Here is a 144179-nt window from a genome sequence, read left to right on the forward strand (position 1 = left end):
TACGCAGATTGATAGCATTCTACCATTTGACAACAACATGGACAAAGTGGTTAGGTAAGCATGTTATATGGGCCACATCATCATGGGATCCACATGTAGGCCAGGAGAGGACATTGTGCCCCTTTACTCATCCCTCATCATGCCCATAATTGACTATGATGAACCTGTCGGCATGCACCTTACCAGACACCTGCAGCAACTGGGGCTACCACATATGTACCTCAACAAGGGATCAAAGTGCTCAAACAGATGCCACATACTGACTGGTTAAAGTAGCAGCAGCTCTACTCAGTGACATACTGCCTCTTCATAGGCAATCTGTGCCTGACATAGAAGGCCAGGTCATACCCTCACGTAATGGCCATGCTGCATCTCAGAATATCCAGATCCCACCAGGATACACGCTGGAAATACTTGAACCTCAGGAGTGATATACATAGGACATGGTGGAGGGGCACATTCACAACTCAGAGGCTCCCTTCATTCCTGATTATTATCCCAATAGAGGTTAGGCAGACTGACTCAGTGACTATCTTCAAGAGCGATATTAATGACTGGATGTGACATTGTAGGGTTACCCTGGGTATCACTTATGTGTCACTGTGAGAAAGAGGCACAGTATACTAACCTTGGAAAAGGGCATAGCAAGACAGATTCACAATGCATGTTGAAAGGCACGCACATTCTGGCTAGGTGGATACATGCCCTGGGCAGATATCCCTGTACGAACCTATGGACCTATGTCTCTTTTTCACCATTGGCCCTATGTGCTGTCAATCACCAATGTAATCTCAATACTCGGTAGCATGTGCAAAGGTCAGTTGTCAGTCACCTCTATGGTACAGTTGTGGAATATGTGTGTCATGTAGTAATGTCACAGCTGCCACATGTACACAGTCAACCCTATCCCCTACCCATTGATGTACATCACATGTATGAGATGGAAACACATGGCCAAACTGTAACAACAACATACAAGTCAGTCAGATGCATGGACACATGACTCAGTCATTGTCCATGCCACCACAGCTGATGTGGGATGTCGCTCACTGGGATACGTGATAGGGAACATGGAAGGGATCACTGAGCAAGTGACACAGGCTGGTAGACCCTGACCTTGGTTGGCATCAGACCCTCACCAGGGATTCCGACAAATTAATGAATGCTAATGAATAAGTGTAGCTACAACACCCTAGCTGAATGGTTCTTAGCATGCAGTCACTGCATTGCTATGGAATACTGTCTTACCACTCCCACAACAGGTGAGAACATGCAGCTCCTGTACATTAACAACATGTAGACTTTATGCCCCAGACCAGGTGTGCATCCCTCACTACTAGGCTGATAGCATCTACATCTCACACTGTATATACACATCCCACATGCAGCATCTGCACAGAAGACCACGGTCATAATGTTACCCTGTGCAAATACCATGTATTCACATGTGGCAGGCATCACACATGGTAACTATTGAAAGTCACAGGTACATATGTGTATTTGGGACACACATACAGCATGTGTTCATTGCCATAACCGGTGTAATCAATGTCATGCATTATTGTGAGGGACAACCCACACACATGGGCATTCTGTGTGTGCACAACACACATGGCATGTCTGTAATCAAAAGCCATACATAATTGTGATATCGTTTAGAAAGGGGTATGTGCATCCTGTAGTGTGTTTTCACAGTTGCCAAAAGGGATATATCAATCATACACACTTACCACCTGCTGGATTCAAACCCCTACCTAGCTATGTTAAGACACTACAGACGGACGCATTAGCGCAGCGCGCTATTCGCATTACTGGGGGATTTCTTTTCCCCTGATATACTTATAGGGTGCTGACATCATCAGAGTCTAGAAAGTGGAGTGATCATCCTGTGGTGTGTTTTCCCAGTTGCCAAAAGGGATGTTTCTTTCATACACACTTACCCCCCTTCACACACACTTGCCACCTGCTGGACTCAAACCCCTACCTAACTAAAAAACAAAGCACCAAGAAGAGGCAAAAAATAAACTTAGCGTACTGTAGTTTATTGTCCGCTTTCATCCGTAGACTTCGTCAGAATACAAAAAACAATGAACTCACAAGCACATTTATAACAACCCTAATTAAACAATTAAGAATCAATTAAATCATTTAACATTTAAAGAAACAAATTCAAATAAAAAAGGAGTTAAAATCAGTGGATTTGTTTACAGACAGTTCCCTATATTTTAAAAAGCATTTGACATTGATCATGTCATTAAGACCAGGGTGAACATCAGAGTTAAGTCTAATCTGCCATAATGTTTCACGCTGTTCTAAATAGTTCTTGAAATCTCCCCCTCTTAAGTCAGGTTGAACAAGCTCCAGGACAGAAAACATAAACTTTTTGAATGAAGGACAAACAACAGAATGTTTAAATAAAGCGTTGTTATCATCTTTGTGTTTAATAGCATAAATATGTTCCCTGATGCGTATCTTTAAACTTCTACTGGTCATACCAACATAAAAACATGAACATCCAGAACAAATGCTAATGTACACTACGCCTTTCGTGTTACAATTCACGAAGGAGGGTACACTGAAAGTTTTCCCAAAACTCTCCAGACAAATGTATGGTCCTTCGAGGATGTACCTGCACATGTTGCATTCATAACAACAATGCATGCCTCTTCTATTGGAAATAATATTGGTAATTTGCGGAATTACAAATTGTAAAGCCTTTTTAACATTAAAACCATTTTTGGAAACAAAAAATGGTTTATTTCCTAAAATCCGAAAAAGTTCCCCTACCTAACTATGTTATGACACTAGAGACGAACGCATTAGCGCAGCGCGCTATTCGCATTACTGGGGAATTTCCTTTCCCCTGATATACTTATAGGGTGCTGACATCATCAGAGTTTAGAAAGTGGAATGATCATCCTGTGGTGTGTTTTCCCAGTTGCCAAAAGGGATGTTTCTTTCATACACACTTACCCCCCTTCACACACACTTGCCACCTGCTGGATTCAAACCCCTACCTAACTATGTTATGACACTAGAGACGGACGCATTAGCACAGCACGCTATTCGCATTACTGGGGAATTTCCTTTCCCCTGATATACTTATAGGGTGCTGACATCATCAGAGTTTAGAAAGTGGAATGATCATCCTGTGGTGTGTTTTCCCAGTTGCCAAAAGGGATGTTTCTTTCATACACACTTATCCCCCTTCACACACACACTTGCCACCTGCTGGATTGAAACCCCTACCTAACTATGTTATGACACCAGAGACAGACGCATTAGCACGGCGCGCTATTCGGATTACTGAGAGAATCTTTTTCTCCAATATACTTATAGGGTGCTGACATCATCAGAGTCTAGAAAGTGGAATGATCATACTGTGGTGTGTTTTCCCAGTTGCCAAAAGGGAAGTTTCTTTCATACACACTTACACCCCTTCACACACACTTGCCACCTGCTGGATTCAAACCCCTACCTAACTATGTTATGACACTAGAGACGGACGCATTAGCACGGCACGCTATTCGGATTACTGAGAGAATCCTTTTCTCCAATATACTTATAGGGTGCTTACTTGATCAGTGTCTAGAAAGGGGGATGAGCATCCTCTGGTGTGTTTTCACATTTGCTAGGGGTAACATTTGGACCAAGTGTGTGAGCATGCCCAGTTCAGCCTTCCCGTGGCATGTTGTGTGAAAGATGTCTCATTTATCTAAGTGTGTGAGCATGCCCAGTGTGGGCTTTACATATGTTGAACTCTGCAGCCCATCACATTTGTGGATGAGTGTGACCTTCAACAAATACCTGAAGTTTATGGTTGTGTGTTCTGTGCCATGTTGTGTAGTTACTGTCCGAATGCTTTTGTGTGAACAAAACAGGGAGTATACTGTGCCTGCAGGTTTTGCATGGGATACTTTGCACACAATTGTCAACATCCGTTCATACTGACCTAACACTGTAGCACTGTCTAGTGTAGTGTTTCTGTACTTTCACTGTGGTGGTCAGTATCCTGGGCTTTAGTCCTATCACTGCTTTACATTTCCATAGTGTGCACAACAGCCTGGTTAGGGTCCAGTTGTGCACATCTGCACAAAGGCAGTGCCTCTACAGACCCTGTTAATTGCTGCCCCATAAGCTTAACAAGTGTAGTCTGCAAATCTATGGAGAGGATCATAATTGAGCTCATAAACAAAGATATAGGGGACATGCAGACATTGTACCCATCCCATTTTGGCTTGGTCAGGGGCAGATCATGCCTTTTGTACTGGGTTGACATCTTCAAATTGGTCACTTAGGCCATTGTTGGGGAAAGGCAGTCCATACAGCCTACCTTGGCCTTGCAAACACTTTCAACACAATACCCCACTCAGGTATTGTGGAAAACCGTAACAACTGAAATGTAAACCCATATGTCACAAGATGGGTTGCAAACTGGCTTAAGGATGGGACCCACAGGGTTAGAGTTGCTGGCACTATGTTAGACTCCAGGCTGGTCACAGGTGGTGTCACACAGGGCTCAGTCCTTGGCCACCATTGTTTGTCATGTACTTCCCAGAAGTACAGGCCAACATGGGAGGACTTTGGATGACAATGTTAGCAGATGACTGCACACTGGGCACCATAGTGGACAGTGCATCACACACAGATATCCTTCAGAAGGGACTCACAGTAACTGATAGCTGGTGTCAGGGCCATGGCCTGAAGTCAAAGTGCACAACATGTGTAGACATACCCTTCAGGAAAAGCAAGGTGACCCCAAGCTACCATATAGGTGGCAATCCTCTAAGCACAGAGGAGGTTATCATGGACCTGGGGACCCAGGTTAACAGTCGCCATTCTTCTGAGACTCACATTGCTAAAGTGGCTAGGAAGACCTTCTACATTGCCCACCTGATCAGGCTGGGATTCACATCCAGATCTAGTGGGTCATTGTTCCCCTGTACTCTTCACTTATCAGACTGGTGATCAAGTCGAATGCCCTATTCTGGCTGTATCTCACACAACATCTGCAGCAATTGGAGACACCCTGACTGTCCCCACCTAAAGGATCAAGGAACCCCAACAGCTGTCATATGGTGCCAGATTGACGACACTCACACCCTATTCACTCACATACCGCCTGCTTAGAGGTGACATGTGCCTGACATGCGAGGCCATGTCCAAACAGAGATTAATGGGCATGCTCCACCTCAGACTCAGAAGATCCACCTGAACCACTAGTGCAGGTGACTTACACCTTAGCAGGGATGTATGTTGGACATGTTGGAGGGATGGAGTTATCACTGGAGACTCCCTATGCTGTGGAATACAATCCTGGTCCATTTGAGGCAGAGCACCTTGCTGGCTGTGTTCAAGAGGTATCTTGACCTAATGCTAGTCGGAGAATGTGTTTGTCCATCAACACATTGTAAGCGTAGTTCGACATGTCATATGTCTTGTTTAGTATACTGTGCCTCTGTCTACCTGTGACATAACATTGATACCCAGGGTAAACCTCCCATCTCCCATCCACTCATTAGGATTCCTGTTGAGGGGACTCAACCAGTGTCTCTATGGACAACCTGTACTGGTAGTTTACTCGTGTGGGGGTGGCTTCTGTGTTTTGGATAATGCAGTACAGCCTGTCCTATATATGTCAGTGCTGGGGTTCAGGTCCCTCATATGCATAGCTCCCTGCCATTCAGATTGTACAAGGTGCAGCATGTGCATTGATTCCAGCTTGGACATGGCTTTCTACATCAGGCACAGCTTGCATCTGGGTGGACAGCATGGCAGTGTGTGGAGCTGCACTCTGTTTAATCAGACTACACATTACATGTGTTCCAGCTCTGTCATACTCCTGGTGAGGTACTGTTGTGGACTTTACAGGTGCTGGATGTGTGTGCATGAGGTACACCCCACAGGGGCTGTTGTGGTCATTCCTAATGCTGATGAAAGATAACTGCAGAACCAGAATGACCTCCCCTTAGCTAGATGTCAGACAGCATGGACCATACAATCCCAACTGAAAACAGGACCCTCTCCACAAAGGGAAAGTGTCCTGTCTGGTGGACCCCAGCCATAAACAAACTGTATGACAGATGAGGGTTACTAATGCAAGACAGAGCTACATCTCCAAAGGGGAAGACAGCTGTGATCAGCACTAGTAGAAAGCTACATTATCTCATAAAGACATGCAAGGTCAACTTGGGGACATAAATCACCAAAGACAATGAAGGTAACCACACTGCTTTCTTCAGTTATGTCAGACACCTGGTTGTGAACCCTCAGATATGCTCAGAGTTGGTACACAACAACATATATCCCAGTGACCTGACAGATATTGGCAACATTCTGGCGGACAGCTTCAGTGCGATTTACCCCCTCCCTCACCCCCAAAACAAGATAGTTATCACTGCTGTATGTAACCTCACTGTCATCTTGGATGTCCATGTGAGAGCCACACTCAGCAAAGACAAGTACACAGCATCCATGGGACCTGCTGGTATCTCCAGTTGCATGCTATGTGAACTCCAGAAGGGCTGGACCCATATATACAACTGCTATTTAACCTTAGTCTTGCTACAGGATATGTACCTGAACACTGGCATACGGCAACAGTGGTCCCACTCCACAAGGGGATGCCTCCACAGACCATGGCAACTACCACCACACAGGCTTAACCAGCCTTGTCTGCAAAGATATGGGAGGAGTCATGGAGCTCTTACACAGACACATTACTGACCCACGGACCCTTGTTCCCACCTAGTTCAGCTTTGTACAGGGCAGATCCTGCCTTTTGCACCTTTGCACCCGAAAAGTACCTACCATGAAGATCAGGGTTCTTCAACACATGTCATATGCTTCCAGAATAGAGGAAGTCCAGCTTTGTTCAGTGTCATACCGCATACTTACAGGTGACCTATGCCTGACATACAAGACCATGTCCAATCAGGATTTGGTGGACATACTCCACTGCAAGCAATCCAAATCCACCAGAGCCATGAGAGCTGAGTATTTGAACCTCAGCACATACATGTATAGGACATGCTGGAGGGACAGAGTCATAACTCAGAGGCATCTCACACTCTAGCAGAGTATCCCAGTTCATGTTTGACAGAGTCCCTCACTGACTCTCTTCAGGAGACATCTGGACAACTGCATATGAGACGGAGGCACAGACTAGACAGAGACACAGTCATGTTATTCAATTACGTAAGGGGGTCATAATGTGTCACTACTAAGTCAGAGGCACAATATTCAGAATCTATTCTGTACACTTATTACCACTATAAGGGGTGGCAATAGCCACATCACTATGGCTAGGCTTATACATGCACTAGGGCAGATAGCCTAGTAGTACACTATGACACTATGAAACACCGGTGTATGTGTAGCTATTGTCAATCAAACAGTATGATGTGGCTTGGGGGCTTGATATCTCCCTGTATTCCAACATTGTTTTGTCTATTCCTTCTAGCATGTCTAGGGATCAGTTGCTAGTGTCCTCTCCTGCTCAGCTGGTGAACCTGGGAATATTGAGGCACTGTTACAGTTGCCTCATGTACACTGACAACCCTCTCCTTCTGCCATAAAACACACATACATGTGAGAGATGCAACTATATAGCCAAAGTGGAGGCTGAGCTCTCTCAACATAGGACTAGCAAGACCAGAGAGAGGGTGAAGGTAACCACACACACATCTTTAATCCAGTCTCACATGGCACTGTCACAACTTAAGATCATACACATAGACACACAGAGACACTCTCGGAGGCTCTGATCAGAAGTCTACCAGAATGGCGGTGGCCACCACAGCAGACACTCACACAACTGCCTCCACAGGGCACAGCACATGCAACACATTGACCACAGAGTTGGTGTGCCAAACAGTCACAGCCCTTAAGGCCAAACACAATGCCGGACACACTTGTCATAGGTGACTCCATAGTCAGACACACTGATGTCCCACTCACCAGATCAGGTACAGAGGAGGTCACAGTAAGCTGCCTATCGGGCACTGGAATCCACCACATAATGCAAGCACTCAGGTCACTAAACTGCAAGTACAGGTCTGACCCAGTCATAATCCATGCTGGTGTGAACGACCTGAGATGTACCTCCCTGGACTACATGGAAAGAGACATAGAGGATCCCTCTGATTATGTAGGCCAGGCAGGTATGACCCTGACCTTCGGCAGTATCCTACCTTCACCAAGTATGATGCCACATAAACAGAGACAAGATGATCAGCTGTAGTATTTTGCTTAGACTATGGTGTCATTCTAAGGGGTCCAATGTCTGTCTGCCTGGGATGACATGCTGGACAGGCCACGGTGATTTGCAAGGGACGGCTTGCACCTGTCACCCTGGGCTTCGGATTTCAGATGATGCTCTTGCCACCCCATTGTGCCTTTTTATGCAAGATTCAGATTCTACACCTACCACCCTAGAACACAGTAAAGGAAAGACACTAAGGGTAATGCTGCTCAATGCCCAAGGTCTCAACCTCAAGCTGCACACACTCTATGCCCTTCTCAGTATGTAGCACATTGATGTCTGTGCTGTGCCTGAAACCTGGTTCACAGCTTCTGACAGCACCCGGCACTATCGGGTGTTACCTCATATCATGCATTCCGCACCAGCATCCCGACAACACCAAGAAGGATGGTGGGTGTCCATATTCATCAAGGACACCCTCACCTCATGGTTGGTGGCAACACACGATGCATCAGAGACCATCCAGGTGCCAGTGACCGTAGGCAAGACTGCTCTGCAGTTTGTAGCATGTTACATGCCACCGCTCAAACTCAGGTACCTCACACAGCTATCCTGCAAACACTGAAGGGGATAAATGTATCTCAAAACACCATCCTACTGGGTGATTCCAACTATCCACATATAGACTGGGATCACTAATCATGCCACAACACTCTAACACAAAGGTTCCAAGAGTTCATACACTGAAATGCCATGGAACAACTGGTCCCAATCCCCTCAAGTGGAGGCAACATACTAGAACACATCATCACGAACATGGGGTCACACTGTTCAACACCAGACATATACCCATCATTGGTGAGATCAGATCATGGACTATTCTCAGTGGGAGTCCACATCCCACCCACACCCCAGATGGGAAATGAAACGGTGAAGACCTTCTCAAATGCCGACTTCACATTTCTGAGGACTGGTGTGGTCTCTTTCAAGGCCCCAGGCCAGCAGACACCATTACCCAAGCCACTGTATCACTTAGAAATGCCTTCTACCAGCACCTCCAGGACTGCATGGTTCAGGCAATCCCAAATAATAATGACTCTTTGTACCACAGGCAAGCATCCAGTCTGGTGGACCCTAGCCATAAACAAGCTGTACAACACAAGGAAGGAGCTACTACAAGATAGAGCGTAATCCGTAGGGGGGAAGACACCCCTGCTCATTGTGAGTAAAACACTGGGTTCCCCCATACAATCATCCAAGGCATGTTTAGAGAGTAAACCCACTCAGGACTCCAGGGACAATCATGAGGCCTTTTTTACCTATGTTTGAAACCTGGGAGGAAACTCCCAGATATGCTCAGACTTAGTTCAGAATAATGTTGATATCACTGCACCTACAGACATTGGCAACATACTGACTGACAGGTTCAGTGCAGATTTCTCCCCTCCCCAACTGGGGGTATGTACCAGAGGATTGTAGCCCCCCAAACATCTCCACTGCTAGGGTGGGAACTGCTCAATCCAAGGCAGAAAACACTTTATCCATGGGACCAGATGGTGTCCCCAGTTGTGTGCTCCATGAACTCAATGAGTAATTACACACCCGCAGTTAGGGCAGCTGTTTAATCTTAGCCTCACCTCAGGATATGTTCCCAAGGAGTGGCATACAGCAATGGTGGACCCACTTCACAAAGGAGGTGCCTCCACCAACCCCAGAAACTACCATCCCATCAGCTTGACAAGCCTGTTCTGCTAAGCTATGGAGAGGATCATAATGGGAATTCTAAATGAAGACATAGGGGACTTGCAGACATTGGATCCAATCCAGTTTGGCTTTGTCAAGGGCAGATCATGCCTTTTAAACTTGGTTGACTTTTCAAAACACTCACCCAGGCCATTGACGTGGGCAAGGCAGTCCACACAGCCTACCTTGACCTGGCAAAGGCTTTCGACACAATACCCCACTCAGGTATCATTGAAAACATCACCAGCTTAATTGTGAACCCATACATCACAGCATGGGTTGCAAACTGGCTAAGTGATGGAACACACAGGGTCAAAGTTGCTGGTGCCAGTTCACACTCCAGAGCTGTCACAAGTGGTGTCCCACAGGGCTCAGTCCTGGGCCCACATTTGTTCAGTATCTACTTTTCAGAAGTACGAGCAAACACAGGAGGATTATGGCTGACAAAGTTTGAAGATGACTGCAAACTGGGAAGCATAGCTGGAAACCCATCTGACACAGACATCCTTCAGAAGGGTCTCATAGACACAGATAACTGGTGCCACGGCCATGGCCTTACATTAAACACTAAACAATGCATAGCCATACCCTTCAGGAAGAACAAGGTTACCACTACTTCCCATCTAGGTGGCAATCCTCTAAGCACAACGTAGGTTATCATGGACCTGGGCACCCAGGTTGACAGTGACCTTTGCTTGACACTCACATTGCCAGGGTAGTTTGGAAGGCCTTCTACATTGGCCACCTCATCATGCAGTGATTCACATCTAGATCAAGGGAGGTCATCGTTCCCTGTACTCATCACACCAATGATTGCATACACTGCCCCATTCAGATTGGATGGGCCCACAAATTCCTCGACAGGAGGTGAAAGGGTCTCAAACATATTTCTTATGCTGCCCGACTGAAGGAATTCCAGCTGTATTCAGTCACTTACTGACTGCTCAGAGGTGATCTGTGCCTGACATACAAGGCTATGTCCAACCCAGACTTTATGAACATGCTTCACCTCAAGACCTCTACATCCATCAGAACTACAAGGGCAGGATACCTAAACCTGAACACAGATATTAATAGGATGTGCTGGAGGGACAGATTCATCACCCAGAGAGTCCATATGCTGTGGAACAACATCCTGGTACATGTGGGGCTGAGCACCTCACTGGCTTTGTTCAAGTGAGATCTTGACCAATGGATGGGAGATTGCAGGTATACCCCAGGGATAACCTCAGTATCACTGCTTGACAGAGGCACAACAAAATAATGGGCATATTATCCATCAATGTGCAGGGGTGGCAGATGCCACAAATCTCTGGCCTAGGCTTATTAATGCCCTAGGGCAGATAGCCTAGTATGAACCTATGGACATAGGCCTGGGGCAGTTCCTGCTATTAGGACAGTGGTCTGCAGCAGGCTATATAGTAGTAGTCGGTTTTAGCCATTGTTTTTTGACCATGGCTATTCCATGTTGCTTCTTGTTGTGGTACAAACATGGGTGTGTGGTTATCCATGCTATTTATTGCTAGACACCCTCATTTTGTATCTTGTTCCATGTTTTTGCACATGTACATCACTATATGACATGCAGCTGTTTCCACAGGGTCATATGCGTGGATATGGATGTTAGTTGGGGTCCTCAGGTGTGCATATTGTACATGATATTACATTACTTAACACATGGCATTCATGCCTCAGGTGGTGCTGCAGGGCCACCTCTGTCGGATACACATACTACACTCTCTGTACATTTGGAAGCAGGTTGTGTCATGTTAGGCATCCCTGTTACTGTATGAGTGAGTCAGAGCGGGTATCAGTCCCAGTGTTCCTACTGACCAAGCGTATGTGCTATCGTTGCCTCTTTGCCAAGGCCAGGGCATACTGGGCACGCCTCCTTCTGCCTACTGGGACAAGGTCAGGTTGTTCCTCCTCGAGTCAACCCCTGCCTGTGGTGGCCTTGGCAATGGTGGGATGTTTGGCCCAGCCCTGTGCTGGTCCTGCTGCAGCTGTTTCCAGGATCATATTATGTAGCATAGCACATATCATGATCATTTGGGTACATGTAGTTGGTGTGTACTGCAAAGCTCCACCAGATGTGTCCAGACACCGGAACCGTGACTTGAGCAGCCCAAACACACGCTCTATGATATTACGTGTTTGTGGTGCCTCATTATGGCGTTCCTGTTCAGGTGTGTGTGCATTTCTGATGGGTGTCATCAGCCACGGCTCAAGTGCATAACCTGCATCCCCCACTAGGTGTCCGTGTGGGAAGTCCCCATTGGCAAATGATTGGTACAGCTGCGTCAGATGCCAGATGTGGGAATTGTGGTAGCTCCCAGGGCAGCCAGCACACACATTCATTATTATGCCCTGGGCATCACACACGACCTGGCAGTTGATGGAGGGGTATCCCCCTTGCGGTTAATGTAGACTCTACCCCGCTCACCGGCTGGTGATTTGATGCGTATGTGCGTGCAGTCTATTGCACCCAGCACCTCAGGGTATCCCGCTATTTGCTGGAAGAAACGATATTGCTGGCCACAACCTCACGGTCATTAGGGACATATATATGATCACTGACATGTGGTGACATGGCATCCAGGAACTGGTGCAGTACCCTGGAGGCTGATGCCTGTGATATCCCCATCATATCACCAGTTGGTCTCTGGAAGGTACCTGTTGCTAGTATTCTTAGGCCAACACATACCTTGGTTTCCACTGGGATGGGTTCCCCTCTGTTGGTTCTGTGTGTGAGGTGTGGCCTGCACAGCTCAACAATCTGCTGCAGGAGCTCTCTGTCCACTCTATAGCGCTCTACTATCTCCAGCTCATGTAACCCATGGTAGGTGACCCTGGGCCTGTATACTCTTCTCCTTCTCCTCACTCTGGGTTGTCTGTCAGCATCTGCATTGTCACCACCCTCAGCAATTCGCCTATGCCTGATTATAATAGCCATGGCAGCCCCTAGCATTTCTGCTCTGAGTTCAGCTTTATTTCAGTTTTCAATTCTGATAGCTTAGTTTCTGGCAGTATCTCTTGTGAGAAACAGCCTTCACTGCTCTTTGTTGTGTTTTAAGTGCTGGGCTGGGCTTCTAGTTTGCCTGTGTAATTGCCTGCTTGTAATTGTTTCCACCAATTAACTCCAGTAGTATTCCCTGGCAGTTTCCCTGTATTTTGGTTGTTTCCTGTTTCCTCTCTGTTTCCTGAGGGGGAGCAATGTGCACACCAGCTTAAACACGCTCACAGTCACTTAAACGCGCGCACACATCCCTACACAGTGTTACACGCGCGCACACATCCTTACACGGTGTTAGCTAGGCTGATTCATGCTAAAACACGCGCACACTGCTTTACACATGTGCACGCCCGCGCAAACCATTGTAAACAGTTTGCAACACGCTCCCACATGTTGAACCTGCCTTACACGCGTGCACACGCGCGCATACACGTATATCAAGAAAGTTTGAGTGTAGGGATAGCGTATACCCTCAATTTCTTGACTTTCCTAGTGTTCTGTTGGGACACACCTCCCTCCCTGATGTCTGTCTGTCATCTGTTACCTTACATTGCCCTCCAATCTGGTACATTTCTTTCTATCCTTCCCCTCCGTGATGTCACCTACCTCTTACTCTGTTCCTCCCCCTTCTCTAACTCTTACACTACTCAGAAAGTGCTCATTACCTATGTGGCAGTGTGATTCAGTATTGTAACCCTCATTTACATAGGATTGCCTAGTAATGCTTAGTTACATATCTTACACGGAGCTTCCCCCCCTTGACAACCACTAACGGAGGCCATATTGTTCTTAGTCTGCAAGTCCCTCCATTGACATTCCATGTGATACATAAATCCCACAATTGTGGGCTTATAAGCTTCGGTTTTCAGTTTTAGGTAGCGCACCCCGTTTGCGGGTGTGCGCTGCAGTTAAACACAAAATTCCGTGAAAAAAAAAAAGTTAAATAACTTATTTTTGCAACACTTTTTCATGCCAATGGCCACATATTTGGCCATTGGCATGCTTAATGACACATATGCACCCTTTATTTGGAGCTGACATAGCTCCGTTTTGATTTTGCAGAAATGTACTCAGTTGTCAGCTGAGTACATTTCTGCAGCTAACACGTCCGTTACACGGACTGGTTTCTGCTTCGTGGATCGCTCAAATACCTCATTTGCATATCTTGGAGCTGCAAATGAGGTATTGAGCATTTCCACGCCCAGTCCGTGTAAGAGACGTGTTAGCTGTCTCTTACACGGAGGTTTGGGCTGTACCTGAATTGGGAGGCTTACACGGAGGCTTACACTACTCTTGAACTCCGTGTAAGCCTTCCTGAATCTGGCCCTATGTTTTTTATAAAAAATAAATAACATATAGTTATGAACATAGATATGGGGTGTGTGTATATACACATACCCCGGGATTCACTAATCCTCCGTGTAAGACTAGATTAGTCTTACATGGAAACGCCAGTCTAAGAGTAAGACGGCAGCGTGCCATGCATATTAATGAGGGCGCGCTGCCTCAACTCTAAGGCTGACACGGAGCATGCACGAGTGCAGAGGGCTTGTCGGACTGCTGAGCAGTCCAAAAATCCACGCCCCTGCAAGTCTCTCAATCGGGAAATGTCAACTTACATGAGCGAGTCCGCTCAAATGTGTACATACCCAACACTACACTCCCCCACATTCTAAACCCCTGTGCAATTATAAAATGTAAAACTTTTATTCTTTTTTTTATTATTATTATTATTCCCGATATAGCTGCCCGTATTTGCATGGGTTTTCTCATTGCTTCGCTACAGTTAGCAGTTTAGACATCGAAGAGGATAATAAGAAAGTTATATGCAAATTAAGCAAAATTGCGATAGCGTAGTGGTAGATCCTTCGCACAATGTGGAGGCATTCCCGGTTCGAGTCCCACCTCTCCCCTTTCTATTTTCTGTTGGAAATCTGTATATAAAAATAATTCCTGACATTTATCATTTAAATTTTAATAAAAAGCATTGAAATGGCCAATGTAGTAGTGAACGAATTATATATATATATATATATATATATATATATATATATATATATATATATATAAAAGAAGGTGAAATGGTTATGCATACTGATGGATGCGTAAGTAACGTATCTTAAGCAATGTGAAGCACTGCTAAGCAAAGTTTACCAGTATTAAGCATATTTAAATGTAATTGCTCGTAGCTGAGCACTGCGTTAACTAGCACAATGGTTTTGCGCGTAGCTGTGCATCACGCCAACTAGCGCAAGCTGTTTGCGCGGAAGTGCGCTTTGTGCTAACCAGTGCAATGTCGGGCAACAACGAGCAAAATAGAGCAACGTCGGGCAAAGTTGAGCAAAGTCAGTAAAACACAGCCACACCTCCTAGCTGGTCTGGCCAGTAGTAAAATAAAAAGCAATGACAGGCGTCTAACCCGGGATACTGTGCACCATAACCACAGTACTGAACCACTAAGCCATAACAGCTTTTCATAAGCATGCACTTTCAACACACACATACATATCAATGAGAAGTTTACCCATTGCTTAGCAGGTGTGCCTTCAGCTGGGTTTTTTCAAAACTGGCCAATCACAAATAAGTGCGCAAAATGATGCATATTTAAGCTCCATGGATGGGAATACTTGCCATAACTGGTTGTAGCTCCCATCTGCAGGCAGCAATGGTCGGTGCTGGAGAGGGCTCTCATTTTCGAGTGCAACGTTGGGGCATTGAGGAGTCAAAAGTAATGGTTTGGCTACTTGTCCATAATCTTGAGGATAGACTCCTGTGGGGCCAGTACCAGGACACCCAATACAAAGCAGAAGCCTGGGACCATCTAGCTCATGAACTCACCAGTGCCACAGGTGTCCTTCAGACTGGTGAGCAGGTCAGACACCACCACGCAGACCTGAAGAGACGCAAGGTGGATCAACTGGACCAGTGGATCCAGGAGGCCCGTGGGATGGAAAATGCCCCACTACTGAGTAAGTAGCCATGGAATTAAGTATGTAAGAATTGCTATTCTAGTGTATACTATGGATAGGTATGTCTCAATATCACTTCATTTGCTTCACAGCTGCAGGTGTCTGTGCTGTGAATCAGCAAGCCTATGCAGATAGGCTGCTAAGGCTGCGCCACCAGGCAGGTTACTAATTATTCTGCTTGTACTGTTATGTAAAATAAATGAGAGAGCCTGAAAAAAGTGTTTTAACACAATGCATAAAGGTATAATAATTATCTAATAATTATTCTGCATGTACTGTTATATAAAATAAATGAGAGAGCCTCTAGAAAAGTGTTTTAAGTCTTTAATAAAGGTATAAGTCCTGGAGTGTATCTGTGTCATTTTCTTTGATATGTTGTTGTACTCCTGCATTATAGAAATAGTACTGTTGTATTAAGCGCTGTTAACACACAGTTGGGTAGACCCATATAAAGTGGATGAAGGGAGTGCCAGTAGCTTTTAAGCATATTTACAGTCCTCAACTGTTGGTTCATGCCCAGAATGTACAGGTTAATCTGGCACATGAGTAGCTTGGTATTGTGTTCCCCAGAAATGTCATTGTGCTGGCAGAAATGTAGGGATCTGTTAACATATAACTGATAATTTCACCTAAACATATCTAGATAAGTATAGGAAAGTAGAGCTGTCAGTGTACCATCTCAGCAGTAGTGTGTCTGAGCAATTCACAAAATATGTAGCAGTAACATCTGCATCCCGGACAGTTTGTATGTCATATACAGCACATGTATATAAAGATCTAGCAAAACCCATTTCACAATTTAAGGACAATTGGGTAGTGTAATAATACATGTAGGGGACATATAACTGCAGTTAATAGGAATGTAGTGTAAACTAGAAGGATATATAAGTTGTTAATGGAGCTATCATTTTCCACCCTACTGTATGTGCATAAAAATTGCAATTCCACATCTCAATGGGTATGTCTAATCTCAAAACATTTGTTGGGACATATGTCCTATTGGTTTATAAATATCTGCATTTATTTCGATGCATGTGCCCTGTTCAAATACCACAATATTGGTGGCCTGGTGCCATCAATTAAACCTGCATGCTGTTGTAATGTCCACTGTTCATAGGTTCATACTAGGCTATCTGCCCTAGGGCATTTATAAGCCTATCCAGAGTTGTGTGGCTTTCACCACCCCTTAGGTTGAATAATACTATACCCATTAGTTTGCCGTGCCTCTGTCCAGCAGTGATACAGAGATGATCCCCGGGGTAAACCTACGATCTCTCATCCACTGGTCAAGATTCCTCTTGAACAGAGCCAGTGAGGTGCTCTGTCTCACATGGACCGGGATTCTGTTCCACAGCATAGGGAGTCTCTGGGTGATGAATCTGTCCCTCCAGCACATCCTATTTATATCCGTGTTGAGGTTTAAGTCTCTTGCTCTTGTGGCTCTGGTGGATTTGGATTTTTTGAGGTGGAGCATGTCCATTAATTCCGGGTTGGACATGGCCTTGTATGTCAGGCACAGGTCACCTCTGAGCAGACGGTATGCGACTGAATAGAACTGGAGTTTCTTCAGTCGGGCAGCATATGGCATATTTTTGAGCCCCTTTATCCTTTTGGTGAGGAACTTTTAGGGTCTTTCCAATTGCTGCAGGTGTCGGGTAAGATACATTCCGAATGGGGCATTGTACTCAATCATTGGTCTGATAAGTGAAGAGTACAGGGGAATAATGACCTCCCTTGATCTGGATGTGAATCCCTTCATAATCAGGTGGGCAATGTAGAAGGTCCTCCTAACCACTTTGACAATGTGAGTGTCAGAAGAAAGGTTACTGTCAACTTGGGTCCCCAGATCCCTGATAACCTCTTCTGTGCTTAATGGATTGCCACCTATGTGGTAACTTGGGGTTACCTTGTTTTTACCAAAGGGTATGACTATACATTTTTTGGCGTTTAGCTTAAGGCCATGGCTCTGGCACCAGTTATCCGTTTCTATGAGACCTCTCTGAAGGATATCTGTGTCTGATGGATTTTCAACTATGGCGCCCAGTTTGCAGTCATCTGCAAACTTTGTCAGCCACAATCCTCCTATGTTTGCCTGCACTTCTGAAAAGTAGATGCTAAACAAGAGGGGGCCCAGGACTGAGCCCTGTGGGACACAGCTTGTGACCGGCTTGGAGTCTGACATGGCACCAGCAACTCTAACCCTGTGGGTTCTGTCCTTGAGCCAGTTTGCAACCCATCTTGTGACATATGGGTTTACATTTAAGCTGGTGAGCTTTTCTATGATACCCGAGTGGGGTATTGTGTCGAAAGCTTTTGCAAGGTCAAGGTAGGCTGTGTGAACTGCCTTACCCTCATCAATGGCCTTGGTGACTGTTTCAAAAGTCACCAAGTTCAAGAGGCATGATCTGCCCTTGACAAAGCCGAATTGGGTAGGATCCAATGTCTGTAGGTCCCCTATGTCTTTATTTATGAGTTCCATTATGATCCTCTCCATAGCTTTGCAGACCAGGCTTGTTAAGCTTATGGGGCAGTAATTACCAGGGTCCGTAGAAGCACCACCTTTGTGGAGTGGGACCACAGTTGCCGTACACCACTCTTTGGGTACGTATCCTGTGGTAAGGCTAAGATTAAACAGCAGCCTTATGTGTGGGTTTAGATCCTCATTGAGTTCGTGTAGCACACAGCCGGGGACACCATCCGGTCCCATTGATGCTGTGTTTTTAGCTTTAGAGAGAGCAGCTCTCACCTGGGCATTTGAGATGATTGGGAGGCTACACTCTGCTGGGTTAGATATTTCTCCTTTTGGGGGGGAGGGAGAAATTTTCACTGAACCTGTCTGCCAGTATGTTTGCAATGTCTGTGGGTTCAGTGATTTTTGTATCATTTTGGACTAATTCTGAGCATATCTGGGAGTTTCCACCCAGATTTCTAACATAGCTAAAGAAGGCCTTATGATTGTCTTTTGAGTCCTTGGCGATTTTTCTCTCAAAGTTGGCCTTGGATGATTTTATGAGTGATCGTAGTTTTTTACTAGTATTGATCAGAGATGTCTTCCCTTTTAGAGATTTTGCTCTATCTTGTAGTAGCTTTCTCCTCTTGTTGTAAAGTTTGTTTATGGCTGGGGTCCACCAGATCGGCGCTTGCCTTTGGTGGAAAGGGTCTTGATTTTATTTGGGATTGCTTGATCCATGCAATCCTGGAGGTGCTCGTAGAAAGCATTTGTAAGGGATTCAGCGTGGGTTGTGGTTTGCAATGGCGCAGGGGCCTCAAGGATACCACACCAGTCTTAAGAAGTGTGAAGTTGGCTTTTGAGAAGTTCTTCACTGTGGTCTTTTTGTTGGGGTGGGGGCGGGATGTGGATCCCCAGTGAGATTAGTTTATGGTCTGATCTCACCAATGAGGATATACTCGTGTGGAGCATTTTGTCCCCATGTTTGTGATGATCAGGTCTAGTATATTTTCACCTCTTGTGGGAATGGTGACAAGTTGTTCCATAGCATTTGAGTTTATGAACTCCAGGAACCTTTGGGCTAGGGTATTGGGGCTTGAGTAATGTTCCCAGTCTATGTTTAGGTAGTTAAAGTCACCCAATATGATGGTGTTTGGAGAGACATTTATACTCTCCAGTGTCTTCAGGAAGGCTGTGTGGGGTTCCTGGGTTTGAGAGGGTGGCCTGTAACATGCTACAAACTGTAGAGCAGTTTTGCCTATGGTTAATTGCACCTGAATGGTCTCTGATGCTTCGTGAGTTGCCACCAGCCTGGAGGTGTGGGTATCCTTGATGAATATGGATACACCCCCTCCTTTGTGGTACAGTCTGGTTTTGGGGCCAGAACGCATGATATGAGGTAAAACCTGATAGTGCCGGGGTGCTCTCAGGAGCCTTGAACCAGGTTTCAGTCACAGCACAGACATCGATGTTTTCCATACTGAGGAGGGCTTCGAGGGCGTGCATCTTGAGATTTAGACTTCTGGCATTGAGCAGCATTACCCTTAGTTTTTTTCCATTATTGTTTTCTAGGGCGGTGGGTTTAGAATTTGAGCCTTATCTAAAAAAGGCACTATGGGGGTGGCAAGAGCCTTTGCCAATATCCGGAAACCCAGGGGTGACAGGTGCAAGCCGTCCCTTGCAAAGCAGCATGGTTTGTCAAGCATGTCATTCCAGGCAGACAGACATTGGATCCCCTTAGAATGACACCAGAAATTAAGCCAATTATTAAAACTGATCATTTTGTCTCTGTACTGTGGCATCATTCTTGGTGAAGGTAGGATACTGCTCAGGGTCAGGGTCATACCAGCCTGGGCTACATAATCTGAGAGCTCCTTTATGTCTCTTTTCATGTAGTCCAGGGAGTCGCCTCAGGTCATTCACACCGGCATGGACAATGACTGAGTCATACTTGTACTTGCTGTGGAGTGACCTGAGTGCTTGTGTTATGTGGCGGATTCTAGCCCGACAGGCAGCTTACTGTGACCCTCTCCTTGTTCAGTCTGGTGAGTGGGACGTCAGTGTGTCTGACTATGGAGTCACCTATGACAAGTGTGTCTGGCATTGTGTTTGGCCTTAAGGGCTGTGACTGATTTGCACACTGACTTTGTGATCTATGTGTTGCTTGTGTTATGTCATGAGGTGGCAGTTGTTTGGGTGTCTGCTTTGGAGGCCTCTGCTGTTTTGGTAGATTTTTGATCAGTGCCTCCAAGTATGTATTTGTGTGTTTATGTGTTTGATTTGTAGTTGTGATAGTTCTATGTGAGACTGGGTTTATGGTGTGTGTGGTTACCTTCTCCTCCTGTCTGGTTTTGCCAGTCCTGAGTTGAGAGAGCTCAGCCTCCAGTTTGGCTATATAGTTGCATCTCTTGCATGTATTTGTGTTTTGTGGGAGGAGGAGAGGGTTGTTCAGGTACATGAGGCAATTGTAACATTGCCTCAATATTCCCAGATTCACCAGCTGAGCAGGAGAGGACGCTAGCAACTGACCCTTTGACATGCTAGAAGAAATGAAAAAGTTTGCTGTGTAACTGAGTCAGAAAGGACCTATAGGGAAGTGGGTACTCAAGGGGGGGTTTAAGCTAGTGAAGTACTTTGTATAATATAGAAGTGCTTTACCTGACTAAAAAATGCTTTAGGAACAAGTGCTGAGCTTTACAGATAGAGAATAGACTGTTTAGATTACAAGTAGAGAAGTTCTTAGGGAAAAAAATGAAGAGCAGACTTTACGGAGCCAGAAATAGTTTAACCTTGTTTAACCGGCGCTGCCCGATGGTGCTCTACTGGCAACTCCGCGCTAAATGCAGAAAAGGCAATAAGTCAGTAATACAGGCTAGCACACTTTAGTGGGCAGCCAAACAATTAAATTAAACAGCAAACAAACACTTTTCGACTTGAATTAGACTAATTTCGACTAAAATGTACTTTTAAGTGCAGATAATAAAAAATGCAGTAAATAACTATGAAAACAGTTAAAGCTTGCTCTAGGTAAACAGTAGAAGGTAAAACAAATATAAAAACAGCAGGATACTTAATCAGGAAAGCAGTCGCTTTTTTTCAGTTCTCTGTAGCCAGGAAGACTCAGCAGGACCACGTGGAGCTGTGTCTGAGCAATATGGCTTCAAAAAAATGCCAGAGGCAGATTTTAACCAGGGAACTTCAAAAGAGCTAGAAATGGTCCAAAATGACCAATTACTACAGCTTCTTGTGCTGAGGTCACTTCCCTCAAGGACAGGTAGGCTATTCAAGGCTCCCCACTCCCACTGGTGAGCTAAGAAACTTCCTTCTATCCAAGTAAGGCAATGGACAACACAGGAACTACAACACAGCCCACAAACTAATCTTGCTGGAGGTCCTCATCCCACCCCCACCTGAAATAAAAAAGACCACAGTAAAAAAACTTCTCGAAAGCCGACTTCACACTTCTAAAGACTAGTGTGGTCTCCTTTAAGGCCCCCGAGCCGGCGGAAAACAGTACTCAAGCCGCTGAATCACTTACAAATGCCTTCTACCAGCATCTGCAGCACTGCATGGATAAGGCAATCCCAAGCAAAACAAAGACTCTTTGTACCAAGGGCAAGCGTCCAGTCTGGTGGACCCCAGCCATAAACAAACTCTACAACAAAAGGAGGAAGCTACTACAAGATAGAGCAAAATCCTTAAAAGGTAAGACACCCTTGATCACTATAAGTAAAAAACTAAGAGCTCTCATAAAATCATCCAAAGCAAATTTTGAGAGAAAAATAGCTAAAGACTCAAAGGACAATCATAAGGCCTTCTTTAGCTATGTTAGAAACCTGGGAGGAAACTCCCAGATATGCTCAGAACTAGTTCAAAATGATGTGAAGATTACTGATCCTACAGACATTGCCAACATACTGGCTGACAGGTTCAGTGCAAACTTCTCCCCTCCCAAAAGGAGAGATATCTATACCAAATGGTTGCAGCCCCCCAAACATCTCAAACGCCCAAGTGAGAACTGCTCTCTCCAAAGCAAAAACACAGCTTCTATGGGACCTGATGGTGTCCCAGGCTGTGTGCTCCACAAACTCAATGAGGAATTAAACCCACAGCTAGGACAGCTGTTTAATCATAGTCTCACCTCTGGATACGTACCCAGGGAGTGGCCCACTGCGACTGTAGTCCCACTTCACAAAGGCGGTGCCTCCACAGACCCTGGAAATTACCGGCCCATTAGCTTGACAAGCCTTATCTGCAAAGCTATGGAGAGGATCATAATGGACCTCATAAATAAAGACATAGGGAATTTGCAGACTTTGGATCCAACCCAGTTTGGCTTTGTCAAAGGCAGATCATGCCTTTTAAACTTGGTTGACTTTTTCAAACAGTCACCAAAGCCATTGATGAGGGAAAGGCAGTCCATACAGCCTACCTCGATCTGGCGGCCTTCGATACAATACCCCACTCGGGTATCATTGAAAAACTCATCAGCTTAAATGTTAACCCATACATCACAAGATGGGTTGCAAACTGGCTGAGTGACAGAACCCACAGGGTCAGAGTTGCTGGCGCCATGTCAGACTCAAAGCCTGTCACAAGTGGTGTCCCACAGGGCTCAGTCCTGGGCCCACTCTTGTTTGGCATCTACTTTTCCAGTACAAGCAAACACAGGAGGGTTATGGCTGACAAAGTTTGCAGATGACTGCAAACTGGGTGCCGTGAATGAAAACACATCTGACACAGATATCCTTCAGAAGAGTCTCACAGAAACGGATGACTGGTGCCAGAGCCATGGCCTAAAGTTAAATGCCAAAAAATGCATAGTCATACCCTTCAGGAAAAACAAGGTTACCCCTAGCTACCATATAGGTGGTAATCCTCTGAGCACAGAAGAAGTTATCAGGGACCTGGGGACCCAGGTTGACAGTAGCCTGTCATTCGACACCCATGTAGCTAAAGTAGTTAGGAAGACCTTCTACATTGCCCACCTCATCATGAAGGGATTCACATCTAGATCAAGGGAGGTCATAGTCTCCTATACTCATCACTCATCAGACCAATGATTGAGTACAATGCCCCATTCAGAATGTATCTGACCCGACACTTGCAGCAGCTAGAGAGGCCACAAAAGTTCCTCACCAAAAGGATAAAGGGTCTCAAAAATCTGTCCTATGCTGCCCGACTGAAAGAACTCCAGCTCTATTCAGTCGCCTACCGCTTGCTCAGAGGTGACCTTTGCCTGACATACAAGGCCATGTCAAACCCAGAGTTGATGAATATGCTTCACCTCAAAAAATCTAGATCCATCAGAGCCACAAGGGCGGGAGACTTAAACCTCGACACGGCTATAAATAGGACGTGCTGGAGGGATAGATTCATCACCCAAAGACTCCCTATGCTGTGGAACAAAATCCCGGTATATGTGAGGCAGAGCACCTCGCTGGCCTTGTTCAAGAGAAATCTTGACCAATGGATGGGAGATCGCAGATATACTCCAGGGATTACCTCAGTGTTCACTGCTAGACAGAGGCACAGCAAAATAATGGGTATAGTTCCCCATACAAAAGGGGTGGCTTAATCCACAAAACTATGGGCTAGGCTTATAAATGCCCTCGGGCAGATAGCCTAGTATGAACCTATGAACCTATGATACAGCAAGGCCTGTAAACTGGTCTAACTAGTTTAGGAGAGGCAGGAAAACAGGAATATTTTTTTGTTTTTTTGGTTTTTAAATAGAAACACACAGAAATGCAGAAAAGGCAATAAGTCAGTAGTACAGGCTAGCACACTTTAGTGGGCAGCCAAACAATTAAATTAAACAGCAAACAAACACTTTTCGACTTGAATTAGACTAATTTCGACTAAAATGTACTTTTAAGTGCAGATAATAAAAAATGCAGTAAATAACTATGAAAACAGTTAAAGCTTGCTCTAGGTAAGCAGTAGAAGGTAAAACGAATATAAAAAAACAGCAGGATACTTAATCAGGAAAGCAGTCACTTTTTTCAGTTCTCTGTAGCCAGGAAGACTCAACAGGACCACGTGGAGCTGTTTCTGAGCAATATATATATGCATGTGTCATGCTTGCTGTTCAACTGTTGGAACTCTGGTGTGTTGGGTTAATGGGAATACTTCTGCATGCTGTTATAACTAATTGGGAATGCTGTTGACTGTTACTAACCCATATTTTCATTAAATCCTCCTAAACATAGAACGTATGGGAAGGCAGGTCCCAGTGGACCCACCTGTCCCACCTCAGCTGGCGATGGCACCTGGCACCAGCAGGTCCGGTGCCCAGCCTAGGACCTCCTCCTCCATTGGCCCTGTGCCACCTTCAGGTGGAAGTGCTGCAGGGGATGGGGCTTGTCCCCCCCATGCAAGGGTGGGTGGAGGAGTGCCACCTATCACCCTCTGAACGGTCCGGGCTGTGGTGCGTAGGGAGATCGAGCGTTCTGTCGCTGATCCTCTATGCCAGCTTGAGGCACAAGTGGCTCGACTCATGGGTGTGCCTGCCCCTCCTACGCAGCTCCCAGCACAGACACCCTCTGGGCTGTGAAGGTGTAGTGGTGACTGCCCATGGGTGGGGATCTCAGTTCCACTGTTGCCATCTGTGGGCTCATGGGCTTGCGATTTCCAAACATCCTTCCCCGTCAATGGTGTTCACCCACCACATGTCATATTCCACCCCTGTATGCATCTTGTTTGTCTTGTCTGTTTACCTCCCCAGCCTACCTTCCCAAATATACCTACTTCCCCTACCCCACATTCCACTCTCACCTGAAAAAAAAAAAAGGGCAATCCGCTCCCAAAAAAAAATTATGCCCCATACATAGCTGCCCATTTTGCACACATGTCTGCTGGACACATAAACTGATATTTAATTGGCAGTACAACATACTTTGTTGTCCTCACCCCCTCTCACAGGGGTTGAAGGTTTCATATTTCCCTCCAAATTTATTGCATATGCACAGCTGTTGCTGTTAAAGAATTGGGCAGCTATGGACCTTCCCTACACCCATCCTGCACATCCCGAGCTGTTTTCCCTACTGCCTTTTGTGCCCCTTTTTCAGCACTTTCCTATCTCCCCATTTTCTTTTCTTTCAAAGAAATGAGTGCGGGGGTTAGCGGGAGTAAGCACTATTAAGCAGTAGTTAGCGGGTTTGCGTGAGTGTGCACCTGTGTGCTCTTAGCTAAGCATTGCTAAGCATCACCCAAACCCATGCAAACCTGCTTACAACTGCTTAAAAGTGCCTTAGTCACTCTGTATGTCAGGGCCATTGTTCTGCTCAGCAGCAAAATAAAACACCTCTGTTAGTCTCGAACCCCAGACCTTGTACACACTAGACTGCATGAAGTACCACTAAGCCATAGTAGAAATACAGCAAGTTGGTGCTGAAATAAATATATCATGCATCAGAATGAGTGAATGTAAAGGAAAAATAGGAATGCCATAACACAAATCTTGTTCTGTGGATCTTTACCAGCAGTTGTTGTGGAATTGCATTACATGACTGTGATAAGAGAAACAGCCATTCTAGCAGGAAATAATGTTACAGCAGCACTTTACAACCCCCACATAGATTCATAGCAGGACAAACACTGGCATATCTGATTAGGGCAGAGGCCATACTTCCCAGCTGTGACTAATTTTCAGGGATGTCCCTGATTTTGAAACAAATTTTAGCTGTGTCCCTCTGAATCCCTCTGAAAAGTACTGACGTTAGGCAGAAAGGTTGGGAATTACACTTCATGAATAATGACAATAAGAAAGAGTTAGACACTGCTTGTACTTCAGAAAAGGTGTATTAATCCATATGCTCTGGTTCTCTCAAAGTCTCAACTTAATGTCTCTAATATTTTAAAGGTGTACCTCACTTTTACCTACTTTTCCCTGAGTCTGTTCAAATATGTACCTGAGTGTTTGAGAGGCCTGGCAGAGGCAGAAACACACAGGCATATCAGCTTTTCTGCTGTTACACACTGTGCAAATAGCTTTGGAAGGAGTTCCAGAAGCATACCCTTATGTAGGAGTACAACACTGAAATACCAAAGGATGTAGCCATGTACTGGTAGCAACCAACTGTGACAATGCCATTGTTCCAGTGCTGAAAAGACCGGTGTGGTACACAGACAAAGAATAACAGGCTAACCTTTGGCTACCATCTGGATAGGTCAACAGTTGTGAGCTACGCAGACAGACTACTTGCCTTGATAAACTAACAGGTACACAGCAACCCTTTAAGTCCAGCAAGATAAAATTCACACAATAATACATAATGCTCTCTGTACTTCTGCACCCCTACCCAAATGTGCAATATACCTGTGTGTTCAGGGTCTACCAAGGATGTAGGTAGGCATACTCAGTACTGAAATGTGTCCAGTTTTCTTGAGCAGCCTGTGCTAATGTCAACACTAAAAAAGCACAAACTGTTCAGAAGTGATTAAATTAATATTCACGGTATAGCAGTTCACAAACAGTTCATGTGCCAAAAGAATACATCTCAATAACTACATTTGTATGGCAGTTAATTGTATAATTAGAAACAAAAGTACATACTCCCATGTATCTTGTGTTAGCATTTGGAGGGGTGAGTACAATTCTACACTGACAAGTGTGTACTGGAAGCAGCAACATTCAGGTCTGAGTACAACATTCAAATGACTGGCTACACCCCTGGCTTCAGATATAAGAACTATACCAACCTTCTGACTTAAACAACAATGTCCACAGCAAACAAGCATGATCCCCATTTTGGAAAGCTGAAAGAGCTATGCCTACCTGAGTTAGCAATTTATAGCACTGGGTTGCTATGACAGTGATTACTGCAATTACCACACAGCAGGCTGCATGCAATTAGCAAATGGTGGCCACCAATTGGTGCAGAGGCCATCACATGCACATGTGCAAATACCTATAAAAGCAGGCTGTAATTGCTGCCCACAAATCACTCTATTGGAGAGAGAGAAGGATATATATATATATATATATATATATATATATATATATAGAGAGAGAGAGAGAGAGAAAGAGAGAGATAGATAGAGAGAGAGAGAAGCAAAAGGAAAATGGAAAATAAATAATACCAACTCATACAAAGGAAAGGTATGTAACAGATGTATTTACTGGCATGTATTAGATGTTTTTGAAGAGTACTCTACATAATGTAAACCATTCATATGTGGCAGCAGTACGTATCTATGCACAGATGTCCTGCTTAACTACTGCCATGGACAATTCAGTGTGTAGCTGTGTGCAGTGGGACATAACTGTGAAATATGTAGCTCAGCATTAAATGTCAAACATCTGATCCATGTTATCTGTGTTCTGTACAGTAGTGTGGACAATGGCTGTTTGGGGGATTAGCGCAAACATTTATATAAACATGGTTGTGACAGAGTAACACATGCATCATAGTCATATTAAAGTTTAGCTTAGCATTGGCAACTGCTGTACCAGGCTAGTATGCTAACCTAACATTTGTAGCTATATATACCCCCTCTAATGTTGCTGTGTGTTCACATGTGACACCTGTTCATGTTGCAGCAAGGCCCAACAGGTCAGCTGTGAGGTCCAGGGACTTACAACAGTGTGGACTTTGTGTGTGTATGGCACACACATGCGGAGAGATATATATGTGTCATATATATTAACATCTGTATATGTGCATAGAGCAAGGGACATATTGCAACTGTTTGTGAAGGGTGGACATATATATGTTGGTGAAGGTTGTTATGTGCATATTTGTATGTAGGTTTTAGTGTGTGACAAACAAGACAGCATACAGTGCTGGCATATGACATGTGGTGGTTAAACAGTGTGTGTGTTTTGTTCAGTTTGCAATGTTTCAGCCAGTGAAGCCTGCTAAAGCTACCTGGGCTGAGAACACTTTCAATGTATTTCTCACAAGACTGTGTGATATTATTACATTACTGTATGCCTCACATCCTTTGTATAATTGATATTCCCACCATGAAAGGTGGACTGTATATGTGCCTATATGTATATGTATATGTATATGTACACCAATGGATGTGTATATGTATGTGTGTGTGTATATATATATATATATATATATATATATATATATATATATATATATATATATATAAAGAGAGAGAGAGAGAGTCATATATAGTCATACACACCCACATCTACTTGTTGCAATAGATTCTATGTAAAGTTGACTGAGTGTGATGGTCAATGTGTTGGTGAATGTGTCAAAGATGTGTATTTGTGGGATAGCTTAGTGGGAAACTGTTTCTGTCATGGTATTATGTGTCCTTGCTTTGATCCCAGCAAAAGCTGTGTATGTTGTTGCTAGGCAGATAAAGCACTATGGCATACAGTCTGATGTAGTCCTTTGGTGTTAACTGGGGTGTGGCATTGGAGACTAAAGCACTACATGTATGCTTACTGATTGGTACTGATGTTGAATCCAAATCCTGTATGAACTGTAATACTACTTGAAGCTGTAGGCCTAAACAGCAAAGTATGGTGTATGTCCACATTGCTTGGAACCACTGTTTTGTGTGGTCCCTGTAGTTCTCACAGATTACATTCCTCAGGCTTAAGGTTTTGTAAGTACTGACACACAGTACTGTATGGTACACACGTAAAGCTTATCTGGGTTGCCATACCTTTGTGTCTTATAATTATGTCTGATGTGTGTGTGGGTATGCCTGTAACATGTCCTCTGTCATATGTGTGTTACAAGATATAACTGGGTATCTAGCAACATTTATAGTTTACTACAGCAGTATGCCACCTATATTCACAATTGTGCACATATTTTGGCCACGGGTTTGCCATCAACAAGTTGTGTGGTATAATGGTAATACTGTAACTGGACTTTACAAACATTGTGATGGATGACATATTTCTTTATGCATTCACTTGATTTATACCTTCTGTGGCTAGGTGGTGCATTGTGTCACATATAGTGTGCCATGTACTGTTGTATAGTCTTATATAGTGGTTTTATTTTGTTGCTGTGCAGAACATGGTTTATTATATAGAGTGTGCCAGGCACTTTCAAGCAGTTGTGGGGTGAGCACTGATAAGTGGTATTGAAAGTGTTTAATCTCAGTCAGCTAATAGGTTGCTATATATGGCAGTTCAGTGATATCTGTACTGTATAATGTTAAGTGTGCCATATGACTTGCTCAGACATATTTTTTCTTTGTCTTCCAGGGATCATGGCCCACCATCGTAATCCTAGCTACAGTAGTGCTGAGGATGACATTATTACCAGCTGTCTGATTCAGCACTACAGCCTACTATTCTCGAGAACCAGCCAAGACCAGCATGAGCGTACTGCACTTTGGCAAGATGTTGTCTGGAGGGTAAATGACATAGGCATGCATAACCGGACATATGAGCAGGTATGCCATTACTGCAGTGATTTACTTAGACATGTCCGGCAGCGTGCTTCTGATGTCTGTAGACAACAGCTTGCAACAGGTGGTGGGGTTAACATCCATCCTCCCCCTCACCAGAGTGGAGGAGCTGCTCCTGAGCCTGGTGGCACCTGCCCAACAACAGCAACAGCAGACATTTACCCTGATGGAGGTTGGAGCCACCCAGCAAGAACACATGGAGCATGCAGGTAACATGGCATATCTGTAGACTACTGTTACCTCTATTGGTAGATCATGCATATGTGAGATGTGTACTGTGTAGTTAGAAGATGTGGAGCCTGTTGTTGTGCAATGCTGATCATTTGGAACATAATCTGTAGGCCTCTGAATGTAAACTGTTGTACTACTGTAAGATTACAAACCCACAGTAGCAATGCCACAGTTGTCGCCACTGATAAACTGTCTCATATCCATGTAGGTCCCTCTGGTGTGACAGCAAGGCAGCGGACACATGCTGGTGAGTGTGTTCTACATTTATTATTGCAAATCAAAAGTGCATGTCATAGTTAAGATGTAGGCCATGTACACATGTAACACACCTACGCATAATGCATGCTGTGCATGTTTGCTGTTTGACTATGCACATTTCAGTAATGTGATTAGCTGCCTCAAACACATGCAATACACAGACCATCTCAAACAAATGTGGCTACACTGTAGTGACCATTGGATAGGCAGAGTCGATATGCATGCACACAACATACACAACTATGTCATACACAGAACATGTTAACATTCTACACGTGAAGTATTCACAAACCCTCTGTAAAGTCACACTCCAGTATCCCAAATGTCATCCACACAGCACACATAATATACCTGAGGGGTAGAGGCCTATCATGGGGCAGTGAAACACTCTGCAACACACAACACATTCATGTTAGGCAATGCTCCTTATTGGCCTCCTTACAAACCCATGTAACAACTGACTGTGAAATTGTGAATGTAGCCATGGTAGTGCAGTTCTGGTATAGCATGATCGGTGCTGGTTTGGGACACATTTGTAGCCTTGAGTGACTACATGATGATTCATGATTATGGCTTATGGTACTACACCCCATCCAGTTATTGTAACCACAGTACTACACATAGCTTTTATTGCTATACACCTCAGTATTGTGTGTGTGCAAACATATGCATCTATAAACAATATGCATACCAATCACCATTTGCACAACTGACACATATATGTCTTGTAATGCTATTGAGTGACTAGGTCATATGACACACATTGGGTATGTGTGATGTTTAAATATGCAGTTGTGTTTTAGCATGCCATGTCATGGATGACACTGGCATGTCCATAATATGATCTACACTCACCAGAACTACTGTACATTGGCTATGTGGACCAATGGTATTCCATCAGTTATACATGCACCACTGATCTTGTGTGTATACACATCATGCATGAGGTAAAACTGTGTCCACAATTATTTGCTAAAGACACAGAGGCTCTAATCAAAATTGGATATCTATGTGACACACAGATACAGATCCAGCCATGGTATGTATACCTGTGAGTGATGGTGCACAGTACATTAAAGAGTTTTTAATACTTGCACAGCAATGTTGTGTCCATGTATACATTGCGTTCCAGGGGGAGGCCAATCACCGAACAACAAAACACATGCATCAAAGCCATGTATACTGTTAGTAACAATGATTGTCTACACTCGCACTGCATGCTGTTGAGCAACACATGTCCTGCATGCTGACATGTGTGATATGACTGTTTGGCTTGTGATACTGTACCCCACTATCAACTGCTATTGAGTATGTTCTGAGATTGCTGGTGGTGTGTGTGTGTGTGTGTGTGTGTGTGTGTGTGTGTGTGTGTGTGTGTGTGTGTGTGTGTGTGTATGTCTGCTTTAGTGAGGAGTGTATTTGTGTGCATATGTGCATGTGTTCATGTGTTCTGAAATCATGTACAGGTCTTAAAGTGTGTTTCCTGTTTTACTCTCACAAGTGCTGAGGTTGGGTTGGTTCAGTGCAGCAGAGAACCTGATATCACTGACACAAATAGTGATAATGAGGATAGGTTTGTTGAGGCACAGGCATGTTTGTCAGGGTCTGTTGTTGGGCCACCAATTGAAAGTACACAAGTCTCCACCCCATCCATGCACACAGTCATACTGCCTGTACATCCATCATCACCAATGCCCTTAGCAGAGGGACAGTGTACAGTCGGCAATGGCCAGGACAGTGTGGTATCTATGGCACATGCATCAGGACACAGCAGCCATAGCCAGATGTCTGGAACAATACCACATAGGCAGATGTCCAGGGGTTCTCGTCAGAGCACTGCTGGTCATCATGCTCCTGGCAGAAGTGCCACAACTCTTACAACCACATGCATGTTCCAGGCTGCCATGGAGGCACAGGCACATATGGAGCGGTACACCAGACAGGGACTAAGGGCACAGAGGGCTCATAATACCTCTTTGAATGACAGTATCCATGACCTAGCAGGTGCCATCTGTAATTGCACTGAGGTCATTGATAGATGTTGGAGTGAGACATTAGATGTCCTCCACAATTTCATGCCCATGTGTCAGGACAGTGCAGGACAGTTGAGAAGTTGATGTGGACGTATGCCAGCAACATCATCAGCTGGCAGTCGCCGTGGACATCCATCAAGTCATAGCCACTCCCGTAGTGCCAGTACCAGCCCCAGCAATGTTGGGGGTGGGCTGTCCATAGACCATCCTAGAAGACCACATGCACGTGGCTCTGGCCAGTCCCAGCAGGGACCTGGATCCAGTATACATATGCCAACCTCTGAGGATAGTACCCAGTCTGGATTAGTACCCGATACTGTCTGTAGCACCCCTGCCAGGTACAGGTCCCGTATCCATAGCCAGAGACAGTGATCTGTAAAGCCTGCCAGGTACAGTCTGTAGCTGTCCCACAAATCCCTGTATATGGCAGCCACATGGTGGAACTGTGTGCATGCAGGCACACACACATAAACCAGACACCTAGGGCAAACACATACCCACACACATTATATCCACATTGGCCCATAACAGTACTCTTGGCCCTCACACACACACTCACACACACATGTCGATTGTATGGCTCAATGTAGGCTTTTGGCAAATCAACAACACACCCTGTGCATATGATGAAACCTGTGCTACCTCCTATCATCTGTAACATTGATGCAGGAACAGGCTAACATGGTGCTGACGGACAGGGTGACTTTATAACAGAATAGCAATGTTAGCATGTTGTCAGCAGTAAAGTGTAATGATATCCTTAAAGGTGTAGCTGAGCAGGCATGATGCATTAAAGCTATAATTATCAATGTAGTATTGTTTACACCAGTGTTTATTCCAATTGTGTATTGTCTGCCCATGTGCCACTTGGCTAATGTGTGTAGTTTTGTCAGCATGTGTTAGAGAGTAGACATTAAGTTTGGGATGTGTGCAGCACAGATTTGCAGGTGTACATTTGTGAACATGGTTGAGGTGCACTGTCTGCATGTACGTGCATATTGGACACATGGGCAGGGTGACATGCCCTGTATTAGACAGTGTTAACACTCCATAGTTTCTATTGGTGGCCAGTATGCATTGTAGTACACGCATTTTGGAACTTGAGTGCACGTGTGTGTATGACACAGTTTGACACTGTGCTGTGGGTGATACTGTTACTATCTGTCATTGGTTTGCATTCTGGTAGTATACATAACCTCAACAGCCTGACCATAAACAATTGTTAGATTATGTCTTGACAACTGATACACAGATTTAGGACACACAATAACATTTGCAACCTTCAAGTACTATTCTATGCCAGTAACCAGTGGTATTCACCTGCACTCAGTCCTTGGACCACTCCTGTTTGGCATATAGCTTTCTTAGGTACAAACAAACACAGTAGGGATATGTCTGGCCACATTTGGCAATGCATACTGTGGGCTATAATGCATTCTCCAGATGACGCACACACCTTCCAAAAGGGTATCATACAGACAGATACCTGGTGTCAAACCCATGCTGTAAAGCTATAAGCCACATAAAGCATAGTCATCCACTTTTACAAAACATAGTATCCCCAGAGTACCACATAGGTAGTAGCCCCCAAAATGTTGAACAGGTACCGATGTATACATAGAGCCATGTGTTACGTCATCTCTCCTTTGATAATCACATTTTCAAAGGGTTTTGGAAATCCCTCTGTGGATCACATAAGCAATAAGGGGTCTGCATGCATATCCACAAAGGTTGTTGCACACCTATAATAAATAGCCATCTATGACAGACTTTGCTGCTTTTGAACAGGTTTCAAATATACCTCAGGCATAAACCCTCACTCACACTATTCAATAGAAACCATAATGAGTGTACGTGAAATGGATGACATAGGCCAGGGAATCACTGCAGTGGCTAGGCTTGTCACAAGCATCCAGATGTGACCTAAGGTCTGGAAAGTGGCAGCACACTCTGGCAAAGATAACAGATGTGTTCATGGAGAAAGCAGGGTTCCCACCTATGAAATAATTGAGGTCACATGTATGTATATGTATTTGCCACACAGCTACCTGACGTGTAATGCACATACTGTTGTCATTGTGATATGTCATACAGTAGTAAAAGCAAAACCCACATCACATTGACCAATAGTGTCACACACCTTTAACACACACACAGTCACCAAGTGCAGGATTCAAACCCCTACCTAGCTACTTTATGATACTAGAGCAGTACACATTAACATGATGCACTATACACATTACTGGGAGTGCTCTTTTCCACAGGTATATTTGTAGGATGGTGACATCATCAGACTTGACAAAGATGAGTATACCACTTTTAAGGTGTTTCAGTGGTCTTCAAAAGGTTGCCTCTCTTCAAGGAGACACACACTCTCATACAGTTGGCAAATGCAGGATTCAAACCCCTATCTAACTACTTTGTAATACTAGAGGAGTACACATTAACACGACACACTATACACATTACTGGAAATTCTTCATTCCACAGATTTAGTTGTAGGATGGTGACATCATCAGACTTGACAAAGATGAGTATACCACTTTTAAGGTGTTTCAGTAGTCTTCAAAATGCTTGCCCCTATTCAAGGGGACACACACACTCTCATACAGTTTACAAGTGCAGGATTCAAACTCCTACCTAATTACTCTATGATGCTAGAGGAGCATGCATTAATACAACACACTATACACATTTCTGGAAGTTCTCTATTTCAAAGGTATATTTGTAGGTGGTGACATCATCAGACTTGACAAAGATGAGTATACCACTTTTAAGATGTTTCAGTAGTCTTCAAAAAGCTTGCTCCTCTCCAACGAGAGACACACACCCTCATACAGTTGTCAACTGCAGGATTCAAACCCCTCTCTAACTATGTTATGATACTAGAGGAGCATGCATTAACATGACACACTATACAGATTACTAGGAACTTGCTATTCCACAGGTATATTTGTAGGATGGTGACATCATCAGACTTGACAAAGATGCGTATACCACTTTTAAGGTGTTTCAGTAATCTTCAAAAAGGTTGCTCCTTTCCAAGGAGACACACACACACACACACACACACACACACACACACACACACACACACACACACACACACACACACACACACACTCTCATACAGTTGGCAAGTACAGGATTAAAACCCCTACCTAACTACTTTATGATACTAGAGGAGTACGCATTAAAATGACATGTTATACACATTACTAGAAACTCTTCATTCCACAGGTATATTTGTAGGATGGTGACATCATCAGACTTGACAAAGATGAGTATACCACTTTAAGGTGTTTCAGTAGTCTTAAAAAAGGTTGCTCCTCTCCACTGAGACACACACACACACACTCATACAGTTGATAAGTGCAGGATTCAAATCCCTACCTAACTACTTTATGATACTACAACAGTACACATTTACACAGTGTGCTATACACATTACTGGGAGCTGTCTTTTCCACAGGTATATTTGTAGGATGGTGACATCATCAGACTAGACAATGTGGGTTACATTAGGTGACATTAGGTGGGCTACATAAAAGGAATTTCTAAACACTTTGGCAATGTGATCATCAAAGGAGAGTTTACTATCTACCTGGGTCCCCAGGTCCATAATTACATTCTCCGTACATACTGGATTACCACCTATGTGGTAATTTGTGTGCACTTTGTTTTATCCAAAGGGGATGACTATGCATTTTTTTGGTATTCTGCTTGAGAGCATTGTTTTGACACCAGGTATCTGTCTCTGTAAGACCCTTCTGGAGGATGTCTGTGTCAGCCGTAGAGTCAATTATGGACCACAGTTAGCAGTCATCTGCAAACCTGTTCAGCCATACTCCTCCCATGCTTGCCTGTACCTCTGAGCAGTATCTACTGAACAGGTGGGGTCCCAGGACCAAGACCTGTGGGATGCCATTTGTGACTGGTTTAGAGTCAGACATGGCACCCGCAACTCTGAATATGTCTGTTTGATCTGTGAGCCAGTTGGCCACCCATCCTGTGATATAGGTGTTAATGTTCAAGCTGGTAAGTTTGTCCATGATGCCAGAGTGGAGAATTGTGTCAAAGGCCTTAGTTAGGTCCAGGTGGGCTGTTTAGGAGGCAGGATCCGCCTTTAACAAAGCCAAGTTGAGTAGAGTCCAGTGTCTGGAGGTTCCCAATGTCTCTGTTTATGGGTTCCATGATAATTTGCTCCATAGCTTTGCAGACCAGGCTGAGTAGGCCTATAAGGCAATAGTTTCCAGGTTCTGTTGTGGCACCACCTTTGTGGAGCTGGATGACTGTTGCTGTATGCCATTCTTTGGGTACATAGCCTGTGGTAATGTTGAGTCTGGACAGTGAATGTAGGTGAGGGTGTAGTTCCTTTTGGGGTTGGTGTAAGGCGCAGCCTGGGACACCATCCAGTCCCATTGATGCTGTGTTCTTAGCTTTGGAGAGGGCTGTTTTTACCTGCATGTCCATGAAGTCTGGGGCTCTGCATTCTTCTGGGATGGACACAGGCCCTTTTGGGGGTGATGGGGGGTGGGTGTTTGCACTGAACTTGTTCGCCAGGATGTGGGCAATGTCAGTTGGTTCAGTGTATTTTTTGCCATTTTGCAGTAGCTGACAGCATATTTGAGAGTTGCCACCTAAATGTTTGGTATAGCTAATGAAGGCTTTGTGGTTGTTATTCTTACATTCCTTGGCAATTTGTCTTTAGAAACTGGCCTTGGATTATTTTATGAGCGATCATTGTTTCTTCCTAATAATGATCAGTGATGCCTTTCCTTTTGTGAAGTTTGCTCTATCATGTGTTCGTTTCCTCATTCTGTTGTATAGCTTATTTATGGGCGACGACCACCAGATTGGTTTCTTATTTTTGGAGGAGTGCGTCTTGGTTTTATTTCGGATGTCTCGATCCATACATCCCTGTAGATGCTCATAGAATGCACTTGTAATGATTCTGCAGATTGTATAGCATTATCCTATAGCAAGGGGGCTTTGGAACTTTCCACTTTGGTCTTGAGAAGTGTGCAGTTTGCTTTTGAAAATGTCTTCACAGTGGTTTCCTTGACTGGGGGTGGGGGGGGGGATGTGGATGTCCAGTGTGATTACTTTATGATCTGATATTACCAGCGAGGGTTTTATCTCTGTTGTGGAGCACTGGTACCCCATATTGGTGATGATCAGGTCCAGTATGTTGTCACCTCTAGTGGGTGTGGTGACTAGCTTTTCCAGGGTGTTTGAGTTTTTAAACTCTAGGAAGCATTGTGCAAAGGACGTTGTACATGAGTAATTCTCCCAGTCAGTGTTTGGGTAGTTGTAATCTCCTTATATAATGGTGTTTGGTAGGACCTTTATATTTTCTACTGTTCTCAGGAATACTGAGTGAGGTTCCTGAGACAAGGTAGGTGATCTGCAGCAGGCTACAATCTGATAAGCAGCTTTGCCCAATGTTAGTTGCACTTGCATGGTCTCCAAGGCCTCATGCTGTGCCACTAACCTGAAGGTGTGGGTATCCATAAGGTAAATGGATACACCCCTTCCTTTTGTATTTCACTCTGGGTTTTGGGGCCGAAGATCAGAGGGATTGTGAGTGTTTTATGTGGAGCATGTCCAACAGCTCTGTGTTTGACATAGCTTTGTATGTTAGGCAGAGATCACCTCTGAGTAGGTGATATGCGAGAGAATACAGCTGGTGCATTTTGAGACGGTCTGTGTATGGCATGTATTTCAGGCCACTAATGCTCTTTGTGAGGTATTTCTGCAGGCTTTCCAGTTGTTGTAGATGTCTTGTGAGGTACATAGCAAAAGGGGCGTTGTACTGTATTATGGATTTAGTGAGTGACGAGTAGAGGAGAACAATGTCCTCTTCTATTCTGTATGAGACACCTTTTGTGATGAGGTGTGCCACGTAGAAGGATTTTCTGACTACTGTGGGGATGTGATTATCACAGGTGTGTCCACTGTCCACCTGTGACCCAAGGTCTCTTATCACACTTTCAGTGTTAAGTATACTACCACCTATGTTGTAGTTCATGGCTACAGAGTTTTTACCAAAGTGGATGACAATGTACTTTTTAGCATTGAGCTTGAGGCCATGGCTTTGACACCAGGCATCTGTCTCAGTGAGGCCCTTTTGTAGGATGTCCACATCTTTAGTAGTTTTAATTATGGCTCCTAGTTTGCAGTCATCTGGAAACTTCATTAGCCACAGACCTTCCATGTTAAAGTTTACTTCAGGGAAGTAGATACCAAACAAGACAGGACCCAGGACTGAACCCTGTGGTACTGCATTTGTCACTGGTCCAAAGTCGTACTTGGAGTCTGCTACTTTCACAGTGTGTGTTCTGTCAGTGAGCCAGTTGGCAACCCATCTTGTGACATAGCAATTTATACCTAGTTTAGTGGGTTTATCTATAATTCCAGAGTGGGGGATGGTGTTGAAAGCCGTAGCAAGATCTACATAGGCTGTGTGAACCACCTTACCCTTGTCTACGGTTCTGGTGACTGCTTCAATGATGTCTATCAGGTTTAGGAAACATGATCTGCATTTTACAAACCCAACATGGTTGTGGTCCAAAGTTTGGAGATTACCAATGTCTTTTCTTATAAGTTATATGATGATACATTCCATGGCCTTGCAGAGCAGGCTCATCAGGCTAATGGGGCGCTAGTTCCTGGGGTCCGTGGTGTCTCCACCCTTGTGTAGTGGGATAACCGTCGCTGTGTGCCATTCAGTAGGCACAAAGCCTGAGGTGAGGCTATGACTGAACATGGCACGTCAGTGTGGTGCCTGTTCGTTCTCTAGTTTGTGTAGAACACAGCCTGGGAAGTTATCTGGTCCCATGGATGCTGTGTTCCTGGCTTTGGAGAGTGTTTTTTACCTGTGCAGCCATGATGACAGCAACTTTGCAGTCTTCCGTTATAGAGATGTGCTCTTTCATGGGTGAGAGGGGGCTAAAGTTAGCACTGATCCTATCTGCCAGGATGTTGGCAATATCAGTTGGGTCTGTATATTTAGTGCCATTGTGCTGTAACTCAGAGCAGATCTGAGTGTTGCCATTGAGATTCTTGACATAGCTATAGAATGCTTTGTGGTTGTCTTTAGAATCAGTGTCGATTTTGTTTTCATAACTAGCTTTGGAGGATTTTATCAGGGATCACCAATCATTAGCGGACCGGAGTTCCGCTGTGGCGACCCCTAACTGGGAAAAGCTGAAAGACACTACAACAGCTTCTTACTGATGTTGACCATGGAGCTCCTCCACTCATGGGATTTTACCCTCTTTTGCAACATTTTCTTCCTTCTTTTGTGCAGTTTGTTTATGGCAGGTAAACACCAGATTGGCTTCCTTTTCTTGGAGGATAGCGTCTTGGTTCTGTTTGGGATAGCACGATGCATGCAGTCATGTAAGTGCTTATAAAGTGCAATTGGGAAGGATTCAGTAGTCGTAACTGTATTGTCCATCTGCATGGGTGTCCTGCAGTTCAACACATCTGTCTTAAGAAGCATGAAGTTGGCTTTGGAGACATTTTTTAACATGGTTTCCTTAATGGGGGTGTGGGTCCAGAATGTGGATATGTAGAGTAATTAGCTTATGGTCAGATGAGACCAATGAGGCGCTGACTTCAGGTGTGGAACACCGGTCATGCAGGACAAACCAAACCTCATAACTAACACAAATAACCACAAAGTGAGCTAAATGCTACTCATTGCCAGAAGTCTCAGCCTCCAGATGCACACACTCGAGGCACTTCTCATTATAGAGGATATTGATATCTGTGCAGTAACAGAAACCTAGTTCAAGGCTCCAGACAGCACACCAGCACTACCAGGATACTACTCATTCCATATCTTCCAGCATCAGAACCTGAATCATAGCACATAGGGTGAGGATGTATCCATATTCATCAAGGATACCTACACCTCTCTCTACATGCTCTCTACAGGATATGTACCCATAGAATGTTGCACAGCAACATTCCTCACACTCCACAGGGGTGGGGCCACAAAAACCACTTGGCAATCATGCTCTATGAGTCTGACAAGTGTGTTCTGCAAGGCAATGGAGCCAATCATAATGGAAATCAACAATACAGAGATTGGGAACCTTCACACAGTTGAGCACACTCAGTTTGGCTTCGTCAAATGCAGACCACGCCTCCTGAACTGGGAGGATTTCTTTGACAGTTACCCAGGCTACAGATGATTGAAATGAGCTCAACACAGCCTACCTATACCTCACTAAGGCCTTTGACACCATTCCCCAGTCAGGTATTATAGATGAACTCACCAACCTGGCCATGAATCTATACATCACAAGATGGATTGCAAACTGGCTCACAGATAGAGCCCACACATTAAGAGTCGCTGGTTACATGTCAGACTCTACACCGGTAATGACTGGTGTCCCCCAGGGTTCAGTCCTAGGGTCCCTCCTGTTTGGTATAGACTTCTCAAATGTACATGCCAGCACAGGAGGGTTGTGGTTGACTAAGTTTACTGGGAACTGTAAAGTGTTTGCCATAATAGATTCCCCGGACGACAGACATATTCTCCAGAAGGGACTCTGTGAGACAGATGTGTGGTGTCAGAATCATGACCTCAAGCTCACTGTGGAGGAATGCATAGTGATCCTCTTTGTTGAAAACAAAATACCCACAAACTACCACATAGGTGTTACCCCCTTAAAAATGACAAGGTGATAAGGGATCCGGGAACACAAGTAGATAGTCATCTTTCCTTTGACAACCATATTGCCAAAGTGATTGGGAGATCCTATGTGGCCCACCTAATCAACAAAGGGTTTGCATCAGGATCCAAAGAGGTAGTGTTGGCACTCTACTCTTACGTCATCAGACCCATCATTGAGTACAGTGCACCATTTTGGATGTACTCGACTTAGCATATCCAGCAGCTGTAGAGACCACATAGGTACCACACCAAGAGGATTACTGGCCACAGACAGTTGTGTTATGCAACACAACTGGTAAAACTAAATCTATTCTTCGTTGCATACCACCTACTCAGAGGCACACTCTGCCTAACATACAGAGCCATGTCGAGCACATAACTGTTGAACATGCTCCATCTACAGATAACAACATTGAATCACCCTACACATTCCAGGGATATGAACCTCATCACAACAATGAATACAACATGCTGGTGGGATAGAGTACCATCCCAGACACTTGCCTTACTGGGGAACAGAGTCCCAATGTATATCAGACAGAACCCCTCGTTGACACTCTTCAATTGGAACCTTGATGAGTGGATGGGAAACAGACAATTCATGCCAGGCATCACATCAGCAGCCCCACTAGAAAGGGGCTTAGGGTACTAACTATTAGAACTAGGCCTTGGGAGACTACCCAATAGTGTGGTGAAAGCTGCACAACTTGTGTAGGCTGATATATGCCTTCATGGAGATAGTCTACTACATACCTATGTACCTATGTGACAGGTACATGTCTACAGATAGTAGATGTGTACTTCATTGTACAGTCATATTGTACAGCAGGCACATGGACCACATACACTGTAATGCTTACAGATACTGGTGGCCATTATGTACAGTGGGAGAGATGTACACCTCATGTCTTTCGTGCCACTGGGATGTGTGCTGGGTGGGACAGTCCTGGATGGCTCCCTGTCATGTTCACCCTCTTACACACATCTCTGCTCATCCATCTTTGGCTTATTATACTGTGTTCCCCCTACATATATATATAGGTACATAGGTAGGTAATAGGCTATCTGCCTGAAGGCATATATTAGTATGGCCAGAGTGTGCAGCTATCACCACCCATGGAGTTAGTTCTCTAGGCCTCTGTGTAGTAGCGCTGATGAAGTGATCCATGGTGTGACAGTTCAGTTTCACATACACTCATCAAGGCTCCTCTGGAAGAGTGTCAGTGAGGGTCTCGGCTTAATGTTGGTTGGGAGCCTTTTCCAAAGCAAGGGAAGTCTGTGAGTTAGTAATGTATCCCTCAAACATGTTCTATTTAATGTTGTGATGATGATATCCCTAGAGCATGTGGTACAGTGAGCTTGGGTTTACTTTAGATAGCGCATGTACATCAGTTCTGCATTGGACATGGACCTGTCTGTTGGGCAGAGATCTCCTGAGTAGACAGTATGCAACAGAGTACAGACTGAGTTAAATTCAGTCTTGTTGCATGGGGCAACTGTTTGAGGCCAGTAATCCTCTTGTTGAGGTACTTCAGTGGTCTTTCCAGCTGCTGAAAGTGCCTAGTCAGATTCATTGCAAGTGTGTTGTGGTACTCTCTGATGGGTCTGATGACTGATGAGTAGAGGTAACCCCCTTTTACCTACATGCAAAGACCTTGGCAGTTTGTGGGAACACAGCATGATTTTCTAACCACTTTGTGAATGTGTTTCTGGAAGTAGAGATGACTATCCACATGTGTCCATAGATCCCTTATTATCACCTCTATATTTAGGGTGTTGGCACCTATGTGGTATTTGTATGACTGTAGCTCGAGGCCATAATTTTGACACCATATCTGTCTGAGACCCTTTTTAAGGATGTCTCTGTTGTCCCAAACATCGATTATGACAACTTTTTTGCAGTCATCCACAAACGTTGCTAAACATAGCCCTCGTGTGTTTGACTGTATTTCTGAAAAGTATACACCAGACAGGAGGGGTCCAGCACTGAGCCATGGGGGACAGCAGTTGTTACCAGCTTGAACAGGAGACCACAATTCTTACCTTGTGGGATCTATCTGTGCCCCAGTTGGCAATCCATCAGATGACATACATATTTATGCACAGGTTGTTGATTTTGAGGATACAACATGTGTCTGGGATGTTGGAAAAGGGCTTTTCAAAGTCTATGTGGGACGTGTGTAGCTCATTTCATTGATGTATGTCCTGGGTGACTGCCTTGAAAACAGTCTAGCAGGTTTGGGAAACAGGATCTGCCCCTGACCAAACCAAAATAGATAGTTGGGTGTTTGTAGGCTCCCAATAGCTCTGTTTATGAGTTCCATCATGATGGACTCCATGGCCTTGCAGATCAGGCTTAGTAGGCTTATAAGACAATAGTTTCCATGGTCTGTTGTGCACCAACACTTGTGGAGTGTGCCAAACGTTGCTGTAACCCATTCAGCAGTTTCATATCCTGTACAGAGGGTGAGTCTCAACAGACTGTTCAGGTGCAGGGTCTGTTTGTTTTGGAGTTCACATATGACACAGCTAGGGAAACCATGTCATCCCATAGACGCTGTGTTTTTAGGTTTGGAAAGAGCTGTTTAACCATTGTATATGTGATTTCTGGGTTTTCACAATCTCCAGGTATGATAATGGGCCCTTTTGTCAGTGAGAGGGGGGGTAAATATGTATGAACCTGTCTGACAAGATGTTGGCAATGCCAGTCATGTACATGTATTCATTTACAGTTTGCACTGACTCAGAACATATATGAGTTTACATTGGTATTTATGACATGGCGAAAGAAAGCTTCATGGTTCTCTATGGAATCTTTGACAATATTTTTGCCAGAACATGGATTGGATAATGTTAGGAGTGCTCATTGTTTATTGATGATACTGATCAGAGATTTATTGATCTTCTTTGAATTTTCACTTTCTTTGAACAACTTAAGTACTTGTAGTACATACTTTGATTATGACAGGAGTCCAATATATTATATGGGTCTGTTTTCATATAACTGTGTGCGCAAGGCAGGATTGGTGAATAGTGACAAGTTTCTGTGGTAAGAACTGCAACTGCCAGATATGTGTGGCCCACTGCTGTACTCAGACATGGCCTAAGTGTGTGAGCATGCCCAGTATGACCTTTCAGTATGTTGTTGACTGACATTTGCTTCGTTTATTTAAGTGTGTAAGCATACCCAGTATGACCTTTCAGTATGTTGCTGACAGAAATTTACTGAATTTGTTAAAGTGTGTGAGCATGCCCAGTATGGACATATATACTATATGTGTGTGAAAAATCAAGTTGGTTTTTACTTCAGGGCTCACCTTTGTGTTGTGCATCGACAGGAAGCACACTGTACCTGCAGGGCTTCCATGAGTCACTTTGCATAGACTTATCAACATTTCTACATACAGGGGGGACAGCTATTGGTTGTACATTTCTACCTGGGGGGCACACCTGATTGTTACTGTGGGTGTTCATAGGATGAGGGGTTCACCTGACACTTATACACATTTGCTAGGCCTGCACTGCTATGTCAGGTACTCCATTTCAGTCTGTACTGTTGCCTATCGTACTGGCTTGAGATACTACTGTACTACAGATCTTAGCTTCCAATTTCACGTTTATTAGTTTGTGACTTCATAGCCTACCCAACCCACATCACACTGCCTGGCCTGCTGTTATCTGTCTGCATAGGCCTGGGGGGAAGTTACTCATATGCCTCTTCAGAGGGCATGATACAGCATTTGTTTGTGTTTGCATTGGTCTACAATTGTCCTGCTGTGTCTATGCCAGTGAAATGCTGTCATGGCTTAGTGGTTCAGTACTGTGACTATAGTACACAGTATCCTGAATTCGAGTCCTGTCACTGCTATTTATTTTCCTGCTGGGCAGACCAGACTGCTTAAAGAACAGTAAAGCAGGTGTGAGTGTGTTTACCTGACTTTGCTCAACTTTGCCCAACCTTGCCTGACTTTGCCCAACATTGCCCAACATTGCTCAACATTGCCCAATGTTGCACTAGTTAGTGCAGTGCGCAGCTCTGTGCAATTGTGTTTAAATATGCTACATAGTGGTAAAATGTGCTTAACAGTGCTTTATATTGCTTAAAATAGGGTAATCATGCCTCAGGTGGTGCTGCAGGGCTGCCTATGTCGGATGCACATAGTACACTCCCTATACATGTTTGAAAACAGGTAGTGTTAAGTTAGGCATCCCTTTTATTGTATGTGTGAGTCAGAGGGAGGTGTCATTTACAGGGTTCCTACTGAGTCAATGTATGTGCTGTGCGTTGCCTCTTTGCCAAGGCCAAGGCATACTGGGCACGCCTCCTTCTGCCTACTGAGGCAGGCTCAGGTTGTTCCTTCTCTGAGTCACGCTGTGCCTGTGCAGGCCTTGGCAATGGTGGGGGGCTGTTTGGCCCTGCCCCATGCTGTTCCTGTTACAGCTGTTTTTGCAGGATCATATTGTGTAACATGGCACATACCATGACTATTTGGGTACATGCAGTTGGTGAGTACTGCAAGGCTCCACCAGATGTGTGCAGGCACCGGAACCATGACTTGAGCATCCCAAACACATGCTCAATAATGTTTCTTCTTTGTGCATGTGCTTCATTATGGAGTTCTTGTTCGGGTGTCTTTGTGTTATTGATGGGTGTCATCAGCCACGGCTCTAGTGCGTATCCAGCATCCCCCACTAGGTGACCGTCAGGGATGTCCCCATTGGCAAATCTCTGGTACAGCTGCGTCAGATGCTAGATGTGGGAATTGTGATAGCTTCCAGGGCAGCCAGCACATGCATTCATTATTATGCCCTGGGCATCGCACATGACCTGGCAGTTGATGGAGGGGAAGCCCTTGCGGTTGATGTAGACCCTACCCCGCTCACCGGGTAGTGCTTTGATGTGTATGTGCACGCAGTCTATTGCACCCACTACCTCAGGGTATTCTGATATTTGGTAGAAAAGATGCATATTGCTGGCAAATGCCTCACGGGAATTGGGGAAATATACGTGGTCACCAACATGTGCTGGCATGGCATCCAGGAACTAGTGCAGTACCCTAGATGCTGATGCCTGTGAAACCCCCATTATATCACCAGTTGGTCTCTGGAAGGTACCTGTAGCTAGTATTCATAGGCCAACACATACCTTGGTATCCACTGGGATGGGTTCCCCTCTGTTGGTTCTGTGTGTGAGGCGTGGCCGGCACAGCTCAACAATTTGCTGCAGGAGGTCTCTTTCCACTCTATAGTGCTCCACTATCTCCAGCTCATGTAGCCCCTGGTAGGTTACCCTGGGTCTGTACATTCTTCTCTATCTCCCCACTGTGGGTTGCTCAGCAGCATTCACAACATCACCACCCTCAGCATCTTGCACATGTTGGTTTATGATAGTAATAGCAGCCCCTAACATTTTGTCTGACTTAAGCTTTTTAAGTTTTCACTCTTTGTATACTGCAGTGTTGCAGAGTTCTTGCGAAAAAAACAGGGTAGACTGCTGTTTGCAGAGTTTAAAGTGCTGGGTTGGGCTGGGCTAGTTTACTGCCTGTGTAATTGGCTAATTCTGATAGGTTCCTAGAATTTATAAACTCAAATGCTATGGAACAACTTGTTACCACTCCCACAAGAGGGGAAATCATACTGGACCTGATCATCACCAACATGGGGACTCTATGCTCCAGACCAGAACTGTATCCCTCACTGGTAAGATCAGACCATAAACTAATCTCACTGGATATTCACATCCCGATCCCACCCCCTGCCCAGAAAACCACAGTGAAAAACTTCTCTAAAGCAAATTTCACACTCCTCAAAACCGAGGTGGAATCCTTCAAAGCCCCCGGGCTGTGGAAAATACGGCCCAGACCACAGAATCATTTATAAATGCATTCTGTGAACACCTTCAGGAATGCATGGATCATGCAATCCCAAATAAAACCAAGACCCAGTCCTCCAAAGGCAGACATCCTGTCTGGTGGACCCCAGCCATAAACAAACTATACAATAGAAGGAGGAAGCTACTACATGATAAAGCAAAATCCCAAAAAGGGAAGAAATCTCTGATCAGTATTAGCAAAAAACTACGGGCACTCATAAAATTGTCTAAGGCCAGCTTTGAGAGAAAAATTGCACAGGACACTAAGGATAATCACAAGGCTTTCTTTAGTTATGTTAGGAACCTGGGTGGGAATTCTCAGATATGCTCAGAATTAGTCCAAAATGACAAAAAATACACCGAACCCACAGACATTGCCAACATCCTAGCTGACAGGTTCAGCGCAAACTTTTCCCCCCTCCTCACCAAAAGGGCAAATATCTATCCCAGCAGAGTGCTGCCCCCCTGACATCTCAGATGCTCAGGTAAGAGCCACCCTCTCCAAAGCAAAAAACACAGCATCAATGGGACCAGACGGTGTCCTGGGCTGTGTCCTACATGAACTCCAAGAAGAACTAAACCCAAACATAAAACTACTGTTCAATCTCAGCCTTACTACAGGATATGTACCCAAAGAGTGGTGTACAGCAACAGTGGTCCCTCTCCACAAAGGTGGTGCCTCAACAGATCCTGGAAACTATCGCCCCATAAGCCTGACTAGCTTGGTCTGCAAAGCTATGGAAAGGATCATCATGGACCTCATAAATAAAGATATTGGGGACCTACAGACACTGGATCCTACCCAGTTTGGCTTTGTTAAGGGCAGATCCTGCCTCTTAAACCTGGTCGATTTCTTTGAAACAGTCACCAAGGCCATTGACGAGGGGAAGGTGGTCCACACAGCCTACCTGGACCTCGCAAAAGCCTTCGATATAATACCCCACTCGGGCTTTATAAATAAGCTCACCAGCTTAAATATAAACCCCTATGTCACTAGATAGGTTGCAAACTGGCTCAAGGACAGAACCCACATGGTTAGAATTGCTGGAGCCATGTCAGACTCCAAACCAGTTACAAGTGGAATCCCACAAGGCTCAGTCCTGGGACCTCTCTTGTTTGGTATATATTTCTCGGAGGTACAGGCCAACATGGAAGGACTGTGGCTGACAAAGTTCACAGATGACTGCAAACTGGGCGCCATAATTGACTCTCCAGTTGACACAAGCATCCTCCAAAAGGGCCTCATAGAAACAGACAACTGGTGCCAGAGCCATGGCCTCAAGCTAAATGCCAAAAAGTGTATAGTCATCCCCTTTGGCAAAAACAAAGTGCCCACAAATTACCACATAGGTGGTAATCCATTAAGTACAGAAGAAGTAATTAGGGATCTGGGGACCCAAGTTGATAGCAATCTCTCATTTGACAGCCACGTGGCCAAAGTGGTTAGAAAAACATTTTATATAGCCCACCTAATCATGAAGGGATTCACATCTAGATCAGGGGAGGTCATCGTGCCTCTTTACTCATCCCTCATCAGGCCCATAATTGAGTACAATGCCCCTTTTGGGATGTACCTTACCAGCCACCTGCAGCAACTGGAAAGACCCCAAAAGTACCTCACCAAGAGGATCAAAGGGCTCAAACAGATGCCATATGCTGCCCGGTTAAAGAAACTCCAGCTCTACTCAGTGGCATATAGCCTGCTCAGCGGCGATCTGTGCCTGACATATAAAGCCATGTCCAACCCGGAATTAATGGACATGCTGCACCTCAGAAAATCCAAATCCCATCGGGCTACGCGTTCAAGAGACTTGAACCTCAGTACTGAAATAAATAGGACATGTTGGATGGACAGATTCATAACCCAGAGGCTCCCTTCACTCTGGAATAAAATCCCAGTCCAGGTTAGGCAGAGTCCCTCATTGACTCTCTTCAAGAAGAATCTTGATGAGTGAATGGGAGATCGTAGGTTTACCCCGGGTATCACTTCTGTGTCACTTTCAGACACAGGCACAGTATACTAACCTCGAAAAAGGGCATAGCAAAATTAATTTAAAATGGGTGGCGAAAGCCAAACACACTCTGGCTAGGCTTATAAATGCCCTAGGGCAGATAACCTAGTATGAACCTATGAACCTATGAACCTATATTTCACCTGGCAGCTCTGCTACTTCTCCTTGGTTAACTTCCTACTATTTATTTTCCTTCCTTTTCCCTTTCTGTTTCCACCCAGGGCAACGCCGCGCAAACAAGCGCAAACATGTGCACACGGGCACACACGTGCGCACACACTGTGTGCCCGTTTGCAAGAAATTTCAGATATATCCACGGCATATGCCTTTGGTTTCTTGTTTTCAGCTAGAACAACTGTAGACACGCCTCTTGCAATCCTGAGCAACTCAGGGCAAACACAAGCCACTGCGCTCCAATAAGCTTACAGTCTTTCATACATACCCCCTCATGATGTCACCTATCTTCTACTCTACTACTCCCCTACTCCTACACTTACACTCTAGGGACATGGCTCACATGACGGAGAAAATTGGGATTCACTATCCTTATCCTCATTTGCATAGGATTGCCTACTAATGCTTGGTTACATCTCTCACACTGAGCTTCCCCTCCTTAGCAACCACTACTCAGTGGCCATGTTGTTTTCAACCTGCCATTCACCTGCATGGCAGAACAAGCTTTTTAGTGAAAATGCCCATTTTTGGCTATTTTTCAATTTTGTTCATTTTATTTAAAGTGCAGCACATTTGCGTGGTGCTGCGCTACGCTTAAACATCGGCAATCGGGGGAAAAATGGATTTTAAGGATTTACAACATTTGCAAATGCCAATGGCCTTATATTTGGTCAATGGCATGCTTCCTCAACTAGATGCATCCTTTATTTGGAGCTGTCATAGCTCCGTTTAGCTATTTGCAGAATGATACTCCGTTACCAACGGAGAACATTTCTGCAAATAACACTACTCTTACACGGACAGGTTAGTGTTTCCTGAATCGCATATTTACCTCATTTGCATAGCTTTCAGCAGCAAATGAGGTAATTTGCATACCATAACACTGTCCGTGCAAGAGTAGCTTTAGATGCTCTCATGCACGCCCCTGCCGGCTATTGCTGGATCGCTTGGCAGACATATTGGCTGTCTGCCGTCTTACACTACTCTTAGACTCTGTGCAAGCCTTCGTAAATCTGGCACATATATTTTTAAATTTTTATAATGGTAGTTTTGTATCACCCCATTTCGTATATGATTAAGGAAATTTAACAATTGAGCACTTTTAACATAAACTTTGTAATTGAATATCTACTTGTTGTGATAGGATGGCTGTCTCATGTGATTATTTTAAGTGTGTATATATTGAGTACTTAATTTCTTATATTTGTGACACTGATAAAGGATTGTTTTATCCAAAAGCTATGTTTTGACATCTTATTTAGTAAAGAAGTTTGCATTCGCGTTGTGTGGAATTGTGATTTGTTTTTCGTTTGAATAATTTTGCTCAGCATTTCACACTTCACCAAGTTGCTTGCCTTTGTTTCCTCTTTTTGACTTAGCTAGATGTCTCAGCAGGGCCAGAGGAATAAATAAAGACTGCACTCACGCTGCTTACAGACTGTTCCTGCATCTATCATCTAGAAAGCACTTCCGAAGCATACATTTCAGAACTACGAGATTCTGGAACAGCTTCTTCCCTAATGTCATCAGGCTGATGAACTCTGATAACCACTACACTCCATGATGTCCAAATGGGTCAGTAGAAACTGTCTCAAATTGTGCATTAACCTGGTTACCAGTCTCATCTAATACTTAGTGTAATATTCACCATGACTGTAACTTACAGGTCATCTAGGGCAGTAGCAATGCAATAAAATATCTCTTCTTTCAGTCCAATACATGTTGCAAATTTGTAAATTAATTATAGTGCAATATTCTAATGTTCACAGTGCAATACTCAAATGTCTCTTTCTGTACAAGGATCAATGCAATGTCTTAACCAATACCTGTGCAATACTAAAGTCTCATGCAAATAAGTGTTCAGTTCGAAGTGTTAAAATATTTATTAGTCTACTTGCATGTCCACAATGTAATAGCTAGGTGTTATATGTGCAAATGTGAAAATAATCTACATGTTGTCTGTACACTGAGTCTGGAGAAACAGAATTTTGTTAGTTTTTGCACTTGTGTGATTTCTGAATGACAATAAAGTTTACTTTGAGTTTGACTCATTTTGGAGATGGGAGGTTGAGAGCTATGCATGCTGCTGATACCAAATATGTTATTCTATCAACTTCCTAAATTTGTATGAACGAGCAATATATAAAATCTCTGCTTGATTTTGGATCTTTGCCCCCTCCCCCCCATTAGTTTTGGCTTTGCACAGATTTGTTGAAATAAGAGTTAAGCAGCATGCATAGCATAATTACTAAAGTCTAAACCATACACTTTCGTTTACGATAATAGAATATTTGAGCTTGGCAGCACTGTTCCTTCCCATACTTTTTAATCTCCAGATATTGAAAAAAGTGGAGTACATGTGCTGCTGTTCTACGCAACATCTGTTACATTACATCTTGGCTGGATTATTATTCCTCCAACTAAAAAAAAGTAAGACTGTGCCCATCCAGTGAGGGCTCATATCTCTCAGCTATCTAGATTTTCGCAGAATGGACAGATTTTTGCCTCATATTTTGGTCTACTCCTCACAAAATTTGTGGTTTTCTGGCAAATCACTGGGATCATCTGAGGATTAAAGTCAATAAATAATAGCATGCATTTCAACTTTAAATTTCAAGTCCTTCAGAAGATATATGTTAACACAAACCTTGTTACTCTATCAACTTTCTAAGTTTATAAGAGCAATATTTAAAATCTGCCCCTACTTTTGGGCCTTTGTCATCCCTGTTCCCCACCCCCATTTTATCAGGCTTTGTCCAGATTTCTTGTACTAAGAGGTATAGAGAGGAGGTGTGTAGAGATTGAGGCTCTCTCTCTCTCTATATATATATATATATTATATATATGCATACATACATACACACACGTACTCAAGAGTATTTCATTATGAGCAGCATTCCTTTGAGTCTTTAATGTCCATCTTCCTCATTGTTCCACATTGACAAGAGTCTAAATAAAAGTAAAAAGTAGAACTGTGGTCAGCAAAGTTCTTAGTTGTCTCCGTAAAGTAGTGCGCTTCCTCCTGTTTCATGGTGAACTAACTAAAAGCAAAATACTGAGAACAAAGCCAGGCCAACATAAATTCAATAAAAAAGAAGACGTGAAGACCATAAATAAAGTAATTAACTTTGTTTCCTTTAATTTAGCAATCCAAACAAGCGATCAATAATGAAACATTTAAATAATAACTGTAAAAATAAAATATTTTGGTTTTAAAAAGCCAAAGTTCCATAAACATAATGATTCATGCATTGATCAAAGTAATGCATAAATTAAAACCATTAGATATTATTGGCCAAATAAAAAAGGGGCTGAGAACAGGGTTAAACAGGAAATGCCCACAAGATTAGAAAGTATATCTGAGCAAAGAAAAGCAGAAAAGCTCAGACAATAAGACAAATAGCAGCTAGCATGCAAATAAACATTCCATTCATCATTAAAAGATAAATGAATTAAAAATGAGTATAAAAATAAATGAGAAGCCCATTAAAAGTAAAGCCCAATTAAAATTAAAAATAAGAGAGTCTTTTAGATAAGCAACAGCATATTATAACAATGTTAACCATCTTATCATTTAAAAATAAATAACAACATCATTAACAATATATATAAGCAAAGGATCCCAATAACTGGAAAATCAAAGAGCCAAACTAAGAGGAGTGGAAAATAAATCTGTGTGACATAAAAACAAGTAAAGCGCCCCCAGCTAACAACACAAAAATCATAAAAAGTAAATAAATCCATATAGGCTAAATAGCTCCCCAAACAAAAAAACAAAACCAACACTATCAACAAGTAGAACGATAAATCAAAATATTGCCTATAAAAATCTCAAGAAAGAAAATGTAAATGACCTTCCATCATCAAATATTAACACAAAAAGTAAGCAATACAAATATAGCATATATACATACATATACATAGAAATATATATATATATATATATATATATATATATATATATATATATATATATATATATATATATATATATATCAATATCAAAAGACCAAAATCCCGAGGTTCAGATATTGAATTCAGAATCTCAAGATCTTGGAATTTCAAAACTAAGAACCCCCCCAAAAAAGCAATCAATTCATCACAAAACATGTTTTTGCGGGGGGGCAAGCCCCCTGCACCCCCCGCTACTTAAATATACCAACTCCGAGATCGCACTACAGTGAGGAAAAGGGAAATCTCCTGTTCCGTGCTGTATGCTGATCTCTGTTCAGGATTTAAAAGTTTTAAAACTTCAATCATATAGTCTTTGATCATATGAATTTTGAAGTTTTAAGCTTCGAAATTCTATAGGGGCCCAATATATATATATATATATATATATATATATATATATATATATATATATATTTATAAACCAAAAAAAAAATATATATATATATATATATATATATATATATATATATATATATATATATATATATATATTGTGTAAAAAGAAAGTATCAATAAAAAGCTTAAATTATAATAAAAGTCTTCCATTTGAAGAAATCTCAAGACAATACGAAGGATTGGCTAGCCACAACAGGACAAAGTGACAAGATTGGCCAAATTAGAAAAAGCTAATAAGGGGGTGGAGAAAAGTGGGCAAAGGACAAAAAAAACTTAAAATAGTGTGCTTGTAATATAAAATAGAAAAATAGTATGCAGAAAGATCAAAAAACAAGTCAAATCCAGCACCACTAGTAAAATTCCCCCAAGTTATTTCTGTTAACAAATTAACAAACAGTGTGTTTTCTAATCTTTTTTAAGAAACAAAAAAACCCAAACTATCACATCATATTACCATTACTAGGAAACCATAAATAAATAAATAATGAAGAAAATACTGCAAAGGAATGGCTCCAGTTCAACAAATTTGAATACATTCAATGGAATGTATCCAAAATATCCAATTTTCTTCAAGCTCCAAAAAATCAGACCAAAAATCTGAAATCCAGTATAACAAAGCTTTAATGGTACACGAGCGCTTTCACAAGTTGCTTCTTCAGGTGTATAACATCAATTAAAAGACACACCTTATATAGCCCTAGAAACAGTTACATGACTCTGGTGCATAAAATTTAAAACTATACACACAAATAACACCAAGCAGCATCTTAAAAACATTTAAAACTATGCAACTACTCACACTCAAAATCTTAAAAATGCACATATCATCATACTTCATCTATTCAAAGGTCCTTTCTTCAGCACAGGTCTCATGGGTACTGAATCATTCAGATCATGACCTGAATTTGCTCTGAGTCTTACTATCCACTCTGCTTCTTTTTCCTCAGTCTTGTCCTTAATATCGCCTCCCCTAACATCAATATAGGTTCTCACTAAAACAAGAAATTTAAATGAATGCTGTTCATTTGTAGCTGCTACATGCTTCGCCAATGCATTAAAACTACTTTTCTTCTTTATATGATACACATGCTCCCTGATTCTATCTCTATGGGGGCGATCCATCTTCCCTATATAAAATTTATTGCATATTTGTCACTAAATAAATAAACAACATGTGAAGTATCACATCTTGCATTGACTCTCAAAACAAAAATCTCACCAGTGTCAGGGTGTTTGAAATGTGTCTCCTTAGAAATAAAATTACAAAAATGACATTTTCCACATGGTGTGGTATTCTTTGCCCCGTATCAACTTTCGACTTTAATTCTCTATCTATACATAATCTTCTTTTTAAACACTTTTATTAACTTTTATAAAGAAGAAAAGTAGCCATCTACTTCTAATTCTACCATCTGAAAACCTGCAAAAAGCAGCCAAAGCTATTGCATACCCAATATCCATCCTCATTAATAGAACTATTACAGAGTGATACATCCCAGAAATCTGGAAAATCTCTCATATCATACCTCTACATAAAGGTGGTAACTCTAAAGATTATTCTAACTATTGGCTTATTGCCCTTTTATTCCCCCGTAGCAAAAATTATGGAGAAATGTATTCACCATCAGCTTTTAGACCACTTAACCCAACATAACATTCTCGCTAATTGCCAACATGGCTTTAGGCCATTTCATAGCACCTCTGCCACCCTCTTATCCTTCACAGATTCCATTAATAAAAATCGTAACAGTAATATCCTCTCATCTGCACTCTTTATCAATCTTTCAAAAGCTTTTGACATAGTTAACCACACCCTTCTTATTAACATTCTACAGTCCCTTTCCCTTGATATTCTGGCTATCCAATGGTTCAAGTCCTACCTTAGCAATAGACAGCAAGCAGTTCTCTGGGAACAGAACCTTTCATCCCTCCTACCAGTCACCCTTGGAGTCCCTCAGGGCTCTATTCTAGGCCCTCTCCTTTTTTCACTATTTATTAATGACCTGCACACAGCAATTCCTCAAGCCACCTGTATACAATATGCAGACGATTCAACAATCATATGCTCAGCTAACTCCCCCTCAGAACTACATTCTTCAACTCAGAAGGTATTCAACATAATTGAGACCTGGTTCTTAAAGCATTGCCTCCTTCTAAATGCTAAGAAAACAAAGCTTCTACTCTTTGCCCCTACCAGTAAGTCCTCCCCAATAGACTTCTGTATTAGTTCTAACAGCGGTACCATCATATCCTCAGACTCCACTACTAAACTGCTAGGAATTACTATTGATAATAACCTTAACTTTGACAGCCATATAAATAACACTATAAAATCTGTAAACCAAAAACTTGGCTCCTTATACAAAATTAAACTCTTCCTAACACAATCAGCAAGAACCAAAATTGCTTACTCTCACTTAATCTCAACACTTCTTTATGCCTCACCTATTTACTCCAACCTAAAAAAAAATAACCTTAGCAAACTAAATAATTGTTACAATAGTATTGCCCGATTTGCTACTGGCAATCCCTTTGGAACCCATCATTGTCTGAACCTACTGCAACTAGGCTGGCTAGAATTACAAAATCTCCTGGCATATACACAACTCACCATTGCCTACAAGCTATTATACCAACCTATCAATACTGCTATACTCTATAACCTTATCATCCCCTACAAAAACCTTGATTCACTATGCTCCTCTAACAAACTTCTAGCCGCCACAACAAAGTCCAACAACAAAGCAGGTGATTCCTTGTTCTCAAACACTGTAGGTAAACATTGGAACCACTTACCTATAGAACTTACCTTACTTCCCTCTCTGCCTCCTTTTAAACAAAACCTCAAAAATCATCTGAAAATCCATTGGTTATGCCCCTGCAGCAATCCTGATTAATCCTTTTATTCTATACTCCTCGCCGCTCTCTTTCACTTTCCTTCATCAGCACTGTAGCTTATCCCTGTAAAGACAGAGCTGTAAATAGTATTCTCTATACTACCTATTGTGCTGTTTTTACCTATGTATTGTATAACTTGTCGATTTTATCAAACTTTGTCTGACACTGTTTAACAGTTTTATCTTTTATCCTTTATATCATGTATATATAGTTTTGTATATTCTGTTGTGGTTATATTGGAGCTTTTCTCCTCGGGCCTCTACTGAAAATGGAAATATAACCAGCTAGACTAGCCCGGTTAACAAATGTAAAATAACAAATAAATAAAAATAATATACATATATAACTAACATGTATATAAAAAACACATATGAAACTCTATGCTTCAGTGAGTGTAGGGACATGCTGCTAAAAACGGTTTAAGAGTTACCTTCTCATTTAAACCATGTCCTCTATAACTCTGTAGCCTGATTATCCACCTATTCTCACATTCCTCAGTGTAAATTTATCAATCTTATTAATGACATCTTGTAAAAGGTTCTTATCAGTATGTTCAATGCGTTGTTCAAGAATATCAAGTTCATTTTTAAGGACCGCTTGAAGATTGCGGTTGTGTTCAATAAGAAGTTTAACTAGTTCCAGGCTTCTCTGGTCTAGTGTGTTATGCCATTTCTCACATAATAAAGGGTCAGCTTTTCTAACCTTGATGTTCTTATAGAGTTTATGTCCCTTAGGAATAACTTTTCTCTTAAGGCAGGTCGCTAGATAAATTTCTTCCCACTGTAAGCTTTTAAATATTGTTAAAGTCTCTTCAAGAACCGTAAGAAATTCAGTGTAGTCATTTTCTGGTTTGAAAATCTCTTGGTTAAAGATGTCAACAAGAATAGGAGCTGTCATCAAATCCATGAGGGTTTTCGTTGTTTCCATTATCCTTAATTACGATGGAATATACTAAAAAATATATATATAGCCTGTGGTAGCAACTGTACAGGTAAGTCACTAAATAAAGTGAGGAAGAACAAATAAAAGTAAAAAGTACAATTGTGATCAGCAAAGTTCTTAGTTGTCTCTGTAAAGTATTGTGTTTCCTCTTGTTTCATGGTGAAATAACTAAAACCAAAATACTGAGAACAAAGCCAATCTATAACCAACGTAAATCCAATAAAAAAGAAAATGTGAAGATCATAAATCAAATTATTAACTTTGTCTCCTTTAATTTAGCAATCCAGACAAGTGATCAGTACTGAAGCATTTAAATAATAATTGTAAGAACAAAATATTTTGTTTTTAAAAAGCCAAAGCTCCATAAATTGCCAAAGTTCCATAAATATAAACATACAGATTCATGTCCTTGGTCAAAGTAATGCATAAAGTAAAACCATTACATATTATTGGCCAAATAAAAAAAGGGTTTGAGGATAGGGTTAAAAAGGAAATGCCCACAAGATTAGAAAGTATATGCAAGCAAAGAAAAGTGGAACAGCTCAGACAATAATAAACAAATAGCAGCTAGCATGCAAATAAGCGTTCCACTCATCATAAAAAGCTAAATGAATTAAAAATGAGCAGAAAATAAATTAGAAGCCTATTAAAAATAAAGCCCATTAAAATTAAAAATGAGAGTCTTTTAGATAAGCAGCCGCATATTATAACAATGTTAACCACCTTATCATTTAAAAATAAATATTAATGTCATTAAAATATGTATAAGCAAAGGGATCCCAATAACTGGAAAATCAAAAAGCCAAACTAAGAGGGGTGGAAAATAAATTTGTGCAACATAAAAACAAGTAAAGCGCCCCCAGCTAACAACATCAAAAAATCATAAAAAGTAAATAAATCCAGATAGGCTAAATAGCTCCCCAAACAAAAAACAAAACCAACACTATCAACAAGCAGTGTGATAAATCAAAACAACCCCTATAAAAATCACAAGAAAGAAAATGTAAATGACCTTCCATCATCAAATATTAACACAAAAAGTTGTTGTTACCTTTCGGCTTTTCCCGGTTAGGGGTCACCACAGCAGAACTCCGGTCCGCTAATGATTGGCAGTAGATTTTCACGGTGCAGAGTTGCCAGCTCGACTCCCAACCTTCAACGAAGGCACGCCCATTCACACATGTCTTTCAGAACGCCACTCAACCTGCGGGGAGGACATGCAGACTCCACACAGAAGACACTCCCCACACACTAGCTTTGAATCGAACGGGAGAACCTCTTGCTGTGAGGCAACAACGCTACCGCTGCAAAAGTAAGCAATGGAAATATAGCACATATATATATATATATATATATATATATATATATATATATATATGTATATTGTGTACAAAGGGGAAAAAGTATCAATAAAAAGCTTAAATTATAATAAAAGACACCCATCTGAAGAAATCGCAAGACAATACGAAGGATTGGCCAACCACAACAGGACAAAGTGATAGGATTTGCCAAATTACAAAAAGCTGATAAGGGGGTGAAGAAAAGCGGGCAAGGGAGAAAAAAAACACCTAAAATAGCATGCTTAAAATAGAAAATAGAAAATCAGTATGCTGAAAGATCAAGAAACAAGTCAAACCCAGTGCCCAAGTTATTTCTGTTAATAAATTAGCAAACTTGAAAAGAAAGCTAAATGCTGATAAACCACACGCAAACAGTAGATTTCAACCAAAGGAATGCAGCTCAAAAAACAAGGTGCAAAATAATAAAAGATTTAATATAAATTGGTAAGCGCTTTCACTCGTATCCAACGAGTTTCATCAGACCAAACAAGTACATTGAACTGCTGACATTTAAATAAGTAAAATTGGCGCCAAAAGCAACCAAGATTAAAGCACCCGCAGTACATAATAAATAAATATCTTAAACTACTATACAAAAATAAAATAAATCAATAAACATAGTTAATAGTTTAAATGTGTATACAAACCTAACTGAAAATGGCATGTAGTGAAATAATTAAAAATTAATCAAAAATTTAATTAAAAATTTTAATTAAAAATCTTAATTAAAAATTCTTGGGGATAAGTAAATATATTGTAATAAATAAATAACTGATGTTGTGATTATCTATTTAACATCAAAACAGGTTTGACTGAAATGGAGTCATTTATTCCAGGATATGTCATGGCATCAGTGAATAATTGCCACCAATATTCCTTATAGGCTAAGAAGTTTTTTGTGTTACCCCCCCTGGGATCTACACGTATAGTGGCAATAATGGCAAACTTAAAATTATGTTCATCACCCCTGCTGTTAATATGCCTATAAAGTGCATTTTTAGTGTCCTTTGTTCTAATGCTGTATCCATGGGCATAGATCCTCTTTTTAAACTGTCTTTCTGTCCTGCCTATATAAAAAGCTGGGCAGGACATGCATTTAGCAAGGTAAATAAGCATACTAGTTCTACAATTGCCTTTCTTAAATCTAACCACAGTTTTGTTAACATTTTTCGGTGTAATTTGTTTCTCCACTAATATGTCCTTGCACTGATGGCAAGCTCCACATTTAGACGTGTATGAATTCGAAATGTTCTTAGGTTGAAATCCTTTCTCCAAAATACTTTTCAAATTTCTACCCATCTTATAAACAAAAAGTGGTTTAGAACCAAGTATATTCAAAGCATCTTCCTCAATAATAAATGTTTGCCAGTACCGTGTCATGATGTTTTTCACGGCTTGTGAATAAGGACCAAATTCTACTATACATGCTCTATTAAATTTTGCAACTGTACTGTCCTTTTTGCATTTATTAAAATCTGTCAAGTTTATTCCAATAGTATGATTGTCACTATTAAGACCCAACAGGGGTGAATACTTCTTTCCCCATTCATCTATAACGTATTTAGTTGTATCCGACATCATTTTTTCATCATACCCTCTTTCTCTAAAAAGCCCAGTGATAAACCAGACCTCATCAATCATATCATTGTAGTCAGATGTCATTCTGACAGCTCGAATAAGTTGTCCTTTAAAGATGTTATATTTGAGCTGTCTAGGATGATTGCTATTAAATTCTAAATATGAGTTCGTAAAAGTGGATTTTCTATGTATCCTAGATTTAAATATGTTACCATCAAAGTAATGATGGTAATGGGTTATTGTTTACTTCTATAGATATTGTGGACCTGTTCTCATGCATTCCCCCGGAAGAAGGTCTTGCAGCCTTCACGAACAGTATGAGAAAACATACAGGATTTAGTTGGGATAGAATAAGTATGTTGGTAGATTTAATGAGCATTGTATTAGATCATAATTACATTTTCTTTGAAGGGGAAATGTTTCGGCAAACCAAAGGGGTGGCTATGGGGGCTGCTTTTGCCCCCATATACGCCAATTTGGTATTGCTTGATTGGGAAGAGTCTACTATATTCAATAGTGAACATATGAGGTCTATCAAATATTATTCACGTTATCTCGACGATATCTACATCTTGTGGAATGGAGATATTGACACATTTAACAACTTTATACAATATTTAAATGACAGTACCAACTATCTTAAATTTACTTCGGAAAGTATGGTACTGGAGTAGCATACCTTGATACACTAATCAGCTTTGATGGTAACAGATTTAAATCTAGGATACATAGAAAATCCACTTTTACGAACTCATATTTAGAATTTAATAGCAATCATCCTAGACAGCTCAAATATAACATCTTTAAAGGACAACTTATTCGAGCTGTCAGAATGACATCTGACTACAATGATATGATTGATGAGGTCCGGTTTATCACTGGGCTTTTTAGAGAAAGAGGGTATGATGAAAAAATGATGTCAGATACAACTAAATACGTTATAGATGAATGGGGAAAGAAGTATTCACCCCTGTTGGGTCTTAATAGTGACAATCATACTATTGGAATAAACTTGACAGATTTTAATAAATGCAAAAAGGACAGTACAGTTGCAAAGTTTAATAGAGCATGTATAGTAGAATTTGGTCCTTATTCACAAGCCGTGAAAAACATCATGACACGGTACTGGCAAACATTTATTATTGAGGAAGATGCTTTGAATATACTTGGTTCTAAACCACTTTTTGTTTATAAGATGGATAGAAATTTGAAAAGTATTTTGGAGAAAGGATTTCAACCTAAGAACATTTCGAATTCATACACGTCTAAATGTGGAGCTTGCCATCAATGCAAGGACATATTAGTGGAGAAACAAATTACACTGAAAAATGTTAACAAAACTGTGGTTAGATTTAAGAAAGGCAATTGTAGAACTAGTATGCTTATTTACCTTGCTAAATGCATGTCCTGCCCAGCTTTTTATATAGGCAGGACAGAAAGACAGTTTAAAAAGAGGATCTATGCCCATGGATACAGCATTAGAACAAAGGACACTAAAAATGCACTTTATAGGCATATTAACAGCAGGGGTGATGAACATCATTTTAAGTTTGCCATTATTGACACTATACGTGTAGATCCCAGGGGGGGGTAACACAAAAAACTTCTTAGCCTATAAGGAATATTGGTGGCAATTATTCACTGATGCCATGACATATCCTGGAATAAATGGCTCCATTTCAGTCAAACCTGTTTTGATGTTAAATAGATAATCACAACATCAGTTATTTATTTATTACAATATATTTACTTATCCCCAAGAATTTTTAATTAAGATTTTTAATTAAAATTTTTAATTAAATTTTTGATTAATTTTTAATTATTTCACTACATGCCATTTTCAGTTAGGTTTGTATACACATTTAAACTATTAACTATGTTTATTGATTTATTTTATTTTTGTATAGTAGTTTAAGATATTTATTTATTATGTACTGCGGGTGCTTTAATCTTGGTTGCTTTTGGCGCCAATTTTACTTATTTAAATGTCAGCAGTTCAATGTGCTTGTTTGGTCTGATGAAACTCATTGGATACGAGTGAAAGCGCTTACCAATTCATATTAAATCTTTTATTATTTTGCACCTTGTTTTTTGAGCTGCATTCCTTTGGTTGAAATCTACTGTTTGCGTGTGGTTTATCAGCGTTTAGCTTTCTTTTCAAGTTTGCTGGTTTGTCGAACTCTACGCTGGTTCAATTGGGTTACGGAGTTGTTAATAAATTAGCAAACAGTGTGCTTTCTATTCTTTTTAAAGAAACAAAAAACCCAAACTATCACATCATATTACCATTACTAGGAAAACATAAATAAATATCAATATAAAGAAATAGTGATTAAGTAAAATTCTTCCCCGGGATTCATGAACCTTGCGCCAGGCGCCAGCATAGCGTCGGCGTTATAAAGCCAAATATGGCCACCGAGCGATTCAGGTATGAAGCAATCCCACGTGCACTACCGGCGTGCGCGGACCTCGCCGCCCGGCGTAGGTATGCTAATCACACTGTGTGCGGTATTGCACCATGCAAATGAAGGCAAATAGCGATCCACGAGTGGGCATGCGTAGCGTAAAGACGGCAATGTAAACCAAAAAGCGGTTTACATTTACCCAAACATGACCAAGGAGTAACGGAAGGCTGTCAACGTCAGGTATCATACAGGTGCAATATGCCAATGGCGAAAGGCACCGAGAATGTCCAAAGAAAACATGCACAAACTGTAAATAATGACAAAAATGTCGTATGCGTAGAAACCACAGCAGAACCCCAGATATGTGTACAGAAGGTGCAAAGCAATGAAATAATATGACAATGTCCTAAAAGAGCTGTATAATACACATCAGCTGTACAGCCACCACACACCATAGTATGTATGGAAAGCCTCAACCCCAGCGCAAGGGTTGTCAAGGAGTGGTGGCAGTGTTCGGCGCCGTAACCATGTATTAGCAGTCGATGCCATGCAAATGAGGCAGATAATAGTGAATCGCAAAGCTGGCGCGGTGTAAGGATGGAGCAAACGGCGCGCAGCGGTACTACACCGAGGAGTGGCCTACACATACATGTCAATCGCAGCGGCGTGTGCGACTGTAGGAGGGAGCATATTGGAGGCCAGCAAACCTGGGCTGTACAATGCACATCACCGCAGCAGGACCGGTGTGAGGAAATAGATGCGCTGAGAGTACATAATGCGGCGCACAGATGCATGTGCACGAGGATGACTACGTTCCCAACCCAGTCATGTGACGGCCTCCCCGTCAACAACCACGGATATAGGAAGGTAATGCGGAGAATATGAGGAAATGCGGAAGCAGTGTAATTGGAGCCATAATGAGCAATCAACACCAATCAATCCAGGAAGGGCAAACGGCGGCAGCTGACAACTCTGCATGCAGACCCCTGCATAACGGGAAAGGGGAGGCATATGAATGCAAAGATAGTAGGGGATGTAGTAGAAATGCAAAGAGCAAAGAACCGAAATAGCACAGCCAAGTACAGAGGTAGCATAACTGCGGCTGCAGATAAAATGCATCATGTGCCATGTGCCTGCAGGATGCAGTAATGTAAGATGCAAAGCTAAGCCAATGCAGGCAACTGTAATGTAACACTAAAGGCAATACCGTTGCAGGTGCAACCGTAAAACACCGAAAATAATCCATGGATACGGCTGCACAGACACACCCAATGACATCACCGGGTATACAGCACAACAGTATAAAGTGTGAATGCACACAACACACAGCGCGATTTCCCAAATGCCGCACCGTAGGGTGTAAACACACGGGGAACTTTTAATATGTATATGGTGGGTGCCGCCGTGGCCGTGATGCATAGGTATGTGGCAGAGACAGACGGAGTTGCGGAGGACGGTGCCGACAACTACCGTAGGCCTCACAGGAGAAGGAGAGTGTTCAGACCAAGGGTGACCTACCAGGGGCTGCAAGACCTGGAGATAGTAGAGTGCTACAGGGTGGACAGGGACACGTTACAGCAAATAGTGGAGCTGTGCCGGCCACGCCTGAGAACAAGAGACAACAGAGGGGAGCCCATCTCAGTGGACACAAAGGTATGTGTGAGCTTGCGAATACTGGCTACAGGTACCTTTCAAAGGCCAACCGGGGATATAATGGGTATCTCACAGGCATCAGCATCTAGGGTACTACACCAGTTCCTGGATGCCATGTTACGACATGCCCATGAGTATATAAACTTCCCCAGATCTCAGGAGGAGTTGGCTAGCAATATGCGCCGCTTCCACCATGTGGCACAATACCTGGAGGTACTGGGTGCGATCGACTGTACGCACATAGAAATCAAGTCACCGCCCGGGGAGCAGGGTAGACGCTACACAAACCGCAAGGGATACCCCTCCATCAATTGCCAGGTCGTGTGCAATGCGCAGGGCATTATCATGGATGTGTGTGCTGGCAGCCCTGGAAGCTACCACGACTCCCATATCTGGCATGCCTCACAGCTGTATCAGGTATTCGCCAGGGGGGACATCACACAAGGTCACCTTGTGGGGGATGCTGGCTATGCACTGGAGCCATGGCTAATGACACCCATCAGAAATGCACACACACATGCAAGAACGCCATAATGAGGCACACGCACAAACCAGAATAATCATAGAGCGTGTGTTTGGGATGTTGAAATCACGGTTCCGGTGCTTGGATACATCCGGTGGAGCCTTGCAGTACTCTCCAGGCACATGTGCCCACATATTCATAGTATGTTGTATGCTACACAATATGATTCTGCGGAAACAGCTGCTGCAGGGACATAATGGTGTAGGGCCACCAAGCCCGTCACAACTGCCAAGGCAAGCACAGGCACAGGGCGTTCAGCGCCATGAACACGCTGTGCCAGCCCCAGTAGGTAGACGGAGGCGTACCCAATATGCCCACGCCCTGGCAAAGAGGGAACGCATAGCACATACTTTGACAGCGTAGGCCCCATGGACTGACACCTCCTTACCTGCACACACAGTGAAATGGACGCCACACAAGCATGTCCGCCCGTAATGTGTACCGTATGGCCGGACCTATGTGTGACTCCAACAAAGGCACCACCCAAACACTGCACACCCAATAGCCAGCAGAGCATGGAACGCCAACACCTCACTGCACGCCGGTTCTACAGCACACGGTGTAGCCGTATGCTGCCACTATCGCCGCAAGTCGACCACATATGTACTTATGTGCATACACAGATACGGAAATAGATATCAGTACACATGTAGAAATATATGTACACATACACAGATATAAAGTACAACAGGTTAATATGGAACCCAGGGATGCAAGTTCACAGATAAGTAAGACGCGAAATCTCCACATAGTAAACATAGTGACCGACAACCCGATCATCCGGGAGGGTGGGCAGAGCAGGGAACGCCAGCCATGGAAATGTCAACCTGCATCAACACATATCCGCGTGTCAGGATGATCACCAGTCCACGGTACAGTAACGGGATATGTGCGTGTCATATCCATAGGATATGAGTGCGGAGGTACACGCCGCCGCCGGCGCCAACGTAGGTATTGTGTGCAACCGTCGGTGCGGCGGCAAGCATACCAGTCAAGTGTACATCATTATGAGGCATTGCCACATTTGGGGTCTAAAACAGTTCATGTTCCTCGCAGTTCCTCAAAGTTCCACATTGAAAATGTCTGTCAAACATTCATTGTTAGGAATGTATTTAAATGACATCCTGGTAAATAGAAATTAATCATAGTAATTCATTAAAGGTTCTTCATTGTAAGTAAATCAGCATATTTTAACCATCCTATGACCTACTTAGCTGAAGTTGTTAGTATGCCATTAGTATGTGTTCCACATTATGCCCATTTGTTCCACATTAGTAATGTGTGTGTTCCTCATTTTGGAAATGGAAGGCTGAGAGCCATGGCGGCAATATGTGTATGTGTGAGGTGAGGTTGTCGTGTGTTCCGCTGTGTGTGTGTAATGTGTGTGCCACTGTAAAATGTGTATGTAGGTGACATGTCACAGGCGGAGTGTAATAACATGCGTAGGCATACAGTACAGGAACCATAGGCGTATGTACAGCAGTACCCACAAAGTAGTACTGACATCTCCTCAGTGGCTATGCGGCGTGGCGGCGTAAAAGCGATGCAAAGCGGAAATGTCCCAGAATGTACCACAGGGCCATAGCCAACAGGAGATGCAAAGGGCGCATGTACAAACCATGACCGTATGTATGGCGGCCATATGGTAGACTCAACACGATACGTCGACAGCGTTACACAGCATCAGGCATGTACGGCGAAAATATGAATGTGCTATCCGGCACCGATCGTGAACACTTACGGTCCGTAAATACCGCTGTGTGTTCCACGACCGTTAAGTAAGCAAGCGGCACACGAATAGGAGGCTACCGGTAGCATACAGGCCGTCCCAAGTATAGGACCACAATCACCGTAACTATCAGTGACAAAATGCCAATGGATAGTAGGCGCGACGAACATCCGCAGATATATAACCGATGTGAAGGTGGAATACGTGCAGGAAGCACACATGCAGGCGATACCGACACCACACGACATCAACAAAACAAACATTCCCAGAACAACAGACAGGTAACCTGCAGCTCCCCAAGCAGGGATGGAGCACACACACAAGCATATCTTGTATGTATAAATGCAAGACCCACACCCGTACCGTCACCCACATCCGCAGATATACCCCATCGCACATATCAAAGGGATAACAGGTAAAACCGCAGCAAAACATACAGGCAGTCAATGACAGCGGCATACCGCCACAAGCCGTGGGAAACACTAGCAGCAGCTGATGCATCCTTGCATCCGTTGTGTACAGGAATATAACAGCTATGCTACACATCTGAATGCACAATGCCATCGACAGACGCCGCCAGGACACGGACACCCACATGTCAAACAGAATACCATACCCAACACACACAATCCACGGCTAACACCACAGCGTAATGTACCTGACACCACACATAGCGTATGCAGTCACACAAACATTACACAATACATACCATCCCCACGAAGGTAGTGCAAATAACTAACGGCCACACGAGGAATGAACCATGGCCTAGTTTCCCGGGTAATGTACGAATGGAGGAGGATCACCAGTGATATGCGCATAAGTACACACCGAGGAACAGCTATTGGTGTGATGAACCCACATGCCTCAGGTGACGACGAATAAAAGGAAGACTCCCTGGATATTCAAACCGTATGTTCATAATGAACACAAATGCTATTGAAAGGAAATACTGAGAGGAAGATATTGACGAATACAGAAGCGAAGGCCGGAAAGGTATGTCGAACCCACGAGATGTACTAATGTGTAGCATGATCACGTATGACTAATCTGCACTGTATGTGAACGATGTGTGTAAGTAAAGATACCTGTCCATTAGGCAGAGAGTGGTGAAAGGTGGTTATGTAATGCTAAGCCGCGGAGCATACCAACGACTGTGGACAACGTGTGCACAGCAGTGGGACAACATGTACACAGGCGTGATAACCCAAGGTCCGCCATAGGGATTCCAAACACAGAACAATGCCACCACCGCCCGATGCTGTCAGTGGATATCGAACAATGAAGCCCCACAGCAGGGGATAGGCCATGTATGTATAGTGTCACAGCACACATGTGCATGGGCATATACCGTCGATGTCATACGGAATGTGCGCGACGTGCACGTATCCCACGCAGTAGGGGTGACTATGTCAATTATGTGTAATGCAAAGCTGTCATGATGGATATGTTCAGAAATCATAGACAGTATCACAGGCATAGCATGCATGATGGAGGGATGGCCTAATGTTATGTACATAAACAAGATATGTATGGCCTGCACATATGGGACAGTGTAGTAGCAGAATAGGTACCCGAAATGGAGGGAACAGCAAGTAACCATGTACAAACGTTCCGTAGCAGGTGCAATGTGTGCCACAATGATGTCCGGCAGGGCCGTGTGTAAACACATGTGCAATGTACACAGTAGTGTCACCCCCCCCATGGTAGTGTCCACTGAACGGCAGAAGTGGATGTCAACTGTATGTCTATACAGTACTTCCGCTGTGGTGGTACCATGGGTCTGTGTCACCCTACCAGCAAGGGAGCTATCACATGACTAGTGACACAATGTGCCCCTGTGGGATGTGCACAGGACCTATGTCCCACAGCATGGTGTGTGTCCAGTCTGTGGATGTCACACAGACGCCCGGGCTGAGCAATGTGGCATGTGTGCACACATGCAGGACTGCTCCTCCTCCCACCCTGCCCACTGCAAACGCCATGTAGGAGTACTACATGCATCAGTACTGCGGAGAACATGGCCCATGGCAGAGTAGATTACACCCCTGTGTTAGTGGTATGCAGGTGAGTACAGATGTGTTACATGACTGTCATTTGCATATGTAAACTGTCTGAGCCAGGTAGAGATCCAGCATGACTATACTGAGACATGTAACGTTGTATCCATTGTGTAAGGTACACCACACATGTGTTATTGTAACACTGCCCGCGTGTACATGTGTGTATGGCACAGGTACAAGGGCACCCAAGGTATCAGCTAGACATACGGTCCAGAAATGCGTGGTCCTGCACATGTGTACCCACGCCATCGTGAAATATGGCAACCACAGCACCATGTGGGGCATGTGTGTGTACAGCAACCATGTACAACTTGATATGCATGTATAGGGACAGTATCCATGTGATACACACTGCACGACTGTCACTATGCAAAGGTGATGTGTATGCACTATGTGTGATGTAACTGATGCAATGATATCTACATGATATATCTGCCACACTGACACCTGTATGGTTGTTAGCAATATGAGTAGGATGAGCTAGAATGCTGCCAGGTATGTAGATGTGGTATATGTAGGCATGGACAATACTCTGTGACAGCAGATAGTGTACGTATGCAAATAGTGAGCATGAGGGGCCACATGACTGAGGACTGTGCAATGTCACCGTCCTGACTCGTTAGTAGTTAGCATGATATGTTTGCACCACTGTGTGACCTGTACAGGAGGCACATGGCGTAACATCCTGAGACATAAGTGCGATGTGATGCTGGATGTGTACATTGGCAATAGCATAAAGTGGAATGGTGCTGAAGGGCAAAGAGCAGATCATGTCTGATGTGATACCCTCTGTACCACCCCAACCACCCATGCAATAGTATGACAGGTAGCCAGCATGGGATGTGGTGTGCTGTGGCACACAGAAGCCCAACAAGGGTGCCAGTAAAGGCATGCAGGTAGTCAATGAGTGTGTGAAGCATGTATGTCAGGATGTGGCCCAATGCCATACTGAATGGCCCAGTCATGGGTGTACAAATGCAGCCCCATACGTGCAATGCAGTACCACCCATGTGTAGTGTGATAGATGTGGTAGTGTGGTGGTCAGGGTACACAATGTACATGAATGGGCTAGCAGTCAATGCAGTGTGCTGCTGCAGAGACATGTAACAGCCAGGTTAGCGGGATACAACAACTACGGAGATTTGAGGTGACATTGGGACTGTGTTCCCGGACATGACATGTGCATGGCAGTACTATGTATGTGTCCACAGGGTTAATACAATGTCCAGCCAAGGATTGGAACCCTGTAGTGAGTGAGAGTGTGTATTGTTGGTAGGTACCCCATTGGCAGGCACGATGCCAGCAACATCTGTGTTGGCAATGCCTGCATGACTGTTGTATGCTGCATTGAATGTGGATGTAGTCAAACAGCAGAGACATACCACCACACTGTGTGAGGGCCCACACTGCAATGTATGGCAGTCATGTGTAGGTAGCTAGCTGTGGAGTATGTGATGCACCATGAGGACACACCATGACTGTCAAGTGACACACCACACACATGTGAACATAACTACCATGCAACAGCCTGCACATGTGCCCATACAGCACATGCGTGTGCATGGAACAGGAATACCACTGTGGCGTCTGTGAAAAGGCCAGTACCACCATGTCTCTGTGTGGAATAGCATGGTCCCTACCAGTGTGTAAATGTAGCAGAAGTGCACTGTGATCAGTGTTGGCATAGGCACGTAGACTGTCCATCGTATGGGGTGCCATGCCATCAACTACCTCTGTCAGTGGATGTCAGTAATACCGGCTGTAGAGTGTATGTACCATGCATGCTGCTATGGTTGTGTGTTTAGGGTGTGGCTAGCAGGGCTGAGAAGCATGGATGTTCAGCAAACAGAGGGGGGATGTGTGTAGGCATAGCACACAGACACATGGAGGTTTGGTGCATGCCGAGTGTAGTGTAGGTATGGTATGTGTCGTGTAATGTGTCACCCAGCTATCGTACTGCATGGCCAAGCATGTGTGGGTACATGGGAGTCCATACTAGGGAAGGACGTGTTGCTGTCAATACATAGCAGTAGCAACTGTCCTAGGTGCAATGTACAGTATGCCAACACGACCAGCATGTAACCTGTGGTGTACAGTGTATTCACTGTCGCGTGTCACAATGTGTGGCGGTCCACGAACATGGGTATCTGAACATGGATTACCTATGATGCAATGTGTCTTGGGAATATACAGTATGTGTGTAAATCACTGTGTGGTGTGGGAACCACCCACCCGTGTGTGTTGCAGTCCAGGTATGTGCCTGGGAGGTATGATCTGTGTACAATCTGGACTGGCAGGTGTGCCATGTAGGGCATGGAGGCAGGTCCCAGGCACTGCAGATAAATGACATGTGTGCTGTACTGTGTGTGCAGTGCTTGTGTACAGCACAGTGGAGGGTGTAAGCATTGTCACACATCACTGCATTCTGTGCCTACCTGTGACAGCCCTGCCGGAGACAGACATGTGACACCACTGCACAGGCAGCATAGCATGTGAAGATGTACATGTGGGCTGCACACCTTAGGCAGATGTCCACAGGTCATGTGTGCCATGGTAGTGTGGTTGAACACGACTATCAGACTGGACAAACACCACATGCCTGCATAACTACAGTATGATCATAGTCAACAGTCCCAGTGACAGAGTAGGCCAATGTACACTATCCCTGCGTGCAGACCACTGGCTACTGGACACCTGGCTAGACACACCCGGAGGGTTAATTCACCATTGAGCCATCACATGTCCCAGTCCATGTGGGCCGTACAATGTCATCACAGGGTGGTCACAATAGCAGGTGGCAAGGCAGACACGGTGTACCAGGTAATGTGTCATGTGTGCATATGTCGACTAGCACAGCCGTTCACATGTCTGCAACATACTGGTGCACGATGTATACTGTTACATGATGTATGGAACTGCACTGTCACCCACTACAGGGCCATCTGACACAGGTGTGTTGTGACAGGTGTAACCCATGCTTGCACAGGATACACACCGCTGTTGTAGGCAGCCATGCTGGTGGCTACCAGTGATATATGCAGTGGTCATACAGACATACCGTACACAGTGTTCATGCAGGAATGTCCATTGTCGTGGGCGATGTGCTGCTATGTGAATGTAGGTGTGTGTTGTGAATGTTACACATCCAGAAGACACCATCTGGTGCAGTCATGGTTGTCAACACCAGTACACACATCCACAGCAGTCAGAACCCAGTCCTGACAATGTGTGTCAGTCACCCTCGTACTGTGTGACATATGTGTACATGGCGGAACACCTCCCACTGTCATCTAAGCTGGCTACATGATGGCTGGAATGTGCTGTAGAAATGTACAATGCTGGTAGCCCAATGAAGTACCTGGAATCAGACACAGTGCAGCTATGTCAGCCATGTAAACCATGCACAACAATGACCGCCCAACAGACACAAACAATGCATTGACACATGGAACATGTGCACATGACAACCCCCAATGAGGTATGTTGCACATATTGATGTACAACTGTCATCTATGGCCATAGCATGGATGCAGACACACATACTCCACAGGTAGTACCATGTGATGTAGGTAGGGGGGCATTGCTCGTGTACATGTCACAGTAGCTGTACAGACACATGTCCTGCATAGCCATCATGTAGGGGTAGCTGTGGTATGTGACTGCTGGACATGCCCGTACAAATGACCATGTCCCACAGGAGATGTGTTATGTGTGTACCACATGTGACGTGCTGACAACAAGCTGTGATGTGTATGACTGCCGGTGTACCTGTGTGACATTGTCTGTGATGGGTGCAAAGGCATAGAGTATCGTGGTGCATGCCCACAAGCCCCACATAAGTGCATAGCCTGAACATACAATACAAGGCGTGTGTGCGATGATAGCAACCCACAGGCGGAGATGGGTATGGGCGGCGGCCCACAACCACATGTGTGTGTACGCTGTTCACGTCCACGACACATGAGCATCTGAAGGCCTAGTGTTACAGCTGTACAGGGTTGCATGCATATATGTTCAGCAACATCCCTGTGTGTCCCACCACTGGCCCGTGGACTGATGGACACCAACCAAATGTGCAGATATGAGATGTGCACAGCACATCACAGATGCCTACTGTAGAACAGGCTTACCGTGTAGACATGTGCACAGTAGGTCTGCGCCAGCTGCAGTCAAACATGTAATGTGCTGAACCACACCAATAGTCCAGCCCATGCCACAGATGGACGTGCATGCATCTGTGTATGTATGGCTGTGAATGTCTCCGGCATAGCAATATAGCTGTGTCACCATTGTGAACAACAATATGAATGTGTTATATGTGTGAGGGGTGCGTCATACGCATATGGTCTGATTGACGATACCATCAGTGACCCTGCTATGTGAACATCCCTGTCCCCATACATGGATACCTATGCTGTGCCCAACACCACATTCACAGAGGGAGGGATGGCGGTGTGTAGTGCAGCAGCAGACATGGGGTGGCAGCAGGCACTGGATGTACACATATGTGGTACCCACATCAGTGCAGGCAACCATCCATGTGCACAGGATAGCGGTGTGTGTCCACATACAGCACTATGTTGATCAATATCCCAGCACATAGCACCTGCCAGGGTTACAGTGTATGCATGGATGTGTGATACCTGCATGCACCAGACACACCCTCAGCAAGCAGCGTGCAGCATACCTCGCTTGAGGCCAGTGTCCACACCATGGCGATAGACATGTTGAATGTCCATATACACATAGCAATGACATATGGAATGGACAGCCACCCTGCCAATATAAGTAAACCCCAGGTGGACCACAACCCAGTGCCATGTATGTGGCATACCCTGCCCTACCATGCAGACCTGCCCAGCAAGGCTGCATGAGCTATCCTGATCCTACATGGTGCAATGGACAAAAGGCACTCTCACTATCAACCATACACAGCAGTAATGTGGCGGTGATGCACCCTGTGGTGTCACAGGTGCTGTGTGATGCTCTGGACAATGTGTGTGTGTACATGCTATGCATGGCCTGTCCTGCTAATGTGTCATGGTTACATTGCCCTATGTCTATCACATGTGCAACACAGGTGAGCTGTGGCAAGTTGTCCAACACCCGTACAGTGCTGTGTGGATGTACATGGCACAACACATGCATGTGCAGGTGTCCATGTGTATGTGTACAGTGCCACTGCTGAGGTTCACAATGGCTACAGACGTGATGTGTACTGACATATACACAGCGTCCAGGTAAACAGCAGCACAGACGTCACATGGGGACCTATGCCAGTGATATGGACACAGGTGCAGCCAGGTACACATGTCCACAGCTGGCTAACATCTACATGGTGCGTGTACAGTGTGATGGGGTGGCAAACAGATATGATGTGACACACACTGCTCAATGGTGTGAAGCCAACACATCGGCTGTGTCACTGCCACGATGCCTTTCACAGATTACTGTGCAGATGTTGTACTTGTCATAGCAATGTATCTCCAACAGTATGCCAGCACAGCAGTGTAAATGTGACCTGCCACCATCATTATGTCTTACAGATAATGCCACGATCCCGGCTTCCTGCATTCAGTCGACAGGAGGAGGAGGTGATCATACCATACCTCCATACTAATCATGACATGTTATTTAGTCATGTGCCACAGCAGGCACAGGAACGACAGGAGATGTGCAGGAGGGTGAACAGCCTGGGCGGATACAACCGCACTTATCAGCAGATCCGCAGGCACTGCACAGACCTGATCCGGCATGCAAGACAGCGTGCGCTGCAATCGCCAGACAACAGCGTGGGACAGGTGGTGGGCCACCAACCCAGCCCCCACTCACAGCCACGGAGGAGCTCCTGGCCAGTCTGGGGACACCCACAGAACAACACGCAGAAACCCATGCGTCCATCGTGGAGGTGGGTGTCTCCCGAACTATGAGCTTGGAGCTGCATGGTAAGTCAGGGTGCATGTTTGTATGATAAGTGACGTGGGGGTGGGTGTCATAGTACAACACATAATATAGCCATACATGCCAGGTATATGGCCACAAGGACGCATACTACAGTATGCTATGTTGTGTTAGCAGACATGTGCATAGCACATGCTAACTCACAGATGCATGATGTGACATGCACACTGCTGACTGTGGCGATAGTAATGGATAATGTGTATACCTTTGTGTCATCCCTTTACAGGAATGCGTCTGGTGTCGCAAACACAAGGGTCTGTTGCAGGTAAGTCTGTTGCTAGTCAAAGGCATGATATGGTGTATTGATATTCCCCATGTGTCCAGGCATGACATGCACACCTGTGTGTGCCCCAGTCATGGTATACAGGTTGCACCACCCGACACACACACCACCCATGTACAGTAGATACAACCGTTAGTGTAGAGTGGCATGACACCACACGACCTATTGGTGTGTTACGTGCATTCAGCTATGCATACAATGGTGTAGGTGTTCCACAATGGCTGCATGTGTAGTATGCATCGGTATGCCTCTGCAGTATGCACACAGTACCACATAGTGAGCTGTGATCTTGCCAGAGCACAGGTGTTACCAATGTGACCTATGCCCCTGCATCGGGTGCACACATTGTGACATGGCACATGCCATGTCCCATGCACGTGGATGTCTGGCTGCAACATTGTCACACCATGACATGACCTATGCATGACATAGCAGACATCCACACTGTCTGCATATCTGTAGGGAATGTGACACCTTACACTAGTATGGTTGTATGTCACATGGGCCACCACAGGGCCATGTGCTTGATGTCCACCACACACAATTGCCAATGACCCAGACAGACAAGGCCATCGGCGATACCTACAGGCATGTTGCCACACAGTACATCCACAGTGGGTAGTCACCGTTGCACCCTGTACACACATAGTGGGCTCATCACTGTAGTGGCCCCCCTGGACATCCGATGTAGTACACCACTGACATGGAATGCCTCTCCACAGCTACTACAGGTGCCTCCAATATCCACCACATACGTGCTGCTGAGCGGCTGAACTGACTTACAGACATGGCAATGTAATGCGTCCAGGTCACGCATCACACAGAAACATAACTATGTCCTGCTTCTGTGCAGTGGCACAGTGCCCGCACTCCACACTGTACAGCTATGTACACAGCTCACACCAACTGCACCTGCACAGACATCCCTGTTACCCATACATTGTATCTGTAGACTGTACACATAACACTGCACCATGACAGCCATTGTGATGTGGTGCATGCGGTGGGACACCATCGTCACATGTCCACATGATACCACACATGTTTGCGGTGTACATGACATAGTGTCGGCAGACATGTGTACTGTCAACTCGCCCGTGGCCACACGGTGTATCACGGTGATGCATGCAAACTACCATGAATGTGTGTACTGCATGTCTACTAAAAGACACCTGCCTGTTGTACTGTTCCCACCAGGGCAGTGTGCATACTGCCACTAGGAATGTCTGGTCTACATTCACTGGTCTGTGGTGTGTGAATGCTGCATGCCACCTGCATTATCACATGCATGATGTCTGTGTGTGTGTGTGTGTGTGTGTGTGTGTGTGTGTGTGTGTGTGTGTGTGTGTGTGTGTGTGTGTGTGTGTGTCTGTATTGTAACTGATGGTATGCCTTTGTATTGACAGGTGCTGTAGGTGAGTTCCCCTCCTGCGGTCCAGCTGATGCTAGTGTCCCCACAGATACTAGTGGTGATGACCATGTGCATGAGGCACAGGCAGGGTCGTCACAGGCAGACACTCTGCCATTGGAGAACATCACACTTATGTCCCCTTCATCCCTGAACATGGATTGGATAGCGACACATACCCCAACACCGTTGCCCATAGATGACGGTCAGTCAGCGTCTGTTGGCACCGAGCAGGAATGTGTGGTGGCTGCAGAAGGTGTGGGTACACACGATGTTGCCAGTGTAATGACTGGTGCAGTGCCACGCGGGCATGTGGCGGGTGCTGCTCGTGGGGGAGCACCGCTAGACATACACCTGCCGTACAGGGTGCAGCAGCTGGTATAACCAGGCGCATGTTCCAGACTGTAATGGCGGCGCAGGCCGCGTGCGAGCGGCAGAACCAGGAAGGGCAGAGGCTGCAGAGGTCTGCAATCCGTTCCTTGAATGACAACATCCAGGCATTGGCGAATGCCCAACAGCATCTTGCCGATGTTCTGGATAGGAGATGGGTGAGATGGCTGGTATCCTCGACCGAGGCATGGCCATCCTTGGCGTGGGCTGTCCATGCAGGAACACCAGGTAGGGGTGAGGCATAGGGCGCGTGGGCGTAAGCCAGCAACACCACCTGGTGCAGGTCAGCGTGTGCGTGCCACCTCCCATGCCCACCCACACAGTGCTGGTAGCAGCAGCAGTGCAGCTGCTACTACACCACCACACCAGGACAGAGCATGCCCGTGGGCGTGGCCCTGGACAACCGGCGTGGGCACGTTTCCAGCGGACATGTGACATCGGAGAGTGGACTGTCTGTACCTACACCCGGTCGTGCCCGTGCGACCCCAGGCGAGGCACGGGTCGCCGCGGCAGCCGGACACAGTGAGCTGTAACACCTGCACTGTACAGTCTGGGGCTGCCAAGCATACCCGTGTAGGCATCACAGATGACTGAACTGTGTACACACAAACCCACACACAGCAAACCGACTGTAGGGCTCCACCACACCCACATGCAATCTACACAGTCATGCCCAGTCAATGCACAGGCCCTTACACACACACATGATGTCATCCATTGGTAGAGCCCATGCCTGTGGCACTATATCACCCTGTGCATATGATGAAGTCTCTGCCGCATAACTGTGAGCTACACCATCAGTGCATGGTTATGCAAACATATTCTGATGCACAGGGTGGACAAGATAGTGAGAGGTGTATGTGATACCTGTGTCCGCATAGTACGTGATGTGTATGTTGTGGTGTGTGTGTATGGCTGGTGACAGGTGTGTATGTGATGTGGGTTGTGCACTGACATCATGCAGCAGACATACCATGCAGGACAGGTGCAGCATTCATTGATTTGTGTACACAGTATGCGTGGTGGTTACATGTGTAGCACCATGTTGGTTCAGTTAACCCGTATGACAATGATGGTGTACTTGCATGTGCCTACTGGGAGCACTGTAATTAGTTCCCCAGCGTAGTCGTGGGGTACCCCAGGCATGTCTGGCAACATCAGCATAGCACAGGTACCCGCACCGGCATGGACCTACATAGGAACATAGGCACATGTACATAACAGGGTATGTGCCCTCGACGTGTGGACCTAGCATGACTGTGTGTGGCTGCTAACACCCTCAGGATGGGGATGCCGTCCATCAGTCCCCAGTCCCTCGTCCAGCACTGACACACAGATGATGCCTGGCGCGCAACTATATCCACACATCCACACGTCATTATTACTCCTGGACGAAGGCAGTCAGGGCCTTTCCTTCACATGGGCTGACACTCCTCTACGTGTTGTAGGGGGTCTCCGGCCGTTGACCCTGTTCCCCCAGCACGTCACACTCATCTTTGTGGTGATGTGTGTGACAGTTGCTTCTGTGCCCATGTTTGCCTGGAGCCTAGGAAGTGGAATATGCCCATGTCACCCAGGTCAGACATGGCCGTGTATGCCAGGCACAGATCACCACAGAGCAGATGTGCTGTGAAGGTTTACAGCCGGAGTCCACTTGGTCGTGCAGCTTGTGACACATGTCCTAGCACCGTCATCCCCGCCTTGTGTAATGTTTGCGGTCCTTCCGAGTGCTGCAGGCGTCAGGTTAGCTACAGGCCAGATGTGCCATTGTACGCAGTCATTGCTCTGGTGTGTGATGTGTACAGGGGTACAATGAACACCCCTGATGTCGATGCGATTCCTTCCAGACCAGGAGGCCACAGTGGAATGTCTTCACACCCACATTGCCATTGTGTGTGTTGACAGAGGTTAACGACAGGTGTTGTAGCCATTTCCATGAACATGTCCACCATCTGGAATGGCTTACCACCTACATGTGACATTGGCCGAACATGTCCTTCACACTGGGTAGGTCTGCACCTTCTCTGGCATGTAGTAGCAGGCCATGGCTCTGGCAGCAGTTATCCATGTCTATGACGCCCTAGGTGGATGTCCGTGTCACATGGGGTGTTGGGTATGGTGGCCGGTGCGTAGTCATCTGCATACCTTGTCTGCCACAATCCCCCTATGATTGCATGCACATTGGAAGGTCGAATGCCATATGGCAGGGGGCCCAGGACTGAGCCCTGTGGGCCTCCACTGGAGACCAGATATGAGTGTGACAAGGCACCAGGAACACCAACCCTGTGTGGTGTGACCTCCAACCTTTCTGAGAAGCATCGGGTGACATATGTCCCCACATGTATGCTGGCGAGCCTTTCCATGAGTCCCATGTGGAATGTGCTCTGAACGCTCCCACCAGGTCATGGTACTGTGTGCAAACCCGTGTATCCCCATCAATGGCCTTGGTGACCACTCCAGACAGGACGAGCAGGTTTGGGAGGCAGGATCCGCCCTTGACTATGTTGTTGTGGGTATGTTCCGGTATTGGCTGTACACCGCTGTCTGTATCCATGGGCACCTGTATGGACCTCCCCACAGCTTTGCAGACAAGGCTTGTCAAGCGGATAGGGTGTGGCTGTCTACAGTCCATAAGAGCACTACCCTGGCATAGTGGGACCACAGATGCCATATGCCATCCATTGGGGACATAGCCCATAGTAAGGCTAACATGACACAGTGGCTGCATGTGTGGGCCGAGGGCCTCAATGAGGATGGGTAGCACACAGCCAGGGACACCATCGGTGCCCATTGGTGCTGTGTCAACCGCCATAGAGATATGGGATCACTCCAGGCCATATGAGATGTTTGGGAGGCTACACTCTGGTGGGATGGATATGTCCCCTCTTGGGGGGGGGGTGGGATGTATGCATGGAACATGTCCGCTGGTTTGCAGACAATGTATGTGGGTGCAGTGACCATTGTACCATTCTGGACCATTCCCAGCCAAGTCTGTGTGCCCCCAACCATGTCCTTACCACAGTTAGGGAAGGCCCTATGGTTGTCTCATGTGCCCTCTGCAGTACCACTCCCACTGGCCGTGGATGATTGTATGTGTGGCGTATGGTGGCCGGTATGAATGGGAGATGGTTTCCCTGGTACTGACATTGCTCTGTCATGTATCAGCTCCAACTGTTGATGTACAGCTAGTCAGTGGCTGGGGTCCACCACACCATGTGCCTACCTGTGGTGGACAAGGTCCTGATGTTATCATGTTTGCCTGTTGCAGACATGCATGTGGGTGCTCAGAAGGCATTCGTTAGGCGGTTGCGGTCTGGCCTCTGTTCAACACTGGCATGGAGGACTTGTAGGGTACCACACGGTCGTATGATGTGTGTGGTTTGTTGTGGAGAGGTCATCACTTAGGTCCCCATGCGGTGTTGGTTACTGGATGTGGATGACCAGTGGATCCACTACTCACGGTCTGGCATCACCATTGAGGGCTGTACATCCTGTGTGGGGCATATCCTCACCATGTGTGATGGGCAGAACTGTCAGACATCCCCCCCTAGTATGTATGGTGCATGGCTGTTTAACAGTGGCCAGGTGTGAGAACACCTGGGACCGGTGGCGTGTGTTGTGCCATGGGTAATGTTCCCAGTCTATGTATGGGTGGTTCATGTCACCCAATACGGTGCTGTTGTGAGAGCATGCCCACTCACCAGTGTCCTCAGGACATCTGTGCAGGTATCCTGTGTTTGGGAGGGTTGTCTGTAGCATGCAACAAACTGTAGGCCAGTCCTACACATGATTTATTGCACCTAGATATTCCCGCTGCAGCCATGTCTGTGGCATGGCGGGTTGCTGTTATGTGGCTGGACACACCTGACGGTCCACATTCTGCTACCCATGCCGTCGCACCATGTGTATGCATGTCTGCTCTGTGCAGACTCTAAGTGTCTGAGCATGCCCAGTAGGCAGCTGTGTAGATAGACACACAGCACAGTGCACACCGCCCGACTGCAGCTATACCCGGGTGCATGCCTGTATCCCCCGCCATAGCGGCCACGTCTGTGGCATGGCCAGGTTTCTGTTGTGTGGCTGGACACACCACGGCGGTCCACATTCCGCCACCCATGCGGTCGCACCATGTGTATGCATGCCTGCTCTGTGCGGAGTCTAAGTGTCTGAGCATGCCCAGTAGACAGTGATGTACTGATCAGTAGTTACTTGGTATTCCCGACTGCAGCACTAACGTGTTACTGTACGGCGACCTTGGGATGGTAACAGGCTGCGTGACTGCGCACTCTGACCTAACTCGATCGGGCGCATTGCCTCTGCAAATGATAACACACACGTAGGGGTATGACTGCTGACAGAGCTCTGTTGAGTAAACTCGGTAGAGCGTTGTGTAAATGCTTCATACTGTAGTGTGTTCATATAGATAGGCGTAGGTTCATCTCCCGTCCCTTGTGTGTGTGTGTGTGTGTGTGTGTGTGTGTGTGTGTTTCCAGCTGCCTCTGCGAATGAACATGCTTTTAGGCGCAACACAAATCTTAGCTATTGCCAACTATTGTCTTCGGGTGATGTCACCAGCCTACAAGTATGCCTCTGACAGCGCTCTGTTCAGTAAACTTCGGTAAGCATTCTGTAAATGCTTCATACTGTAGTGAGTTCATGTAGATAGGCGTAGGTTAGTCTCCGTCCCTTCCGTGTGTGTGTGTGTGTGTGTGTGTGTGTTTCCAGCTGCCTCTGCGAATGAATATGCTTTTAGGCTCCACAACACATACCTTGGCTATTGCCAACTATTGTCTTGCGGGTGATGTCACCAGCCTACAGGTATGCCTCTGACAGCGCTCTGTTCAGTAAACTCGGTGGCGCGTTCTGTAAATGCTTCATACTGTAGTGAGTTCATGTAGATAGGCGTAGGTTCGTCTCCCTTCCGTGTGTGTGTGTGTGTGTGTGTGTGTGTGTGTGTGTTTCCAGCTGCCTCTGCGAATGAACATGCTTTTAGGCGCTCCACAACACATACCTTGGCTATTGCCAACTATTGTCTTCTTGGTGATGTCACCAGCCTACAAGTATGCCTCTGACAGCACTCTGTTCAGTAAACTCGGTAGCGTTCTGTAAATGCTTCATACTGTAGTGAGTTCATGTAGATAGGCGTAGGTTCGTCTCCCGTCCCTTCCGTGTGTGTGTGTGTGTTTCCAGCTGCCTCTGCGAATGAACATACTTTTAGATGCTCCGCAACACATACCTTGGCTATTGCCAACTATTGTCTTGCGGGTGATGTCACCAGCCTACAAGTATGCCTCTGACAGCACTCTGTTCAGTAAACTCGGTAGCGCGTTCTGTAAATGCTTCATACTGTAGTGAGTTCATGTAGATAGGCGTAGATTCGTCTCCCGTCCCTTCCGTGTGTGTGTGTGTTTCCAGCTGCCTCTGCGAATGAACATGCTTTTAGACGCTCCGCAACACATACCTTGGCTGTGCCAACTATTGTCTTGCGGGTGATGTCACCAGCCTACAAGTATGCCTCTGACAGCACTCTGTTCAGTAAACTCGGTAGCTCGTTCTGTAAATGCTTCATACTGTAGTGAGTTCATGTAGATAGGCATAGGTTCGTCACCCGTCCCTTCCGTGTGTGTGTGTGTGTTTCCAGCTGCCTCTGCGAATGAACATGCTTTTAGACGCTCCGCAACACATACCTTGGCTATTGCCAACTATTGTCTTGTGGGTGATGTCACCAGCCTACAAGTATGCCTCTGACAGCGCTCTGTTCAGTAAACTCAGCAGCGCGTTCTGTAAATGCTTCATACTGTAGTGAGTTCATGTAGATAGGCGTAGGTTCATCTCCCTTCCGTGTGTGTGTGTGTTTCCATTGCTTTCACAACTTCTTCTGGAAAAGCAAATTCTTAAACTGTTCACAATCAACAATGTGATATTTAAAATCTTGTTAAGACTCACATTGTTGATTGTGAACATCACTGGGCTTTTGCTTTTTCTGCAGGCGTTAATGGAAACAACGTTGCATGTTTTAATAAACTGTTTAAATGTTATGAAGACTTGTGTTGTGTCGAACTACGGGGACTATTCTTGCACTTGGGTTGCTGGTTTGTTTGTGTTTCATAGTACAATATCATATGTCGTGTGTTCATAGTACTTTCTGTGAAGTTGACATGTGTGTGTTTAGATTGCTTAGTCGTCTGTGCTTTCTGCTGTGGCTCCATGTTCATTGTTCGCATAGAAAGTGACAAATGGAAGTGTAAGGTGGACATTTAAAGCTTGGATACTTCCATGTTATGTGTAAGTCTCCACGGGGCCTACGGGTGATAAGCATACATGTCTATGAAGAACCTTTGGATACCATATGCGGCGATGTCGTGGGCGAAATGTTTAAGTTGACTGTTCCATCTATCTATGTGTGACATGGTTTGTGGCCATAGGGTGCCAACAAGTCTTTCCTGTTCATTGGGTGTTTTGCCATGGTCTATTGACATCAATCCTATTAATTCACCGAAGGATGTCTTTCATTGGTGGGAACGCCATAGTTTGACCATTGTATGTCATTCCCAGCCGACGTTGAGATTGTGCCATTGGTATGTTTACACAGGTCACCCATCTGTTCCACTGTATGGAAGCGTGATCCCCATTGATGTGCTGGCAGATTGAGTGCTGTGTACGCCGGTATCTGCCCAGCGGTCTGGCTTTGTATGGGGAGTGTCTACTGTAGTCCCTATCTGTATTTCCTGGGTTATGCATTGCAACAGCTGTGGGATTCCCCCAGGTTTGCAGCTATGGGTGCCATCTTGGCCGTACATTTGTCCATCCATGGGAACTGCCTACTGGACACTAGTATAGGGCTGTAAACATTTCACAGCTGCATTCTGCATTTCCGTTGGATGATCGGCATTATTAGTGCAGAGTAACGCATATGCCATGGCCACGTCCGCAGGCGGGACAGAATCATCTGCCAATCCACACCGAGACCCATATTTGCATACCCACGATCCCATGTCTGCAACCCTCGACAGTACCCCTTGCACACCCTTCATGTGTGCGGAAATGGGATGTGAACGCACGTGTATGGACGCAGCAACCTGGGGAGTCCTATTCATATGTCCTGCATTTCATGGATGGTTGTCATCACCCTTGAAGAATCTTGTGGTGCATATATCTACCTGTGCCGTAGTCACGGCTGGCACCTCTTCTGGTTCACACGATCGCAGTATGCTGCCCACACTTACTAGAGAAATTTTTGGGTCCTGCAATGGACACAAATGTGCATATGTAAAATGTAGAACATGTTGGGCTGTGTCCATCTGGCAGTGGTTGTGACCGCTGCTGTATGTTCCCCAATCGCGGATGTGTGTTTGACTACACATATTATGTTGTGCTACTGAAAACCATGTTCTACTCTGATTAGCAGATGGTATTGATGTAATGCTGCAGGTTGGCAAGTGCTTTAAGTAAATCCTCAGAAGGCCCAGTAGGACATATACCACTGTATTGTCAATATAAAACAGACAGAACATGCATACCCTATTTATTCATTGAAGCATATTAGTTATATCTGGGGCGCTAGTGTTGAAACATCGTATGACCTTCATTAGTTGAGTTGTTAGTATGCCATTAGTATGTGTTCCACAGGTCGCCCATTTGTTCCCGGTATTATGGAGGCGAGTGATCCTCATGTTGATGTTGGCAGATCGAGTGCTGTGTGCGGGGATTGCCATACGGCGGTCTGACTTTGTATGGGGAGTGTCTGTAGTCCCTATATGTATTTCCTGTGTTATGCCTTACCCAGCTGTGTAATTCCACCAGGTGTCCAGTTATAGGTGCCATCTTGGTCGTACACTTGTCCATCCATGGGGTGCCTACTGGACACTGATGTAGAGCTGAACACATTTCACACCTGCTTTTAGCATTACCCAGTGGATGCTTTGCATCCTTAGTGGGGACTAAGGCCGCGATGCTATACCCACAGCACCACTCCCACGAGGGGGACAACAGATTATCTGCCAAACAACTACCAAGCCCCATTTTGCATACCCAGGATCCCATGGCTTAGCAACCCCCACGGTCAATGCATTACATCCTTCGTAGTAATGCGGGACTGGGATATTGGGCCTTACTTCTATGGACACGACAATCTGGGGATTTCTGTTCATATGTCCTGCATTTCATGGACAGGTATCATCAACCTTAAACAACGGCTGGTGGTTGCATATGTCACTGAAAGCTGTGCAGTAGTCACGGCTGACACTCCTGTCTGTGAAATTCGATTTCTTGGTGCTAGCGAATTGAAGGTGCCAAAAGCAGGAACTATTTTTGGGGCCAAAGGTCCTACAATGGACACCCGATGTGTGCATGTAATAACGTTAAAGTGTAGAAGGCGTGTTGGACTGTCACCATCTGGCCCAGTGGTTTTGACTGCAGCTGTATGTTCTGTCAATGGCGGATGTCTGCTTGACTACCCATATTATGTTCGGCCTTCTTTCCGCCAGTGCGACGCCCTTTCCCTCCATTTAAAAGGCAATTGCTTTCCGGCCAAAACAGCCAAAACATAACTCCGTTTGGGGATCCCTTGAGCTTTTATACTAAACCCCGGGGCCCCTCGAATGCGTGATTTAAAAAGGGTTTTTCATTCCTTCAAGCCCCGTTTTTTTCAAAAAATTTTTAAATTTAAGGGAAATTTGGAAGTCCCAAATTTGGGTTTGTTTTTATTAAAAAGTTATTTTATTTGAAAACAAAATGCAAAAAATTTTAATTTAAATTTGGGAAAAAAATGTTCGGGAAACATAGTGTATTTGTTGGGGGTAAACCTTTTTTAAAAAGTATTTTGGGTGGTATTTTTATTCCCCAATTTTTTTGTTTTGATTCAAACAAATCAATATCTTTAACCTAACAAATAATTGGGAAAGGTGGAGGACACCCTTAAAATTTTTGCTTTCCCATGGGGTTCACACCCCCGCCCCTGCAATTTCCAATTTTCCCCGGGAAAACGACTGCTTTTTCCCTTCTTTTAAATTTAATGGGCCCGGGGTTCTTTTGGGGGTTATACCCTCAAAGCCTTACCGGGGTTTTGGGCGGGGGTTGCAAAACCCCTTCAACTTTTACCCCGTTAAAAGTTTTTGAAGGACCGGTCTTTAAAATTAATGTTTAAATTAAAATTTAAAGCGGGTTCTTCCGTTTAGTTTCTGTAACTATTCTGTTGGTGCAAAATTTTCCCAAAAACCCCGGTAGGTTAATTTACATTTTCCCCCGGGATCCTAAAGGCATCCCTTGGGGAAAGGTGTACCATTTAAACATCCTTTTCCCCTCCCATGGCCGGGTGCAAGTTGACCAAAGGGTGTTCCCGCCCTGTTTAAATTTTCGGCCTTTTGGCCCCGGGGGCTTGGGCTTTGGGGGTTTGGTCTTTTGTCAAATTTTCGGGAATCCTACTTTTAATGTTATATCCAGGGCCATTTGGGGGGTCCAAACCATTTTACCCCCAAAATTAAATATAACCGTTCTATTGGGTTCCCGTTGTGCCCCGGGAATAAGCCACTTGGTGGGACCATTAAAACCCTGGTTGTATGATGTCCTTTACATTGGGGGTTCCATCTACTTTCAAAGACACAACATTGGTTTCCCTTGGGCCCCCCGGGGGGGAAATTCCCTGGCCACATTCCCATGCAACAATTGAAACAGGTCACCCAAAAAGGGACTGGGGTTTTCCCGCGCTGTTTAGTTTTAAAGTTTGGGAGGTGTTTTACAAAGGGACAATTTCACATTGTCAATTTTGCCGGGGCTCCGCACCGCCCCGCATAAAGCCTTTCCCGGAAAGGAATTTGTTGCCAACGGGAAAAATTAAAATGAAATTTTATACACAATACCCTCTGGGTGTTTGGGGCTTTCTGGGGATTACCAAAGGTGGCCTTGTTTTAATGCCCCGGGGAAATTTCCAAAAGCCACAACCTACCCCCCCTGGTTTAACCATAGTTGAAGGTTTTTGCCCCCTGAATTCCCTTCCGGCCTTTTTGGGCCCTTTCATGATTCCTCTGCTGGTTATTAATTACCCACATTCCACCTGGGAAAAAATATTTCCAGTTTAAAAAAAGGGTCCTTTTTACAACTTTTCAAAGGAAATTTTTACCTTTGACTTTGTGGTCTCCCAAACCCTTTTTGGAGGGTAAATTTCCTCAAACCGGGTTTAATAGGGGGGACATTTATTTTCACACAAATTACAACTCAATTTGGGGGTTTTAGGCTCACAAAACCTGGCTTTTTACCAAGCGGGTTGGTAAGCCTGCCCCGTTACAAGACGGGAAAAAGGTTTATTTCCAATTTTAAAGCGGAAACTTGAAGGAACACACCCTTCTTTTATTTAAAAGTGGAATTCAAGCTGTCCAAAATTCCCCGGGGAAAAATTCAACCCAAAGAAAATTTTAACCCCAAGGGACCAACAGAATTCCCATTAAATTTTTTACTTGGGGTTGGACCCCACCTGGGAGGGCCTTCCCAAAATTTCCCCCCAAAGGGTTCACAATGATTGGGGGATGCGAACCTACCATTTTAAGATTGGGTAATGTTCAGGGTTTTTTACCCCCCTCCCCCATGGGAGTTCAACCGGGGTGGGGTCCCAAATAAATTTTAAAACCCTGGGAAAAAACGGAACATCAACACGCCCGGGACCGTTTTCCCAGCTGGTACTCATGAATTAATTAAACCCAACATTTAACCCTGTTTTCTTACCTTTTTAACCTAATTCGTGGCCGAGTAAAGCACCGCCCTGTAGTATTTTCATGTGGTTTTTGACCCGGTTTTACATCCCTTTTATTAAAAGGCCCCTTTTTTCTGAAACCTAAGGGATCATTTAAGGTTTTATTTATTTCTAGGGCTCCATAAATTTGGTCAAAAATTTAGCTTCAATCAACATTTTCTTTGTTGGTTTATTTTTAAATCAAACCCCCCAAAAAGGGTAAACAAAACCCCGGCCTCCCAACCTTTTTGGCAAATTAAAATACCCCTCACTTTATTAAGGGGTTTTGGAGGTTACCTTTATTTTTGGTTGCAAATGGGAAACACAAAAACTTAAAAGGGGCCCTTTTAACCGGGGGATTTAGGTGGTTTTGTCCTTTTTGGGCTCATGGGGGTTTTTTTAATTATTTCCCAAAGTTTTCCAAGGGGGGAAACCCCGGGGTTTTGGGGGAAAGTTTCCAGATGCTGGAAAACTTATAGGGCGACAAACACACCCGCAAATTTTTTTTTAAGTTTGCCTTTCAAGTGGATTTTTCCAAGGGGCAAAAGCCCAAAAACCAGATTTCATTCAACCCCTTGGGGAAAGGTTCCAGTACCATTTCAATTTCCCCGGGCCAGGGGGAGCAAACTGGGGCCGGGGGGTTTTAACCCTTTAGCAGTTTTGCATAGGCCTTTCCCCTTTCCCACATAACATGAAAAATTCAAACTACAGGGGTTTATTGGTTTTGGGGCCCCACCATACCGGATTGTCAAAAGAATGTTCTGGGCCCCACCTGAGGGCACCCCGGGGAAAACCCCAGTCCGGGGCAAACCCCCCTTTTAGGTCTCAAAAGTGTTTATGCCCAATGAAAATTCCGATGGGTTACAAAGTTTTAATAAAACCACTTCCCAAGGGACCCGCCGGATCAAATCCCAGGGAAAATTTTTACCAGTTTTTAAAAAGTTTGAACCCCAAGAAACCCGGGGGTGGCGTACCCCTTTCACTGTTCCCTTATGGGTTTGGGGGGGGCAGATTATCACCCGGGGGCCCATTTGTGTGGCAACATCCCAGTACGGAGCCACCCGTGGTTGTTTGGGTTTGCATGGGGGGAATTTGGTTTAAATTTGTCCCCAAAAAAATTTCTACCCTTTTGTAATCTTTACATTTCGGGTGGATTTTCATTATCATAACAAAAGGTTATCAATTAGGCTTTAAAAACCCGGGGCCATCAAAATTGAAATCCGTAAACAATTAGTTGCCCGGGGCAGCTTGGCCCCTTATTTGGGGCTTTTCATTAAAAATTATACAAAAATTTCAAATTTTTGAAGAAGGGGCCTTAAAGCAAATTCTGGGTTTCCCAATTTTTGGGCTGCCCAAGTAAATTGTTTGGGGTTCCTTTAGCAGGGTTTTTTCCTGCAATATTTCTGACTAAACGGTATTGGATCGAAAGATTTGAAAATTCATTAACAAAACTTCATAAACCCAGGGACGTTTAAAATTCCTTTTTAGGCATGCTTTTCTACAAAAATTTTCCCCTTTTCTTTTGGACTTATGGCTTTGGGTCTGGTTTTTGTATGGGGAATTTGGCCTTTTAAATCCCCTTTTGTTGTTTGCCTTCCTACCAGGTTTCCCCCCAATTATTTGCCACCCCTTTCTCCTTTGCCCTCCCGGGGGAATTCCCCTTTTTCACGGTATGGGTGAACCCCACACACCCAGCAACTCCTGGGTTTATTTAACGGAGAAACCCGGTGGGACTCAGGGGGCAAAATTTTTAAAAAAAGGGCCAATTTAATTTCAAACCTTTTTCAACATTTACATACCCCCTTACAATCCTTCAGGGATTATGTGGGCAAATTTTTATTTAAAGATGGGTTTTCTTTCTTTTCCATTTTTTAAAATTATCATAATTTTTTAAAACCTTCTTTGTGTACCCTGTTTTTGGCACAAGGGGAATTTTATAAACCCAAATCCCAGGCTTTAATATTGGTTGGGCCCAAATTTTACAGATTTTTTATATAATAATTTTATTGGGTTTAAAACCCCCCCCCCCCCCCCCCCCCCCCCCCCCCCCCCCCCCCCCCCCCCCCCCCCCCCCCCCCCCCCCCCCCCCCCCCCCCCCCCCCCCCCCCCCCCCCCCCCCCCCCCCCCCCCCCCCCCCCCCCCCCCCCCCCCCCCCCCCCCCCCCCCCCCCCCCCCCCCCCCCCCCCCCCCCCAAAAAAAAAAAAAAAAAAAAAAAAAAAAAAAAAAAAAAAAAAAAAAAAAAAAAAAAAAAAAAAAAAAAAAAAAAAAAAAAAAAAAAAAAAAAAAAAAAAAAAAAAAAAAAAAAAAAAAAAAAAAAAAAAAAAAAAAAAAAAAAAAAAAAAAAAAAAAAAAAAAAAAAAAAAAAAAAAAAAAAAATTTCCCAAAAATTTTTTTGCAAAACCATTTTATTAAAATTTTAAAACCCAAACTAAAAGGGGGTTTTTTTTTTAAAACCAAATATTTTTTCCCCTGCCCCAAAAAAAAGGAGAAAAATTAAACAGGGAAAAAGAAAAACCCCCCCCCCCCCCCCCCCCCCCCCCCCCCCCCCCCCCCCCCCCCCCCCCCCCCCCCCCCCCCCCCCCCCCCCCCCCCCCCCCCCCCCCCCCCCCCCCCCCCCCCCCCCCCCCCCCCCCCCCCCCCCCCCCCCCCCCCCCCCCCCCCCCCCCCCCCCCCCCCCCCCCCCCCCCCCCCCCCCCCCCCCCCCCCCCCAAAAAAAAAAAAAAAAAAAAAAAAAAAAAAAAAAAAAAAAAAAAAAAAAAAAAAAAAAAAAAAAAAAAAAAAAAAAAAAAAAAAAAAAACAAAAAAAAAAAAAAAAAAAAAAAAAAAAAAAAAAAAAAAAAAAATAAAAAAAAAAAAAAAAAAAATAAAAAAAAAAAAAAAAAAAAAAAAAAAAGAAAAAAAAAAAAAGGTTTTTCAAAAAAAAAAAAATAGCTTTTTTTTATTTTGGAAAAAAAAAAAAAATTTTTTTTTTTAAAAAAAATTGTCTCCTTGTACCCATTACGTGTTACACCTATGATTTACTACATTGCCCCATTCAGACTGTATCTGACCATACACCTACAGCAGCTGGGAAGCCCTCATAGGTTAATTGTTGTACAGATGCAGGATGACATCATTTTGTGTAATGCTGCCCCACTTGTAGGACCCCTGCCACATTACGTCACATACCTGCTGTTTAGTGTTGACCTGTGCCTGACATACGAGGCCATGTCAACCCATATATCATGTGTATGCTTCACCTACTGTATCTGCATCCCTCAGAACCACTAGGGCAGGTGACATTTACCTTGTCACGGTCATTAATGGGATGTAGAACCACAAACAGCAAACCAGCAACTCCTCAGAAGGAATTTATTTGGAAAAACAGTGATGAAATAAAACTCTAGCGCCTCGACCAACAGTCTTTAACAGAGTACACTTTTTTAAAAACCACTCAAACTATATATAGCAAATCATGAATTGATTAATGACATAATTGATTAATTACATAAATTATACACTTTTCAATCCAGCTTCTTAAAAAAAAAAACACATACCTATTTACATATTTACACAAAACTTCTCCAGAAGCATTCTTGATTAAGTCCCCTAGGGCACATAGTATTAAATTTCAATATTAAGAATGCTTCTTTCTTTCTTAATATCTGTTTCACTTGTTCATCACCCATAAATTTATTACAAACTACCTTATCCAAAATTGTTGTCTCAAAACCATCCAAACTGCCATTGTGTATTTCATTAAAATGTGTGGCTACAGGGCTAGTTATTTTATTATTCCTAACATCCCTTATGTGTTCTTTAATCCTACAAGAGAATTGTCTTTTGGTTTCACCTATATAAAATTTGTTACATGTGCATTTAATAGCATATATAACTCTCTCACTTTTGCAAGTAAAACATTCATTTGTTTCAAAATTCCTATTATTAATTTTATCAAAACGTAGAGTAACATATCTACGGCCAAAAGTAGAGATAGCAGATAGAATAAAAGAAAAAGGTACAGTAGCATGTGGAAAGTGTACGATTTGTAGATATGTTACTCTACGTTTTGATAAAATTAATAATAGGAATTTTGAAACAAATGAATGTTTTACTTGCAAAAGTGAGAGAGTTATATATGCTATTAAATGCACATGTAACAAAAATTATAGTTTGAGTGGTTTTTAAAAAAAGTGTACTCTGTTAAAGACTGTTGGTCGAGGCGCTAGAGTTTTATTTCATCACTGTTTTTCCAAATAAATTCCTTCTGAGGAGTTGCTGGTTTGCTGTTTGTGGTTCTTCATCTTACTTTGTTGGCGGTGGTTTTTTATTATGACCAGTGATTCTTTGGTGGGCCTTCCTAGGATATTCCTAGATACTCCGGTGGAGATGTTACCTAAATCTATGGACATTGCATCTACTAATGCAGAGGTTGCAGTTGGGTCGAATTCTACATGCAATGGATTTGTTCGGAATGAAGGAGGTACTGTTAATGAAAGAGACAATGGGGTGTTGAATAAATGGTCTAAGGATAGAAAGTTATGGAATCAAAATCCTTTTTCGAAAATTGGCAAAAAAGTAGATACTTTTCATAACCCTGAAATAACAGATATGTTGTCACGGATGGAGAAGTTGTTATTTAAAGAAACTGCTACATTTTTAAACTCGCAAAGTATGCAGAGATATGAGGAGTTAGAAATTGCTCCTCGAGGGTTAAGAGCCATAAAAAACCCCTCCACACCGTTTGATTTAACTATCTCTGAAGAGCGGGGGTTTCATGACAGGTGGATTGCGGCGGCTCACAATTGTAGTTTAGAGTGGGTCCGTATTTTAGTTGAGCGAGATCTCTTTAAGAGACAGAAACTTAAAGAAGAGATCAAAGGGTTATGTAAGGATATCACGAATATGATTTCACATGAAGAACTTCAATGTTTCTTGGTGAAAACCAATGAGCAGCTTGTTAATTACGAAAAAGAACTGATTGACAGAAAGAAAAACAAATTGGTCCGCGATATACGCGACTACGACAATAAAAGGGCGTTCCTGGTGGAGACCAATCCTAAGGGACGTAAACAACACGTTCAGTTTGAACAACAGAAGAAGTCAGCGCAGAATGCAACAACAAGAGCGTTTACTTCTGGTGAAAGCATTACTTCAACTACGGAAGTAGAAACAGATGAAGATTTTCCATACTTGCCACCTGTGGGGAACAACACGTATATGAACTCATTTCGTGGAGGATATAGAGGTAGAAAACGCAGCTGGAATGGGACAGCACAAGGCTATTATCCAGAACAGCGTACGTTTCAACGGACAAAGCAGGCAAATGGGACTAGTAATGAGAATTGTTTATCTGTATGTGAGTATGTAGTGAATTTATCAGGTTTTGAGCTCTCTGAAGCTCAGATGTCTGTGTTAACTAAAGGGCTAAAATATATACCTACTGTTTTCCCTAGACTACATGAATTGCAAAGTGATATCTTCCGTTTTATACGGAAGTTAAAATTAATGCATTATTTTTCTGTGGAAAATGTGAATTATAATGAAAATTGTGATATTGATGAACTTAGTAATAGTTCAAATGATAGCTTTTATTCATGCTGTTCTATGGAAGAAGATGAAATTGTCTGTAGTAATGCATATTGTAAGTTGAACACAGACAATATTAAAGCGAAAAGTGGTTTTGTTCCTTATTGCAATAATGAGACTATACTATGTTTAGATAAATTTTTAAATTTCAATATACAAATAGCTTATGATAAATTTATTAGTTTAAAGAAAAAAGATGTAAAATATAATTTGAATAAAAATGAGTGGCAGGGTTTAAATGATTTGAGCAAAAATGCACAAATGGTATTTAAACCATCTGATAAAGGTGGGAAGTTGGTTCTTATGAACCATATGCAATACCTAGCAATGTGTTATAAACACTTGAATGACAAGACAGTGTATCAGTGTATAAATATGTTAGAATATGAGAAAGCTCAAGCTATGTATATTGCATTACTAGAAAAGGGCAAAAGATTACATTATTTTTCAGGCAAAGATGTGAAGGATAAATTCGGCATTAATAATCCTAGAATGCCATGCTTTTACTGTCTTCCAAAGATTCACAAAGATCTGGTGAATCCACCTGGTCGGCCGATTGTGTCAGCCAGTGGAAGTTTTTTGAATAACATCTCTTGCCTATTACATGAATTCTTTATGCCAATAGTTAAAAAATTACCATCATATGTTAAGGATGTATTTGAATTTTTGTCAGTAGTGAAACAAGTTAAATGGAATAAAGAGATGTTTTTTATAGTAATAGACGTTGTGAGTCTTTACACAAATATTAAACATACGGATGGTGTTAGAGCAATGAAACATTTCTTAGGGGATAGTCCCTTGGTGGAATACATTGTAGAATTACTTATGATGTGTTTACAGAATAACATATTTGAATTTGATGGGCAGTTATATAGGCAAAAGCAAGGAACAGCGATGGGGGCTCCGTTTGCACCCTGTTATGCCAATATATTTATGGGCCTGTTTGAACACTGCCATATTTATAACAATGAGTTTTTTTGCAAACATGTAATTAATTATTACAGATATATAGATGATCTCATCTTTATTTGTAAAGGGCTAGTGAGTTAGTTGAACAATTTATAGATCAAATTCAAGTGAATAGTATGGGAATAAAATTTGATGGATTACAGAAAGGTAATAAGGTTAACTTTCTGGATGTGGAACTAATAGGGGATAGTTACCAACATAAGGTTATATCCAAAATACATAGAAAATTTCCAGAAAGCAATAATATATTACATGGAGAAAGTTTCCATCCTTTACATACTATGAAATCTATTCCATATACTGAGTTTAATAGAATAAAAAGATTATGTAGTGAGATGAGTGATAGAAATATTGAACTATTGCATAGTTTTCATAGATTTAAAGAAAGGGGGTAAGATGAAATGAATCTTAAAGAAAGTTTGAATAAAGTGTTGGATAGCATGAATGAAAAATATAGTTTGGCATATTATAAGAAGAGAAATATAAGGGAACAGGATATGAATATTTATTTTGTCACTACGCACTCTGTTATATCAGAAGAAATTATTGACATTATCAAATCTAGTTGGAATATTTCAAAAAAAGAGGTAGATTGTTTACAAAATAAAAAATTGTCATTTTCTTTTAACAGGGGTAGAAATATTAAGGATTTTATAGTGCATAGTAGGTTTAAAAGGCCAAAAGTAGAGATAGCAGATAGAATAAAATAAAAAGGTACAGTAGCATGTGGAAAGTGTACGATTTGTAGATATGTTACTCTACGTTTTGATAAAATTAATAATAGGAATTTTGAAACAAATGAATGTTTTACTTGCAAAAGTGAGAGAGTTATATATGCTATTAAATGCACATGTAACAAATTTTATATAGGTGAAACCAAAAGACAATTCTCTTGTAGGATTAAAGAACACATAAGGGATGTTAGGAATAATAAAATAACTAGCCCTGTAGCCACACATTTTAATGAAATACACAATGGCAGTTTGGATGGTTTTGAGACAACAATTTTGGATAAGGTAGTTTGTAATAAATTTATGGGTGATGAACAAGTGAAACAGATATTAAGAAAGAAAGAAGCATTCTTAATATTGAAATTTAATACTATGTGCCCTAGGGGACTTAATCAAGAATGCTTCTGGAGAAGTTTTATGTAAATATGTAAATAGGTATGTGTTTTTTTAAGAAGCTGGATTGAAAAGTGTATAATTTATGTAATTAATCAATTATGTCATTAATCAATTCATGATTTGCTATATATAGTTTGAGTGGTTTTTAAAAAAGTGTACTCTGTTAAAGACTGTTGGTCGAGGCGCTAGAGTTTTATTTCATCACTGTTTTTCCAAATAAATTCCTTCTGAGGAGTTGCTGGTTTGCTGTTTGTGGTTCTTCATCTTACTTTGTTGGCGGTGGTTTTTTATTAATGGGATGTGTTTGAGTGACACATATATCACCCAGATACTCATAATGCTGTGGATCTACATCACAGTACATGTGAGACAGAGATCCTTCCTAGCCTTGTTCGCGGGTATGTTGTCCATTGGATGGAGAATTGCGGGTATAGGCCAGGGATTACATCATTATCCCTGCTTGACGGAGGTACAGCAATATCATGAGTATTTTATCTGAAGCACAGAAGGTTGGCAAAGTCATCCTAACTATGGTGTAGTGTTATGGCTGAACCTGGGACGATGGCCTACCCTGTACCTATGGACGTATGAACCTATATTCATAGTTTGTCACATTTACAATTGTCTATCCCCTATACTCTTTCTCCAGTGTATATTTCTGTGGCACATGATTGTCCTCTGTATTACATGCAGGTATGCTGTGTACAGTGCACATACGTCACAGTTGATGACAGTGTATCTGTGTCCCTAACACTGTGATACTGAGGACTACCACACATCCTTCACAACATTACATGCATATGTCCATTCTATTCTTCTTTGGCCTATGGGGGTGTGTTAAGGCAAACATTACACAAGTTCCCGTTTGTGCATGCTTCATGTTGGTGTTTGACCAGGCTCCGTTGCGGTCGTGTGTTGGACAGTAGTGTTTCTGTGTGTTTGCCATGTGTTTTTATTGCAGGTACATCTGTGGGAGGTGTGGTTGGCACATGTTCCTCTTTGCAGGAACACCCATCCTGGGGTTTGTGTCATGCATCTGCACTTGGCACGTGCCATATGTCCTGTACTATTCCCACAGTCGTGTATGCCTTCATGCACTACTACTGCGTGTTACTGGCTGTTTGTATGTGGTACACATGGACATTGTGATGGTTGGCTTGACCTATTCCCATGCTAGAACGTACACATCTGTCAATTAAGTTGTTTAAATCAAACTGTAACACTCATTCGTATTTTCAAAATGACAGTCAATAACACAGGAAGCTGAGATTAATAACGTTTTACTACTGTGCAGCAGGAGGCATAGAACTATGCAGTAAAAGTTTAGACATTTGTTTTACTCTATACATGTTACAGCTGTATGAGCATTGTGTAGACTATCATCTTTTGCACACATTCATGATGTGGTCAGTCACAAGGCATTTACATCGCTAGAGTCCACAACGTTGTATTCCTACAACAGTGCTCAGGTAATGCTTATTAAATGTTTTCCCATGAGGATAGCACAACCTTGCGAGCCACATATTCAATTAGACTGTACTTCGGTATATTCTGCTCTGTCACGGTTCCAACACTGTTCAGATCCGGTCCTCACTCCATTTCCTACTAGGTTCCTTTGTCTCTCTGCTGAGCAGCTGTACTCTGTTTTAGAGCTCACAAGCCTATCCTCCTCAGTGGAAGGATGACAGATATACCTGTACATACATGTATTATTCTCTAACCGAGCAGATGACTAATGCTGAATGACATACACCTGCTGCACTGGTTACTGCTAGGGTCAGGGTTCAATCACACTGCAGCTACACTACAGGCAATTACATGCATGATAAGCTCTACTGCCATGTTGTAAGATAGAATAATATGCATTATACACTATTTGCTTCTAAAGTTGCACGTCATATATATGTTTAAATATGTATTTTGCTAACATTCTCCCTCCTTTGATTGCTTCTATTCTATCCAGAAACATATACAACATTATTTCATTCCCTAGCCTCTTCCTCTCTGGAACGTTTAACTAGGCAAGTAATTTGTTGTACATTTCAAGAAGGTTTGCATTTTCTATTGACAAATACCACTACAGGTGTTGATACATAGTCTCGGGTACAGATATGTCACCAGAGTCCCTGACTAATACTTACATGCAAAGTATCCCGCAATAGACACATGCTCCCAATATGAGCAGAACAACACAAATGGCAATCATGATATTCAGTATGACTGACCCCATCCACCAAATGGTTTGTGGAAATGGTTCGTCAGTGGGTTTGGGCCTGGTTCCGCCATGGATGACACCTGCTGTATTACCTCTAGGTGGGCGTTGATTTTGGTCTTTTCATGTGGTAGTTGGACACAGCGATCTTCTTTAATAAGCGCGCATGTACCAATTCTCGCCACGGTGCAGTCGTGCGCTATTACATTTTGTGACACAACAGTTCTCATTGCATCCAGTTCATCAGTCACAAGTTCAAGAGCGGAAAGTCACATTCATCATTCCTCTGACAGGTTTTGATAACTTCCTCTGTTCCCTGATTGATTTCACTACTCCACAAGCTGGGAGTGTTCCAGCCCAGGTTATGACGCTGTCACTCAAGTCCATATGAATCGATATTCCTTTATCTCTTGCAGAAGACTGGAATGTCAGAACAGCTTCCATTTCACCCACTGGATTAGTAGGTTTCTTGACTGTGTTCCCAGTTCTTCGAGCTATATGTGTTATAGTTCGTTTCGCACCCAGAGGCAATTGTGCAGTATGTCATGTGACTGGAGCCAGATAACCCAAATAACAACTGCCGGACCAATTCCCAGGTAACCATTGATATGCTTTTTTCCCACAAACAACATAACAATATTCTACTTTACTACTGATGCAGGTTACCTCTGCATGTAACATTTTCCTGTCTCTAACAGAGGACTGTTTATACTATTCAGGATGTTTCTGCACATCCTTCCACATTGTTCTCATGATGTTTCAATACAAATAATGAATGGTGCTACAAGTAGTACTGTGATCTTTGGCTGTTATATGACATTCGTAAGACACAGTTATGTTACAAATACTCCCACCAACTGAAACTGTATCATGTTTATGATAACATACAATTCCTTTTTGTGTAACAGGTAAGTACAGTGCCACGTTGTCCTGTGATCTCACAGAACCTGTATCAAAGTGTAAATATTCACAAGTCTCAATCTATCCCCAAGGGGACAACATGCATCGGAAGTCCTCCATATGATGTAGGTATGGCAGTACAAACACAGCAATTTAAAGTGTTCATAGTCTGTATATGCACACGCGTCATGCCTAGGTATTTGTTGAAGTGTGGAAGACACTCTATGGCCAGTTCATCACGTATCAGTATTTGTATCCGTGTAGTTATATGCAGGTAAGGTCCCAGCAAATGTAAAGTAAACACAAACATGGTTAATAGGTGTATAATCATTAGGACAGCAAACAAAATGTCTTTGGGGTTGCTTTGTATTGTTATACAGTCTTGCCCGGGTGATTCAGGCTCTATGGTATATCAGCTACATGATGTCAATCAGACTTGATATCCTTTACCGGTTTGAAAAATGTGAGGTGGACCCAGGACGACCTCTCTGCTAACTTTACTGCAGTAGGCGTTGCCAACAGTACCTGGTACAGACCTTCACACTTTCCACTTGCCAATAATGTTCTTTGGATAACAGTGACATACACACAGGATACTGGTGTCAGCTATGCGTCCGTCTTCGTTTGCTCTTTATCTGTAAAAGACTTTAACTGAAGAACAGTGTTATTGGTTAACAATCCTCTCATGTCACCTGCTAATGAGCCATCGACCTCCGGCTCTGCAGGCATGACAGCTTTCCACTCTGGCACATGATATGCCATTCCACATACTACTTCGAAGTGGGTGCAGCACTTTACATTTGGAACTGTTGTCATGCTCAGCAATGCTAGAGGTAGACAACACATGTAACTCATCTGGATGTCACCCACCAACCTCCTCTACTTATTTCTCGGGATCCCATTTTACGGCGCCAGCAGTCATGCTGACTGTGGGTTGTACATGCAATTTACATTCATGGAAATACTAAATAATCCCCCAGGTTGCGTGATTGTCTGGTTCACTACATGTGTTCTATTGTCACTGTAGCTTCTTTACAGCATGCCAGATCTAGGGATACTTTATTATACTGGCACCTTTGCCACTGCTGCTGCATCCGGATTCATGGTTGGGAATGCTTCTACCCATTTTGATTATATATATGTGTAATCACTAAACAGTATTTGTTCCCTTCACATTTATTCAGATGTATGAACTCCATACAAATAGTACGGAACGGTTATGGTGGTGTAGGTAAACTCACTCCCTTCGGTTTAAATGCTCCCTGTGCATGATATCTACTGCAAATGTGACACGCTGCTCATGATGTTTGTATGTGGTTCGTAATTCCGTATGTTAGGGGTATTCTGTTAACCAAATGTACCATCCCCCCTGTTGAGACATGTCTCTACCCATGGCTCCACAAAGCCGCATATCTGAATACATTAGACATTAATATTGGCTTTATCACTGTGGATATGTGCAGTCCATGTTCAAGGATTGCTCCTCGTCATACCCACGTCGGCTTTTCTGCTTTCGTAGTTGATGTTTGCATTGTTTGTAAAATTTCTACATCTAAACTGTCTGAGGTTTGTCATTCCTCATTCACACAAACACTTTCCAACTGTGAGGCTGCTTCTTTTGCAGATGCATGAGCTCATGCCTTACCTTTCCTACTGTTATCCTGTTGCTTTCTATGACCTGCACATTTACAATTACCTACTTTAGTGGGTAACTGAATGGAGTCTAATGCATTCAAGATCAATTGCGCATGATTAATCGGTTTACCGGTGGATGTTATCATTCCCCTATTCTTCCACTGCTGCTCATAAAATGCACTGTACAGACAACATACTGACTATCGGGACATAAGTCCACACATCAGTTTTCCGCTACAGTACAAGCACGTGTTAAAGCTATCTATTCTGCTGCTTGAGCAGACACGTTATGCTGCAGGGTTTGGGCGTCTACAATCTCATTATCAATAACTACTGCATAACCTACTTGATTCGTTCCTGTAGGACTCTGTCTACATGATCCGTACACATTAACTGTCACCTCTGCATCATCTAAGGGTATATCAGTGATATCATGTCTGTGTGTAGTTATTTAATCCATTTCGTATAGGCGACTCAGTGGTGTGCCATACACAGGTGTCGGACGTGACATTGATAGGTTTCATGTTGTACAACGTTCAATCACCATATGAGGTTGACTCAGTGGTATGGTCAAACAAGACAAATGTCTAGCACGGGTCAGGAATGCTATCTTCTCTTGCAGCAGACTGATCGCAACTGCATGAGACATTCTCACAGTGAGAGGGTGGTCTAGTAACATTAAGGCCGGGGCCTGTACTGCCATGGGTGCTACAACAACTGCCTGTACACAATGTGGCACTGACCATGCCACAGTGTCCAACTGCAATGAGTAGTAAGCTATGTAGCGTTGCTTACTTCCATGCTGTTGCATCAAGACTGACGTCATATATCTCCGCTTACAATCTACAGTCTGACAACATGTGTTATGATTATTCAGGAGACCTACTACAAATGTTGAAGCTATCAATCGTTCTAGTCTGCAGACAGCTGTTTCTGCTACTGTAATCCAGTGTAGTATGTGTTGTGCTGCCATAGGTGTATTAAAGATTAAGGCAGACAATACAGCGGATTCCAAAGCATTGTTTGGTAACCAGCTTTGACAAATGTTAGTCGGCCCAGACAGGACCTCATTCCCTTCTTGTTAGTTGGCTTGGGTGCTTATGAAATTGCTACCTTCCTATCGTCATGTGATGTTCTACCCTACTTGGATACCACATATCCCAGGTACTTGACCTGTATTCTCTGTAGTTGCAATTTATGCTTGCTTACTTTATGTCCCTGTTCTGCTGAATATCTCAATAATGCTATTGTATCTTCCATACATTGCTGCTGGGTAGGGGCCGCAAGCAGAATATCATCCACATAAAGTGGAACTTGACTGGCCCTGGGTGGAGTTAACACCGGAATGTAGCTAGCCATCTCCTGTGGAAATATCGTTGTACTTTCACAGTATCCCCGCGATAGCCGGGTATGGCTGTATATGTTACCCTGAATGTACATGCAAAGCAATACGGACTATCTGGATGTATAGGTATTGCAAAGGAAGCATAGCTTATATGTACCACGGTAAGATACTTCTGTGGCGTGTTCATAGCATTGAATATAGTGTGTGGGTCTGGCACCATCGCTACCCTAAGTATTATTACATGATTTACAGCTTGTACATACTGTACCATCCGCCATTCCCCCTTTGTTTTCCGATCAGAAGATACAGGGTATTGCATGGTGAATAGCGATTACTTTGTAGATGGGGAATTCCCTCTGTGACTTTACAGATATCTTCTGGTGTCCACGGTCTATACACTATGGGGGTTGGGTCCTGGCCTTCCTGTCCTGCATGAGGGTTCGGTACTTCAATTAATTGACAGATATCCTCACTCTGTTCTAGTGACTGTCTTCTTACTCGGGTGTCCCTAGGTATGTTACGAGTTCGGGATGTGGTTTCAATAGCTTCTGTTACATTTGGTCGTTGTGCTACCTCTGTTGCCACAGGATAACGTGTGGGGACTAGCCTGCCCTCCCGCTTCATATCCTGCATGTGGTATCGGAGGTGGTAGGGGGTTGTGGGGGGGGGGCTATCAGTACTACTGTATTATGATCTTCTCTGTGTACGTATGATGCTTTGCCATTTGTAGTGTTCTGTTCCCTTCGGTTCACTACCTCAATCCACCTATGTGCATGACGGATACCCAATTGTCGCTGTTTTGTCGCCTGCACATCTTAGGGCTGCCACCTTTTCAAATGCACAATGTGGGACATTAGTGTTCGGAACGTGTAATTTTCCAGGAAAAAGCATACCCACGGCCAGTACATAGGACAGGATTTCACTTTTGCCAGGAGAGCGACCAATTGTTGTAGCATTTCAGTTGCTTATTCTGTTTATTATGATATTTTGTTGTTCCAGATACAAAACTACTGTTTTATGCTACCATTTTGAAAGATATCTGGGAAATGTTTGTCCTGAGATATCAGGACATTTGCCATTTGTTCGGTTTGTTTGCAGGACACAACTGGCCAAAGAGGGACTGTCCCTCTCAGGGTGGAACAGGTGTTTACCCTAGAACATGTGCATCACATTTTCAGGGATTACAATGTTTCAGTAACGATATTTTGTGTAATATACCATCAATGTCATATTTATTACCCCATTTTGCTGGATAACTCACATTATGTGCTCTCTGCGATTGCATATACTTCACGTCACCCGTCAAACGCAGATCACATGATCTGTTTCTTCAATAATCTCCCACATCCTCTACATGACTGCTACGTACCCTTCTCTCATACCACGTGGTGTCTCCTTCCCTGTATCCACTGTAGTGTCTACAATGACTATTTACTCTGCTGTGTGTTCCCCTGACCTATGTTCAGATTTAACAGTATGTGGATAGGTCTTCGACCTGCTATCACAACTGTTAACAGAAACACAATGTAGTCTGGTCCCTGATCTACAATAGAGACAAAGAGGCAAACACACCTTACCTGAGCCTCCTGTTTAAGGCTGCACGATTTCTTCTTGGGATCCAGTTTTCCGCTTTTCAGCCACAGATCAGACAGTAAACCACCTCTTTACACACAACAATTCAGTCGGAGGTCTTTTCATTCAAGAAGAACCATTTAGGCAAATTCTCCTGCGTACATGTCTAACCAGACATGCACTCTGACCTGTAGCTTACCAAGGGAATTCCGGATTACAAGGATCACAATGTCAAATAAGTTGTTAAAACCAGACTGTAGTTATCAGTAGGCTTTTCTAAGTGACAGTCAATAACACAGGAGGCTCGGGTTCAGAAAGTTTTAGGAGTGTACACAGGCAGGCTAAATAATATACAGTCCAAGTATGAGAGTTTTGTCTGACTATATACAGTAAGCAGTTTCTTTATATAGTGTTTACAATCAGCTTTTGCCCACCTTACTGACGTGGTCGGTCACAGGGCATTTCCATCACTATGGTCCACAATAGTCTATACATACGTGGGTGCTGGGGTCGTGCTTTTAAAATGTTTTCCCATGAGAATAACACAGCCTTGCAAGGCACCTTGTCAATTACAGTGTCCTTCTGTGATTGTAGCTGTTTCAAGGACCCTAGACTGTTCCGATACAGTAGTCAGTTAATTTCTTAATACGTTGCTTTGTCTCTCTGGTAAGGAGTTGTACTGTTATCTTCGATAGAGCTCACAAGGCCATCCTCCTCAGGGGAAGGGGTGATGTTATGCATGTACATACATTTATTGTTCTGTAACCCAGCAGATAATTAATGCTGACAGACATAAGCCTGCTGTACTGGTTACTGCCAGGATCAGAATTCCATCACACTACAGCTTAGCTTCACCAATTACATGCAGGCTTAGTTCTACTACCATATTGTACGGTACAATTCAATGCATTATATAGTATTTCGAGTCTAAACTGGCACTTCATATGTGTTTCTATATATATTTTTCGAACAACATCCATCCGGCCATATGCATGTTGTTCCGTCCTTTACCTTGACCGTGTGTATTTGGCCGTCCGGCAACGCTACTCTCCACATGTGATGTCCCACCTTCCCCTTCTTTGCCTGTAGCACCCTGTTAGGACGTCCTGTTTGGTAGGCACGTGTTCCGCTATATGTGATCGACTTCACTGCATAGCTAATCATCGATGCGGTGGTTCTACAACCCGACTTGTCCACATGTGTACAGTTATGTGCACCGTGTCATATGCAAACCTATATGGTTTCGACGGGTACATACCACATGCGGGATGTACACATTCTGCAGACACATTCACATGCAGCCATTTACATATCTGTACCTGAGGTGGGTTGGTGACATGTGGGGTACGTATTTGCCCGCGTGGCATTGCCTAACACAAACATCTTACCACATTTCAGGTATGCACATTGTGTGTGGGTGTATAGCTGCACACGGATGCTAGCAGGTTAGGGTGCACAGGTGTACATGGGTGGGACTGACATGTACAATGAGGCTATTGTGTATTACATCTGAATGCATGGGTTCTGCTTCTGGATATTACACTTCAACATACGCCATCCAGTGTATGCGACAGAGACGTTGCTGGGTGTGGGATATGTTGCTATGCACATGTTTGCCTGTGTTTAAGGTATCTTGATTCCTTACTGTTGTTATGTCGACACAGCTACCCGGCTATGTACTCTCACTACTGCTTGTGACCATTATGGTTGGCACCTTTTCCAATGCCCATAGTGGGGCATGTTATGTGGAAACTTCGGAATTTGCAGGACTACACATACCCACGGCAAGTGCAGTTGACAGAACTTCACTTGTTTGCCATACTATAAGCTTATTCTGTAAGCATTTGGGTTCCTTATTCATTTTCTTATGCCATGTATGTGTTTCATATACAAATGTATATGTTTTATACTACTATTACATGTATATTGCGGGAATTTTTTGGCAGGGGATCTGAGGTCATTTTCCATTTTTCCAATTGTTGCAGGGACACAACTGTCCAATCAGGGACTGTCCATGGCACATTGGGACAGCTGGTAACCCTGGTGACCATGCCCATGTCGCTACTGGGGTTGCCACCTTTTCCAGTTTCCAAGCTGGGATATTTCCGGGACTCACATCTGACTTTACAGGCCGACACGTACACACGGTCACTATATAGCATAGAACTTCACTTGTTTGCCTAAATAAAAGCTTATTGTTGTGGCAGTTTGCTTGCTTATTCTGTTTCTTGTGACATTTAGGTATTTCAGTTACAGAAATAACCAATTCATGCTACCATTACATTAAATACGGGATATCATTATGTCCTACAATCTTAGCACATTTGCCATTTTTAATATGTTTTTTCGGGACACAACTGCCCATAGAGAGACTGCCCAACCCAGAGTGGGACAGATGGTGACCTTAGTCGCTGCTCCTATGTCGGTGCGGCACGCTGACATGCTGCTGTACACCTTCTCTGAGTGTAACCACTGACGGTGCATTGCGGGACAAACGCGGTCTTATGCGTATCCTTTGCTCCTTGGATGGGTACACTTAAGCCTTCGTGGCTTGTATTTGCTTCTCCGTTTATTTGGGACGGGTACTATGTTGCATACTCTACGTGCGTTTCATTCTGCACGGGACCTGGCTGCTGCCATTACTATTATGGGCGGACCGTGGCTGTCAGCACATTAGGTTGCTCACCTCATGCCGGCTTAGACACGCCTCCAGACGCATCCTACCTGGGCTCGCTCACGTACACTACGCACGTGTCTGTGGTTGCGGTGCACTCTCATTAATATGCATATGGCGCTACTGCGCCGGCTATTCACTGCACCGCCGGCGCAGACCTTACGCCGGCCTTGCGCCGAGCTTCATGAATCCTGGGGCTTATATATAATTATATATCTATAACATTGTATCAATTAGAAATATAACAAATAGGAAGGAGCCTTCCCTATTGGGAATGGAAAGATTGTTTTTGCAAAAGCTTCATCAGGTCTGGCTGCTTTTGAGAAAAAAAAAAGCTGTAAATCTGCCAAAATAAAGTGTCAATTAAGAAAAAAGATGTATCTTATAAACATACTAATAAAAATAAAACATTATGAAAATGAAAATTCACATGCTTAATAATAAGCATGGTGGTAAATTCTCCTCAAATTTAAAATGCTTGTAATAGAGACAAGAGCATTAAGTCCTGGGTGTTTGTAAGCTTCAAGGCGTATTTGTCATTCGAGTTCTCTTTTTTCAAGGCGGTTGTTGTAATTTCCTTCAAGTTTTTGAAAAATGAGTTGGTCTAAAATATGAAAGTTAAATGAGTTGTGTCCGGGGTGTTTCAGGTTATGTTTAGCAAGAGCATTAAAGTGGAAATTTTGTTTAATGTCAATAAGATGTCTGAAAATATGGGTCTTGAACATGTTAATGGATTTTCCAACATAAAAACAGTTACAATTTAAGCATTATGCCCTGTAAAATGCACCCTTAGTAGTACAGTCATAGTGGCCTTTGCTGCAAAAGATTTTCCCTGAATTAGCACAGGTAAAATGGCTCATGAGGACTCCGCTGAACCCGCGGAACCAACACACTCAAGACTGCCTTCATCCGAGGCTGAGCAGCTCTCCAATAAGACACCAAAAAGACAAGATCTGGATGGGGTGAGGGACCTTTGACACCTTTGGGTCCCACCATCAGATTTACCACAAAAATGGATGATATCCAAAAACAACACAAAAATTAGATATGGACCATTCCAAAAAAACAGTTGACTGAAGTGGAAAAAGAAGTCTGGGAAAAAGGTCTGACTTTCGTCTCTCAGAGAAGAAGTGATATTGTACAGACAATTATAGACCTAAAGCTTTTTGTGAGGAAAATTAATCTTAAGTTATTTTTTCATGATAAACCTGGCTCCTGATTACAAAAGCAAGAGTGGCGTAAACCTAGTAATTTTTGTGCACCCCAAATCATACTGTTAATGCTTTTGAAGCAACATGTGAAAATTATATCAGAAAATTCCTAGGGAAACCAATGAAGAAATGCTTTTACAACCTAAAATCCACTGAATTTAAGGCACTAAAAACACTTTGCTCGTACCCTTCACAGAGAATTATGAAAGCTGATAAAGGGGGTGGCATTCTTGTTATTGACACTGCTTGTTACATTCATAAAATTGAAACCATGTTTGGTAATAATGATTTTTATGAAAGTTGTGATTTCCATCATGTAAAAACAGCTTATGATAATATATTGGCTGAATTTTTTGAACTGCATGATTCAGGACATTACAGTGACAAACTAATTGATTTTATCACAGTCTCTCATCCTGGGATTCCCAACTTTTTTGGCATTCCAAAACCACACAAAAATATTGAAGACCCCGCCCTACAGACCATTTATTGCCACTGGTGGGAGCATTACTGAACCTCTTTCCATTTTTCTTGAAGTACAGATAAGACCTCTTGCAGAGAGCAATTCTTCTTTTATTTTAGACACTGGCAATTTTTTGAAGAAGATCAGAAACATCCAAGTAAATAGTAACTCCTTTTAGTTACAACTGATGTTGAAGCTTTATATACTGTATCACCCCATGATTACTTCATTTGTCGTATTACAGAAACCATCCAACTTGGCCCAAGAAATGTTAACATTTCCACTGAAACAATTGGTTACCTCCTGAACATTTTATTAAAGAACAACTTTTTTTAAATTTAACAAGATTTATAGACAAAAAAACCGGTATTGCAATTTGGGCTGCCATGGCTCCCAGCCTCGCTAATACAGCACTGGGTAAGTGGAAGAGAGAGAGCACATATACAGTTCACCATACATCCATTTTATGGGGTGCTATTTTAGATATATTGATGATATATTTATCATTTGGAATGGGTCTGAGACACAGCTAACTGTCTTTTATAAGCACATTGAAGAATCTATGAGCATTTTTAGATTTACCCATAATCACGACAGAAAAACGCAGTTTTTCTCGACTTAAACATTACCAGAAAGATTGACTGTAACATACTGTCCAATAACCTCTACAGAAAGCCAACCAGAGTAAATTGTTTATTACACAAACAGAGCATGCATCCCTTCATCACAAAGAAAAATGTTATTAAATCTCAAGGGATTCGCATTGCTAGGGTTTCTAAGGAACTCAAAGGCTTTACTAAAAACCTTTTAGAACTGGAAAGGGATTTTCTTGAGCATGGTTACAGTGCTAAGTTTATAAATAACATTTTAGATCACATTTACATACTTAAAATGAACAACCCCGATTTCTCAGGCCACCAAAATCGAATGGACATTAGACATAGAAATAAAAGTCGAATGAAGGAAATCTCACTGACCCTTACATATTCGAAAGACATCAGAAATGTTATTAAAATTATCAAAGACAACTGGGTGATTTTAAAGAGTAATCCCATGATCAACCAGGTCATTCCTGATAAACCACATTTTAACATCTGCAGGAACATGAACCTTAGGGACTATACTGAGAAAACTACAAAAAAACACTATTACTGACCTAGAAACACCTAATGGGACCTCCGGCTGTGGTCCACCAAATTGCTCATACTGTAAATACATGAGCAACCTGAGCCATTTTACCTGTGCTAATTCAGGGAAAATCTTTTACAGCAAAGGCCACTATGACTGTACTACTGAGGGTATAGTTTATAGGGCATAATGCTTAAAATGTAACTGTTTTTATGTTGGAAAATCCATTAACATGCTCAAGACCCGCATTGCCAGACATTAAACAAAATAACGACTTTAATGATCTTGCTAAACATAACCTGAAACACACCCGACACAACTTACAAACAACCCGGACGTAATGCTCTTGTCTCTTGAAGCTTTTGAGAAAGTGATCTTACCATTCCCAGTAGGGAAGGGTCCTTTCCAATTGATATATTTCTAATTGATACAATGTTATAGATATATAATTATATATAAGAATTTTACTTAATCACTATTTCTTTATATTGCTATTTATGTTTTCCTAGTAATGGTAATATGATGTGATAGCTCAGGCTTTTTTGTTTCTTAAAAAAAGAATAGAAAACACACTGTTTGTTAATTTATTAACAGAAATAACTTGGAGGAATTTTACTAGGGGTGTTGGATTTGACTTGTCTTTTTGATATTTCAGCGTAGTGTTTTTCTATTTTATATTCTAAGCATGCTATTTTAGATTTTTTTCCCCTTTTCCACTTTTCTCCACCTCTTTATTAGCTTTTTCTAATTTGGCCAATCCTATCACTTTGTCCTGTTGTGGTTGGCCAATCCTTCGTATTGTCTTGAGATTTCTTCAAATGGGTGACTTTTATTATAATTTAAGCTTTTTACTGATTACTGATACTTTTTTTAACACAATATATATATATATTTTGGTTTGTATATATATATATATATATATATATATATATATGTGTGTGTGTGTGTGTGTGTGTGTGTGTGTGTGTGTGTGTATGTGTGTGTGTGTGTGTGTGTGTGTGTATATATATATATATATATATATATATATATATATATATATATATGTGTGTATATATGGATTCACTTCTGAAGCTTGAAATACTGAAATATCGAAATTCAGTTTTTCGAGCCCATAAAGTGGAATCCTGAGAACAGCAAAAGCTCAGAAGCGTGAAATTCAAAACCTCAAATACCGGAGGTTTTGAATTTCGCGTTTCTGAGGTTCCACTGTGGTTATGGATTCAGGTAAGTGTGTTAAGGGTTTTGGGTAGCGGCTGTGTGTCAGTGTGTTTCGTTGCTGTGGTGTGTGTGTGTGCAAGGAGAATGTAACTTGTGTGGTGGTGTTTTGTGTGTATTTGTATGTAGTGCGACCTCGGAGTGAGACTATTTAAGTAGGGGGGTGGGGGGGCTCAGCCCCCCAATGGGGGATACAGGGGGGCTTGCCCCCCATGCTTTTATGTAGTAGAGAGCTTGTGTTTGTGTGTGGGGAGGAAGGTGTGTGTGTGGAGTAGAAACACGAAATTCAAAATCTCTGGTGTACGAGATTTTGAATTTCGCAGTTCTGAGTTTTCTGCTTCATGCTTTGTGTTTTGATTTTGTTTCTGTATAGTTTCTTAATGCTGCAAGGTGAGAACCTTAGTTGATTTACACTGCCACACCGATAGGCTTTACTGTTTTATTTTTGTACAGTACAGTTTGCTTAAGGCATTTTTCATGTTTTTAAACTGTTCTTAAATTATTTTTCTTCTGTTTTTAACCTCTTCAGTACTGTTTCTTTAAATAAGGACATGCAGGGGTAGATTGTTTGTTAGTAATTATCTAATCAGTGTTTAATTGGCCAGTTTGGGCACCAAAAGTTTTTTGTATAAAAGGTTGCTTTTATCAATGTCTTATTACACCTGAAGAAGCGTAGTACAGCTACGTGAAAGCGCTTGTGTGTTTTTGCTCCAAATAAAGAAGCTTCCATTACCAGTGACTATCTCCGTGTGGTGACTCCAGTGGATTTTGTGTCTTTCAGTTTTTTTGTTTCTTCCAAGGGGAGTCTTCGTTTTCCTGCCACAGTTCTTTGGACTTTTTTTCTTGTTGTTGTGCTGTTTGCAGGTTAAACACATGGAGAACAATAATATTGAGTTGGATTTTCGTCCAGAGACGAGGACTACTGGTGCATCGGCTTGGGATTCCCTCAAGCACTGTAAAGAGAATCCTTTATTGGCTCTGGAATTGACAAATCAACCAAACGTGTTACCAACTACACCGAATGGTGAGAATGTTGCTGAGTTTAATATACTTTTTAGAATGCTTCAAGATGATTTATATCAGTTGCAGAGATTAGCCTGGCAGAGACTGCATTTAGAGGCATGCATACACTTTAAGATAGTGCCTAGAGGAATGCGTGTTTTTTGTATGCCTTCTTATGGCAACAGTCATCCTTTGTTGTTAAGAAAATGGCAGGACCTTAACATACAATTAGGCTTCAGTTATATTAATCTGCTGCTGGAATATTTTTCTCCACTGGAAGCCGAGTTAAGAAATAAGATAGACTTACAATATACAGCTATCATTGAACGCTTCAAGACTGAATATTTTACCAGGAGACTAGATTCTCTCTGGGTTCAGGTACAGTCATTCAGTGAAAGACTCAAGGAAGTTAAACATAAAAAACTTATTAGGGATGCCAATGATTTTGCCAGCGGCCAGATTTTTGTATGGCCTAGAACTGAGAATGTACGTATGCAGAGCACACGCAATGATGGGCTCCCTAATAATGCTTCCAGTTCTCCATCGATGCCTACAGCTAGTTCTACCATTGAACCTACCTTGGCCCATTCTGCTTCCTCCACAACCAATAGTATGGTTATTACAGCATCAGTGCCCTTTAATCCTGTCTCCATTTCTGCTGATGGAGTAAGTTTGGACAATAATACTCCGCCTCCTAATCAACAGGCAGCTAAAATGTTTCTGTTAGCAGGTGCTAAACCGAAGGATATGTCCTCTGCAAGTAACCATTTTTTACCTTTTCCAGTCAAGCAACAGCCAGGATGGCGAGGCCGGTCAAGCAGCAGAGGACCAAGGAAAAGAAAGGGATCCGCAGAAAATTATCCCAATATCAGGAAACAAAGAAATTGAATTTAACACCCCAACACCAAGAAAAGAAAAGACTGAATTCTCTCGTATGCAACATTTCTACTTATACCTTGTCTGAGTCAGATCTTTCCCTTTTAGTGAAAGGACTGAACTTTATTCCTTCACAAGTCAGTTACTTAAGTGACATTTTAATAGACTTGAGGTTGTTTTGCCGTAATGTCTCTTTGAAGATTTTGTTTAAAGATAGTAATGTTTTGGACACTAACACCTTAAAAAGTTTTTTCAGAGTTAAAAGCAGTTTTACTCCTATGATGCCACATAATGTAGAGAGTTTCCTGAAGATGTGTGAGAATGACTTCTATGAATGGTTTAGGCTAACCAAAAAAAGATGTTGTTTTTATAATGTCAGTAAAGCCGAACAGAGCTCCATTCAATCTCTGAAGAATAATGAACACATTATTGTTAAACCAGCTGACAAGGGAGGAGCAGTGGTTATCATGAATTCTTCAGAATATTTTACCACTATGAATAACATGTTATTAGATGACAAAGTATATGAAATTATTTCTAAAGAAAAGGTCAGAAAAATTGTGAAATTGGTGCATGACAGTCTATATGATCTTTTGATGTGTGGTCAGATTAGCTGTGAGTTATATGAATACTTTTTAATAGAGTTTCCCACCCTCCCTATTATCAAGGGACTACCCAAGATCCACAAAGGTGTTAAACCAGTACCAATGAGACCCATAGTCTCAGGTGAACGGTGGATAACCTCCACCATTTCTTCCTTTGTGGAAGGGCTATTACGACCTTTGGTGGATGATATTCCAGTTATTCTGAAAGATTCTTATCAGCTCATTGAGTTTCTTAAAGACTTTGTGTTGGATGTGAGGGGGGCAACAATGCTATTAGTGACCATGGACGTCAAGAACCTCTTTACCAGTATCCCCAATGATTTGGGACTGCAGGCTATCAGAGAGATTCTCGTCAGTAACTCAGGTTATAGCAGTAGCAGACAGATTTTGATCAATTGTCTGCTTGAAATGATACTTGACAATAATGTATTTTTGTTTCAGGATCAGCTATACCTTCAGAAATGGGGAGTTGCCATGGGCACTCCCTGTGCGAATAGTTACGCTAACCTTGTGGTCCACCATTGGGAATTGAATCATCTGTTTAAGCATATAGGTTACAACAAGGTTAGAATGTATAAGAGGTTTGTTGATGACGTCCTTCTTGTGTGGGAGGGAACTAAAGCAGAATGCCTCAAATTCATTACAGAACTAGAAATGACATCTACTTTTCTAAGATTTACAGCTGAAATTTCTCCAGTTCAAGCACACTTTTTAGATCTGAAGTTGGAACTTAATGCCAACAAGATTGTCACCTCTCTATACAGGAAACCTACCTGGAAGAATACCCTGTTACGGTTCGAAAGTATGCATCCTAGGTTTACCTTTAGAGGGATAGTCCTAAGCCAAATGTACAGAATCTGTAGAATTTGTAGTGATAAGAATGACTTGTTATCAGAATTGAATACACTTGAAGGTTTGTTTAAAGAAAGAGGATACCCCCCCAAGTTAGTAGATGATTGTAAGCAGGAAGTCATTAAGAAAGTATTCAATAGGACAGATGGTTCTGCTTCTACAAAGAGTAGCCTTTCGTTTCCTATATTGAATAACAATAGGTACACTGATAGGCTTACTTATGTCACTAAGTACACCAGTGACGTTGTTGAACATAACAGAATTATCAGCAGAAACTGGAACATCCTGGTTACAGATCCGCTTACCAGGAAAATTGTGGGGGACCACCCGAGGTTCAGTTACAAAACATGTCATAACTTAAGCAAACTCTATGCCTAGAGCAGAGCTCTTTGTCAATCAGCCACTCTAGTGACCCATATGGGACTTTTCCCTGTGGACACTGTCACATGTGTCCACATATATCCAAGAATGTTTGTTTTTCACATCCAGACGGATCCTTTACGTTTACTCCTAGATTTCATAGTGATTGCAATAGTACCAATCTCATTTATCTGGCCACATGTGACTCTTGTGAAGCCTTCTATGTAGGCCTTACGAAGAGAAGACTTCGTGATAGGGTCTACAACCATTGCTATGACATTAGGAAAGGTAATGAAAGCAATGCTTTGGCCAAGCATATTTTGGAACATAATGCACACAGTTTCAGCTTCATGGTCTTGGAGTTGTTGGCAGTTAATAATAGGGAAGGAGACATTATGAACCAACTGGCTGTTAGGGAACTTAAGTGGATTTTCATTCTAAAAGCACACATACACCCAGGCATTAATCAGTACGTATCAGTTAAACCTGTTCTTAACAGCAGGACGTTGTGAAATAAACGTACATGTCTTGATGTTTGGTTTGAGTATTGCTTTTGTCTAATAGATTTGTTATTATGCTTGATTCTCCATTAGTTTCCCTCTTTCCAGATTTGGTTTCATAGAGCCTTTCAATTTTTAAGTGGACTGTGTTCCTGGCTCACAGTCATTTTCCTTTACTTAATAAGCCTTATGCCTGGCCTTCATAGGTATAATATCAGTCTGTTACAGACTGATTTTTTGGTGTGCTTTTGGTCATCCAATTTTGTATACTCTTGTTATGGCTTACACATAATACAACGGAAGTCTGTGGTCTGATACTATGGGCATTACACATGCCCAGAAGTGGTTTTTTGATATTCATTTTGGCTTTATCTCTTGGTATACTTGACCAGATACCTAATTTAGTGCATATAATATCATCTACTTTTTAATATTGTTTAGCACTACTGTATATCTGCTCTTCGGTTCCTAGTGTGTGTCCATTTTTGGATGAGACTGGACGTCTGTAATGTTATTACAGTTGTGTTCCTTAGCCCTTCAACACATTATGCTATCTCACAGTAGATAGAGAATTATTCCCATTTAGTCTAGCATCTGATAACCCAGTACGTATATTACATTAGTTGTTATTATATTTTTTACCTTGCATACTCCATTTTTAGTTATAGTTAGGTTCTTTGGATCCCTGAGCATCTGCCTGGGTCCTGGTTTTAGACAGATTCTGTATCTGTTGGTTTTATGCAAAATGGAAGTTGTTTGAACACCTGCATTGGTTGTTCTTTGAAACCTTCCAGTGTCTGATATCAGTAGAGGTGAGTGGGTTGTTGTCAGTAATTTGATTGTTGATCTTTGTTATATGTTTTTTATATTCCCTGTTTCAGTCTTTCACTGATGATTCTTTAACACAGGTTTATGATGTTTGACGGGGCTGAGTTCCATTGGAATTGCTTTACCGCAGTTGTTTTGTATCACGTCAGCAGATGCTCGTTAGACTGCATTCCTTGTGCCTGCTAGCCGCAGTTGTCAGTAGGACGTTTTTTATTCACGGACTGTTATCTGTCGCCTTGGTTGCATTTTCAAAGTTTTCTGGATCGGACAGAGATGTGTGTTACTTTTTTACATGTGATCGCTTTTTTATATGTGGCTGTTTTTGATGTAGTTTTGGGGATTATGTGGAAGTTTGATGGCGTTTCCCATATGAAATATGAGGTGAGAACAAGGCACATACGCAGCAGTGATTATGGCCAGCATTAGTTGGTTTTGTGTTGGTGTAGACGTTTGTAAATACGCCATCAGCCGCATAAGAAAATGTATGTTTTGCATATTTTAATAGTAACAACAAACTGTTGTTTTTTATTGCTATATGTCGCATCATTTGCACATTTTGTCAGCATTGCCTGTGCTGTAGTTACTTTCACATCATTTTTTTTGATGCGAGACAGTATATAGGGTTTGTTTGCTTATCGGATTACACATACAAAGGAATTAGGTATGAGTTTAGTTAGCGACTCCAGCAGGAGTCGTGGAATACGACTTAGTTGTATTTGTTAATATAAATATGGCATGTTCTCACTTAGAAAACATCGTTTTCTGCTTCATGCTTTGTGTTTTGATTTTGTTTCTGTATAGTTTCTTAATGCTGCAAGGTGAGAACCTTAGTTGATTTACACTGCCACACCGATAGGCTTTACTGTTTTATTTTTGTACAGTACAGTTTGCTTAAGGCATTTTTTCATGTTTTTAAACTGTTCTTAAATTATTTTTCTTCTGTTTTTAACCTCTTCAGTACTGTTTCTTTAAATAAGGACATGCAGGGGTAGATTGTTTGTTAGTAATTATCTAATCAGTGTTTAATTGGCTAGTTTGGGCGCCAAAAGTTTTTTGTATAAAAGGTTGCTTTTATCAATGTCTTATTACACCTGAAGAAGCGTAGTACAGCTACGTGAAAGCGCTTGTGTGTTTTTGCTCCAAATAAAGAAGCTTCCATTACCAGTGACTATCTCCGTGTGGTGACTCCAGTGGATTTTGTGTCTTTCAGTTCTGAGTTTTCATTGTTTTAATTTTCGACTTTATAGCTTCGAAATACTGAATTTCAGCATTTCAGTATTTCAAGGATATAAAGTGAATTCATTTATATATATATATATATATATATATATATATATTTTATATATATATATATATATATATATATATATATATATACATTTGTGTATATATATATATATATATATATATATATATATATATATATATATATATATATATATATATATATATACACACATGCTATATTTCCATTGTTTACTTTTTGTACTAATATTTGATGATAGAAGGTCATTTACATTTTCTTTCTTGTGATTTTTATAGAGGATGTTTTGATTTACCGCACTGCTTGTTGTTAGTGTTGGTGTTGTTTTTTTGGTTGGGGAGCTATTTAGCCTATCTAGATTTATTTACTTTTTATGATTTTTTGATGTTGTTAGCTGGGGGTGCTTTACTTGTTTTTATGTCGCGCAGATTTATTTTCTACCCCTCTTGGTTTGGCTTTTTGATTTTCCAATTTTTGGGATCCCTTTGCTTAAATATATTTTTAATGACGTTAATATTTATTTTTAAATGATAAGGTGGTTAACATTGTTATAATATGCTGTTGCTTATCCAAAAGACTCTCTTATTTTTAGTTTTAATGGGCTTTACTTTTAATGGGCTTCTCATTTATTTTTATGCTCATTGTTAATTAATTTAGCTTTTTATGATGAATGGAATGTTTATTTGCATGCTAGCTGCTATTTGTTTATTATTGTCCAAGCTTTTCTTTGCTCGCATATACTTTCTAATCTTGTGGGCATGAATCTGTATGTTTATGTTTATGGAACTTTGGGAATTTATGGAACTTTGACTTTTTAATAACAAAATATTTTGTTCTTACAGTTATTATTTAAATGCTTCAATACTTATTGCTTGTCTGGATTGCTAAATTAAAGGAGACGAAGTTAATCATTTGATTTATGGTCTTCATGTCTTCCTTTTTATTGGATTTATGTTGGTTATAGCCTGGATTTGTTCTCAGTATGTTGGTTTTAGTTACATTGACAAGAGTCTGTCACACATTCAATGTTAAGAATTTTTGAACTGATAGCCATGGTAAACAACACTGAACCATATTAATTCATCAAAATAAATTTTTATAAGTATATAATAATGCATTTTAACCATCCTGTGATCTTCCTAATTGAAGTTGTTAGTATAGTAAATCTTCCACATTTTGCCCATTTGTTCCCACTGTGGAAATGGAAGGTTGAGAGCTATGACATATATATATATATATATATATATATATATATATATATATATATATATATATATATATATATATACATATACACACCACACACCACACACACACACACACACACACACACACACACACACACACACACACACACACACTCACACACACGTATATATATATATATATATGTTTCTCATTGGAATAATGAACATTCACAAGAGTAACGTAGGAAACATTCAAAGAGTGATCACTTTAGAGTGAATCTAACGTGATTGCAAATATGAAAAACTAAAATTATTTGTTTTGCAAGGGGGCAAGCCTCTCAGCATCCCACACACCTCCTTCTAATTATATATACTAACTCCAAGATCACACAGCAGCTGGGTAAGTGGAAATTCCCTTACTATGCTGCAACACAATCCTGTATTAAAGGCTGCCGGCAAAAACTCCATTGGAAAGAATGTTTGCTCATATAAACATTCACTTGTTTTTATAACAGAAAAAAAAATGTAAGTGTAACTATAGTAGACTCCCTCTTATCCGACCTTGCTGGGACAGGAACTTAGGCTGGATAAACCAATGGCTGTTTAATCAGAAAAAGCATATAAAATAGCCTTTATTGGGCATGACTAACATTAAAAAAGGATGTATATATGCTGCATGTAAACATTTATTAAACATTTATGTATTCAGTTGAAAAAAATCAGTAATTTTCATTTTTTTTATTTCAGTTCTTTTGAAGCAAAATCACACCACTTTGTCATAAAGATGAAGTGTTTTGTTGTTCTATATGTCTCAATGCAGTTTCAAGAGCTTTCTTTCCTTCCGAGTGACTTATTCTTTTGTAATTGTCATCTCCACTCATACCTTCTGAGTTCTCTTGTTCTTCTGCCATTTCTCCTTGAATAACTGCTTTAGTGATTTCATTGTTTGTTAGTACTTCATCCTCTAGAATGTTATCGCTTATAACCCACTGATTGATATCCTTTTCTTTCAAGTCTTTGAACTGAGATAATTATTTAAAATTATTAAGTAAAGCAATGTTGTCATGCTCTGTCAGATCTTCATGCAGATCGCAGTTTGCAGTTAACATTTTGACATCAGGCCATAGTTTTCTTCATGACTTCTCAAACGTTGATGACAGTATTTCATCAAAAGCGGATGCCAACATGTAAATCACATCCTTAATGTTCCATTTCTTCTTAGCAGTTCTCTCAAGAATTTCTAAAAGAAGTTTTCTTCTATAACTCCTTTTCAGACTATCACACCTTGATCCATAGGTTGCACCAAAGATGTTTTGCCAGGTTGGAAAAGCATCACTTTGATATCATCAGAAGATAGGTCAGTGGGATGCGTTGGAGCATTGTCAAGGACATGACCTTTAACGTTAATTATAAACATGGCAACTGAGCCTTAACATTTGGAACAAATTCAGCTGAAAACTATTCTTTAAATAAAAAAATAATCCATCCAAGTTGACCTCTAGGCTTTATAGTAAACTGATAAAGCTTTGAGATTTACCTTTTTAAATGCTCTGGGTTTGGCTGATTTACCTACAATGAAAAGGGGCAGTTTGTGACTCCCAGCAGTATTTGTACAAAGAGCCAAAGTGATTCTCTCTTATTTATTTTGAAAACGGTAGCGAATGTTTTTTGTGATGCTGCTAGCGTTTTTCATGGAAGAAGCTTAAAATTTAAGCCTGTTTATTCAATTTGTAGATTTGTTCAGGAGTAAGGTTTTCGTTTTGTAAAACATCTAAAAATTTCTGGGAAAATTCACTTGCAGCATTTTGATCTGCTGACAATTTCTTGCCACAAACACCTAACTAATTAATTCCATGGAACTTTTTCCATTGTGAAAGCCGTCCCTTGCTGGCTAAGAATTCTTCTCCACTGTTAACTTTCTTGTGCAACTGCATTGCCTTTTTCTTCAAAATCGGCCCGCTCAGAGGTGTTCCTCTTTGTCATTCCTGTATGCACCATATCCATAATGCATCATCAATAACTTCATTTTTTGGCTTTTTTATAGTGTACCTTCTTGAGAGCACCTTTTCCAATTGTATTTACTGAAATCTTGAAGGGATTTTCAGTTTCTCCCCCAATCATTCACCATACTTTTTTCGACATTCAGTTCAGTAAATACCTACTGTACAGGTCTCCATTATCAATACATTTGAATTTTTTCAGTTTCATTTCAATAGTTAACACTTTCCGTTTCCACTTGTTTGAGTTCATCATTTCACAGGCACAGATAACAACTACTAACTGAAGTGCAAGCTCGAGATCTTTCAGAACTATGATTACCAGTGCACTTATTTAACTTTACTTTCTGGACAAAGTGCTGTAATACGATGTCTTTGAGTGCAGTGCACTGTAACAGATAACAGGAAAGAACAACACTTCTGCCTCCTCTGGGTACTTCTTATCATTTATCTTAAAATGTTAAAATACTGAAACACATAGCTCTTAAGTGTCCGGAAAGACCGGAGTGTCCATTTGTATTCTAAAATGCAGTCCCAGCCCCGACTGCCAGATTTGGCTGCTTCTCATCCTGGTATTTGCAGTAAAGAGACCTCTGTTTGGCTGCAGACAATTCAGCCAATCACAGCGTCTCTTTACTGCACCTAGTGTGCATGCTACTTGTTGGCAGAACATGACATCACTTGTCTTTCTCTTTTTCCTGCCTGCTTAATATTTGGTGCCAGACCCAAGTTGCATTAGGTCAGGTTAGTCTGTAATTAACCAGCACAGGAAGGAAAACAGAAGCTGTCCATTCATCTTTTACATTTTGATGTTGCACTTTTGCAAAATGGCCCAGATATGCTCATCTGCACATTATTTTTTGCTTTGTCTCTGATTCTTGAGTTAAGAGGTTGAGTGGCTTGGGGACATGAAGCCAAGAATTTTGTCTTGTATTTCTGATCTGCTCTTCATAAAACTTGTTTTTTTTATTTTCTACCCCTTTTGCTTTGCAATTTTTATTTTGTATCTGGTCTCACTTTAACCTGGCATTTCAGAATGTCTCAGCTTATTGTTTTAATCTTAAAATGTAAAAATACTGAAACAAAAACGAACTTGCAATATATAAAATAAAAACTGCAAGTTCATTTTTGTTTCAATGTTTTAACATTTTAAGATTAAAACGATAAGCTGAGACGTTTTGAAATGCCAGGAGGGGCCGGTAGTGTTGTTCATCTCTGTTATATGCTGCTATGACTACAGCATAAATTTGATTCATGTCTTGATGAAAATATGGCCGGTTAAAGTGAGACCAAATAAGAGGGAGTCTACTGTATGTATATGTGTGTATATTATATGTGTATCATATATGTATGTGTATACATATACATATGCATATATATAGGATCATAGGAGGTTACTAGGCTATTGGCCCTGAGGCCCTTATAAGCCTAGCCAAGAGAGTTTAGCCCATGTTTAGACAAGTCAGCACCCGATGCCCCTGTCCAGCAGGGACACGGGGGGGTATCCCAGGGGTATATTTTCTGTTTCCTATCCAGTTATCCAGGTTGTGCTTAAAAAGGGGTAAGGAGATACTCTGCTTGACGTGGTGAGGGAGTCTATTCCATAGATGGGGGAGTCTCTGGGACACAAATCTGTCCCACCAACAAGTTCTGTTGATGTCACAGACCAGGTTGAGGCCGCGTGTGGAGCTTGACTTGCGGATATGCAGCAGTCCCATCAAGGTGGGGTCTGCAATTGTCTTGTATGCCAGACAGAGGTCATCTCTGTGGAGTCTGTATAAAACTGAGTAGGGGGATAGGGCTTTTAGCCTATCTGTGTATGGTAGATGTTTGAGACCCTGGATTCTCCTCGTGAGGAACCTCTGTGGTCTCTCCAGCTGCTGCATGTGCTTTGCGAGGTACATGCCGAAAGGGGTGTTGTACTCAATAATGGGCCTTATAAGGGAAGAATACAGGGATGTTATGACCTCCTTACCTCTGGATGAGATACCCTTACTTATGAGGTGGGCCATGTAGAAGGCTTTCCGTACAATGGAAGCAACATGGTGGTCGAAAGTCAGGTTGCTATCAACCTGGGTGCCCAAATCCCTCACGACTGATTGAGTGCTTAGGACATTATTAATGTGATAATTTGTGGAGATGTCACTCTACCCAAAGGAGATGATGATGCAGTTTTTGGTATTCAGCTTGAGGTCATGTTTCTGGCACCAGTCATTTGTCTGAGTGAGACCCTCTTGGAGGATGTCTACATCACTAGGGGAATTGATGACAGCACCTAGCTTGCAGTCATCTGCAAACGTGGTCAGCCATAGCCCACTGGTTTTGGCCTGCACCTCAGAAAAGTATATCCCAAATAACAGAGGCCCCAAAACCAAACCCTGGAGTATGCAGCTTGTTACGGGTCTACTGCTTGAGTTGGCTTCCCCTATTTTGACTAGGTGGGTTCTATCAGTGAGCCAGTTTGCTACCAATCTGGTAACATATGGATTGATGCCTAGTTGAGAGAGTTTATCTATTATGCCTGAGTGGGGAACAGTGTCAAAGGCTTTGGCCAGGTCAAGGTAGGCGGTGTGCACTGTCTTCCCCTCGTTCATGGCTTTGGTGTCTGTCTTAAAGAAGCTGACCAAATTTAGCAAACATGACCTCTGCTTGATGAAGCCAAACTGTGTGGGATGGAGTGTTTGGAGGTTGCTAACGTCCTTGTTAATGAGGTCCATGATAATCCATTCCATGGCCTTGCAGATCAGGCTAGTTAAGCTGATGGGTCTATAACTTCCCGGATTGGTGGATGCTCCACCTTTGTGTAAAGGGATGACAGTGGCTGTCCTCCACTCAGCTGGGAAGAAGCTGGTACTCAGGCTTTGGTTGAATAGAGCACCTAATGGTGCTGCAAGTTCCTGCCTGAGTTCATGTAGGATGCAACCTGGTACGTTATCGAGTCCCATGGAGGCTATATTTTTTGCCTTTGAGAGAGCAGTGATGACCTGTTCCTTAGATACAGGGGGAAGGGGACAGATACTGGGGATGTCCTGATTTACTGATGAGGGGGGGACAGAGGGGTGAAGTTTTCACTGAATCTGTCAGCCAGCGTTTACTATATCTACAGCATTTGTATATGTGATGTTCTTGACCACCAGTTCTGAACAGATCTGGGTGCTTCCTTTGAGGTTGTGGACATATGTAAAGAAGGCATTATGATTGTCTCTAGTAGATATGGCCAATTTGGACTCGAAGTTTGCTTTGGAGGATTTCACTAGTACTCTCATTTGCTTGTTCAGGCTAAGGAGACGTTGCTTCCAATTGGGAATCTGCTCCTTCTTGGTTTTGCACAGCAATTTTTTTCCTTTTGTTATAGAGTTTATTTATTGCAGATGTCCACCAGACAGGTTTCCTCTTCCTTGCAGGGGATGATTTAGTCCTGCTGGGTATTCCTGATTCCATGTATCTATATAAATGTTTGTATAGTGCTTTGGTGAAGTTTTGGATATTGGTACCAATTCTTACAGAGGGTGAGGGGGCTGTGAAGCTGTTTATACCATTCCTCAAGAGGCTGTAATCAGCTTTGAAGAAGTTTTATGATGACTTTGAAAGTGACTGCTTTATGGTCAGATCTTACCAGGCAGGATGATACTGTAGGGATGCTGCAGTGGTTACTCGTGTTGGTTAATACCAAGTCCAAGATATTATCACCTCTTGTGGGGGTATTGTCTAGCTGTTCCAAGGCATTTGCATTGACAAAATCGAGGAATCTCTGGGCATTTGTGTTCTGGCATGAGTAGTTTTTCTAGTCTATTTTTGGGAAGTTAAAATCACCCAGAATCAGGTTAAAGGACTGAATCTTGATAAATTCAAATAGGCCCAAATAGGCGGATAGGCATCTTGAATCAGATTTGGGGGGCAGTAGTTAGCTATGATTTGAATAGGGGTCTTATCAATGGTTAACTGCACTTGGAGTGTCTCCTGTGCATCATACTGTTTGACCAGCCTGGAGGTGTGTATGTCTTTAATGTATATTGAAACTCTACCTCCTTTGGCTTTACTGCCCACAGTTTGGGGTCTGAATGTATGATAGGATGAGTTACCAGGTAAGGCTGGGGTGCTCTCTGCAGCTTTGAACCAGGTTTCTGTGACTGCACAGATCTCAGTATTTTCCAGGGTTAAGAATGCTTGCAATGATTGCAGTTTCATGTTTAGACTCCTAGCGTTTAACAGCATGACCTTTAATTTGTGTTTTGTAGAAATTTTTATGTTGGTTTTATCAACCTCAGGACTTTTAGTAAAAAAGGCACTATGGGGGAGGCAAGACCCTTTGCCAGAAGCCTGAAGCCCAGGTGAGACAGATGCAGGCCATCTCTGGCAAAGCATCGTGGTTTGTTGATCATATCTTCCCAGGCTGTCAGGTACTGGATCCCCCTGGAATGACACCAGAAACTAAGTCAATTGTTAAAGTCAATCATTTTCTATTTGTATTGAGGCATCATTCTGGGTGACGGCAGAATTCTGCTTAAGGCTAGGGACATACCTGCCTGGGACAGCGCGCTCAATCATGTCTCTCTTCATATAGTCCAGAAAGGTGTATGTGTGTGTATATATATATGTGTTGAAAGCACTATTCTATTATGACAGGTTGAGATGATATAATTGTTACTACGTTATCTTAGCTATTGTATTTTTATGTTTAACATATATGCACCTTAGTTCAGGATATCTGTGATTAGTTTTTAGAGTAGGCACTGTTTCACGTGTTTTGTATAAAAATTTTTAGATATCAGATCCTGGTCATGATATGAAGCATAGCATGACTACAACATGATGACTGCTAGTAGATGTTTTACTTTTTATTTTCATATTTTTTATTTTCTACCTGTCAGGTGACTGATTTTATATATACATTGTATGTTTGATGAAGGATTTTATTATGTTTGTCAGATATTAGTTTTGAAAGACGTCTAGTTGTTTAATTTAGTTTTATGTGTGTGGCTGATGTTTATAGGATTAGTATCACTTTAAGGCAGAGTTTGTCTTAATTTAATAGGAAGTGAGGTTGAACAGGAAATGATGTATTTTAAAATTTGGTATATAATGCTGCATGGAGTTGATTTATTTGTAACGTCTGATGAAGCAGGGGTACCTGTGAAAGCGCTAACGTCACTAAAATTCTTCTTGAATATATCGTGCTCGATTTTGGAGTTTTACTGGCTTTGAGTCGTTTGGAGTGGAGTACTGGCTGTATCTTTCTGTTGGGTCTGCTTTGCTGATATATATATATATATATATATATATATATATATATATATATATATATATATATTTATGGTTCCCCTTTATAATCACGAAATACTGAAATCTCAAATTTCAGTATTTCGAGACCATAAAGGCAGAACCTTCAAATACCAAAACTTCACAATCCCGAAACTATAAATCCTGAACACACAGTATACACCACACCACACATAAACCACAACACCCACACTACAAAACAAGTAAACACACAAAAACAAAACACCACACATCCATATACCTACACTACACATTAGCAGGGGCAAGCCCCCCTGCACCCCCCATGGGGGGGCTGCACTCCCAACACACTTATATATACTAACTCCGAGATTGCACAAACAGTAAAAGACAGTGCACTCACACCCAGACATTCCACAGTCACACACAAACACACACACACACACACACACACACACACACACACACACACACACACACACACACACACACACACACACATCACACATACATCACACATAGACAAACACCAACACATCCAACAATTACACACTCATATGTTCAACCCACACATACAACTTGCAATCTCACATACACTCAAACTTCCACCCAAAACCTTTACAAAACACTCATTTACCTTAGATTCCACGTAAATCCATACACTATGCCAAACAACGTCCAAACCAAACAGTGCACATCACGTAACGTAAAGCCATAACTGAGAATTTGAAATATTCGAATTCCGATTATGCACTTTTGACATTTTAAAAATTTGCCTTTATGGTCTTGAAATACTGAAATTTGAGATTTCAGTATTTTGTGATTATAAAGGGGAATTATATATATATATATATATATATATATATATATATATATATATGGGTCTTGGACTAATGCAGGAACAGCCTTTTCACCAAATCTGAAATGGCCTGGCATACTTACGCGAAAGTGCTTTTCACCGAAGAAGCACTTTTGCGGAAGTATGCCTGGAGGTAGAGGGAGTTGTGGGGGAGTGACTGTTGCAGAGATCATACTACGGTGCGGTTAAGGGAATTTTTCCCTTTTCCCCACTGTAGTGCGATCTCGGAGTGAGAATAATAAAGTAGGGGGTTATGGAAGGCACAGCCCCCACATGGGGGGTGCAGGGGGGGCTTTCCCCCCTGCATAAACATTAATTTACTGTTTTTTTTTTATTTTATTTTAACACACTTTAGCGAAAATGCTTTTTCAGTGAAAAGCACTTTCGCTAAAGTGTGTTCGGTGATAATGGATTCGGACTTTTAATCTTTCGATCAAAAGTCCTAGATCCATATATATATATATATATATATATATATATATATATATATATATATATATTCACTTCATAACATTGAAATATCAAAATACTGAAACTCAAAACACTGAAACCAAAATACTGAAACTTCAAAATCTTGAAAACTCAAAATACTGAAAACACATATTATGTGTAAACTCAGTTTAAACAACATAAATCATAACAATTTGTACCAAATATATGCAGGGGCAAGCCCCTGCACTATAGTTCCCGACACTCCCTGCTAATTAAATATATCAACTCCAAGATTGCACATAGTGTAGTTAAGTGCAATCTTGGAGTAGATATATTTAATTAGCAGGGTGCAGGGGCTTGCCCTGCATTTATTTGGTAGAAATTGCTATGATTTATGTTGTTTAAGCTGAGTTTACGCATCATATGTGCTTTCAGTATTTTGAGTTTCAGTGTTTTGAGTATTCAGTATTTTGAGCTTTCAGTATTTTGGTCTTCAGTATTATGAAGTTTTGTCATTTTCAGTATTTTGAAGTTTCAGTGTTATGAAGTGAATCCATATATATATATATGTATACACACACACACACACAATATATATATATATATATATATATATATATATATATATATATATATAAAATTAGTATAACATATACATACTGAATAGCATATAACTTCTACCACTTCCATTAGTATTGTGGTATATTACTCAGAAATGCAAGTTAAAAAACGTTGAGTGACACAAAACTGACAGAAAAATAATAAGTATATTATTAAAGGCACTGTAAAAATATATAGATTTGACTAACTGATATTGCAACAATATACTTCACAAAGGCATTTATTTTATTTTTTTCTGAAAAGGGAGTTGTAACAAGTGAGTTTTTTTCTTAACACTGTTGGTGCCACTAGTATGTTGTTCATGTAGTCTGGTATCCCCCATACTAAATAGCTTCAAAATCGCTTGTGTCAGGTGAGATTCGGAAAATAGAACTAGAACTCAAAAATTAGGTACAATTATTCAGAAACTCATGGGAAGGGGTAAATTTAGTCTGCAAATAAGAATGTACCTCAAAAACAGGTATATTTTAAAATTCTGCTTCTTCCACAAGCAGATCTTTTGTGATGCAAGCAGTAAGTATGGAAGTAAACTAAACAATACATAAATTTCACCAATGGTTACTTGTAGGAACTAAGCAGGCACTCCGCACAAGCAGAGTAATTACTAGTTAATGACATGCCTCTCAAACTCTTAGCAGAAAAAAATAATTCTGGATAAAGCCAAAAATAATGGAGGGCAAAGGCCCCAAATCAGATTTTAAATATTAGCCTCACAAAAATTGATCGAATAACAGGATTTGCATTTTTCTGAAGCTATGAAGTCTGCAACTCAAATGTCTGCCATTATTTACTGACTAATGTCCTCAATGATTTGCCAGAAAACCAAAAAAGACCAAAACATGATGCAAAAAAGTATGAATATTTTGTGCAATTCTTGGCCATTGAGAGGTATGGTTAATGCTGTTTAAAGCATCCCACTTTTGCCAGTAATGATAAGGCACACTTAAAAACAGAGACAGACATTATAGGCACTTTCAGGTATTTTGTTTTAGCTTTATGGCTAGGATTAGAATTTTAGGAAAGGGTCGCACTTATGGTTTTGGGTTAGAGTATTAGGGTTATCATTAGGGTTAAGGTTAAGTTTAGGGTTAGGGTTAAAGTTATGGGGTTACAGTAAGAGCTTTAGATTCAGAAGAACTTATATTTCCTCGGGGAAGTATAATACTGAAACACACCACACTTTTTCCATTTCACAAAAAAATGACATAAATGATTAACTAATCTGACCCATTCAGAAAGACAAGCTACAAAAGTGAGTTGCACTGTACTTCTTTCTGCTAGTGTTTGAAATCATTCATTTTCTGATACTCACTTTATAGTATTCCACTTTGCAGTACAACCATAGCCTATCCTAGCAACTAACAAGTGCAATGTAGAAGGGGTGAATACTGGTTGAAAGTCAGTCACAGGACACATATTTTAGGCAGTGAAACATGGGGGGCAGTCCTGAAGTATTGTACTTCAAAGGACATGTTAAATCAAGGTTTTATCTCCCTGACTTTGTGGTAGGTTCGATATGTCTCAAAGAATCCATGGCATTTTCAGAAGAAGGTGGGAAACTGATTTTATTCAGTATTCACTTAAACACTTTGCACTCAAATTTCATGAGAATTAATTTCTATTTTTGTATTTTTGCACATACGTTGATCAAAAACATTGCACATTTCTTCATTTTTCCATTATAAATTATGAAGCATTGCTGTATTTCTCCCTATACATACCGTCCATAACATGAAAATTAAAATTCCATCATACTCTTGTAAATATTTTATATTAGTTATATGCTGCCCCCATGCTATTGTGTTCTCACCATTGTAAGTTACTTAATTAGTTAATAGGTAGTTAAGTAGTGTACCATTTTCAGATTCTGAGCATGGGTATAATAAATACAAGTATGATGTCCCTAAAGATAGTTTTGCTGAAGTTCATTATGAGGGTTTATCATAAATCTCTAGTTCATTCCTTCCTTTTTATTATCTTTCTCAGACCGTGTTTTATCTATCAGATCAATCCAAAAATGAAACCAAATAGTTAATTTCCTCCCATGAGGAAATAATTATATCAAGCCTTGCTGTCAATCAAAACGCATGATTCTCTCTCTGTTAATATTTAATGCTAACATTTCTAAATGATTTTCTATAATATTATTGACTGGTTCATCTTATTCTTGTTCCTTACTGCCAAGGTCTTATTATCTACATATAACAGTTTTTGTGGAAATGTACTCCATTCTCTGTTTCTCACTTTCTTTACTTCCTCTCCTTGTTTACCTCACTTACTGCTCAGTTAATGCATATTCAGAATAGGACTAGACTATATGAATTCTCCTGCCCTTCCTCCTATTCCTTTTCACCCATCCTCCTAAATAACCATTAATATGTATGTTTCCTATGGTTTTGAATATATGCTGATCCACTTTCTAACTTTCATAGAAAGTCTGCATAATTCCAGTATTCTTAATAAACTGTCATGCTCTAATTGGTCATGTGCTTTTCTGCAACTAACTTCCAATTTCCAGTATAAAGTTTCCCTTTCATTCTGCTATGTACAGACACCTTCACATACCACAGTATTTCGCTGGTATCTTTTTCCTATACTTAGGCCTCCTACCTATTTTTATTCCTCTGCCCACATCCCTATTCCCTTTTTAACTTCTTCATAACAACTTTACCAATATTCTGTAGCCTCCATTTAATAATAAGATTAACTCTCAGTTTTCTGATTTTACCCCTTCTTTCCCATATAATTTTAATAATCCTACTATATAAATTATCTTCCCATTACCCCCCTTTCTCATACCATTCATTTGCCACATGAAACATTTTCATTTGACAAGTATTTCATCTTCTTCTAAAACCTAAGCTCTCATTTGTCTTTTCTTATAATGATATCATCTTTAACATTTTGAAAAGTTCTACCTTACTTTCTCAATTGTGTTTCTATTTCTTATTCTCTTCTATCACGGCTTCACATCTCCTTTCAAGACCTTTTCCCGTAGACTTGCAAAGGTCAACAGTCTAAAAGATAAGGAAATCCATTTTGTTATTTCAATAATTTTCAATTCAGTTATTTTATACTTGCTGAACATTCAGACAAATGCCTCTTTTTACTGAAACAAGTTAAAAAAAGCAGTCAAATGCAGAATCAGTAAAATATTCTTCTAAGATAATGACATAATTTTTCTTCAAAACAAATTTAGTAAATACACATTTAAAAGCATTTCCAGACACAATAATGTTTCAAAACATAAACAACTTTTGAAATATAGTTTTACTGACTAAAGAAACATTTTATGGTAAAACCTTTGAAGTCTGAGTATCTTTTGATGCAGAGCACTCAAACAAATACTAAAACTAAAAAATAGCCACTACTCACTGACAGCAGGACACTCAAATACTAAAACTAAAAATAGCCACTACTCGCTGACCGCAGAACACTCAAACAAATACTAAAACTAAAAATAGCCACTACTCGCTGACCGAAGAGCACTCAAATACTAAAACTAAAAATAGCCACTACTTGCTGACTGCAGAATGCTCAAACAAATACTAAAACTAAAATACCCATGACTTGCTGACCATAGAACACTCAAACAAATACTAAAACTAAAAATAGCCACTACTCACTGACAGCAGAACACTCAAATACTAAAACTAAAAATAGCCACTACTCGTTGACCACAGAACACTCAAACAAATACTAAAACTAAAAATAGCCACTACTCGCTGACCACAGAACACTCAAACAAATACTAAAACTAAAAAAAAACATGACTTGCTGACCATAGAACACTCAAACAAATACTAAAACTAAAAATACCCACTACTCGCTGACCGCAGAACACTCAAGCAAATACTAAAACTAAAAATAGCCACTACTTGCCGATCGCAGAGCACTCAAACAAATATTAAAACTCAAATAGCCACTACTCGCTAACAGCAGAACACTCAAATACTAAAACTAAGAATAGCCACTACTTGCTGACCGCAGAACACTCAAATATTAAAACTAAAAATAGCCACTACTTGCTGACCGCAGAACACTCAACAAATATTGACTATTAAAAGTATTCCATTCTGCCATTCTTTGTGATATTTTATTATACTTAAGTATACTGCAGAGTCAGGTAAAACATGTGATAAATGTTATACATGAGAATAGATTAAATATATTATCTATTAATCTATAAACAGAATTCCTATGTGAGACTATGTAAATGACAAGGAGTCCCATATAATGTATTTTCTAAGTATCTGCAGATGGCATGGTAACCAGTTCTTCATTTCCAAAATATTTTCTTAGTACAACCAAAAATATAAAAATAAATCATGAGCAGAAGTAATAATTATAATGTCCCACCAAATAGTTTCTCACTTCAGTAGATAAACATGTTTCTTTAATGAATAAAAAACTATCTTCCCAAAAATTCATTTTGAATGACTTGTCAACCTGATGGCAAAAATAAAGACTATATTTAAGGGTCATTCTTAGTTAGACCACTGAATCTGCAAATTTCCATCAAATTAGCTGCCTTATTCAGTATATAGAAGTAGGCTTATTCAGAGAAAAATGACACTCCTCTATTTGCCATGGCCCATATATGAATATTGTAAAAAAATAATTCTGGTGTAGCCAATGTGCTGATCTTGTCCTTACCTGTAGGAACACAAGGCCTTAACTCTCTGGTAATTGTCACAGAGTGTTAAGACTGTGAGCTGTAGTTCCTGTGTTACAAAGTTTGATTCTCCCAGCTCCTTATTTGCCTAATGTGTGACCTTGAATAAATCATTTAAAAAGACAGTGCTTGGTGTCAAATGAAAGTTTGGGCTTGGCTCCTCATTCCTCAATAGTCACCTAGCTATTATTACGTAATTAGCTATGAACCTAAAAACCTATGACATCTTTGTCAATTGATATCTTATACTGCAACTCTATATCACCCTCTGTATTCATGGCAAGTAGAAATAATAAATTGCTTAACAGAGAACCTTGCCGGACCACTCTTGTTTCACTTACTAAGGGGGAGATACATAAATAAATCTTAGTATATCTCCTTCCTGAAAGATAATACCAGATCCATAAAATAGTCTCTGGCTGACCATATTCCTAGATTTTTTTAAGAAAGATATGATACTATTATGACTAACTGTGTCAAATGTCTTGGCCATATCTATAAATTACCCATCATAAATTCCATTATTATTATTATTATTTGCTGTATAGATCCACTGCACTAAATATATCTGTAGTTGTTTGGAAAGAATGACTCTTCCAGACTGCACACTGAAAGTCCGTCAGTAGTTTTTTTTATTTGTTTTCAATATGTTTGTTATGAAAGTTTTCTAATCTAGTTTATATAAAAGACAGCAAAGCTAACAGACGATAGTTTGTTCACTAATGTCTTCACCTCTTCTTAAAAGCTTGGCATAATCTTTGTGTATGTGTGTTTTTTTTATTCCCCTAGAAAATGTTTAGTCAAAATAGAAGTGTTAAAGATATATGTGATGGAACATGCTAGACAATTTAATCATAATTTAAAAATGCAAATCTACTCAGTTTGAGCCTGTCTTAAGCATTATTTCACTGCTTCTAATGGCAGTATAATCTTGATCCTCAATGAGTAAACTAAAACATATCGGGGTGTTTTCTCTTACATCACACTGAGAGTTGCATTAAATTATTTGCTAAATTTCAAGACCATGTCATATTTATCTCTTGTTAATTCTTGCATCACCTGCCAGTACACTATCTGATGAATGTTGTGTATTTTTAACCTAACAAATGATTATATACCTTCCACATACCTCAATAATCCGCTTGGCATTACATAAAATTTCTCTTGCAATATTCTTTTTCTTTTACAGTATATAAAAATATGAATTTTTAATCCTTTAAAATAAATCACAGTGTTCTTTGCTTTATTTTTCCAAAACTAATTATTTTATACTTACTAATTTATTAACCTCCTTATTAAACCATGGAGATCTGTCCTTTATCCATAATCCTTTTTTCTAAAGGGAGCAATAAGATCCATAACCTCAAAGATGTTACTTTTCAGGATTTCCCTTTTCTTATTTCATACCAAATGTCTGAATGTGACTGGCTGTGTGCTAACCCTAACCCTAACCCAACACTGTGCCTTAAAACAAACCTTCCTATATCACCTCCACTATTCAGACAAATTGGAAGCCAGTCTTATAGGGGAAGTTAGTATAAACATCGGGAAAGATGCTACTTTTCCTTTTTTGATGTCTCACTTGTTCAGTGTTTAAACTATTCTATGTTACATATCTTTCATCTTGATTTTGTCCGAACATTTTGTTTGACATTAAGTAAATTCAATCATACATAACAAAATCCACTTAATACCATATAAGTTTCTCAAATATGAAAATATGAACGTATAGATGTAAATATGAATAATAGCTGACAAACAGTGATTAATTTCTCTACTGCAGGACTTCCTAGACTAACATTCTTAGTGTAGGATTACCACCTGTCCCTCTTTGCGAGGGACAGTCCCACTTTGGGCAGTTGTGTCCTGAGAAAAAAAGTAGAAAATAGCAGATGTCCTGAGATTTTAAGACAAAATATATGTCTTAAATTTTCTTTAATATTTGCATAAAACAGTTATTTTGTATCTGAAACACATAAATATTGTAGGAAATAGAATGTCGTTGTCTTTCAGCTTTTTCCCGGTTAGGGGTCGCCACAGCGGAATTCTGGTCTGCTAATGATTGGCAGTAGATTTTCATGAACGCCGAGGTGCCAGCTTGACGTTCAATCTTCAACGAAGGCACGCCCATTTACACATGTCTTTCAAATCCCCACCCAATCGCGGGGAGGACATGCAGACTCCACACAGATGGCACTCCCCGCACTCCAGTCGAGAATCAAGCGGGAGAACCTCTTGCTGTGAGGTAACAACGCTACCACTGCACCACCGTGGCAGTACATTGTAGGAAATAGAATAAGCAACTCAAATGCTATAAAATAAGCTTTTATTTTGCCAAAAAACTGAAGTTCTGTTTTTTTCACTGGCCGTGGGTAAGTTTTGTCCTGCAAAATCTCACATTTCTACAAAAATGTCCCACTTTGGGCATTTGAAAAGGTGGCAACCCTATCTTAGTGTTGTTTTGTTAGTTATTCCTTGCCCTTCCTAATACGACTTATTATTAGCTGGTAAGTCACTCAGTTAAAGAAGCCATATAAAAAAAAGTCTGGATACTATAAGGAGCTATAGGAGCTAAAATGGAAGCTTACAAAATGCCAGTATGGTCTTGAATGAGACAGTGCACAGAATTATTTCCTATCTCCCCACTAATGACCTAGCTAAAACCAGGAAACTCGCTCATGCCAACAGTCATTGATGAACACTGCAGAAAGTATAGGAGAATGCAGTGTTTTTACCACATGCAGATATTGCTTCTATACTGCTAAAAATGTAGTAATTTCAACAGGTATAAAAAAAATCATTCTATAATCAAATATTATGAGACACACAATGAATATAGCATCATTGCTAAAAGGAAAATAATGGAATAGAATTATACTAATCGACTTTTAACAACAAAAATAGTTAAAAATAGTCAATCCCAAACTTTAACAACACCAAAATACTGTTTACTAAACTAACAATTAATCCAAAGAAACATCTGAACATAGTGGGAGCCTACATCTCACTTGGGAACAATCTGACAAATCTAGAACACATCCTAAGTTGGGCAGCAATGTCCCTCCTTCAGGAAACAATTAAAATGGGTGAATTAATGTGGACTGTCTCTCCTGCAACTCTCAAAATCCTCCTGACTACATTAACCTACACAGTTTCTCGCAAACAATCCAAACTTGTACTCGAGTAGACAAAACATCAAACAAACATTCAATCAATGTCTGGATCCTTACAAACAGGCCAAATGTACCCCTACACTCTGGCTGTCTCCCAGCCAGCCTCAGTGACCATATTCCAACTTAACAGTCTCCAACCCTGAAAAAATCCACATAAACTACCACCTACCACCAAATCCGAGATAAGAAAAAAATTATCCCCCAAGACTTCATAACTAGTTTAAAAAATGCAACTGGGCACCACTCAAGGATTTCCATTTAGATACCACAGTTGAATACTTTAGCTCAGCCTTCCTTGATATCCTAAACATCTCAGCCCCCCTAGAACAATAAGGATAAAATCCAATTATGCCCCCTGGCTAACCAAAGAAACAAGATCTCTGTTAAAAACTACAGATAAGGCCTGGGAGAAATGTCTCAATGACAACACTACAACTAACAAACAAACATATCTAGAACTATGAAATAAAGCTAAAAAACATATTATGCAGGACAAAATAAATTACTACAGCAGTGTCCAATCAAAAAAATCAAAGAAACCTACAAAAATTCTGGACTACCATCAAAACAATCCTACAACCAGGACAAGCCAGTACTTCCTCCCCAATACTCATCATTACTAAAGACAGCATAGCCTCACAATTTAATAGATACTTCACTGAATCCATACTAGCTCTCACAAACAATAATTGTTCTTCCCATACCCAGACTCACATAGTACCCACACTAAATCTCAATAACTTATCTTTCTAACCTGTCCCAATAAACACCATCATTAAATATCTCAAAAGGCTTAAACCTGCTACACTTGCTGCTGACTATCTACCTGCTGAATATCTAAAAATAGCTGCAGAAGCGATATTCTATCCAGTATCCATATTAATAAATCGATCCATTTCAGAACAAGAAGTTCCTAAAATTTGGAAAGTATTACATATCATCCCACTACATAAAGGTAGAAACAGAATTATCAAATTACCAGCCAAGAGTTAGTATCACCATTATCAAAAATACTTGAGAGGTGCATTCATTCACAAATATTGAACTAATAACCAGCAATCTTCCATCTAATACTCAGCATGGTTTCCATCCTAATCATAGCATTACGGCCATCCTTGTTAACTTTAGTAAGATTATTAACCACCATCGCAATGATGGCAATTTAGTTTCCTCCATCTTTCTTGATCTGTCCAAAGCTTTTGATACATCTCCCATTCTAAACTACTAACTACACTCAGCTATTCTGCTCTTACTGGGTTCCAGCAGTATCTAACTGGATGCCAGCAAGCTGTAAAATGGTAACTAAATCTCTCTTCATTACTGCCTGTAACCTTGGGAGTTCCACATGGATTTATTCTGGACCCTCTCCTTTTTGTTATCTTTACTAACAATCTTCATACTGCCACCCCACTTGCCTTCGTAGTTCAATATGCGGATGATTCCACCATGATTTGTGCTGCCCAACACTAAAAAAAACCAAAAATCATCCAGCAGTCATGTAATGCTGTGGAATCTTGGCTAAACAATACACGACCTATACTTAACCCTACCAAAACAAAACTCATGCTCTTCTATCCAGCTAGAGCTGCAGACACCCACCCTCCTTTCAATATCTCATCATTAAACCACACAGTTACTTCTCCAGTTTCCCCCAAAAAAATTGCTTGGAGTGGGCAATGACCATAATATAAAATTCAACATACACATATCACAGACTATAAAAATTTCACAAAAAACTAGGAACCTTGTACAGAAATCAACACTTTCTAAATAAATCTTCAAAGGCCACTATAGCAAGAACCCATCTTATCTCTATGCTACTATACACTTCACAAATTCTTACAAACATTAAGAAATCTGACCTAGCAAAACTCGAAACTTGCTCTAATAAAATTTCAAAGTTTGCCACAGTAACAAATGTCATATCTCATCATTGTTTGGCTTAAAAATAACTGTCTCTAACTACCAAATCTACTTGCTTATAATCAACTCACCTTTGCCCATCGAATACTAAATCAGCCAGAAAAAAATACCAGCGCTTCAAAATCTACTAAGACACTACTCCAATAACAGGGTATTATGTTCCAGTAACAAAAATGTCCTATATATATCCACACCTAATAAAGCAGGTGGTGTTTCCCTTTACTCCAACTGCATAACCAATACTTGGAATTCCCTGCCATTAAATATCAGAACAACTACTAACACTTCCAACTTAAAAAAAAAAATTCTCAAATCAGAATCATGGACCTGCTCTTGCACAAACCCTTGTTAGGAAATACATTTCTTGAGGCAGCTAAAGGAACCACAACCTGTCATTTTGTATTTGAATAGTATACCCCTACTAAGAATATATATACTTAACTTGCCTGTTTTCTACTTACAATCACATTACTGCTATTATTTGTATCCTAGCTAGACTATACGATTGTATCAGTGAAATGTATAGTATGTATTTTCATTTTGTACTTGTATCTGAGATTGAATCAATATTTGTATCTATACATTGTATATGTATCTTACAGTTACTTTTAATTGTGGAGCTTTTCTTCCCAGGCCTCTGCTGAAAAAGGAAATTTTGTCCAATCTGACTTTTCCAGTAAACAAATGTAAAATAAAAGAAATAAAATATGGTTACTGATGTCAAAATGTATATATACATGTTTTAGTAATGCTTATTTGTTTTAGGTATGTTGTTAATCAGAGACATATTTTTAACTCATCACTTAGCTACAAAGGGCTGCTAAACGGGTACATGTGAGCATAGGCTTCAGACGTCTGATTAGAGCTTCTTGTACCACCTTTAACTTCACTGTTATACTCTCTTTGTCCTCTTTATTTGTTTTTCAAAACCCCATTTACTGTTACACTCTTATTTTTAATGTAAGAAATAGAGAAGTGTCCTACTCGTTTTCTTTAACTAATTGCATTAGTCTCTTTTCGTTGCATTAGGCTTTGTCTTTGTTAAACAATCACATTCTTGTAAACCTTTTTTAACAACACTATCCCTATATTCTTTCACTTTCTTCCATTTAAGAGATATCCATCATGCTAACAGAATTATTAGCATTTTATAAACTCTTACTTAATCATGCTTCAAACTAGCTATACACTCTTTAATCCCCTCTTGTGCCATCTCATCTCCACATACACTGTCTATACCCAACACAGCACATCTTCATTATAACTGCAGCTAGTATGCACTATCATAACCTTATAATTAAAAAAATATCTAAAGTGCAGTAAAAATAAGCCAAGCAGTCCCTATTTTTCTAAACATCAAATCTATTTCTGTACACAAAGGGGCCCTCTTCGTTGTATTTCTACTCACTTAAATTCACAAATTTATATTCTTCTAAAATTTTCCAACCTACTGTTATACCCAAATCTTCCAATCTTTCCCTTTCTTCTCTAGCAATATCAAATTACAATTAAAGTCTCTTACCCACAATTAAACTTATTTTTAAACAACTTTATTGAATTATCACTTGTGACATAGGCAAACTTACATTTATATAAAAGTAATCAAACCATATTAACAAGTTTACATTTACAAACATTATACATCACATATATTGCTTTATACCATATAATCAAAGCAACATTACATATATTGTTGAACTCCTTCCTACTCTTAAATCTCATTTGTCCTTCAAAACTTTTTCTGTATGTATTATTCCCACAGTTTCCATTTTTATGTAATCTACTCCTACCCTTTTCTAAAGATCCCCCTTCCTGTTCTTTTATCTCTGTCACAATATCCACTGATTCAAGTATAGCTGGTTTAGACTTTGATTTCCATTTTCTAGTAACTGCTTTTTTAGCATCCTCCAGAATTAAACTTAATGAGGCCTTACTAAATCTAGGCAATTCAGATCCTGTATCCCAGAAGGAAAATATTTTCCTTCGTTACACTTATTTGCTTGCTGGGTTTCCCCATTGCACCTCCATATTTGAGGTCTACCTGAGGAAAAAAATCTTTGCAGTCTGCTGGGCTATAAACGTATGCATGCAAATACTTTCAGGCAAAAATCCTAAATCTTCTAAAATTTGTTGCATATTTGTGAGCCATACATATGTCATCCCATCATTTCTTTGTGAATTGCATATCTAATCTCTCTTCCCAATCTTTTCTCTACTCCTCTGATTGATTCCTGTAGTTATTGTACAGTATTTTATATGCCCTACAAATTATTCCCTTTTAACAGCAGATTTCGTTATAGATTCAGTTAATATCTCAACCAGTGCAGGTCTTTCACCTAGGATTTCCCTATTAAGTTCTCTTTGTCTATACTCTGATATCGATTCCTGACAAGGAAGGTAATCACTCACTTGAATTCCAAATGTCTTATTGGCCTCTTCCCATTGTATTACCTTTCCCTCTGTAATTATTTGTCCCAAATACGTTGGTTCTTTTGCAGCTTGCTTCAGTAAATTCCAGACCCCTCTTTCCTATTCTCTGTACCACTAATTGCTGTTATCTCTAACATCAGAATCTCCTTTCTCCATTCTCATGTTGGCTTATTTATTAGTACACATTCTGCTACTTTATGAATATAATATTCTGTATCATTGTTGTTATTCTCCTTAAGGATCTGTGTCCAAATTCCTACTCTTTCTTTATTTCATGAATTACCCCCTGCACCATCATCATCCTTTTCCACTTTGAATTGTGGCTTTCTGCTTGTGTTATGCATAAGAGTCTTAACTGTGTATCTCTAAAATATCCCTTCAAATCAGAAAACACTAAACCTCCTTCTTATATCAGAATTTTCGGCCCCAAAACTTGGACTGAACCACAAAAGGAGGGGGAGTATCCATATTCATCAAAGATACCCACACCTCCAGGTTAGTGGCACTGCACGAAGCATCGTAGACCATCCATGTGCAACTAACAGTGGGCAAAACTGTCTTTCAGTTTGTAGCCTGCTACAGACCACCCTCCCAAACACAGGAACCCCACTCAGCTTTCCTGAGAACACTGGAAAATATGAAGGTCTCTCCAAACACCATCATATTGGGTGACTTCAACTACCCAAACATAGACTGGGAGCACTACTCAAGCCCCAACACCCTCGCCCAACGGTTCCTAGAATTTAGAAACTCAAATGCTATGGAACAACTGGTCACCACTCCCACAAGAAGGGAAAACATACTGGACCTGATCATCACCACCATGGGGACTCTATGTTCCATACCAGAGGTATATCCCTCATTGGTAAGATATGACCATAAATTAATCTCCCTGGACATCCATATCCCGTCCCCACCCCCAGCCAAGGAAACCACGGTGAAGAACTTCTCAAAAGCAAACTTCACACTTCTCAAAACCGAGGTGGAATCCTTCAAAGCCCCCGGGCCAGTGGAAAATACAGCCCAAACTGCAGAATCCTTTACAAAAGCATTCTATGGGCACCTACAGGAATGCATGGATCGTGCTATCCCAAATAAAACCAAGACTCACTTCTCCAAAGGCAGGAGACCTGTCTGGTGGACCCCAGCCATAAATATGCTATACAACAGAAGGAGGAAGCTACTACATGATAGAGCAAAATCCCAAAAAGGGAAGGCATCTCTGATCAGTACTAGCAAGAAACTACGATCCCTCATAAAATCATCTAAGGCCAGCTTCGAAAGAAAAATTGCACAAGATGCTAAAGATAATCACAAGGCTTTCTTTAGTTATGTCAGGAACCTGGGTGGCAACTCCCAGATATGCTCTGAGTTAGTGCAAAATGACAAAAAGTACACTGAACCCACAGACATTGCCAACATCCTGGCAGACAGGTTCAGTGCAAACTTCTCCCCCTCTTCCCCCCCAAAAGGGCAAATGTCTATCCCAACAGAGTGTAGCCTCCCTGACATCACAGATGCACAGGTGAGAGCTGCCCTCTCCAAAGCAAAAAACACAGCATCAATGGGACCAGACGGTGTCCCGGGCTGCGTCTTACATGAGCTCCAAGAAGAACTGAACCCTCACATAAAGTCACTGTTCAGTCTCAGCCTTACTACAGGATATGTACCCAAGGAATGGCATACACCAACAGTGGTCCCACTCCACAAAGGTGGTGTCACAACGGACCCCGGAAACTATTGCCCTATAAGCCTGACTAGCCTGGTCTGCAAAGCTATGGAGCGTATCATCATGGAACTCTTAAACAAAGACATTGGGAACCTCCAAACACTGGATCCTACCCAATTCGGCTTTGTTAAGGGCAGATCTTACCTTCTGAACTTGGTCGACTTCTTTGAAACAGTCACCAAGGCCATAGATGAAGGGAAGGTAGTCCACACAGCCTGCCTGGACCTCGCAAAAGCCTTTGACACAATACCCCACTCGGGCATCATAAATAAGCTCACCAGCTTAAATATCAACCCCTATGTCACAAGATGGGTTGCAAACTAGCTCAGGGATAGAACCCACATGGTCAGAATTGCAGGTGCCATGTCAGACTCTAAACCAGTTACAAGTGGCGTCCCACAAGGCTCAGTCCTGGGACCTCTCTTGTTCGGTATATATTTCTCTGAGGTACAGGCTAACACGGGAGGACTATGGCTGACCAAGTTCACAGATGACTGCAAACTGGATGCCATAATCGACTCGCCGACTGACACAAGCATCCTCCAAAAGGGTCTCACAGAGACGGATAACTGGTGCCAGAGCCATGGCCTAAAGCTAAATGCCAAAAAGTGCATAGTCATCCCCTTTGGGAAAAACAAAGTGCCCACAAATTACCACATAGGTGGTAATCCATTAAGTATGGAATAAGTAATTAGGGATTTGGGGACCCAAGTAGATAGCAATCTCTCCTTTGACAATCACATTGCCAAAGTGGTTAGAAAGACCTTCTATATATCCCACCTTATCACGAAAGGTTTCACATCTAGATCAAGAGAGGTCATTGTGCCCCTCTACTCATCACTCATCAGGCCCATAATTGAATGCAATGCCCCATTTGTGATGTACATTACCTGACACCTGTAGCAACTGGAAAGACCCCAAAAGTACCTCACCAAGAGGATCAAGGGACTCAAACAGATGCCCTACACAGTTAGGCTAAAGAAACTCTAGCTCTACTCAGTTGCTTACCGCCTACTCAGAGGCAATCTGTGCCTGACGTATAAAGCCATGTCCAAACCAGAATTAATGGACATGCTCCACCTCAGGAAATCCAAATCCCTTAGAGCTACACGCTCCAGGGACTTAAACCTCAGCACAGAAATAAATAGGACATGCTGGAGGGACAGATTCATATCCCAGAGGCTCCCCTCACTCTGGAACAAAATCCCAATCCATGTTAGGCAGAGCCCCTCAATGACCCTCTTCAAGAGAAATCTTGACGAGTGGATGGGAGATCGTAGGTTTACCCCTGGGATCTCTTCTGTGTCCCTACTAGACAGAGGCACAGTAAACTAACCTTAAAAGGGCTATCTTCTGTGACCTACTATACAGAGGCACAGTCAACTAATCTAAAAGGGTGGCGAAAGTCAAACACACTCTGGCTAGGCTTATAAATGCCCTAGGGCAGATAGCCTAGTATCAACCTATGACCCTATGAACCTATAAGAATTAATTTATCCCACTTGACTCTTGCCCTCTTCCCCTCCCAGATAAAATTATTCATCTCTTTATTAATTACCATCCACAACTTCTCCTCTGGTTGATAAAAATGAGCCTGACTTGTGTATAAAATCAAAGGGACTAAAGCATTTTTACGGCTTTATTTTGCTATCCACATCCATAAGCAAGAGCTTCCAGTTTCTCAGTTTTTGTATTATCTTTTGTTTAGTCTCTTCCCATATATCTTTAGCTGTCATAAAAGAATCTTTTTAAATCCATACTCATAAATACTTCATTTTATCATGTTTCCACAAATATGAGTATTGCTGAACCAATTCATGTGTGGATACATAGTTTACAGATATAGCCTTTGTTCATTAATTTTATATCCTGAAAAAAAAAATGGAACTGCCTCATGATGTTCTACAACACTAAGATATCCTTTTCTGGTTCCATCAGGTGAAAATAATGTCATCTGCAAATAAAGCCATCTTTTCTTGAACACAATACCAATTATATCCTTGAATTTATGAGTCCTTATTTTCTTTGCCAAAGGTTCTAAATGTAACACAAATAACAAAGGGAAAAGAGGACACCTCTGCCTGGTTCCTCTGTTCAGACACAGTTTATCAGAGAGGAACCCTCCCACTTGGATTTTTGCTGCTGATCCCTCATATATACTTTTAATTAACCTTATTGTTGCATCAGGGCATACAAATGCTTCCATTACCCAACTCATAAAATTCCAGCTTACTCTGTTGAATGTTTTTTCTGCATCAAGATCCATCAATATCAGTGGTATTTTCTTATATTCTGCTTTTGTCTGGAGTATCATTCTTCTATTAATGCTGTCAAGTGTTTGCCTCCCCTCCAGACAACAGCAATGATCCATATCTATCAATTGAGGCATCACCTTTGCAGTTTCTTTAGCCATTATAGACATAAACACTTTATAATAATTTTTAAACAAGAAACATCTTTATTAAATTATCACTTAGGCAATCATGCCTTTATATAAATGAAAACAAACCATATTGACATAATTTTAGTTGCAAACATTATACATCACTTATAATTTATATATTCACTGTCAGTCAAACATTACATATCTCATTCAAATCCTGCCTACCTTTAAACCTCATTCCTTGTCTTCATGTATTGTTACCACAAGTCCCATTTTTTTACATAATTTGCTCCTACCTTTTTCAAACGATCCCATTTCCAGTTATTTTATCTCTGTTACTATATTCATTACTTCTAGTACAGTTGCTTTAGATTTTGACTTCCATTTTCTAGGAATTGCTTTTTTGGCAGCCACCATAATTAGACTCAGCAAGGCCTTACTATGTCTTGATAATTCCGATTCTGTATCATAGCACAAAAAATAATTTCCTTAGTCATACCAATTTGCTCACACAGAGTAGTCTGCAGGGAATTTGAAAAGTCTGCCAACTCATTACACTCTCAGAAAGTATATTCCCAACTATTTATTTATTTTTTTACATTTGTTAACTAGGTTAGTCCGACTGGGCCAGAGAGCCCTTTTTCAGTGGAGAAGGAGGAGAAAAGCTCCAGGAATATAATTAAAAAATAAGAAAAACCTAACAATTCAAGTTGTAAGATACTTAACAGTACAAAAGCAGACATAAATATGCAATATAAATATATATAAGGCAAAGTTACAGTATATTGAGAATGCAGTAGTAATATGGTTGAGAAATTTGGTTAATATTAAGTTATTTACAAGGAACATAGCAATGCCTAAAATAAAAAAAAAATTAAATGTAACATCATGTCATAGTACAACAAAGATGCTTTTAATAGCATAGGTACTAACTGCAGAGAGAGTAATATATGTAGACGGATTAGGTAGATACCAGGCAGATATGTTAACAGAGAGAAGAAAAATTCATTAGGTAATTTCCTGACAGGTATAGATCCATCCATGCATGCAATAACCTCTTTCTTCCCTATCATACCGCCAATATTTGCTATCTACGTGAGGAAAAATTTTTTGGAGTCTACATGGGGTATAAAAATACCTATGTAAACACTTCCAAGCAAAGATCCTAAATCTTCAAGATTTTGTTGCATATTTGGAAGACATGCATATATCCCCCCATTGTTTCTATGTGCATTGCTTATCCAATCTCTCTTCCCAATCCTTTCTAACCTACTGTAATTGATTCCTATGGTTATCATGCAATATTTTATAAGTTCTACTAATTATTCCTTTGTATTAGCAGCTTCTGTTCTAGATTCTACTAAAAACTCTACCAGTGCTGGTCTTTCACTTGGCATACCCCTATTGCTTTCTCATTGCTTATACTCCGATATCAATCCTTGATGGGGAAGGCAATCTCTAGTTTACAGTCCAAATAAATTCTTGGCCTCTTTTCATTCTTTTACATTTCCCTCTCTAATTATTTGCTCCCAATACCTTTGGTTCTTTTGCCAGTTTTCTCCAATAAATTCCAGCCCTTTCTTGGCTATTTTCAGTATCCCTGATTGCAGTCATCCCTAGTGGCAGAACCCCCTTTCTCCATTTCCATGTTGGCTTAGTTCTTAGAATACTTTCTTCTTTCTGCTACTTTATGAATATAATATTCTGTATGATTATTGTTATTCTACTTAAAGATCTGCATCCAAAATCCCAGTCTCGCCTTATTTCTTGAGCTTCCCCCTGTTTCATCATCATCCCTTTCCACTTTGAATTTATATTTTCTTTTTGTGCTATGTATAGGAGTCTTATCTGTGTAGCTCTAAAATACCCCTTCAAATCGGGTAATCCCAGACTGTCTTGTTAAATTGGAAGAATCAGCTTATTCCACTTGGCTCTTG

This window comes from Protopterus annectens, chromosome 8.part0, assembly GCF_019279795.1.
Source record: "Protopterus annectens isolate FY-2018-M chromosome 8.part0, PAN1.0, whole genome shotgun sequence".
NCBI classification, from domain to species: Eukaryota; Metazoa; Chordata; order Ceratodontiformes; family Protopteridae; genus Protopterus; species Protopterus annectens.